Below are 117040 nucleotides of genomic sequence, written 5' to 3'. Positions count from 1 at the left end.
CTCATAGGGTTGGGAAAGGGAAAAGCGGCTAGAAAGAAAAAAACCACCTATTTGAATAGCAGTGCAGAGCAGGTGTGTTCTTGTTTCCCCTCTCCCGAGCACGCCGGGTGCCCAGCCGGGCACGGGCCCGGCGACAGCTCCTGCGGGCCAGGCCTGGCTGTCGGAGCCGCGATTCCAGGCAGGCGGGGGCCGGCCCTGCGGCAGAGGGGAGGCCAGCAACTGCCCCTGCAACTTCGGGAACCCGGGAGGGAAAAAAGACAAACGTTAATCCCCGCGGCCGCAGCTCCATCTCGCATTTAACACCGGCAGCAGGGTCCGTGCAGCGCTCCCGCTCCGCGGTGCTCAGGCTTTGCCGCCGGCCAGCTCCCGCCCGCCCTCCGCGGCCAGGCCGCTCCCTCAGCCCCCGCCCCCCCGGTGGGCGGTGAGGCCGTGACGATCGGCACGGCGGGGCCAATCCGCCCCGGGGGGAGTTCCCGTCCATTCAGGGCTGCTCGCCTGCGCGCTGAGGGTATGTAACAGCTGCTTCCCCCGCTCCCTCACGCCGGACCGGGGCCGGGGCCGGGCCCGCGCTGCGCGGGACGGGGGCGCCGGGGCCCGCGGGGCGGTGGCGGGAGCGGCGCGCGCGCGCCAACGGCCGCCGGCGGGAAGCGCGGCGGGAAGCGCGCGGCGGGCGGGTGGGGGGGGGGGAGCGAGTGTGTGTGGGGAGGAGGGGGCGGGCGAGGCCCCCGCGCCGGCCCCGCCCCCCGCCCCCATTGGCCGCAGGGCGGCGGGCACGCCCCCGCGGCGCGCGGGCCGCTCAGCGCTCCCCCCACCACCCCCCCCGCCCCAGTGCGTGCGTGCGTGTGAGTGAGTGAGTGTGTCTCCCCCCGCACGTGTAACCGACCCGCCCCACGTGGGGCGCTGCCATCCCGGAAGTGAAGGGGTCGGGGGACAAAAGGCAGCGCCGCGCCGCCCCTCCGCCCGGGCCCCATTGGCGGCCGGGTCTGGGGGGGGGGGTTGGCGGCGGGACCCGGGGGGAGGGGGGGCGGCGAGCACGTGCGCGCTCGCCGTGAGGGGGAGGAGGCCGCGCGCGCGCGCGGGCCGCGGCCGATGTAAACATTCCACAAAAGGGCTCCCCAGAGAGGGGGCGGGGTCTCATCGGCCGGGGGCGGGGTCAGTCCCGCCGCGTGGGCGGGCTCCCCGTCGTGACGGTCGCGTTGCCCGCCCGCCGGTTGGCTGGCGCTTTTCGGTCGCCGCCAATGGGACGGCGGAGGAGGCGGGACGGGGGCGGGGCGCGTTGCTTATACGGACATTTTTCTTCGGCGGTCGCTGCCCCCCTCCCCTCTTCCCTCCCTTCCTCTCCACATCCCCTTCCTGGGGGCCGCGGCCAATAGGGGCGGGCGAGGGGGGCGGAGCCACGGCGGCGATTGGCCGTGGCGCGGACGGGCGTTCGGCGCACCCAATGGCCGTTCGGGGCTCCCCCCCTGCGCGGGGAGGGGCGGGATTTCCCGGGGAACAGAGAAGCGGGCAGCGCTCCGCCGCGGCGGCCGAGAGACGGTTACTCCATCTTACCCCCCCGCTCCACCGAGTGTCCCCCCCCGCCCCGCCCGGGGTCCCGGCGCCGTCTTCCCCCTCCGCCTCCGGGAGGAGGGGCACGGGGACTCCCCCACCTCACCGCACCGGGGACAGCCCGCCCCCGCCGCCCGCCCGGGAGGGGCCCGCAGCGGCCCCGCCGCCCCCTGACCCTGAGGGAGACTCGGCCACTGCCAGGGCCAGCTTCGAGGTAAGGGGGGAGGGGGTCCGACGGGAGAGGGGGGCGCCAGGCCCGGTACCGGTCCCCTCCGGCGATCCGTAGGGGGCGGGGCCTGGCGCCGGTGCCGCGCGCGCTGGCGGGGGGCGGGAGGGGGTGCTAGGGGTTTGGGGCCGGCGCCCGGTGCCGCTCCTCGGGGAGCCACGGGCCCGCGCGGGCGGTCGCGCGTCCTCCCGCCCCGCCCCGCCGGGCGTAAGGGGGTGTCCCGGCCCCGGCATGGCGGGAGCGGCGGGCGGAGCGTGCGGCGGCCGCTGGGCGCGCTGCGAGGCGGGCGCTTCCCTCCCCCCGCCCCTCCTCCCGCCCTCCGCCCGGTGCCGCTCCCGGGCTGCGGCGGGCCCGCCCCCCGCACGCTCGCTCCCGCACCGCACGGCCCCGGTACCGGCCGCATTGCGTGCGGAGTCCCCCGCCGGGGCTTCCCCCGGGGAGCGGGGGGCGCGGGCCTCCCGCGGCTCCGGCGTCCCCCCGCCCACCCCAACTTCCCGGAGAAGTTGCCGTTGGGAAGCGCTTTGCCGCCCCGCGGGGTCCCGCTCCGCTGCCCCTCGTACCCCATCCGGCACTTCCACCGTGCACCGGCCCCATCCCGCTCCCGATACCCCCCGACCCGGCACCGGGGTCGCCGAGGAATCCCCCGGCGCTTCTCGGAGCCCCGGTTGCAGTTTTTCAGCTCGATACCGCAGCGATCCGTAAGGACCTGTTGGAGCAACGTAAGATACAAGGATACCAGGGAGCTCCTCTTACACACGTTATTTTTTAAGCGTTTTTAATAGCGAACTGGCCTCTTGTTTTACACGTACCCTGCACGCGGTGTTGTGCCTCGAACTTGTCTGAGACTTGCGTCATTTCAGCCCCGATTTTTCATTCTTCAGGCTGCTACACATCCAGTGAAACAGCGTTTGTTTTTCTCTGGGATTGCTGGAGTCTGGCCGTGGGGTCCAGGTAGATTTAAAAATATGAGTGCACTTTGGTGTCTACTTGGCTAAACATCGTCATTTCTGCATTTTTCTGGCCCAGGTTTTTGCAGCCATTATTTGTGCAAATAAGATGTGTGTTCAGTGCACGGATGAAAAGGGTACGTCCCAGAAGAAAAGCATTTATTTGGACCACTAAAATGCTACAAAACTAAAAAATAATTTAAAATAGTGCTGGAACAAGCGATCGAAGGCATCTTGAGCTGTGCATGGATTTTTAATCTCTCACGTTGCCCAGAGGAATCGTAACCTGGTTTGTCCACTAAAATGTAACTTAAGGATGACCTCACACCTTACATTTTTTTTCTAATTTGTCACTTTTATATTCATCAGTTGTGCTAGAAGGTTTGGAGTCAGTAAACAAGTGGGAAATGCCTGATTTATTTCAGTACAGCTCTATCTGCACTTCGGTCTTGAGGTCCTAACATGCATTTTTTTTAAAAAATACAGTTTCAAAGAGAGCTATGTGTTTCTTTAAAATATTGTGCCATTACTACTATATAATAAAATGTCACCTCATAATAATATAGTCATTTTAAAGCACCTGTAGAATTCCTTCATCTCATCGAAGTGCCTTGGCAGCCTGGTGTCAGCCCATGCTGGATCTCTGGTAACAGAAAAACACTTTTTAGGGTCTTTTTTTCCCTGTCTGTGTGAAATTAGCAGTTTTTCAGGCCATTGTGCTCTTTGCAAAAGGAAGCTGCGCCTTCTCACCCCGAAGTATCTCATCCTCGTCCCTTCCACCCACCCCTTCTGGTTAAGATGCATGGTCTCAGCGTTAACTTGTTTGAAAATCTTCAGTGTGACTGTTCACTCAATAAAATGGCAGTAATTTGCTAAAGTTTTGGGAAATTCTAGGTCATTTAGACAGCTTTTGGGAGCAGGGTGGGAAGGGGGATGCCTTCCCGGAGCGCGGGCTCCTGGCACATCTGCAAGCATTGCGTTGGAATTGGCAGGCAAATCAGTTACGTTTCCAGGATTTATGATTCGTTTTCTGTCCATATTTCTGTTCTGGTCTTCTCCAGCGTTGGAAAGCTTTTATGGCTGTTAAAGCTGGAACAGAAAAGAGAGTTCCCTGATAGCTGTCATTTCAGCCTGTTAGGTTGGGGGGAGGCATTTCTGGGGACGTGCTGCTTTTTTTCTGACTCCTGTGGGGGTCTTGCTTCTATTTAAAAAAAAAATAAATAAAAGTATTCTGATGATTCTCTGTGTGTGTGGGGAAAGTGTACTCAGGAAACTGGGCAAAATGATGCTAAGCTCTGTACTGAGTGTAAAGCTCAGTTTGGATCGTCTCTTTGCAGTGGAGTTTAATGCCCAGGCTGTTTGCTGCTTTGGCAAAGCACATATCAGTGCCAGACCAACTTGTTACCCATCTGTACCAAGACAAGTGGGGTTTATTCATGTCCCTTTTGCCTTGTGGTTGGTTCTGGCGCTCAGTCTGCAGGCTGTCACCATGTCACCTTGCAGAAAACCCTCCTAACTGCTCCAAAAGCTCAGTGTAATGCTCTTCTAGCACCTTTTTCTTTTGGATGCCTCTCATTTCATTTTGGAATGACTCTCTGCTCACGGATGTGCCGCTCTGCAGTGGGACCATGGGCTTATTCCTGTGTTCTAGGTGAGGGATCCAGGCTGTGCGGCACCGTGCAAAAAGCACACCAGTGACTGCTGAACAAGCTGGGTCACGTTCTGGAAGTCTAGTGCACAGACAGCAGCACTGCCAGGGGCTGAGCTGGCTGCTTTCTAGCAGGCGCCGCAATATACAGCGTCAAAATCTGAAAATCCGATGGGAAACTTGTCCTGCTGTACATCTGTGATGACTCTGGGTTCGGAGTGGCCCCTCCAGGGTCCAGAGCTGTAGCTGAGACTTACTCTTGCTGCTCTTGAGTTTTGAGTCCTTGCTCCTTGGAAAGGAAACCTTCTAAAAGCCCCCGCAAGTGTTAAACACATCATCTGCAGCTATGTGATTTCCTTGCCCTTTTTCAGAAGGGTCCTTGGTCTGCGGGGACCAAAGTCCTCTCTAGTGGCACTGTCAGTACTTGGTACAGAAGTGTGGTGGTTCCAACAGGTGCTGAGGCAGCAGACCTTCCCGATTTGTCTTCTTCTTACTCTCTATTTGCCTTTTTGGTTTTGATTCGAACACTTATTTCACAGTGATCTCTAATGCCAGAGATGCTTATCTTATCCCTGCTTATCTGATGGGAAAGCCCGAAATTAAAAAAAAAAAGCAGATTTTTGAGATCTTATTTGATGAAAAGCTGCGGAGCTGCCACAGGAGAGGCAGAAGGGAAGGGATGCGCTCCACTCATGTTTATCGGTCCCGCTGGCCTACGCAAGGCAGATGGATGGGGAAGTCTGCTGATGAGGTTGGTGGGGTAGAATTTCATAATTCTGATGCTGTTAGTGAGACACAATGGACCTTTTTTAGGTTTTGGTTTTTGTTTTTTACTTTACCATCTAAGGATCCCATATGCATTTGTGGTTTCTGCCTGTAACACTGAGCACAGCCGGGAGGTACCATGGGTGGGGGGCTCAGAGGCGTGTTCCTGCACAGTGTACCTTCCCGGCAAAAGGGGAGCACTAATAACCTTGAAAAATAAATCAGTAGTACAGTTTTCATCCTCCCAGAGGCAGAATGTAGTGTACTCTAACTGAAGTTAGAAGGTAGTTTGGCTAGAAGCAATGCTGGGGAAAGGAGATGTAATTCGCCATGGACTGCACAGAGCAGGACTCAGTCTGTTCAGTTATTGCTGCGCTCTCACACGTGCCTTGGGTTAATGCTTTTAACAAAGGAAAGTACCTGAAGTGCGTGACTTGTTTTCGGTCTGTGCAGTCCTTGCTGTATTTCTGGGGCCTTTTCTTTTTTTTTTTTTTTTTCCGTCCCATTTTAAGATTACAGATGATGCAATTTGAATTGGGGCTTTCTAAATCTTCGAGTCAAAGTCCGTATAGGGATGCCAGAGGTGTGTGCTGCGTTTCTGAGAAGACAATATGAGAGTCGTACTGTTTGTAGTGTGATGGAGGGCGGGTAGCTGATGCAAGTCTTTAACCCTGCCGATTGCAATTATGTATTTTTCTTCAAAACACCTTTCCACGTTAGCTGGGCTTTGCTGTCGGCAAGGTTGCTGAGAGAAGTCAGTTGTTGCTGAGGGTCAGAGTGGGTGGAACTGCCTCTTTGAGCAGCAGGCTTTGGCTACATCAGTTTAAAATGACATGGCTAGTCTTGGGTTTCATCACAGCCTTGCTTCTGTATCAGCTGTGCGGCGTGCTGTAGGAGGGCAGGACTCGCTGCACGACAGCTCTCTGCAGCTTCTGCATGGGCAAGATCCTTGGAAGATGCCAGGTCAAGATCAGCAGGACTTCAGTGAGGGAACAAACGCACTTTTGGAGCATTCAGCATCATGTTTTCTGCTGCAAGATGCAGACCAGTTTCTCCTCTGGTGCAGGTTTCCTCACCATTCAGTGCTTCTCCCTCTGTGTAGAGGTTTGGTGGTGGTGGATGCCTAGAGTTAAGGTCACTAGTGTTCATCTAGGTACAGCAGAGTATGGAGATCATCTCTCTGCTAGGGTTAAAAAAGCCTGTGAATTACTAATCTTCGTTTAGTGGTGGTCTGCTGCGAGCCACAGCAAATGCAGACCCTAAATAAGAGTTTAGCAAGGTGCTGCCTAGGAAGATTGAGTAATGCTATTGACTGTAATATTGACTATATATATAGACTAGAATATGAACTTTTAAAGTTGAAGTACAGCGCTTGGGTAGAGGCAGAGTCCAAGCTCAGTGAGGGGAATTCAGAGGGAAGAAAAGCCTCCAGGAGCTTTAATTTTCACTGAACAGAAGCTTTAGTGTTGACCATTCAGCAAACTAGGTTTCTGGAAGATTGCTCACTTCGGCTATGAGAATCAAGAGCTCCAAAACCTGATGTTCAGGCTGCTGGGATGTGCGTGGTCACGTCTCCTCGGTGCTACAATGATTCCCACGGCCTCGCAGGGCTGAGATGTTTGGCGTCTCTTTGGGGAAAAGGCTTCTCCATCAGCCTAAGGTGGCATTTTAATCCTCGTAACTTGTAAGGGCACACGAGTCTTCCAGGCAGCTTCTGTCCTCAAACAGCCTCTGCTTTCAAGGTTGATTAGTCCATGCAAAGAGACAAGTGTGGTGTGGTGCTTTGGGAAGTGAGACACAAGCCTGGGACATTTAACAGCTGCCACGCCACCTTCAATGTGTATATATTCATATATATACATGTACACACACCTCATCGCAGACAGTGTGTTAAGCCTGCTGGAGCCGTTTCACTTCTTTGTAGGAAATCACGTATGAATCTTGTTTTTGAGAGTGTTCCTGCTTTGGGGATACCACATGTATGTGTCTGCGAACCAGCAGCTCTTGGTTGCTCCTGCGGGGAAGAAAAGCTGTTGCGCCACGGGAAGGGTGAGGGGCGAACCAGAAAAGAAAACAGAAGGTCTGGCTGGGGTACCAGCGTTGAGAGTAGAAGGGTATCCAGGTTGGGGAGCAGGTTATAAATAGGTGCCACCAAAGCTTTGCCCAGACTTTACTTGCATAGTCAGCCATTGTCAGGGGAAATCCTGGCTAGCTCTGCTTGCAGGATGGTGGTGTGTGACCAGCTTTGCTCAGTTTAGTCCCAGGCCTATTAGCATAAAACTGAACACTTCTGCAGAGCTGGATGTGGGCTGTGCTGGAGGGGAGTAGCTCCAAGTGAAGGTGTCTAACTCTTTATTTGTGAGCAGAGACCAGCTGAATTAAAAGACACCCCATGCAGGCACCATGAGCAAAATGAGCTCCTGGAGGGGGTTGCTCTTCTTTCAGAGGGTGTGCTGGAGGTCAGACCTGCTTAGGATTTGTAATTTGTAAGTAAAATCCAGCTAGCGAGCTTTCCTCTTCACTTGGGTGAGGTGTCCTCCTCTGCCTCCTCCAGCTGATTTCTACCTGCCAGGTGCATTGGGGACCTGATAAGGGACTGTTCCGAGAGGTTAAACTTGAAGAGCAGCTTCAAAAAGAAATGAAGTCATCTGCCTTCTTGTCCTGCCCCCTCCAAGTGAAAGGAGAGACTGGTACAGAGGGTCACGGAGGGGAAGACATCGCATTGCACGAAGCTTGTGTTTTCAAGCCCACCTTGGTCTGTTCTGAACCTCTGTACTGCTGGTTCCCATTTACTTATTTGATGTGCACTCAGATATTGGTAAATGATCTTTTGGTTAATTTAGTTAATGATGGATTTAGACTGTGAAGAGCTGTCCTGACTTGGTAGATGAGGACTGGCTTAGGTGGCTGTTGTACCGTTATTCTGGGGAACTTTCTTGCCTCTGGTTTATCAGCAGAAGTGTTTAACTTCACTGGAACAGAAAAGGACTTGCTTTGCGTAGGTCCTGATGCATCAAAGGCAGAAGAGGGTGGATTTTGCTCTGTCCTCTGTCCATCGAACTCTTTAATAAGCTGCACAAGCTTTGAGCACCCAGTGGTTTGATGAACAGCAGATAACATCTCAAGGATGGCAATAACTGTCAATGCATCGAAAATGGCACTGGAATTTGCTCACAGAAAAGAATAAGTGAGTAGTTCAATCAGAGCGAAGAATTCATGGCACTTTTTGGAGCAGGACAGTGGCAAAACCACCTGTCAGATTTGAAGTGAAATGAAGTTGCATAAAGACAGCTTGAAGTAGGGCAGGAACACACCTGCGTGTTGGAGAAGGAAAATACGGGAGGGGAGGCGGGAGCTGCTGGCGTCTCGGTGCTGGTGAGTGGGGCCAGGACGCTGAGAGGACGCGGCTGTGTGGCTTACGGTAGCCAAAATACTCCTAGTCTAGTAGGTCTGCATGTTTCGCTGAAGTTACACATTTTATGTGTATTAAACAGATGATGCTTTACTTTGGGCCTTTGTAAGTGATTTCAAAACCTGACTATGCATCTGGCTTTTTGCTGCCTTCTTCCCCCTTCCTCCCACTTTTCGAAAGCATCTCTCACAACTGGCTGTCTTCCCTCTTGCACTGTCCAGGAGGTGGGTTTTTTCTGCTTTCAGTGTAGGCAGGTTTGTCCAGGCTGCGTGTCGGTGCGTTCAAATACTGCATTTGATAAGCTTGCGTCGCTCAGGGTCTGTGTGTGCTGAAGATGCCCGTGCTAGCAATGTTTTATAAGTGAGATTGAAGAAATTCTTAACTTTTAAGCGGAGTATTTTATTTCCAACAATAAGGCTGTATTTTTTGTGATTTGCAGAAAGCTGAATCTGAATTCTACTTTCCTATCTTGAGACACTGGTAAACAAATAGACAGAAACTTGCCCTACCTGCTTGTGGTGGCGCTGAGCGATGAATCAATTACCTTTGTTAATTAATTGTTCTGTTTTTTATCAGGTTTTGTAGTGCTTCCCGAGCATGAGTTCAGAATGAAGCGGCGATTGGATGAGCAGGAGTCACCCGTGTATGCGTCGCAGCAGAGACGTATCACCAGCACCACCGAAGCTTTCCAGCACCAGCACCGCGTCCTCGCGCCGGCCCCGCCGGTCTATGAGGCGGTTTCGGACACCATGCAGTCTGCCACGGGGATTCAGTACTCGGTAACTCCCAGCTACCAGGTGCGTGCGCTCGTCCCCATCGCTGCGGTCCCGCTGCCTGACCAGCCAGCTCCGTGTCGATTCGTGATAGGATTCTGTATTTAAGATGAGGTTTTATTTTAGTAAGCAGGGCTTCCTAAAGGAAAACCAAGTTTGAACAATATGTTTATGGTACATCTCATTTGAAGCATTTGCTTTAAGACTATTGGCTTCATTCATGTTCAGAGCCACCTGAACAAATGTAGTGTTGTTTGGCTTTGTTAAACATGGTTCTTTTAATGATTCTCTTAGATCGTGGTCTCTGAATCCTTGAGGCAAGTGTGTGCAGGGCTTTTTCACCATTTTTCTTCACTGGGAAAATGTTTGTTCTTTTGGTTGCTCTGTAATGGGAGTATGAGAGCTTAGGTGATCTTAAGCTTAACAGACTGGATCGGATCAGCATTTAAATTGGAGACTTTCAGGAAAATTGAAGTGTTTCAGAAAGCATTACCCCAGGGTCATTAGGTGGCACTCTCCCCGCTCTTGCCTCCTTTGCGAAGAGCTGTCAGCTGGAGAGAAGAAAAGAGTGCACTGGAGATACCTCCCAAGGAAAGGCTGTTTCTGTGTTACTTTGCCGTGTTTTTGGCATGTTGCTGGTGAGCTGCTGTCCCTGTTTAGGGCTGAATTATGCACACAGCTTCTTCCTTCCTTCTGCAGAAGGGATGGATGTTCACACTGACAGTAGCAGCCGTGGAGCTGAAGAGCCTGCAGGCAGACACTTGCAGGGACTGGAAGAGGATGTGTTTATGCTGGCAGTCCTTCCTAAAAAGAACTTGGATGGCCCAGCAAGCAAATTGTTTCTTGTTCATGAGAAGGATTAAAAAAAGTGCATCCCATCTAAAAGAGGCTTGAATGGAAAACCACATTTGTGTAAAAAGTAATTTACTTTTTTTTTCAAAGGCTTTTTTAATGGATTTTCCAAACTGAATTTTTTCTGGTTTAATGTATGAGGGAGACCCAAAAAGTGCATGCCTTCCGTTCCCTTCTCTGTTTTTCTAGGGGAGATACCAAGCTGAGTTTTCCCCTGAGTCTGCAGGTGCCAGAGAGCCACAATGTGACTTCCAATACCCAAACTGAATAGCAACAGTGTAGAAGCTTCTAAAGACTCATTCGGTCACTCATATTATTGCTTGTGACATGTATCATAGAAAAAAGAGAGAACCTTGGCTCTATCAGACTAAAAATCCCATTTTATGCCCCTTTTGCAGGTCTTTATATTAGTGTTAGTGACTAGACAGACAGTGAGTCTGCAGGCTGGAGAGAACTGCATTTGTAACATGTTTGCAGAGAGGCCTCTCCTGTATTTGGAGTATGGGATTAGAGTTGTCTTGTTTCATTTTTAGGTCTCTCTGGGTCATCATTGGAGAAACCAAAAAATAAAAGGTGGTTAGCAGACTTTTTACAAGGACATGCATTACAGTGATTGGACGAGGGCTAATGGCTTTAAACTGAAAGAGGGGAGATTTAGATTAGATATAAGGAAGAAATTCTTCCCTGTGAGGGTGGTGCTGCCCTGAACAGCTGCCCAGAGAACCTGTGGGTACCCCGTCCCTGGCAGTGCTCAGGGCCAGGTTGGATGGGACTACGAGTGACCTGGTCCGATGGATGGTGTCCCTACATGGAACTGGGTGATCTTTAAGGTCCCTTCCAAGCCAAACCATTCTATGGTTCTGTGTTTCTGTGGTTACAGTTCAAACTGTATTCCGCTTAAAATTTTACTTGTGTACCTGACTATGGGAAGACTGACCTTGCTCTCTGCCTGTGCGGCGTGCGGGAGCAGCGGCCAAGCCGTAGCTGTCCCTGATGTCCTTTTTGCCTCGCCAGGTATCGGCCGTGCCGCAGAGCTCGGGCAGCCACGGCCCGGCCATCGCGGCCGTCCACGGCGGCCACCACCACGCCGCGCCGGTGCAGCCCCACGGGAGCCAGGTGGTGCAGAGCCACGCGCACCCCACGCCGCCCGCCGTGCCGGTGCAGGGCCAGCAGCAGTTCCAGAGGCTCAAGGTAACGCTGGGCATCGCTGCCTGAAGTCAACCAACCTCTGCTGAAACTGCAGGGCAACGGGGGCCTTCTTCTGTTTGGTGCGAAGGGGAGGCCAGCCTGCAAACCCAGCCGGTGACCTCCGTAAAGCTTTCATTTGCTATGCCTTGTAGATGCTTCTCCTGTTGGGAGGACTATGGAATGCAGAAAGAGATTTGTGTTTCGAATAGCATAATAAAAGATGGACTTGCTAGGGAAAGATCAGGGGCAGGAAGGAATAGGAAAAAGTATTGATCAGAGGATTTGTATGAATGGGTTAAGTTGCCAAAACATTTGGTGCTTTTCTGAACACATGGCTTATGTGGGTGGTTGCGTGGGAGTAATTTGGGAGTAAGGCAAGCTCTATTCTCGGATTATGTGCTGTAAAATCCTTAAAAAAAAGAGAAAAGTTCACCAAAAATAACCCATTTAAGTAGCTACATTTGGTTCGGCTCTAGCAAGAAGGCCACGTATATACTAATTGATGCCTGTTTCTTAGTCTCTTCCAAACACAGTGCGAGTTTCCTCCAGTTGTGGTGGAACTCATTGGTGAGAAGCCCTTTCCATTTTGCTGAATGTAGGGCACTGCATTCCTAGAGACCTCTAAAAATGGTTTCAAAATGTGTGGTGGTTCTTCCCAGTGAAATCGATGGCAAATCCTCTGCCAATGCAAGATCGAGGCTGTACGTGATGGTCTTTTCTTCCTTTGCTGTTACATTTCAGACAAAAGAGGTCCCGTGCGTAGCTCTTGGCGCTGATGGGCGCGTGGCCGGGCTGTCAGAGGCGATAGGAACCCTGAGCTCTCGCTCAAAGCTGTGGCTGTTCTTTTCAGTACATCTGCAAATTGGATTTTGGTACACGAACGGTTCATAAACTTCTTGCTGTTTGAGGTGCAAAACAATTTACCACCCACAGTTGCCATTTTCAAAATCCTTATATATTGAACTGAAATGTCTGGCTTCTAGAAAAAAAAAAAAGTGCAAGCGTGTACCTGGCAGACATCTACTACACTGAATATGTCATTTCCACTTTCTGCTTATTCTTAGACTTCTGTAATAATTTCCACATATGAATGCAGGAAAAATACTCAGTCTAGTTCTGTTTATCCTAGCAGTTGCTTCAGTGATGGTAAATTTGGAGTATGTGGAGGGTTTTTTTCCTAGTAATTCTGCTGATCTATATTGCTTTTTTCTTTTTTTCCCCCTATTTGTTTCTTTTTGGTACAGTTTTATCTTGTGAGCCAGGAGTGGGGAGTGAGTATCTCTACTCAAATGGTGCTGGTAGTATGCTAACCAGGCTCATGATCTTTTGCTCTTTAATTCCCCACCCAGGCTCAAGGCTAACAGCTGTGTTTTCAAATAGTGCGTGTTTTGCAGAACAATGGGAGGTGAAATAAAATCTTCTCAGCTAATATAACCTGTCTGTTCTGTCCTCAGGTGGAAGATGCATTGTCTTACCTTGACCAGGTGAAGCTGCAGTTTGGTAGCCAGCCACAGGTCTACAATGACTTCTTGGATATTATGAAGGAATTTAAATCTCAAAGGTAACCAGCTGCATTTTGCTTCTTCCTTCCAGGTTAGAAAGGGCGTATGTGGGCGTGGGAGTGATGTTCTGTCCTTCCCTGGGCAGACTAACACACCTCTAGCAGCAGTGTAAAAGCAGTTGTGTGCCTGCTTTTTTGAAAGTTAAATGCATCCCTTCATTTCTGCTAAATCTCTGCTTAGAGTGGGAGTTCACAAGTTCAGCCTTGGTAGCTGATTCATCCGGTTGTCTGGTTCTCTGCCCATTAATAATGGTCAGACCTGGGACTAGATCTCAGAGCTATAAAATGCTGTCTGGGCTAATAAAATTGTTTAATATCGTTCTGAAATTCAATAGTAGATGTGTAGGAATTTGTTTTGTGTTGTTTCGTAGGCTAGAGGTGATAAGGTAAAAATTTGAATGGAAAGTTCTTGTGAGGAGAACTTGATGTGCCACTGGCAGGGTCTCTGAGAATCGTGACATTTTGATGTTATTCCTCCTTCAGTATTGACACTCCAGGAGTGATCAGCCGCGTGTCACAGCTCTTCAAGGGCCACCCAGACTTGATCATGGGTTTCAACACCTTCTTGCCGCCTGGTTACAAGATTGAGGTGCAGACGAATGACATGGTGAACGTGACGACACCGGGGCAGGTTCACCAGATCCCCACTCACGGCTTGCAGCCCCAGCCGCAGCCCCAGCCCCAGCATCAGTCGCAGCCTTCGGCGCAATCCACCCCAACACCAGCACAGCCAGCGCCGCAGCCACCGCCTGCCAAAATCAGCAAGGTGAGAGCCTTGGAATGACATAGATTGGTAACACGGGGATCCCGCTGCCTCCAGCCGAAACTGGTATGCGGCTAGAGAATGAAAAAGGAACTTCTACTCTGCTTTTTCAAAGTATTCATGAACCTCTGCCTGGGTTGTGCTTCTACTGCTGGATTAGCTTCTCCTTTTGAAACTTCAGTTTGGTTTGACAGTAATTCAAATAAGCCACCTTACATCTTTGGAGAAGCTTTGTGGCTTTCAGCGGGGAACTGAAAGGTGCTCATAGAATCTGGTTATTCTGGGAGTGATACAGCAGCCCCAGGTTAAGGTTCCTGAAATGCATTTGATGTTGCAAGAAGGGTTTCCTAGTTAAAGCACCGAGCACATGTTGAACTGCCCGCATTTGTGTGTATTGTCATGGAATAACTGAAGTCCCAAGAAATCCCTCATAGAACAGAGGCCATGATAAAGATGTGGCTCTTACTGTGAAAATGTGTGGTTTCAAATGCTTGGGGCAATTAAGCCTTTAGAAGAGCTTGATCAGTGATGTGGTAGATTCTGCATTGCTTGGAGTCTTGTTTTCAGCTCAAACAGCTGTTGTAAGATAGAAGTCTAATTCAGCCATCAGCTAGATGGGCACAGCAGTTGTTGGCAAAACCAAAAGTGCAAGAGTTCAGGCAAGATGACCATGATATGTTCCCTTTAGGTATCAATATGTGTGCCTGAAACTGAGACCTTTCATAAGCAAACGGAATTTGACTGTGCTTTAGATATAATCCAGATGCTACTGTCCAACAAATATATTTTATGTGATTGAAAACAGAATATGATCATATAAAAGGTATTCAGGGAGCTTACTCAAGGTAAAATACTACATATTTCAGCCTCAAAATATGGAAAGATTTGAGAGCTGATATCTCAACATTGGAAGATATTCCAGTTTTCCCTTGGTGTTGCCTTACTTTACACATCTCAAAATTCTTCACCGGGGCAAAGTAACTTGCGGTGTTGGAGTGAGCTGTGCCTGTGCATTTTGGCTCTGTTATATTTTTGAAATAGTAGGTGTTGCTTGTTGGATTTCAGTCAAAAGCAATTACCAAGGCAAAACTGCTGTTAGTCACAACAGTTTGAATGATCTGGGTGTTTTCTCTCTGAATTCTACTCTCTACTGGCCCACTAAATATTTATCTATTTATTTGCTTTGTGTAATAGTTTTCTTCTGCTTAGTTTGCTTGTACTTGTGCTCCTGTTAATCTTTAAAACCCAACTCTGACTGTGAAACAGCACTTGTTAATTTTGACTCTTAAGAGCAGTTTCTGCTTAGACAGCCACTAGGAAGCATCTAGTTTATGAAAGATATTGTTCAAATTCCCTAGAGCTGTGAAGGATTCAGTAGCAATTTAAAAAGACCGGTCTTTTAAGGAGGTGCAGCAAAAGTCACCAGGGCCAGTATGTAGGAAGAGGTTGTTCACCTGGATGTGGTAGCAGGAGATTTTGTCCAGTTGTGATATTCCAGCTCAGAGGTATCTGTGGAATCCATGTTGTTCCACTATTGGCATCAGATACAGTTACGTGCTGGGTTGTTTCCTCCCTATGGTCCATATACAGAATAAAAATGCCTTTATTCCCAACATAAAGGAGTATGCTAATTTCTAACATGACTTCTTGTCTTCTTAGCCATCCCAGTTGCAGGCACATACTCCTGCCAGCCAGCAGACTCCTCCGATTCCACCATACGCATCACCACGTTCGCCACCAGTCCAACCTCATACACCTGTGACAATCTCTCTGGGAACCACCCCATCTCTGCAGAACAATCAGCCTGTTGAGTTTAATCATGCCATCAACTATGTCAACAAGATCAAGAATCGGTTCCAGGGACAGCCAGACATCTACAAAGCCTTCCTGGAGATCCTCCATACATATCAGGTGAGCGTTAACAATGCAGATGTGACTATAAGTATGGTTATTTCTCTTTCTTTACCATGGGAAGCTAACTGTGTCCATCCAAGACTTGCCTTTGGGTCTTCTGCTGAATTAGCATTGGCCAGCAAGCTAACCGGGATTCTTGCAAATGAGAAGGTTATGTAGCAGCATGAAATAATAAGATTTCAGTCCGACATCTTTGTTTGCAAGTGTCTGAAATGCCTATTTTAAAGTCATGTTTAGTGTTTTTTCATGAGCACAGGTCAGGAAGAGACAATATGGCCATAGTACTATGTTGAAGATAAAGAAACTGATGCTTTGATCAGTGTCCTGCTTGTTCAGGGCCAGTTGGGCATTTAGTATATATTTATAGTATATAGAAGAATTATGTATTTAGTGTGCATAAGAATCATACTAGTAATATAGCACAATTCTTAATGTAAGATGCTGAGACCTTTGCTGTTTCATTGTTTGTATCTCTGAGGGCTTTTTTTTTTAATTTGTCACTTAAATAGTTTGTGTGTCCTTCTGACGCGTCTCCTCTTTCCCGTGGCAGAAGGAGCAGCGCAATGCCAAGGAGGCAGGAGGGAACTACACGCCGGCGCTGACGGAGCAGGAGGTGTACGCGCAGGTTGCTCGCCTCTTCAAGAACCAGGAGGATCTGCTCTCGGAGTTCGGGCAGTTCCTGCCTGATGCCAACAGCTCTGTGGTGAGTCATCTCGGAGACAGATTGGAGCTGAAAGACGTAGGGAAAGCTGGGCTGTGTGTAGCCAGAGTTCAGAAAAATGCACTTCTGCAATTTGTTTCTTGGGGGTTTTTTTTGAGTGATCTTTTGCTGAGTGTGAGAATAGGGTCAGGGTGTTAGACTATGTTTTCTGGCCATAACATGTCTTTTAAATACAATCCCTTTGCCTAAAAGGGTTGTTCTAAAACTGCAATAGCTGTGGCTTAATACATCTAGACCTAGGAGATGCAGCATGTTTTTATGCCTGGATGTGTGGAACTCAGCTCTAATGGCCTTATGGGTTTGTCTCTGAATAAGCTGTTAAGTAAGACAACTGCAGAGAAAGTGGAATCGGTCAGAAACGATCACGGTGGCACAGTGAAGAAGCCACAGCTCAACAACAAACAGCAAAGACCCAACCAGAACGGCTGTCAGATCCGGCGGCACTCGGGAACGGGAGCAACCCCTCCGGTGAAGGTGAGAGCTGCTCGTTCGGCAGCCCTGCTTCTCCCAGGAGCGGGGTGTGTTCTACAAATTGGGTGATTTTTGCAGCACAGGCCACAGATTGAGGAAACAGAAACTAAAGTTTATTAATTCCGTGTTTCCAAGTGCAAGGCTTTGTCTCTTTTTCACAAACTGGTGGTGTTATCTGTACGCGAGGGTGGTAATAGTTATGTTACTGGCTGAGGAAAAATAGGGCTTTCCCTGCTTTATTAGGACGCTGCAGAACACGTGGCAGTAGTTTTATGGGTGAATAAAGCAGTGTTGGGTGATGAGGGGGAGATAGGGGTTGTGGAGGCAAGAGTCTCAGGAAAATCACAGAACAAATTGGTCCAAAATTTGTAGCAATGTTTCTAAGGCACATGGGAAGATAAACCAAGGGAAAGATAAAGGTGTGCCTGAAAGCTTTGTTGTAGCAGGTGCAGCGGAACCATGTTTGCTCATCTTTCCTCTGATAAACCTTGTAATACAACGATGAATGATTTTTCTCTTAGCAGAGTTTGCTCTTTTCAAATGATGCACAGTTTGAGAGAGCAAGGCTTTGTAGTGTTATACAAATTGTCCTGTGGCCAGGTGTTTGTGCATGAGGGATAAGTTTGCCTGCTTTGTTTGAAGGTGGTGCATCAAAAATGGTGATGAAAAACATCAGCCGACATAATCGTGTCATTTAAATCCAGTGATTTACTTCATCATCTGAGGATGTAGAGTCCACTGCTGGTATGGGGAAAATAAAGGATCTTGCAGCGGAATGCAAGAGAGAAAAAGGCAATATAGTAATTTTAGGGAGGTGTAAGACTGAAAGAATTGAGTGAGTTATAGGAGAAAAAAAAATGGGTAAATTTGTAAACTGGCTAGAAAAATGACGTGCTGTAGCGTGACTGTTTCCATCAACTACTTACAGAAAAGGATGCAACAGTGTATTAAAAATATTTGGAGTTCTATGCTGATGATTAATCTTTAATACATTAATTTGTGGTGCACATTTTCATACAAGTTTCCTTCGAAAAAGCCATGTTTCTTTTATGTAAAAGCAAATGGTGGGGTCAGGGAGCTGAAAACTTGGTGTGATAGATAATCAAAGTGTGGCAACTTGCCCCACTGAACAGCCCTTTTTTCCCCTTGCCTTTCTTTTTTCTTGTGAACAGAAGAAACCGAAGCTGCTTGGTTTAAAAGACCAGTCTTTGACGGAAGCCAGCAAACACGGTGTGGGGACAGAGTCACTCTTCTTTGAGAAGGTGAGAAGCAAGATTCAGAGAAAGCAGTCTCACATCATTGATTTATGTTCTTAGCATGTATACATCCGGACTTCTATCACAGTGCAGTATGTGATATATATACCACCCTGATAACATTTGTCAGCTTGACCTCAGAGGTATCACACGACCTTTAAGTCAGACCTGTTGCGTTTTTTTGAAAGACTAATGATCCTTTTTTATGTGAATACTTGTGTTTTTCCCCCAAAGGTCATTCTCCAGCTTTTCTCCCACTGCTGATAGTTTATTTGCAGGAATGGGAATTTATTTCTTTAATGCGTGCTCCAATCTTTTTTTCACCTTTCTGAAATCCCCGTACGACTGATGTGTGGTGTGTCTTGCTGTGTTGGCTCAGCTTGCTGTACCCATCCACAACCTGCTGCCTGCAGCAGGGGAGCTCAGTTTACAAAGCAGCTGATTCATGACAACATTGTTTTTGTTTTTCCTGAGAGATAAATCTAATTAATTGCACGGTTGTTACCTGTTGCTGGTTTACCACACAGAACAAATGAAAGATATGTGGGATGTATCCTTGGTGTCTTCCCTAAGACGTCCATACATTTCCTTCTGGCTCAGAGAGGGGCATATAGTGAACATAAACAAGCCTTTTAAATAATAGTCATGTGTCAATGAAAGTCTTGGCTGCTCCCTGATGATGCTGTGCATTTTGCTGCAGACCAGCTGATGCTAACTGGGAACCAATCCATTGCTCAGAGGATGTGTAGGTGTTAACATGAGTAAACCTCGAAATCCCTGCTGTAGAATTACAGCCGTAATGACAAAGATCTTCATGATGATAGATCTGTGTCTGATGTATGGATGTTAACTGTTCTCGTGGGAAGGGTAATGGTGTTGGGCTGAATCGTTTGGTTTCCTTGGGCTGTGAAGATAAGGGTGACAGAAGCTGGTTTATCTGAGATAACCTGAGCAGGCAGAGGCTGGAGCACAAATCTCTTACCCTGCTCCCTACCTGCAATATTCTCCTGTGTTTAAAGTCAGCCTGGGTGGGTTTGTGGGGCTGCAGTTATAATGGATGTTGCCTATGATTCCAGTGTTTGGTAATCCAGCTGTTCAGGGATTTTTGAGGGATTTCATTCCTCACTTGCAGCTCCTTTCTGCAGGGGAGTGCCCCAGGTGCTGATGTTGCAGGGCACACCCAGCACAGAGATGTTTCATGTTGGTGTCTGTTTGTCCAGCCCTGCATATGGGGCAGGTCACCCTCTGTTCAGCTCATTTACAGATTTGCCTTCTCATTCCGTGTGTAATTTCTGTGTATTGGTGGTAAGCACAGTGTTGAATCCAGGTGTCCTGGACAGCACTAGCTCACCCAGCTCGGTCTCACCCTGACAGCAGCTCTTTGCCTCTTCTCTCCGCAAGGTCCGCAAAGCTCTGCGGAGCACAGAAGCGTACGAAAACTTCCTTCGCTGCCTGGTTATTTTCAACCAGGAGGTGATCTCCCGGGCTGAGCTCGTGCAGCTCGTTTCTCCGTTCCTGGGGTAAGTGGAACCCGTTTCCTTGCATGAGGTGAGAAGTTTAATACACTCGGGTCTGTTTCTGTTGCAAAGCCGGGAAAGACAAGCCAACCTCTGTGGTTGTTCAGGGGAATGCATCTCCTGTGGTTGAGTGGCATGGAGGAGGAGGAGGGAAAAAGAAGTGCTGATATAAACTCACTAAAATTTCCAAAAAGCAGCTGAATTCTGTCAAAGCCAAAAATTATAAGCAATACAATAGTTTAAATAGGAATTATGACTTCCATAATTGCCAGTAGCGTACAGAACAACTCTATTAAATCAGCTAAAACCAAGCGATTATCCTCTCATCAACTTTGGACTGCAAGATTAATGTTCCTTCTTCCTGCGAATTGAGTTCCTGGTTCCAAGGGAGAAGGCAATAGCAATGTAAATTGGGTTCGGGACCCCATTGCACTAGTTGCTATGCGAAGACACTGCCCCAAGGAGCTTCCATTCTCTCTGTAGCTCCCTGGACTTGGGCATCAGCAGGATGCTACCTTTAGCCGGGAAAGGTGAAATATTCAGCAAAAAATTGTGGATTTTCCCCATTCACTGTCTGTGCTCCTAGCTACAATGGTGAATAGCTGTGTTGGGAAAGGTCTAATACAGTTTCCTATTCTGGAGTTGGGCATTATCTTCTGTCAGGTAATGAAAAAGCAATAAATGAGCAGTGATTCAATTAGCCCCAGTAACAGGTTCAATTCCTCATATTGCTGGAGCTTTGCATGAGATAAGAAGAGTTGAACAGATGCGCTATTTTAGGCTAATAAATTCTTCAGAAAACTGCTCTCTCCAAGCAGGTGAACTTGGGCCTTGCAGGCAAAGGCTCCTCTGTAATTTGTGCTGGTCTGTGTGGTCTGGGGAGGCAGCACTGGTGGAAAGTGATTGCTCAGCACTGAAACCTTTTGCCATGTAGTTACAGAGTCGCTTTTCGGTTTCTTCTTGCTGCTTTTGGAAAAGTCTGGTTTAAGGTTAAGAATATTGGCAAACGTCTCGACATCTGGCCTGGGTTCACTGCTGCGATAGTTTGGGAAACCAGATGTGACCCTGTCCCTGCGGTGAAAGCTTTGGCTGCTCTCTCTCGCTGGTCACTTGTCTCGTGGGGTCTGTACCTACAAGGGGTGTGGAGGATACATTGGTGCTTGTCTGTGTATCCCTGGCAATACACGGGGATAAACCTAAAGCACCTTAGTTGCACCAAGAGAGAGAAATCCAGCACCTGATCAGCTTCCCGTTTGATCAAGCTCTATGGGTCCTCTCTCACCAGAATGATAATTCAGGGGGTCTTCTTGGACACAGTCCATCAATTGTAGCCTCATCATCGCAGCTCAGCGCTGTTTGATTTCTGCTTAGCTAGCTTTTCACTTTGTTCGTTTTATTTTTAGGAAATTCCCAGAACTGTTCACTTGGTTTAAAAACTTTCTGGGGTATAAAGAGTCTGTTCACATGGAGACGTATCCGAAGGAACGGGCGACCGAGGGGATTGCCATGGAGATAGACTACGCCTCCTGTAAAAGACTGGGCTCCAGCTACCGGGCCTTACCCAAGAGCTACCAGCAACCCAAGTGCACGGGGCGGACTCCGCTGTGTAAAGAGGTAAGTGCTCTCGGCGAGGAATTGCACGGCAGAGGGAGGCTACTCCCGGCCTTCTCAGAAGGAGTGAAGCAAAGGACAAGCAAAACAGCACCTGGGCATGTGTGGGCGTATGTCCTCGCTCGGGATCACCATGATGCGTGTTGGAGCCCAAGGTGAGCACACCCTGAGGTGTTCCGAGCGGTGAGTGAGCACTTGACGCTCCTGCAAACATCTGGATTGTGTCCAGAAGCTGTTGCACAGGGTGAGGTGTCAGTCTAGGAATGGGTCATGCTGGGAGATGCAATGCCCACGTGGGTTTGGTTGGCATCAGCTCTTCTCCAGTGGTGCTTGTGAAAGGGTTGCGTCAAGCGTTGGGCAGCAGCTGGAAAAAACCCAACAAGACAGTGATGTTTACATAAAGTAAATTGTGGAGTCATTAGATATGGATGTTTTATATAGTGTAATGTGTGAAAAGAACATTAAGATCACAGACTTAAACATGAAGTAGGAAATGGCAGAACTAGTTTTCTCTATGGTCTTAGTGTGATCCACGGGGATCTTTTAGAAGGCAGTACATAATCTAAGACTATTGCTAGGTTTTTAACCAAATTCCCACTTAGTCTTCTTTCAGAGTTATCTTTAGTCCAGCTTTAAAAGAAAATCACATTTTCTGTAGTTAGCTTCTCCCACATATCCCTCACGTGCTTCTTTCTTCCTGTCTGCAATGCTAAGAAGACCTCTTGTCTTCAGAAATAGTGCATTGCTTTGGGAAATCAGCTCCCTACATGCAACCAGCCTTTTTGGTCAAGAGTCAAAGCTGGTCTCCCAACGACGTCCCACAGGATCAGATGTACTCATTGAGTCTTTTAATGTGTTGTAATGGTCTTTTGATCAAAGTGGAAACAGTCCTGGCTGGTCCTGTTCCTTCCCTGATGTTGAGGGTAATATTGTGGAGATGAGTGAGCAGGGCTCTTGCTGAAGGCTGGTTTATAAATGTGCTGGTTCAGAGCATTCACAGGAGGAGGGGAGAGCCCTAGAAATCCCTTCCCTACGAGCCTGCAGTCAGCAGCGGCACCCGCACCAAATCGTGAGGAGATTGCCGTCTCACAAGTGTCTCGTGTGGTGCAGCTGCAAACTTTTCTTCTTGTGACTCTGCTGTTCAGGCTTCAGGTTTGCCAGAACTGGGCCTGACGTTCGAGGCTGCCTGCCAAAATCCTCATTTCTTTGTCTTTGGCCTCTTTGAGGTGTTGGGTTTTTTTTAATGTTCTGTTCCTGTTTTGGAGTTGGGGAAAGCTTGTCTCCTCCTGTCTCCCTCAAAGGTTTTGAATGACACCTGGGTCTCCTTCCCATCCTGGTCCGAAGATTCCACGTTTGTGAGCTCCAAAAAGACGCAATACGAAGAGCACATCTACAGGTGTGAGGATGAGCGTTTCGAGGTAAATTGTTTTTCCTTCATTCATGTCTCGGAGAGCTTGGGATTCCATTAACACTGTTGATGTAATTATATCTTTAATACTACTGCTTAGAATCTGTTTTTATTACGTGTCTGTCACCTGTTTTTTGGATGAAAGCTTGTGATCTCTTAATGCAAGAGGCAGTGGCTGCATAACCACGTCTCTCTGCAGACTGCCACCTCTGCCCCTCGCTTTTTGTGCTGAGCTCTTAGTTCACACCGCTCCAGGTGAAATTGTTCAATGGGCAGCATATAATCAACGCATCTTTTCTGTTCTTACTGCCCACGTAGCACGCAAGAACATGCATTCCCCTCTAATAATCTGAAAAGCGATACATTCAGGATGTTAAATAATTGACATCTTGACTTGAAATGGAAGTTAGCTTGGCAATTACCTGAATACGCTCAGATTCAGCATGTCATTTTGTAGAGTAACTGTCAATTGTGTTCTATTCCCAAGTGGAAAATGTAATTTCCGAACAGTATCGTAGCCTTTAAATTCTTACACAGTATTATCTAGGTAGCAGATAAAATATAATTGGATTATTTGAGAGCAGCCGAACATGGAAACCACCGCTTGAGAACATCTTGTTAAACATGCATGGCTTCTTGTTTCATGTCACTTAAATGTTAGCCTCTGTGAAGTATCATGTTTTATCTATTCAACGATGGCTAATGCACCGTTCGCTTCAGCTGGATGTTGTCTTGGAGACCAACCTGGCAACGATCCGCGTCCTCGAGGCAATCCAGAAGAAACTCTCGCGCTTGTCTGCCGAGGAGCAAGCCAAATTCCGGCTGGACAACACGCTGGGGGGCACTTCAGAGGTGATCCACCGCAAGGCTCTCCAAAGGATATATGCTGACAAAGCAGCCGACATCATCGATGGACTTCGGAAGAACCCATCCGTGGCTGTTCCCATCGTACTGAAAAGGTACCGACTGCTCCAGCACCCTGCCCTGGTGGCTCTGCTGACAGATAACGCACTATACGTGATCCAGATTTCTGTAAAAACAGCTAATTTCTGCCCCTAAAGGGTGTGACCTCCGCAAGGCTGTAATTTAAGAGGTGCGTTTTATGTTCTGGTTGGTTGCTGTACTTCGGAAGAGTCAGGTAATTCAGGGGAATTACCCTTCTGACACAAAAGCCTTACCAGCTCAGGGGGAGGGACATCAAGCTTTTGTTGTCTCCTCTTAAACCCAATTTTTTCCCTAGTGTCAGCATCTTGTGTAAGATGGAGAAACTATTGTGTGGATTGATCCAGGGCTAAATTTGATCCCTTTGCAAATCCCACGGTGTATGTGACCATGAGCTCGGACTGCGGTGGCTGTGTTAGTCTCAGATTTCCAGTTCTGTTTCTGTTGTCACCCTCCCTTTCCTCAGTCACAAAAAGGGAGTGGATGCTGCTGCCGCTCCTTGGGGAAGCTCCAGGAGATGTGTCAGCAGGAGATACTGTTCCCTGGCCGCTTCTCATCTCTGTGGGGCTGTCACTGCTGTGTCTCAGGGTTCTGAGAACTGGGGGAACAGCCTTGCCCAGGACACCTGCAGGGTCACAGTTTCCCCACCCTGCTTATATGCTCAGAGCAGACCTCTTAGCTCAGTGTTGTTTTCTTGATCCAAGGTTAAAGATGAAGGAGGAAGAGTGGCGAGAAGCCCAGAGAGGATTTAATAAAGTCTGGCGAGAGCAGAATGAGAAGTATTACCTGAAATCCTTGGATCACCAGGGCATCAACTTCAAGCAGAATGATACCAAGGTCCTGAGGTCAAAGAGTCTCCTCAATGAGATTGAAAGCATCTATGATGAGGTAGGATGGTCATCAACAGTTTCCTTCTCTCAAGCTTATGTAGTTTGCAAATGCAGTTTCAGTTCCCATCATTCCTCACCGCTTGATGACAGGAAGCCTACACCCCTGTCAGAGCTTCCTAAAGGCTCTTGGGTGAGGAGAGGTGGTGTTTGGGACTCAGGTTTGTGCTGTGTTTCTCATTTGTAGAGGCAAGAGCAGGCTTCAGAAGACAATGCTGGAGTCCCCACAGGCCCACACCTATCCCTAGCCTATGAAGACAAGCAGATCCTGGAAGACGCCGCCTCTCTCATCATCCACCATGTGAAACGGCAGACAGGAATCCAGAAGGAGGACAAGTACAAAATCAAGCAGATCATGTATCACTTCATTCCAGACCTGCTGTTTGCTCAGCGAGGGGAACTCTCGGATGTGGAAGAGGAGGAAGAAGAGGAAATGGATGTGGATGAAGCTACTGGGGCTGCAAAAAAGCACAACGGTGTTGGGGGCAGTCCTCCCAAAACCAAGCTGATGTTCAACAACACGACGGCCCAGAAGCTGCGGGGCATGGATGAGGTCTACAACCTCTTCTACGTGAACAGCAACTGGTACATCTTCATGCGGCTGCATCAGATCCTGTGCTTGCGGCTGCTGAGGATCTGCACCCAGGCCGAGCGGCAGATCGAAGAGGAGACGCGGGAAAGGGAGTGGGAGAGGGAAGTGCTAGGGATAAAGCGAGACAAGAGCGACAGTCCTGCCATCCAGCTGCGACTGAAGGAGCCCAGTGAGTGATTTCTGGTGGGAGATGGGGAGGTTTTATTATCACTGGGCAGCCTCAAATTGAGGGAGGGGATGAGGTGGTGTGGGGTACATGGGACTCAAATTGCAGAGTCGTAATATGCAACAACTTTTATTTTATACCTGCATATCTAAAGCATCCTTGAGTTCCCTAACTAAAAGCTTTTTTAAAAGTCTCAAAAACAAAGACCTCAAGGAGGAGGCTAGAGCTAGAAAGCAAGAGATTACAAAAGCACCCATGGCCTTAAAAAGTCTTACTTAAATGTCTATAAAAGACAAACTCCAAGTGTATTCCAGTAACTCTCCAGCTTGACTGGGTAGTCTGAGGACCAGAACTCAAAGGAACCGTTCCTGGGATGGGATGTTCATCGCTCCCGTTCTCTCTTGTTGCAGTGGACATTGATGTTGAGGATTATTACCCGGCCTTCCTGGACATGGTGCGCAACCTCCTGGACGGGAACATGGACTCATCGCAGTACGAGGACTCCTTGCGTGAAATGTTCACCATTCACGCCTACATCGCCTTTACCATGGACAAGCTGATCCAGAGCATCGTTCGACAGGTGACTGCTGGCAAAGGCTGGGGGGTGGGTGTCCTGGGTACAGAAAGTAGCTGGGTTGTTTGCTGCAGTGAGAGCCCAGGCCCACATTGGAGGAGGAGTGCTGTGCACTAGATGGGGAATTTCAGGGGTAGGCAGGTAAAATCTGGATGTTTTTTAACCCAGCTCTAACCCCGATGTAAAGAGATGTGATAAAAGGTCATTTCTGAGGTATTTAAATTATGGGGAATATCCTGTCTATGAGAAGAGTTCTCCTTTTGTTTTCCAGAAGTTTTAGGATATAAATATTCAACTTCAGAGCATCTCCAGAGCTAATATTGCTTTAACTTTGAAAAAGAATTAAATGACATTGTAATGATTTCCTTCCTTTTCAGCAGTGCTACAGCAGCGCATGCCTTTTCTGCCAAGCTTTGTCTCTTTTTATTTGGCTGTTTGAGTAGCTCGTTTTGGCTGTTAAACCCTAGTCCTTTTATTGGGCTGGTAGGGAGCATGTGTGACCAAGGGAAAGGTTCTTCATGTGCCTTTCTCTAGTGTAAAGAACAAAACCAGACACAAGGGGCTAGAGGTGGAATGGCTTGAAAGGCCTCTTCTCTTTCCAAAGGCAAGAGCTGCTTTTCACAAGCCCTTCAGTCCAGAGATTAACGGAATTCAAAAGACGATTGGGCAGCTTTTGATTTTTAAACTTGTACAAAACAAGGATTTGATACTAAGTCTCCCAGCTCTCTTGTCGGATGCAGCAGCCCCTTGCTGAGGAGGGGACGTATGTGTCACGGTGCTCCAGCCGTTCCTCCCCTGCTGCCCATCAGGATGTTCCCTGCCTGGAGTTTTTCTCCTGAGTAGCTGTACTTTGCCCCCTGCTAATCTTTTTAAAGATACTGTGGCTTTTTTTTGTTTTTGTTGGGCATTTTTAAACATAGCAGCAGAGATCTTCTGCAACTAGAAGACATTACTAAAAATGTAGCCTTAAACTTGCTTTTTCAGCCTTTTTTTTTTACCTGTGCTTAAACCCATGGTTACATCTTTGTTCCTTTCTGTTCTGTTCTTCCGTTTTGCAGCTCCAGCACATAGTGAGCGATGAGATCTGTGTGCAGGTAACAGACCTCTACTTGTCGGAGAACAACAACGGAGCAACGGGAGGGCTTCTCGCTTCCCAGTCTTCTCGTGCCCTCCTGGAGGCCGCGTACCAGCGCAAAGCTGAGCAGCTCATGTCGGAGGAGAACTGCTTCAAGGTAAAGCCGGGCTGCGAACTGCAGTGCAAAAGCAGCAAGCAGCGAGGGGGATGCCTTTTGAGAAAGGAGAGGCACCAGTCCTTTAAAAAAGGAGCCTTGTTTGGGCACCCAAGAGCCCTGAGCAGTTTCTGTAGCTCTGAAAGTTGACAGTTTTAGTGGCTTGTCCCCAGCTTTTGGCACAAAGGTTAATGTTTCTGTAAGGGCCCCTCAGAAATAGCGTTTCAAGGAGAAATGTATTTTCTGAAATAGCAATGAGTATCCTTCGTGCTTCACACTGGTTTTGAGTTGTATCATATTGGCTGCTTTTAATTTGTTAGCTCAAACTCTCCCATTTCTCTTGTGCCTCAGCCTTTCTCAACTGTGGGGAGATCTGCTAATACTGACAGGGCGTTAAATCATTGCTGACTGCATACATTGCTGAATAAACCTGGTGCTCTGGGCTAAGCAAATCCATATGTCCTTCGCCTAAGGTGCAGGAAGTGGTCAGGCCCTTTCTGGGCAAGTGAAGTACTTTGGATAAAAGCTTGTGTGTATAATCTCTCTTCCTTTGCTCTCCAGCTTATTTGGGGGGCTCAAGGACCCACACCACTCAAAAACCAAAAGATTTTCAGAAAGCTTTACAATGTTTCTCTTCCTCAAAGACTGCGCAATTTGGCTGGTGTTTTCCCTTTGCTGTCAGGCATTTGAGAAGCAGGTTTTTCACTTAAAGTGGTGCCAACTTGTGTCATTCTCCCTTTTTTCATTTGAAACTTTTTCTGAAGTCTGTCCTGCCTTTTCTTTATAGCTGATGTTCATCCAGAGCAGAGGTCAAGTTCAGTTAACCATTGAACTGCTGGACACAGAAGAGGAGAACTCGGATGACCCAGTGGAAGCAGAGGTAAGAGCAGCTTGTCCGGAGAGCTCACCCTGATGCTCAGGGCTGCGCTGGATGAGGGCGTCTGCTTGACTGTTGTGGTTAGCACAAGATAAAGAAACATCAAGGATGTGCCATAAATCTTTCAGTGACGGGAGCAGGCAAATCCTTCTTGGTTTATTTTGTATTAGAAAACCCTCAAAACCATATAGAGAAATGTCATACCTGCCTTTTGGGGGTTAAGATGCATGGAGCCTTCAAAAGTAACCTTATGTTCGCCTGTATAAGTTCCAGCCTAGCCCCCTTAACCGCCCCTTGTTGTTTGGTGGGAAGGCAGCGGCTGATCTGTGCTCTGTGCTTGTTTGCAGCGCTGGTCGGACTATGTGGAGCGGTACGTCAACTCTGATTCTACCTCTCCTGAGCTCCGGGAGCACCTGGCCCAGAAACCTGTCTTCCTGCCGAGGTGAGGAACCGGGCTGGGCTGGGAACCCTGCCCGACAGGCTGGGTCTGGCTCCGTCACAGCGCTGGGTGGTCAGTCTTGCCTGTGTTTTGATGCTGTGACAGAAGAAATTACGCTGGCAGCGTGGTGTTTGTCCTAAAAGCCTGTGGGTCTGCCCCAGGCTCCTGCTCTCCAGGTGGCAACGTCCACAGGTGGCACAGAGCACAAGGGCTTGTGCTCCAAGCTGTTGGCCAGGCTTTTGAGGGACCAGCACAGATCCATCACTCCATCCAGTGAGCATTAATTCCAAGAGGGGTTCTCTGGTTTGCAGGAATCTGAGGCGGATCCGCAAGTGTCAGCGTGGCCGGGAGCAGCAGGAGAAGGAAGGGAAGGAGGGGAACAGTAAGAAGTCAATGGAGAATGTGGAGAGCTTGGACAAGCTGGAGTGTAAATTCAAACTGAACTCCTATAAGATGGTGTACGTGATCAAATCGGAGGATTACATGTACAGGAGGACTGCTCTGCTGCGAGCTCAGCAGGTAGGAGTGAGCAGGAGGCCTGGGGTGAGCAGCTGGTGGTTCCTGGGACCCTCTGCTCCTGAAGGGCCGGGGGGGAGAGGTGACCAGGGGACTTTATCAGAGCTTTTCCTCTCTCTGTATCTGTGTTAGAAGTTCCCTCTGGCTGTTGATCCCCTCAGTTGTGTTGACCACGTAATGCTGCAGTTTGGAGGCCTTTTTTTAACACCTCTTCCTATTTCCATAGTCCCACGAGAGAGTGAGCAAACGACTGCACCAGCGGTTCCAGGCCTGGGTGGACAAATGGACCAAGGAGCACGTGCCCCGCGAAATGGCAGCCGAGACAAACAAGTGGCTGATGGGCGAAGGCTTGGAGGGCTTGGTGCCCTGCACCACCACCTGTGACACAGAGACCCTGCACTTTGTCAGCATTAACAAGTACCGCGTCAAATACGGCACAATATTCAAGACACCGTAAAATTTTAAGAAAAAAAAAAAAAAGGAAAAAAAAAATCAACAAAACCCGGGGCGAGGGAAGAGCCCGGGAGAGGTGTGTGTGTGTGCGCCCATCAAGGAAAGGAGGAAGATGCCTTTCTCCCCTCACTGTGTATCTGCGTAACGTGGCCACTTGACTAGTGCGTGGCTGGTACAGCTGTCAGCAGCGGGATTCCCTGCAGGGACACACAGGTCCCTGCTGGGACCACCGGCCCTTGGACTTGGGCTCGCGTCCCCGGAGTGCGGGGAGGACCCTTCTCTGAACTGAGCCATCCCAGAGAGACACCACGAGCTCGTACACACCAGCAGCACTGAGGCTTTGACTCTGAGGGAAGAGAACCGGAGGCTCTCCACCGCCGGGTCTGTCCCCACCTCCCCAGGTGCCTGTCGCCACCGGATTCTCCTTCCCCGAGGCTGTTTCCAGCGCCGGGGGCAGCTCGGCGGCACCTCCCGGAGCGGCCCCTGGGCTCCTCTCGCCTCCCTCCCAGGCTGGACTCACCCCGTGCAGATCGGTCTGTCCTTTCTAGTGCCAGTGGAACTGTTCATTTTTTGTTTTCTTTTTTCTTTTTTTGTACCTGCTTGTTTACTAGTCTCTCCTAGTGCCATGCACCAGCTTTTCACACACATGTACGTACACACACACAACAGAGAACAACACGATTTTAACATGTTCCCCTCCTTTTTTGTAAATAAATGTACAAATTGTCAATTTTTTTTTCCTTTTTGTTTTGTTTTTGTTTTTTATTAAAGGAAGTATGCTTGATGTGCTAGCATAACTGTACTAGCTTCTTGTGTACCATAGTACCAGGTGGCTTAAGAAATTAGTACCAACAGACAGACCGACTGGAGACATTTATTACACTTTTTACCAAAGGGAGTTATCATTGTAGTGCTTTTGTGTGGAAACTTTTTTCTCCTTTTTTTGTAAATAAAAATAATGTCTTTGTTCTTAACTGGAGGAAGACGCTCGCTCACCCGCAGCCCTGTTCCTGGTCTGAAAGGCACCGCGCAGCACGCAGCTTTTGGGGTGGGGAAGGGGGACGGGAGGGGGCATCCCACTGTTGTATATGACCGGCTTCACAACCTGAGAGGAAAAAGCAGAGGCAGCGTGTGTGTGCTGCAGTCAACACAACTGAGGTTTAAGCAGCTTGTTAAGGTATATAAATATATTATATATAATTTTTTAATTTTTGCTTTTTCTGGTGGGTAATTTTCACCCACCTTGTCTTCCAGCTCCAAGGACCTTCGCTTTTGGGAAGTGTTGCTGAGCTACTTTGCTGGGGTTGATTGTGCTGATGTTTTGTTGGTTTGCTTTGTTTTGTTTTGTTTTGTTTTTCCCTCTCAGTATTGGAGAAAACACACGTGAAGTACCGAGCCAGTATTGGATGGAGCTGCTCTGCGTGTGTGTTCGTGTGCGGTGCGTGCGTGCAAGAGAAGGGTGAGGGGCTGGGCTGGGTCTCAGTGCATTTCATTAAGGAAATCCACATACGGGGTATATATTTTTTTAAGTATAGAAGTTTAGCGCTGGCAGATATTTAAAACATGGGGGGAAGATACTGATTTTTAAAAAATAAGTCGGCCGTGACTTCGTACGCTCCGACAGACACAACTGCACTGTCTCTCCTCCTCAAAGGAGGCGGCTTTCCTTGCACAACTGCTGCCAGACCTGAGCACCCAAACGGCTTCTGTCCTCCCTGCGGGGAGCTGCAAACAGGGCTTTGCCGCTGCTTAAACCTCTCCCAGGGGATTTATTTTGGTTTTTAGGTTTTTTTTCCAAATCGGTCTCCTCCCGGCCCTGGGAGGCAGGAGCTGGGGAGCGGTGCAGAGGGGGGAACTGCAGCCCCAAGGGGCTGCTGCCCATCGGCCGCCAAGGTGCAGATCCCGACCGGGAGCCTCTGACGGAGAGAAGGAAGAGCCCACCGGGAATGTATTTTGCCAGCAATAAATGACCCGTTTCTCTTCCTTTGCTGCAACCAGGCAGGAAAGGGCTCTTGCGTGCCCTCTTTGTTCCAAACGTTTCACACCTGCTCCCCCACTTGCTATTTCTCCTGGATTTTTCCTGTTGTATGCTTAAGGTGATCTGGAAGTCAAAGTCTTGGATGATTTATATTTTTTGACCAGCTTGGAAGTAACAGCTGCTGTTGCTGCTTGATGGGTGTCTTGTCCCAGGTGTCCATGCCTGCAGGTCCCGGGGGGCTGGGGGGACCCTGGGGCTGCCCTCCCGCCCTCCCCCATCCCAGCTCTGCTCCCAGCCTGTACAATAGCAGAGATTTTTTCTCTCTTATTTTTATTTGAACTTGCCTTTTTTTTTCTTTTTGTAGTCTGTAATGTGATCCTCAGCCCACGATCCATGTGATTTCTATACAAATGTTGTAAACTTGACTGTAGTGCAGTATTTCCATTAAAATATCAGGGCTAATCACTGTGTTACAGATTCTTCTTCCTTCCCCATCACACACTATGACATTCTGGGGCACTTCTGAGGGAAATGGAGTAGGGAGGACGAGAGGGGGCTGCAGAATTGCTTAGGCCAAGGGACTGAGAGAGAGAAGACCCCTCTGCTCGGGTTCTGCCTCTAGATTCCAACTAATTTACTAAAACGTGGTTTGCAGTGTTTTGCGGTGGATGGAGGTAATTAAGTGTTTATTTTTGTCCTGAAGCTGTGAGAGCGACTAACGCAGCCTCGGGACGAGGCCGTTCTTTAAACGCACGGCGAGGGCCTCGCACCCGGGGACACCCCAGGGCACCCCCAAAGGTCGCCCCAAGCCCCAGGACTGTCGCCCCGCTCCGGGCGGGCAGCGGAGCGGCCGGGGACCGAACCTCCGCCCCGGGCATGCGCCGCACACGGCGGTGGGCACGACGGGCGCGCATGCGCAGCGCGTAGCGGGGCTGCAGCATGGCCGCCCCCAAGCACAGGCGCACGGCGCTGGAGCGGGTGGAGAAGTTCATCTCCGAGACGTACTTCACCGACTGCAACCTGCGGGGCAGGTGGGCGGCGGGACTGCCCCTCTCCGCCTCCCCGGGCCCTCCCGGGGCGCTGGCTGCAGGCGGGCTGCGCCGCGCCCGGGCCCGCTTCCGGGGTGTCCCCGTTCCGGGGTGTCCCCGTTGCGGGGACGCGGCTGCCCCGCCGCCGCTGGCAGCCCGGGCTGGGGGCTCAGTGCACGAAGCAGACACAGGCGGAGCTCTGGCTGCCGCGGGCACCGCCACCTCTGCCCCCAGCCCTCCTTGGGGCTGCCGGCGGGGACACCGCTGGGCGCGGCTCAACGCGCCCGTTTCCCGCGGCAGATCACGGCTCTGCGGTTCATGGTGTTAATGTCAGGGTGTAGGGTGGCAGCGGGATGATGCGGCCACGCAGGGAAGGCGGGGCGGTCTCTGTCCCCCCGCCCCGGGATGGGCTCTGACCCCCGCCACGGGCTGGTCCCCGCGGGACCGGTTCACTAACGGTGTCCCCGCTGTCCCAACCGCAGGCTCTTCGGGGATCGCTGTCCTCCAGCGTCGCTCTCCTGCTTCCAGACCTCACGCCGCATCCCCTACGATGAGGCCGTGGGGCAGAAGTTCAGCCCGGCCAAAGTGGGTGACTCCTTCGGGCCCACGTGAGTACCAGGGGTCGGTGGCACTGTGAGCGCGATGGGGCTGGAGCTCGTGCCTTCGGTGTCACCTGTGTGCGTGAATCCTCACAAGCTCCCCATACCAACACGTAGCGCTGCTACCTTCAGATCACATTGAACTTGCGTGCTGTCCCCGCTCTGCTTTTTCCATGGAGGCTCTGAGGGAATGCGGATTCCCTCCGGAGAAGGTTTTGGGGTGGGCTGAGGTGGCTGCCTGCTCTCTTCCAGGTGGGAGACGTGCTGGTTCAAGGTGGAGCTGAGCATCCCCCCGGCGTGGGCAGGGCGGGAAGTGCACTTTGTCTGGGAGAGCGATGGGGAGGGCATGGTGTGGCGAGACGCCCAGCCTGTCCAGGTAAGGAGACGTGGAGCAGGGATGTGCCACCTGTGCCAGGTGCTCTGCTACACAGGGAGTGGTTATCTCCTGTAGCCCCTCTGCAGTGGGGCAATAGAAGAAAGCCCTTCCTGTTTGTCATGTGCTCTTCAGAGGATGCCTGTTGGGGGGTGTAAAATAACATGTGGGCCAACAGTAGAGAACCAAGAACAATTGGAGGTGTAGACAGAGGGATCACGAAGAAAAAACAAAGGAGGTTATGTAGTTGTAGAGTTATTTAGCCCTGAGTGGCAATCTCTGAGGGAATAGGAGGGCTGTCTTTAAATACACTGCTGTGCAGAGGAGGGCAGTGTTTGTGGAGTCTGATGCATGGGGTGGGAGTTGTCAGACTGCAGAGTCCCGCTCAGAAAGGCAAGCCTGCTGGTTGTGGGTTTGAGTTGGTTTTCTAGAGGTTGACCCCACCAGGAGTTAAAATTACGGTCTGCAAACTGTCAACAGCTGAAAATCCCTTGCTTAGGCATTAGCAGATTGATCTTGGAAGAAGGACAGGCAAGAACGGTGGGACAGACTCTCGTCACATGTGTCAACTTCAGTCCTGCTTTGGGGTGGTGGGATGGCACAGGTGACCGTGTGGCGTTGTCACAGGGCTTGGGTTACTGCTGGGGCAGCACCAGCTTCCGTGACGGTTGTCCTGGTGGGAAGGATTGTCCCCTGGCACGTGGTGCCAGTCCCCTCCATAGAGCTGGACGTGTACTGCCCATCAGCCCTCTGTCACAGACCTCTGGAGACACGTGTTGACTGTGCCGTCGTCCCTTGCAGGGTTTGACTAAGGAAGGCGAGAAAACCAGCTACATCCTGACAAGGAGCCTCAAAGAGATGGAGCCTCACAGGTGGGTGATCATCCTGGCCAGAGCCCCTGCCACTGTGGGGGGCGTTTGAAGCCAAGAGGCCGGGGTGAGAGATCCGTGTCTGCATCAAGGTGCTCTGACAAGTATCTGGCATTCAGGAGATCTGTCCGTTGTCCATGGGAGGGGAATGGACTTTCCTGGCCGCTTGCTTGCGATCTGCTCCCTGATGGTTTCCTTTTGCTCTCCAGTCTGACGCTGTACGTGGAGCTGGCCTGCAATGGTCTCTTTGGGGCCGGCAAGGGCAGCATGATCGCCCCTCCAGACCCTGACAGGAGGTTCACCCTGAGCAAGGCTGAGCTGGTCGTCTTCAATAGGGATGTCTATGAACTGCTGGTGGATCTGGAAATACTGCTAGACATGGCCCAGGTTTGTGAGCTCGTACTCTTCCCTTCTCTCACCCTTTCCACCTTCTTCCACAACTTCAATTGTCCCCTTCTCCCACCATCCCATGATTTATCTCCTCCCACCAGCAGGCCCTGAAGTAGCAAGTGTTTGCTCCTGTTGCTTTGGCACAGCTGATGTTGTCTAGAGTAAGAGAAAACTGAATAGAGAGAGGCCACAGGCGGTTTTCTCATCCACTTTCTGCTCCAAGGCAGGATCTGTTAGTCCATAGCCCCCCTGGGATGGGCTTATGTTTAACCTGGCTTTAGAAGGCACATGAGCAAAGACCTAAGGTTGTTTCTGTGAAGCAGGAACGTGGTGTTTACCTGGCACCACTGGCAGAGTCAAGCGTTGGAAGGTGGTAGCAGGTTCTCCCTGGGGCAGGTGGTGTCTGAGCTGGCACAGAGAGTTGCTGGGAGCCAGAGGATGCGCTGAGCTCCAGGTTAAGCTGTTATCACTCCCAACCCCAGCTCCTCGGGGAGGAAAACCAGCGGAGTTTCCAGGCACTGTACACTGCCAACCAGATGGTCAACGTGTGTGACGTTACGGACCCGTCCACCTTTCCTGCTGCCCGTGACCTGGCTGCGGCCATCTTCAGCCAGAGGAACGGCGAGAGCCAGCACACCGTCCACGCCATGGGTCACTGCCACATCGACTCTGGTGAGAGCAGCACGGCGTTCCCTCTCTGCTGAGCTGCAGGCCAGGCCGTGCTGCCCAAGGGCAGAGCTGGCTGCCCCTGGGCTCCAGGCTCTGGCTGCCCCTGGGCTCCAGGCTCTGGCTGCCCCTGGGCTCCAGGCTCTGGCTGCTGTGCCCCAAGGGCAGGGAAAGGGGCCTCTGTGCTGCCGTACGGCTACTCTGTCACCAGGGCAGGGGAACGTGTGGCTGGCTGTGCTGTTTGGAGCACTGGTGGGGCTGATGATGAGGGATGAATTACAGACCATGGTCTTCCACCTGTTGGACTTCACCCCTTGTCTTCCAGTCCCTGGAGGGGTTTTGATCTCAACAGAAAGGCAGCAGGAGAACTGGGAGCTGGACACCCCAGGCTGTCAGGCGCTTAGGCGAAAGGACAGCATTTGGCTCTAGCATCTTCCCCAGTTGATGCATGAAAGGCAGCACAGAGGAGCTTGTGCCGAGTAATAACCATAGTGGGATGTGTCTGTCCCTGCAGCCTGGCTGTGGCCGTATGAGGAGACCATCCGTAAGTGCGCTCGGAGCTGGGTCACGGTGGTCCGTCTGATGGAGAGCAACCCGGAGCTCACCTTCGCCTGCTCCCAGGTGAGCAAGCTCCTGCTGAGAGCTCTCCTGCTGCTTGCGGCTCGTTGCTTCTCCAGCATAACTCAAAATGAGACGTTGGGAGGGTGACTGGGAGCGTCCTGTGCAGTTGCAGGAGGAGGGACGTCTGTGGTGGGAGCTGGGGCTGACCTCTGTGCTCCGGCAGGCGCAGCAGTTCGAGTGGGTGCGGAGCTGGTACCCCGGGCTCTACGCACAGATTCAGGACTTTGTGGCGAAGGGGCAGTTCGTTCCTGTCGGAGGCACCTGGGTGGAAATGGTGAGGAGCGCGGTGAGCCTGGCGCCCTCCCTGCGCCGAGAACTGCCGGGGCAGGGTGCCGGGGCTGGGAATGGGGTGCTCGCAAGACCTCCCTCGCAACACTCCCTGTGCTGTCCCGCAGGACGGGAACCTGCCCAGCGGGGAGTCCATGGTGCGGCAGTTCCTCCAGGGACAGCGGTTCTTCCAGCAGCAGTTTGGACGGATCTGCTCAGAGGTACTTGCTCTTTTCCAGCATGCTTACCTTGCACACCGTCTCCTTTCACCTCTCGCTGTGCATGAGGGTTTCTCTCAGCTTCTCCAGATTATGGTGTGCAGATGCTTCGCATTGGCCTGCTTTTTGCAGCTTAAGCTGTGATGAGTAAATATCTAATCCCCTGTGTGTCATGGCCAGTAGCGCAAGCCTAGGCCATGGTTATATTGCCTGTAGGTCCCTGGCAGGTCTCTAGAATTCCTCCTTGTCTAGCACATCTTCAGTGTGCTCTACAAGAAGGGCTCAGAACCTGACTACCAGGAAACCCTCCACGAGCTCAGGCTGTGATCTGTGGCCAGTGTGACTCAGGTGTGTCTCTCTCCCTGTGCTGCTGCCACCTCTGCTCCCAGTTCTGGCTGCCGGACACGTTTGGATACTCAGCCCAGCTGCCCCAGCTGATGCGCGGCTGTGGGATCAGACGGTTCCTCACGCAGAAGCTCAGCTGGAACCTGGTGAACACCTTCCCGGTGAGCTGTGCTTCCCTTCCTCCCCAGGGATGGACTTGCTGGAGTGTCTGCCGGGCTGGACCTGTCTGTTCCACAGGTCAGCCCAGTCCTTTAGATCAGCTGACACAGGCTCTTCTACAAGAAGGCACCAGTTTATGGTGGTAGCAATGTTGTGTCAGGCTTTAAGAGAAAGGAAGGCATGGTTAGAGATCCCAGCTGGGCCCTTAGGTCTACAAATTCCTGCTGCTGTGACTTGCAGGCAGGTCTAGCAGGCAGCAAAGCCAAGCCAGCCTTCCCTCTGCTGTCCCCTGCCCCTGTGGCATCCTTGCGCAGCTGTGTCCTTGCACTGATCTGCCAAGGCATCCTGCAACCCCATGGAGAGAAAGCGAAGGCCCAGTCTGAATCCTCAGGGGGCTCAGAGGGGCCTGTCACCACTGCACTTCCCTGGGGACAAAAGTGCTGGACTTGGTGTGTTTGACAGGGCTTATGAGGAAGCTTGGGCTTTTAGTGCACGAGTTCTGTGCTGATGTGGCTGAAGTGTGCCTTCCACATACATGTTTGTGTGGGACATGAGTGTGGGAGCCTTGAAACACTGACCTAAAGGTGAGTTTATCTTCCTGGTAGTGGCAGGACCAGAGATTTCATTTTGGGAAATACTGGGAACAACGGGGCTGTGCTTTAGCATTTTATTGCCATGTGGTACAGGGAAGCTGTACAAGACACCATGCTTTCCTTTGGCTCCCCTCCAGAATAACACCTTTTTCTGGGAAGGCATCGATGGATCCCAAGTCCTCACCCATTTTCCCCCTGGTGACTCGTACGGGATGCACGGGCGAGTGGAGGAGGTGAGTGAGGTTGCCAGCCCTGCCGTGAAGTGCAGCACCAGCCCCTCGGGGCCAGATCTGGGGCTCCAAGGAGAGGGCACAGCCTGGGAAGGGAGCGGGACAGCTGGTGGCGTTGCTGGACAAAGGCTCTTTGGGTGCCTGGCAGTCAGTTACCTGCCGCTGAGATGTGTCCCTGCCTTTGGCAGCTTGGGCTGGGGAAGAGGGGCAGGGCTGGGCTTTGTGTCCCAGGGGGTGACCTGGCTTTCTTGTGTGGAGCTGTGGGAGCTGGGGCTGGGCACCATGGAATTGCACCTGTCCAAAATTCCCTCTAGGTGCTGAAAACAGTGAAGAACAACAAGGACAAGGGACTTGTGAACCACAGCGCTTTCCTCTTCGGCTTTGGCGATGGAGGAGGAGGCCCCACGCAGAAGATGCTGGACAGGATGAAGAGAATGAGGGACACAGATGGGCTGCCAAGGTCAGTCCCTGCCTGTGAAATGTCCACATCTCTGTGGCAGGCAGCAGGAGCAGCATGGGATAGGAGAAGAGAAAGGGGAGGTTGAGGGGAAGAGTGTGTGTGGTTGTGTTTGGGTTTCTGAGGCCTCAGTTTGAGGGATGTCACCTTTCTGGCGTGGATGCACCATTATCTGTGTCACAGTCTCACCACTGCTTGTGCCTGTCTCCCGCAGGGTTCAGATCTCCACTCCCGACCGACTCTTTTCCACTCTGGAGAAGGAGTCGTCGCAGGTGTGCACCTGGGTGGGAGAGCTCTTCCTCGAGCTGCACAACGGCACCTACACCACCCAGGCCCAGGTGACTGCGCCCGCGGGACGGGGACAGCGGTCACCCCAGGGAAGGTGGCTGCTCTCAGTTCTCCTCACTGCTCAGGTGGCTTCAGGGTTTGGGCAGTGCCCTTTAGGTCTCAACAGTGGGAGCCACCATGTAGGCAGGACTCCAAAAGGCAGCTCTGTCATCAGACTTTGCTCACGGGGTGAGAAGGAAGCCTGGACACAGTAGTGTCCTTTGGGCAATAGCTGCCATGTCCTCCACTTTAGCAGGTAGTTGCAGAGCTTGGGTGAAGAGTCAGAGGAAGGTGAGGACAGAGACAGGGGAAGCTCTGGGTCCCGTGCTGGGGGTTTCAACTTGATCTGTGACAAAAAATAACTTGCTGATAATGGCAAACTCATGACACCTACAGGTAACCAACCTTCTGACTCTGGATCTGGGCTTCTGCTGCTGGTGTGAGAGATCTTCTCCTAGCCACTGATTTCCTAAGCATCTTCCTTCTCTCCTTGTTTTGGCACCAGATAAAGAAGGGGAATCGGGAGTGTGAGCGCATACTCCACGATGTCGAAGTACTGAGCTCCTTGGCTGTGGCGCGGGGCAGCACGTTCCAGTATCCTGCCAGCCAGCTGCAGCGGCTCTGGAGGTGCGGGCGGCGGGAGCACCGGGGGCACCGGGGACGGTGTGGTGAGGGCTGGGGGCTGCAGTGTGAGAGCTGGGTGCTCCTGGGGGCCCGCTCCCCAGCCCCAATAGCTCCTTGTCCCTGAGCCTGGCTAGAAATCCGTGCTATCACTGCACCCAAATTAGCCCGGACCAGGCGGGCTGCGCTGGTGTGGGCAGTAGGGACATTTGTGGATTCAGTACTGCAGTGCTGCACCTACACAACCCCTTCCATAAGCTGATCAGGGCTGCAAACCCGCATTTCACTGCTTTAGCTGATCCTCCCGGTGGGAGAGAGCTCCAAAGCCTCACTGCTCTGCTGGCTGGAAGCTTAATTTCTGATCTAAGCTTATTCCTCGCCAGTTTTGACTTGTCTGAACTTGTGCAATAATATATCTGGTAGCCTCGAGGAATTAAAAAAATTAGCTCTTATTCTTCGTGGTTGTGGTTTACAAGATGACAGCTGACAAGTCCTAAGGTGCTATGGAAAAAAACCTTTTGTCTTGAGTTTTCCCTTTTCATTTGCTAACAAGAGCATAAGGAACAGTTATTAAGCCTGTCTGTCTTGCAAACAGGGCTTGGTAAGCCAGAACAATTCTGGTGCTCTCCTCTGCTTCCTTGCCTGAATTTCTGTTTCTTTTCTAGGTTACTGCTGCTCAACCAGTTCCATGATGTTTTGCCAGGCAGCTGTATCCAGCTCGTGGTTGAGGATGCTCTGCAATACTACGCAGGTGAACAGGGACTCTGGCTCGGAGGATGTGTTGGAGCATCCTGGTCCTGCCCAGGGGGCTGCAGGGCTTTCAGTCCTGGGCTGCCAGGTGCTGTGGGGCAAAGACCAGATCCAACTCAGGGCTTTTTCTGGCTCAGAGATCCGCAGGGCTGGCGCTGGGCTGCAGGAGGAAGCCGTGCAGTCCTTGTGCGGGGACCTGCTGCAGCTCGACGCTGGCAGTGCCGAGAGCACCCTCGTCTTGAACACTCTGCCCTGGGAACGGACTGAGGTGATCGCCAGGACAGGGCCAGCTGGAACAGAGACATTAGGTATGTCTAACTGGGGGGGTAACTTGCATATCAGAATTTCTTATGGGGGCAGAGACAGCTAGCAAAGAAATACTCTGCCTCTCATTCCCTAGGGAGGGTTTGCTGACTTGTAAAATTGCTCCTTGGGGCTGGTTGCACTTCAAGTCATCCCTGAACTGTGGAGGACAGAAGGCGGAAGGTCTGATGTGGGAGCAGCAGGGCAGCATGGTGTGTCTGGGGAAGCTATCAGAACAGAACCTCTGCTTTCCAGCTCTGGTGACAGTCCCCAGCATGGGCTACACTATAGTGAGGGAGCCGGTGCTGCCCGCCCAGCCTGTGACAGTGAGGAGACAGGTGAGCAAAAGGACAGCTGTCCTCAGATTGTGTACACTGTGTCACAGGCTGGCTGGGGAGAAATCTGGGGAATCCAGCACGCAGCAAGTCTGCATGCTGGATTTGCAACTGGGGCGCTGTGCTCCCGCAGGTGAGGTCTGTGACATCTCTTTCCATCTGTTCCCCGCAGGAGGACGGCTCCATTGCCATGGAGAACGGGGTGATCGCAGTCTGCCTGGATGCGATGGGGCGCCTGACCTCACTTCGGCTGCTGGACTCCCAAAGGTCTGTCCCTCACCTGGTTCCTGGAACCAGGCTCCTCAAACCTGTCTTGGGTCTTCTCGCTGTAAGCCCTTCACCACTGCCAGGTATTCTCACGCTGCTCTTTCTCTGTTCCACCTTGTTCCAGAGAGTCACTCCCAGATGGCTGCTGTGCCAACCAGTTTGCGCTCTTTGATGATGTTCCTCTGTACTGGGATGCCTGGGATGTGATGGATTATCACTTGGAAACCAGGTAGGCTTGAGGAGCAGTGCACTTGGATTTTGTCTTTGCTCTGAGGTTCTTGCCTCCCCATCAGCTGAAGCCATGACAAAACCTGTAACAGCATTCATGCTGGAGAAGCGAGTGCCTGCTGTGTCTGAGGCTGGACTGGGCTTTGAGACCGGGATCTACCAGGCTGAGACCAGCTTTGCCTTTTATCCCTTTCTCTAGGAAACCAGTGACGACGCTGCTGAAGCCTCTGGAGATCACCCTGGCTGGGGGCCTGCGGGGAAGCGCGAGCTTCTCTCTGCAGGTTGGGGAAAGCAGCACCTTAACCCAGGAGATCATCCTGGACGCCACGTCCCCGTACCTGCGCTTCCTAACCCAGGTTTGGCCGGCGTGATACAGACACCTGTGCCGCGCAGGCAGGGCCCTGGGGAGCTGAACGTCACCTCTGAATTACATTTCCCCTTCTGTTTCCTTCCCTGGAGCCCTCCACTGCCTATGGGGAAGGCAGCCTGGGGTGTGGGTCCTGAAGGACAAGGGTGGAGGAGAGTCTCACCAGTTCATCTATGTTGGTGTGTGGTTTTATTGTAGCCAGTATGGCCTGGGAGCGAGCTGGCTGCTGCGCAGTGGGGAAGGACGAGCTCAGCCTCTGCCTGTCAGCCTCCATGGTGATGTCCTGCTGTTACCACGTTTAGGTTGAGTGGAAGGAGGCTCACAAGTTTCTGAAGGTGGAGTTCCCCGTGCAGGTCCGGAGCACAAACGTCACCTATGAGATCCAGTTTGGGCACCTGCAGCGGCCAACGCACTGGAACACGTCCTGGGACTGGGCTCGATTCGAGGTGACGGGAAATGGGGGTCTGGTGGGGCTGTGCTTGCTCCCAGGCAGTCCCTCTCTGTGGTGAATGTGTCCGTCGGTCCCTCCTGCAGGTGTGGTCTCACAAGTGGCTGGATGTCTCTGAGCACGGCTTTGGGGTGGCACTGCTGAACGACTGCAAATACGGGGCATCGGCCCACAGGAATGTCCTCAGCCTCTCACTGTGAGCTGGGTTGGGGTGAGGGTGGAGCTGCAGCAGTCATTGCACCTTCTGAGGTGTCTCTGGGAAGTCAAGGCAACGCCTGGTCCTAAATTGGGATTGATTGTTAATAAGGAAATAGTCTGGTATTAGTTTGAGTGGCATCTGAGAACTTTGGCTGACCTAATTACAATTGACTAAGATAATGTAATTGCTGTGAGTTATGCTCATAGATAACTTGGGAGAGATCTGTTCCACACTTGCAGCAAGTAATTCTTCTGCAGTTTGACTCCATCAGCCACAAATTTCACAGGAAAAGACCTTTGAGAGACCCCCACCACCCTGGAGGGGGTGACAGAGGAGCAGTGTCAGGCTTGGGCTGAGGGAGAGTGCTGCCAAGACACCATCCTCACCTTCCTCTTGTCACCTTTAGGCTGAGAGCACCCAAGTCCCCTGATGCCACGGCAGACATCGGGCACCACCAGTTCACCTACGCCGTGATGCCTCACCGGGGTGAGCGCTGGGCAGAGCTGAGTCCTCACGGGGTGGAGGATGCTCTGGTGAGCCTCCAGGTGAGCACACCTCTGGCTGCTGGCTCAGGGTTCTGGTGTTACAGGTTCCTTCCAGGACGCCGGCGTGATCCAGCGTGCCTACAACTTGAATTTCCCTCTCCACGCGGTGCCGGCCAGCACCACGCAGTGCCCAGCCTGGAGCGCCTTTTCCCTCAGCTCACCTGCTGTCGTGCTGGAGACGCTCAAGCAGGTGGGTCCCCGGGGCAGCAGCGGGTTAAGCTGTTGTTGTTAAGCATGGTTTGCTCTTTCAGCTGCGATTAGGGGGGCGGGCAGGCCATACCCCAAGGTGTAGGGGAGGATGCGCTTGTCTCATGTGTCTGAACTCCCACCTGTGCTGTGCCCCAAAGGCTGAGGACAGACCCGATGCTGTGGTGGTTCGGCTGTATGAGGCGCACGGCAGCACGGTTGTCGCCTGGCTCCAGACCTCCCTCCCCGTGAAGGAGGCGATGCTGTAAGTCTGTGCTGGAGGGCAGGGCGCTCATGGGGATGGAGAGCGCTCGCTTCGGCCTCACCTGCTGCTTTCTTCCCCAGCTGTGACCTCCTGGAGCGGCCGGCTGCAGAGGGCCGCCTGCCACTGGAGCAGCGGGGCATCAGGCTGTCCTTCACCCCCTTCCACGTGCTCTCCGTCCTCTTGGTCTTGAGGCAGTGACACCGTCCTGACACCTTTGCTGATGCTGAGGCAACCTGGTTCTCGCACTGCCCTTGCGGAAGAGCACCACAAATAAAGAAGAGAATTACATAAAAACAAGCTCCAGCTTGTGTTCTTCTTTCCAGATAACTGCACTGATCTGCCTCCTTTCAGGGGCTCTGTTGTAGCTTCTGCTCTCTTAGCGTCCTCCTCAGCACCACCTCACTCCCGGGACTGGGGAGGCAGAGCTTACCTTTATTTTGGGGGGGGTGAGATGGGAGTTCCAGTCCACCAGGGAAGGGTGTCCCTGCCAGGTGGGACTGTTCCAGTCCACCTAGGGAAGAGGCTGAGCATAAGGAGGTTATCCTTAGCACAAAACAAGGCATGCATGCTGATTTCTACACAAAATACTTTATTAGTCAGCTAAAAACAATGATCCAGGCAGCAACCAGAAAGGGGAGAGGGGAATGCACTTTTAGGCAAAGGAATGGGTCAGTCCAGCATGATAGGCAGCATGACCCTTATTCCCCTCAAATGCCTGGGGACAGCAGCAGGACACAGGATCAATCAGCCCCATCGCCAAGCCCAGCTTCTTCGCACATGGGCAGGATGCAGCAGCCGCAGCAGCAAGCAGGTGTGATCATGGGTACAGAGCAGCCCCTTTTCCCCCCAGCAGTAGCCCAGGCCCCTGGCCAGACCCTCCCTGAGCTCCTTCAGCTATTAAAATGTTAAAACGCCCCTCGGGACGGGGGCGGCGTGCAACACTCACACGGCAGGGGCTGCACCTGGAAGATGGAGAGGGAAATGAGAAGGTGAAGGGTGAGGGGGTGCCCGGTTCTCCCACATCCCCACCTGGGCATTTGAAAGCCACAGGGACTCCCAGCCTCACCTCTGCCCCTGCGCGCAGGCGTCTGGCGGCTTCTTTTGGCTTTAACCGGCACCTCAGGCTGGGACGGGGCCGGAGCAGCGGTCGCTTTCTTCCTCCCACGAGCACGTCCCTTCCTTGGCCCATCAGCCACCTCCTCAGCCGACTCGGGGGGGTTTTCTGCAGTCTTGGGACGCCGTTTTGAAGCACGTGTGGTGACCTGGGTGGACATCAGAGCCAGAGCTTAGCAGCAGAAGTGTGCTTGGACTGCCAGACGATGAGAAACTGCAGATAGGAGCCCCACTGTGAATCTGGGAGCACCCTGAGCAAGGCTCGGGGAACCAAGCAGCCTCCAGACCCAGCAGGAGCCATATGAGCCCCAAAGTTTCTTACCTCAGGGGTCAGAGCCTCAGGATCTGCTTTCAGCTGAGCGCGCTTCTTGCGGGACCTCTGCCCTGCGGGAGAAGACGTGTCCAGGTTAGGCAGGGTGAGGAGATCGGTGCCCAGAAAAGCACCTTGTGGGTGCAAAGGCTGTGCCCGGGCAGGGGGGTAGGAAGATTTGGGGACAGCAGGCGCCATCGGTGGCCCGTCAGCACCTCAGGGAGAGCGGCTTTGCTCCTGCCTTTGCCCCTGCGCTGCACAGCAAGCACGGGCTGCCCAGGCTCCAGCCCTCCTGAACAAGCACGGGTCCCATGGGGAGGAGAAAGGCCACTCACCTTTGGGAGCCATGGGGCCAGGCTCTCCCTGCAAGGAAGGTGACAGAGCATTGACTGGGGCACAGCCATTCTGCATGTGGCCGCAGCAGAATCCGTGCCCCTTCTCCACCCCGCAGCCAGGACAGCAGCAGGGAAACAGCCAGGTCTGCTCGGGAGGCCGGGGGACTTGCTCCTTCTGCAAGGCCCCAGCACCGTGCCTCACCCCAACACAGGGCACAGGAGGGTGGAACAGGGCAGCCAGACCACCCGCACGCACCCCATTCCTGCAATCAGCCCCTCTGCCTGCCATACCTGGGCCGGCTGGCTACCACAAAGCGGGTCCTTGTCACCTCCAAGTCCAGCAGTCACAGCAGTATGTCAGACAGGGAGACCCCCAGGGACACAGCGTAATGCTGGGGGCTCTTGGGAAACAGAAAATGGGCTGATGTCCCCATAAAGGAGTGGTTGGGGGACACCCAGGCAGCGACCCCAGACTCCTACCTGGAACCATATGGTCCTGCCATTGTGGTCACGCAGGGAGCTCATGCCAGGCACCAAGTAACACTGCAGCCAGTTCTTGAAGGCGGCATAGTTATCCGAGTGATCAGGGTCAAGGAGGTTTTTCTCTGGGAAGGGAGAGAGGGAAAGGACAGAAGTAGAGAGGAAGTACAGACCATGGTGTTGGGGTCCCTTCCAAGCCTCCTGTTGCCAGGAACACAAATCCCAGGCCTCCCGGCCAGCCCCGGCTGTCTCTGTTCCCCAGCTCCCTGTCCTGTCACCTCACCCGTCGCAATGACCTCCATGGGCACAGTGTGGCACAGCTCCAGGAGATCCGGGTTCTCCCGCATCTGCTTCAGCTTCTTGCTCAGCGTCAGGGAAGAATTCTGCAGGGGTGGAAAAGGGGAGGGAAGTCACATTCCAACCAGCCCAGCCCTCCTCCCCAATACCACCCAAATTTCCCATCTCCTCTTGCCCTCCTGAGGATGAGCTGCCACCCTGTGCCATCCTGGAGCTCACTCCATTGCAGGCTTCAAACTGAATTGCACATTAGCACATTCCCCACAGCGTCAGCACACAGAACCACCAGCAGTTTGTAAGAACAGCCCTTGAGTCATATGCTTTGTTTTCAGCCTCCTTTAAAATAGCCCCTTACTCTCCCCCGAGGCCACAAGATCAGCCATGGGCTCTACTGCAGGCTTCCCCTGAGATTTTAAGCTTGCAAAGTGTTTGTTTCCCTCACCCCTTCCCCTTCACTCACCCCAAATACCCGCAGAGGCTTCCTGAGGCAGAAGCTGAGCACTGTGGGGCACCAGCGCAGCATACAGAGATGTGCCGGGGGAGCTGTCACAGCTCACCAGCCCGGCCACACGTGAACAAACACTGCACACGTGAGGTTACAGAACTGCTGCGCCCTGTTTGCCGCTCCGATGGAGGGGCAGACATGCCCAGACATGGGTGTTCGTGGCAAAGGACAGTAACGTGCTCGAGAAGAAAGATCCTGTGCAGTAAGTTTTATAGTTGTGAAGGGTAAATCCCTGCTGTCAGGCTGGGAAAGACTCAGAGTGGCAAGTATCTCCTGACAACTGTGTGCGAGACTGTGTGAACTCTGCAAGGGCCTCCTGACAATGTTCTGCCCCATCAGAGCGAGGAACCAAACACAAACTGAAAATGACGCCAAACCCTGAGCTGGAACAAGCCCGAAAGAGCAGACCTGAACAAGAGCTTTGTGCCTAGCTAAGCCCAAAGCAGAGCCAGAGCACCAAACTAGGGACTGGAAGCAAACTGAACCACCTCTGCTGCTGAGCCCAAACCTGAATTAGGAACGTTTTTCAGCACAGTTTGGCTCCCTGTATGGAAGCCAAGAGACACCCAGGATCCCAGAAAGCTGCCAAGATGTCCTGCAGGGCCACACTCAAACAAGTCCCTGGCGTGGTGCCTGTCTGGAAACGTGCCCTGCAAAAGCACTAGGTACTCCCCACCTTCTTCCTCCTTGTCTGCTCCTGATCCTTCAGGGCCTCCAGCACAGTCCGAGCCTTTTCAAAGGGAGGGATCTTCAACCTGAGAGAGTCCATCTGTTATACACAGTTCTGGCACTTGCCTGTGCTTACCAGGTGAGGAGGCCCAGGCGGCTTAGCCAAGGAACCATCAGCTCTGACAAACACTTGGAGACGAAACCTCCATGGCAGGTCAGCGAGTACTCAGCCCACCTTACCTATACAGGATCTCAGCGCGCAGGTAATTCCCAATCCCATTGAAAAACTTCTGGTTTAAGAGCGCCTCGCAGATGGGCTTGTCAAATGCCTTGTCATCCAGGTTCTTCATCACATTCTCCCTGCAGCAGAGCATGGAGCACGAGGAAGGTACACCTGGGCATGGCCATCTTACTGCAGTACAGCAAAAGCAGCCCAAACGAAGCAGAGGAGCTGCAGCTAACAGTGCGCTGGGGCGCTCACCTGAAGGCCTGGTACTCGGAGACGACGCAGGGCCCGCGGTCCAGCTGCCAGGCGTCCCCCAGGCGCCAGGAGCCGAAGCGACGGACGTCCACGAAACAGAGGGCGCGGGGGGGGCTCTCGCTGGTGAGGAAGCGCAGGTGGGCATGGCGGGGCAGCTCGGCGGCAGGGCACAGCCGGAACGACCCCGACATGCCGAAGCGGAACACGAGGTCCTGGGCGGCCCCGGGACCCAGCGGGGCCAGCGTGAGCCGCAGCTCCTTGCCCCGGGCGGTGGCCGAGATGCGGTAGGCCTCGCTGCGGAACGGCACCTCCGGGCCCCTGCCCACCGCCGAGCGCTCCACGCCGCCCGAGAACACCAGCCCGCCGCACGCCTCGTTGATGTAGCGCCCGGCCAGGTGCAGCTCCGGGCACTCCGGCATCGCCGCCGCTCCGGACCCGCGGCCGCGCCGCTGCCCGCAGACACGCCCCGCCCCGCCTCCCATGCGCTGCGCGGCCAGCGGGGCGCGCCGGGAGCTGTAGTCCCGCCGCGGGGACACACACGGGACACACACACGGGACACGCGGCTTGGTCACCGTTATCTTTATTGGAGTGTCCCCGGGGACAGGCTCGCCCCGGGCGCCGCAGCGAGGGCTGGGAAAGCTGCCCCCGCCTGCCCCTTCCCCAGCTGTGCCTGGTTGGGCGCAGCAGGTCCTGCCCTGTGATCCAGCGTCGGCACCTCCCACCATCGCCTCTTCTGGCTACTCAAAGCAGGGTGTTCATCAGGGCCTGGGCCTGCTTCAGCTCTGAGGAGAGGAAGGAGGCAGTGGTGGGGGGCGACAGGTGCTGCAGCATCCCCCCCAGCAGCCCCATGGGACCAGGGGTCCCTGTTGTTGCCCCTCCTGTGTCCTCACCTGCCAGCAGCACTCGGAACTTGTCAGCCGAGAGGGCCATGGGGATGGTTGCTGTCCTCCCGTGCTCCCCATCCCGCACGTTGAAGTTTAGATGCACGAGGGGCTCATTGACTTCCCGCAGCTCGCTGGAGCTGAGGGTATAATCCACCCGCCAGGACACCGAGCCCAGCTGGCTCACTGGAGAGGGCAGGCAGCGTCAGCACCCCAGCTGCTCAGGTAGGGTGACTTGAACCCCCAAGCCTCCCAACACCACACTCACGTCTCAGGCTGCAGGCCCTGAGGCTGTCCTGGAGGGAGCTCTGCTTCTCCTCGTAGGAGCGGCACAACCCACTGGCGTGCTCTGCACAGAGGGACAGACAAGACAACAAAACCACCCATTCGTGCTGGTGTCACTGCTACCAAAACCCAGTAACAGACCCAGAGGAGTCCCCAGGGATGGATGGCGTGGAGGGGAGGTGACCGGGGACCACATGGCTGCCACCCTGCGCTGGGCATGAAGAAGGCAGTGCTGGGGGCTGCCAGCTCAGCCCCAGCACATTCCAGCAGGTCCAGCCTATGGTGACACCTGAAGGGACGCCCCACCTTTGGGCAGCCCCAGCTGCTGCAGCTCACTCGACAGGGACTCGCTATCCACATTGTGCTTGGCGGCACTGGAGAGGATGAAGCCGAGGACAGCGATGGTCGCCTTCACGTCTCCTGAGTCTGTGGGTGGGATGGAGGTTTGGCTCTGTTGCTGTGGGAAGGCATCCCCTGCCAGATCACTGTCCAGAGGGTCCCCAGTGGGGGCTGGGGCAGCAGGGCTTCACCTAATTTAGCATCCGAGGTCAGCTTCAGGATCTTCTCATACTGCAGGAGAGCAGAGTGCAGGGCTGTCAGGACAAACACCCGGTACCGCACAGCCACGGAATGCGCTCACCACCAACAGTAACACTAATAATTTTCACCTTAGCATTAATACTATTAACACTTAACAGCCATATTATTATTACTAGCACTGGCTGGTAGCATTCTTAATCCCGAGGCTTGCATTAAGAATATTTAAGCCAGTAATATCGCTAATTATGAAATTATAGCGTTATAACGCCCTGCCTCCAGCCCAGTAACCCCACACGGAGGCCCCCTCACCTCGATGGCCTCCCCGAGCAGGTCCCGCAGCACCTGGGCGCAGATCAGCTTCAGCTTCACCGAGGACTGCGGGGGGACAAGGAGGGTGAGCACCGGGCCCGGGGCGGGCAGGGGGACGGGGAGGGGCGCGGCGCGGGCACTTAACGATTTTGGCCAGGGTGCTGATCTCGGCCAGGACCCAGTCGGGACAGTCCAGGTCCCCGCAGAAGCGGAACCGCTGCGGGGGAAGGCACGGTCAGAGCCCGCCGCGGACCTGCCCGCCTCGCCCCCCACCCGCCGCCGTCCCCCGCCCCACCATGTCGCCGCCGGTCCCCGGTGCCGCCGCAGACCCCGCCTGCGCGACCCGGAACCGCTCCCGGGCGGGAGGTGCTGCGGCCGCTCCGCCCGTCCCCGCCCCGGCGGCGGGGCCCGACCCTCGGAGGCGAGGGGTTTCCCGAGTGGCTCTACGGGTGGGCAGGGGCCTTGGGGCCGGAACCCCAGGACATCAGCGCCAGCGGCCCCGGGAGCGCTGCGCGGCCGGGGACCGGGGCGGGGGCCGGGCGGCCCCGGGGCTGGAGTTGGGGGCGGCCGCTGCCCCGTGGGAGGGGCCGCTTCGCTCCGCCCCGCTCCGCCCGTTTAAACACCGCCCGCCCCGTTCCCGCTGTCGCGGCGGTTCCCGGCGCTGCCCCCGGAGTAAGCGGCTCCGGTTCCCTCCGTCCCGCTTCGTTTTGGCCCTTGCCCCGGTCGGCTCCGGGCCCGCTCCCGTGGCTCAGGTCCCAGCGTACAGCATTTATTTCGGCTCCAGCTCTGCGTAATGTCAGCTCCGAACCTGCAGTGTTTATTTCAGCTCCCGTCTCTTGATGTCAGCCGCAGCTCTGACATGTTTCAGCTCCACTCCGGTCTGTGTTTCAGATGGTACAGATTTCAGCTCCAGCTCTACGGCCAGTATTTCTGCCCCTGCCCCACCATCCTTATTTCAGCTCCAGCCCAGTCCTGCTGTGTTTATTTCCTCTTTACCCTTACAAGCTTTGTTCCAGCTGCAGCTCCAGCTCCGCCCTTACACAATTTATTTCAGCTCCAGCTCTGCATCATTTCAGCCTCAGCCATGCATCTCAGCTCCAGCGCTGCTGCAAGCTGCTCCCGGCTCTCATAGCAGCACTGGGGGCAGTTGGCAAGGTCGCAAGTCAATCACTGTCCCAATATTACCTTGATTAGCATGTCCTGAACAAAGCCTTGGCCCCTCAAGCCCTGTTTTTTGCCCAGGGACTATCTCCTGCGTTGAGCTCAGCCTGGTACATGCTGGCATCCTGTGATTTGTGGGACAAAGGCAACCAGAACCGCCACCCCAACATCAACCTCCTCCTGACTCCCAGAGCTGGTGTTTTGGGGCTGGGAAGGGCTGCTTGGCCCCCAGTTCCTTGTCCCAAAAGGCAGCACTTGGGGTGGGTCTGAGCCCCAGAAACAGCCTTGAGATCCCAACCCCCCAGTTGGTTTTCAGGCCCAGAAGTGCAGCCCTAAGGCTCTGTGCCCCGTCTCTGAAAACACAACAGTCTTCTGGGTTTTTTTGCCTGCTGAACCCCACAACCGTGCTGGCTTTTTCAGCCCCAAAACAGCCCCTGGGCTTGTTCTCAGGCATCAAACACAGCACTCAATCCCCAGTTTGGGGCTGCAAACACCTCCAAGGCCCAGGAGGGGAGTGCTTGGGAACTTGGGGGGGAGCACCTCCTCCCACAGGGACAAACCATCCCCAGGGCACTGGGATGCACCCACCCTACAGGGAAAGCTTTATTGTACCTATTTTTTTTTTAAGTTACTGTTATACGTTCGGCTTATAATACAGGGTGTTTTAAACAGATGGACCCAATTTCAAAGCAGTATATTTCACAATGGCAACGTGTCACAATTACACAAAAATTTACCAACAGTTTAATGATTTACCAAGTTTTAGTAACCTTTGTATAAATGCTTTGTGTTCTTTCCACCTGCTGCATGGACAACATCCAGATGACAGTTGAATTACTCCCAAACACCTCTTGAAGTGCCTTTTTCTCCCAACACCCCAACACCCCCAGCCACACGGGATGCCCAGACACATGGGACCCCCCAGACGCATGGGACCCCTGGCCCCAAAGCCACAGACTCCCTGGGCCCCTCACCTCCCCGAGTGTCTGGGCAGAGCTCCCCTGCCCCAGGGTCACTCAAAGTGTCCTGGATGGTGCCTGTGGCGTGGCCCTGGCCACCAGCACCACTGCGGGAGTGCGCTGGGGACCCACCGGGACTGGGATCAGGGCCGGGACCACCTGCCTGGTCCAGCCCATTTCCTCCGTCCCTGTAGGATCTGCACCCCTCCTCACCACCACCTTCCTGCTGAGGGGACACAGAGCCCAGTGTGTCCCCAGGCCCTGGGGAGGGGGGAGACACACACACAGGCCTCATTATTAAACGTTGCCTTAACACCCGCCAGACCGTTGTGTGAGGGATCGCAAGTTCCTGGCTGGCAAGACGAGTGGATTTGTGTGGGCTGCGCAGAAAACTCTCTTCAATTCTTCTCACGTTCTCCTCTGATGTGCGTGGTCGCCCCGTGCTCTTCCCCTTACATAAACAACCCGTTTCCTCAAATTGTCGGTACCAACGACGAATGCTCTTTGGCATCGGCGGATCGACGCCGAAGTGCCGTTGAAATGCACGCCGTACCGCAATTACGGATTCGGTCTTGCTGTATTGCAGAACGCAAAACGCCTTCTGTTGCGGGGTCACCATCTTGCAAATGACTGAGGCTGTTTGTGCGCTGGGTAATCATGTGAGATTCTGTCCCCCACCCTTCCAAGTGGGAAGAGCTTCACTCGTGGGCAGTTCGCTGTTCCAGAGATAAAGTGCTTTCAAATTGGGTCCATCTTCTTGAAACACTCTGTGACATTATAAAATAATAACTGTTTTATTACTATTCTCAGCTATATTACTATTCCAAACCCCACCACCACCCTCCCGCCACCCCGCTCACCTGGGCCCCGCGAACGGCACCACCGCACGGCCGCTCCGCACCGGCACCACCGCCTGCCCGCGCAGGCGCATTCCAGCCCGGTTCCCAACCGGCCAATCCCGGTCCGAGACAGCGCCCAGCCCCACCAATCCCCGCCCGCCCGTTCTCACTCTGCCCAATCCGGACGCGTCCTTTCAATCCGCCCACGCCCCGCCCGGCCCCGCGTCCCCACTGGCTCCGATCCCGCCGCGGCCCCTTCGGGAGAGCGCGGGACCTGGCCCCGTTGCCATAGTCCCGGCAGGCGGTGTTGGGTCCCGGTTAGGGCGGCCGGAGGATCCCCAGCGAGGCCACTCCCGGTCCCAGTTCACTCCCCCAGAGCAAGGAAGCATCGGAGCTCCCGGCCGGGAGGGGCGCCCAGGCCGGGAGCTCTCCAGAGGGGCGCCGCGGCAGAGCAGGAGGACGGGGCGGGACGGTGCTTCCTCCCCTCCCACCGGGCCTCTCCTCCCCGAGCCGTGGCGGAGGGATCGGGGCCTCCGGGGGCAGCGGAGCCGGGCGGGGGCGGATTGAAGAGGCGGGCCGCGATTGGGTGGAGCGGGAACTGGCGGGGGGCTGGGATTGGCGGAGCAGTCGGGCGGGGCCGAACCGGAGCATATAAAAGGCGTGCCTGAGGGGCTGTCAGTACGAAGGGCGGCTGTGGCGGGCTGGCGGTCGGAGCCGTTGCTGTGGAGCTGAGGCGCGCCGGTGAGCGGGGCAGCGCTGGCTGGCGGCGGGACCTCAGTTCGCGAGGGCGGGCACGCGATTCGTGTCAGAGGCGGTGGCTGGGAGCAGGAGCGGCGCGGCCGCGCTCCCCGGGCAGGAGGCGGGCGGGGGGGGAGCGGGTCCCCGTCCCAGCCGCTGCTCCCCGCTTGTGTCAAGCAGCAGCGGCCCCGGAGGTCGATGCGGTGCCGAGCGGATCCCGGGCCCGCAGGGGCGGTGAGGGGCCCGGTCCTGAGTGGGGACGCAGCGGGAGCGGAGGGGGGACCGGGGAAGGCCCGTGCGGGGCCGAAGGGACCGGGCCCGGCTCCCCGCGGCGGCTGCGGATGGGGTGGCGGCGCTTAAATAATGTAACTAAAGATAATAAACTATTACTATTTTATTATAAGCATAGTGTATAACGGTGACACAATAATAATAAAGTCCAATAAAGTTTCCCGGGAAAGGTGCTGCCCCTGCCCGTTCCTCCCCGGGCAGGTGCCCCCAGTTCACAAGCACTTCGGGTTCGCCCCCCATCACCCCGGGGGTTCCAGCCCCAAAGGGGGATCCCGCTGTTCGCAGAGCCGGGAGCGGAGCCGCAGGGCTGCGCTTCGGGACTGGTTCGGGCTCAGCCCCGGCCCGAGCGCTGCCCGCGGGGATGCGAACCGGAGATCCAGCGGCCGCTCCGGCCCGGGCTGGGCGAGGTGGGCGGGGCATAGAGGGGCTGGGCCAGCCACCAACGCCTGCGATTGGCTGGGAGGCCAAGGCTCTATTCAGGGCCGGCCAATCAAATGGGGACAGTGGTGACATCTCGTATTGATACGTGAGTGGTGACAGTGATTGACAACCTTGTCAACAGCCCGCAGCGCTGCTGGGAGCCCCGTGAGCAGCTGCCGGAGGAAGGAGCTGGATTCTAGAGCTGAAGCTGAGACAGCACAGAGCTGAAATCACACCGAGGTACATAGAGCTGGAGCTGAAATGAAGACACTGGGACAGCGGGCGGAGCTGAAATACCTTAAAGACGGAGCTGACACGAGGCAGAGCTGGAGCTGAACTGATGGAGAGCTGGAGGTGAAATAAAGATCGTATGGCAGGGGCTGAAATAAAATCTATAGGGCTGGAGCTGAAATAAAGCTTGTGGGAAAGGGTCAGGAACTGAAAAATCACTGCAGGACGTGGGCTGAAATAAAGCTTGTGGGAAAAATACTGGAGCTGAACAATCACTGTAGGGCCTGAGCTGCAGCATCCCAGAGCTGAACTGCAGCCGGGAGCTGCGGAGCTGAGAGAAACCTGCGGGGCTGGAGCTGAACTGATGGAGACCTGGAGCTGAAATGAAGAATCTGTGGTGGGAGCTGGAGCTGAAATAAAATCTATAGGGCTGGAGCTGAAATAAAGCTTGTGGGAAAGGGTCAGGAACCGAAAAATCACTGCAGGATGTGGGCTGAAATAAAGCTTGTGGGAAAAATACTGGAGCTGGAAAATCACTGTAGGGCCTGAGCTGAAAAATCACGGTAGGGCTGGAGCTGAAAGAAAGCTTGTGGGAAAATGGGCTGGAGCTGGAAAATCACTGTAGGACCTGAGCTGCAACATCCCAGAGCTGAACTGCAGCCGGGAGCTGCGGAGCTGAGAGAAACCTGCGGGGCTGGAGCTGAACTGATGGAGACCTGGAGCTGAAATGAAGAGTCTGCGGCAGGAGCTGGAGCTGAAATAAAATCTATAGGGATGGAGCTGAAAAAAAAAAAAATCACTTTAGGGCCTGAGCTGAAATCTCACAGAGTTAAACAAAAATAAAGCTTGTGGGGAAAAAAAAGGGGGTTGGGCTGAAACAAATATATAGGGATGGGGCTTAAATAAAGATCTTGGAGCTGGAGCTGAAATAAGGATCTTGGGGAAGGAGCTGGAGCTGAAACACCATAGGGCAGGAGCTGAATTTAAATCTATAGGGTTGGAGCTGAAAAAAATCACTGCAGATCTGGAGCTGAAATAAAGCTTGTGGGAAAAACACTGGAGCTGAAAAATCACTGTAGAGCCTGAGCTGAAAAATCACTATAGGGCTGGAGCTGATGCAATAAAGCTTGTGGGAAAATACCAGAGCTGAAAAATCACTGCGGGGCTGGAGCTGCGACATCCCAGAGCTGAACTGCAGCCGGGAGCTGCGGAGCTGAGAGAAACCTGTGGGGCTGGAGCTGAACTGATGGAGACCTGGAGCTGAACTGAAGAGTCTGCAGGATGGATGGAGCTGAAATAAAATCTATAGGGCTGGAGCTGAAAAATCACTGTAGGGCCTGAGCTGAAATCTCACAGAGTTAAAAAAAAAATAAAAGAAATAAAGCTTGTGGGGAAAAAGGGGCCAGAGCTGAAACAAATATATAGGGATGGGGCTTAAATAAAGATCTTGGGGAAGGGGCTGGAGCTGAAATAAAATCTATAGGGTTGGAGCTGAACAAAATCACTGCAGATCTGGAGCTGATGCAATAAAGCTTGTGGGAAAAACACTGGAGCTGAAAAATCACTGTAGGGCCTGAGCTGCAACATCCCAGAGCTGAACTGCAGCCGGGAGCTGCGGAGCTGAGAGAAACCTGCGGGGCTGGAGCTGAACTGATGGAGACCTGGAGCTGAAATAAGATCTATAGGGTTGGAGCTGAAAAAAAGTCACTGTAGGGCTGGAGCTGAAATAAAGCTTGTGGGAAAAATACTGGAGCTGAAAAAAATCACTGTAGGGCCAGAGATGCAACATCCCTGAGCTGCAGAGTGGAGCCACAGAGCTGAGAGAAACCTGCAGGGCTGGAGCTGAACTGACAGAGACCTGGAGCTGAAATGAAGAGTCTGCAGCAGGAGCTGGAGCTGAAATAAAATCTATAGGGCCTGAGCTGAAATAAAGCTTGTTGGAAAGGGTCAGGAACTGAAAAATCACTGCAGGATGTGGGCTGAAATAAAGCTTGTGGGAAAAATACTGGAGCTGGAAAATCACTGTAGGGCTGGAGCTGAAGTAAAGCTTGTGGGAAAATGGGCTGGAGCTGAAAAATCACTGTAGGGCCTGAGCTGCAACATCCCAGAGCTGAACTGCAGCCGGGAGCTGCGGAGCTGAGAGAAACCTGCGGGGCTGGAGCTGAACTGATGGAGACCTGGAGCTGAACTGAAGAGTCTGCAGCATGGATGGAGCTGAAATAAAATCTATAGGGCTGGAGCTGAAAAATCACTGTAGGGCCTGAGCTGAAATCTCACAGAGTTAAAAAAAAAAAAAAAGAAATAAAGCTTATGGGTAAAAAAGGGGCCAGAGCTGAAACAAATATATAGGGATGGGGCTTAAATAAAGATCTTGGGGCTGGAGCTGAAATAAGGATCTTGGGGAAGGGGCTGGAGCTGAAATAAAATCTATAGGGTTGGAGCTGAAAAAAAAAAAAAAAAATCACTGCAGATCTGGAGCTCAAATAAAGCTTGTGGGAAAAACACTGGAGCTGAAAAATCACTGTAGGGCCTGAGCTGCAACATCCCAGAGCTGAACTGCAGCCGGGAGCTGTGGAGCTGAGAGAAACCTGCGGGGCTGGAGCTGAACTGATGGAGACCTGGAGCTGAACTGAAGAGTCTGCAGCATGGATGGAGCTGAAATAAAATCTATAGGGCTGGAGCTGAAAAATCACTGTAGGGCCTGAGCTGAAATCTCACAGAGTTAAAAAAAAAAAAAAAGAAATAAAGCTTATGGGTAAAAAAGGGGCCAGAGCTGAAACAAATATATAGGGATGGGGCTTAAATAAAGATCTTGGGGCTGGAGCTGAAATAAGGATCTTGGGGAAGGGGCTGGAGCTGAAATAAAATCTATAGGGTTGGAGCTGAAAAAAAAAAAAAAAAATCACTGCAGATCTGGAGCTCAAATAAAGCTTGTGGGAAAAACACTGGAGCTGAAAAATCACTGTAGGGCCTGAGCTGCAACATCCCAGAGCTGAACTGCAGCCGGGAGCTGCGGAGCTGAGAGAAACCTGCGGGGCTGGAGCTGAACTGATGGAGACCTGGAGCTGAACTGAAGAATCTGCAGCATGGATGGAGCTGAAATAAAATCTATAGGGCTGGAGCTGAAAAATCACTGTAGGGCTGGAGCTGAAATCTCACAGAGTTAAAAAAAAAAATAAAGCTTGTGGGAAAAAGGGAGTTGGGGCTGAAACAAATCTATAGGGATGGGGCTTAAATAAAGATCTTGGGGCTGGAGCTGAAACACCATAGGGCAGGAGCTGAAAAAATTCACTGTAGAGCTGGAGCTGAAATAAAGCTTGTGGGAATAATACTGGAGTTGAACACACCTCTGTAGGGTTGGAGCTGAGAAATCACTATAGGTCAATCACTGCGGGGCTGGAGCTGCGGCATCCCAGAGCTGAACTGCAGCTGGGAGCTGCGGAGCCAAGAGAAACCTGCGGGGCTGGAGCTGAACTGACAGAGACCTGGAGCTGAAATGAAGAGTCTGTGGCAGGAGCCGAAGTAAAATCTATAGGGATGGGGCTGATATAAAGCTTGTGGGAAAAGGGCTCGAGCTGAAAAAAAAAAAAAAAAAAAAAAAAAAAAAAAATCACTGTAGGGCCTGAACTGCAACCTCCCAGAGCTGCCCTGCAGATGGGGGCCTCCCTCTGTCCCAAGCAGTACCCAGCCCCCAAGCCCCAAGTTGTTTTCCCTTCCTCAGCCAGCACAGCTTGATTTCTCCTTTCCTCATCCAGAAAAAAATGGATTTCTCTCCCGGAAGCAGGCAGGAGGAGAGGGGTTCAACTCTTACTACACCCTTAGCTGGTTGAGTAAAGAGCTACCAGCATGGAGAAGACCCAAGAAGCTCCACATGAAGGTAAAATGTTTTGAGACTAAAACACAACTCCATAGTTCTAGAGATAAGAAAACACAAATACTTCTCCACTCCCCCCACAAAGCCTCTCACAATCCTTCAGTTTGTTTTTCTTTTTTTATTGGACATACTACAAAAGCTGAAACAAGTGACTTAAAGAGGGTTGCTGGGTTTCTGGCAGGCAGGCAGAGCTCCTACAACAGCAAGGACCACCATGACTAAACCAGCAGCAACTGCAGCCAGCTCCAATAACATCCACAAGTGACCTGCATCTAGGAAGGAAAAGTAAGGAGGTGGTTATGGCCAGAGCCAGGACCTGCCACACAAACCTCCCCCTTCCCTGGGTTTGCTCTACCTTGCGGAGGTGCCCTCTTAACTGGGTGATCCTGCCAGCTGTGGATGAAGAGAGGTCCAACCACAACATCTGCTTCTCTCACCAAGGGATCTGAAAGAGAGGATCTTTGAGCTCTCACTAGCTTGTCTGGACATCTGGCTCTCCCAAGTCTTGTATCAGCACGAAGGAGCCAACAGGTCATGAGGGATCTCCAGCCACCCAGCTCTGAGCAAGTTGTCGCAATGGCCAGAAGCCCCAGAAGCAAGCCAAGACCTACCGAGTTCGGAGGGCTGTTCTCTCCGGACACGTCCTCCTTGCCATCGGGAGGGAGCATGGAGCCTCCTGGAGTGGCTGGCAAAGCCACAGCTCCTCATCTCACAGCAGGAGCAGATATCCTGGGTGCCTTCCACAGGATCCCAGCTAGAAAAGAGCTTGGTCACCAGCCTACCCTGTGGTAGGGATCCCTCACATGCTTTGAGGTGTCCCAAGAGAGACCCAAACCCTCCCAAATGCAGATGGCAAACCCCTCCTTCCTGGAAGGTGACACACACTAGATGAGAAGCCCAAGCTCTTTGCCTCTGTTCAAGCCGCTGTTCCAACTACTCACAGGTTGCTGGCTTTGTTGAAGGAGCAAGCCTTGTTCAGAGGGTCTGGATCTTGGTCAGCTGGGGAGACCTTCAGGTGGCAGGTGATGTAGATCTGGAGAGGCCAGGCAGAACAGAGGGGTCAGGCTTTCACATGCACCATGAAGCTGGTCTCTAACAGGACCACCCTCTCCCTGGAGCAGCTCAACCCCACCCTGCTGCCTTCAAGCCACTCCGGGATTCAGATACCGAAGCTCATCAGAAGGGCTTGTCTTGACCAGTATCAGAACTGGTCTCCAAGGAATATCCTCAGCTCAGAGAACTGTGACCCAGAAGCAGTAATATAGAGTGATCTCATTTTGAGGTTGCTGTGAGGCAATTGCCTTGGGAATGTAATCCTAGACAAAACCACATTGACATTGTTAATGGAATGAGGCTACAACCCCACCTAGACCAGGGAGTTCACTTGCTTTAGGAAGGACTTACCAGGTTGCTGGAGCCTCCTGCAAACTTGAACGCATCTACTGCAAACTGAAGCACATCTGGCCTGGGCCTTGGGGATATAAAAGCTGAGCTGGCATCATCCAGTTGCCCATCCACCAAGCACCTAGACACAAAAGCAAGGGCCAGGATGATCCCACTGTCAGAGATATCCATCACCTGCAGAAAGGTACCTCTAAACAAGGGCACAGCCAGCTCTCACCCACTGAAGTCAATGAAGGCATACTGGGGAGAAGAGCTCCTGGCTGGGGCTGGGGTGGCCACACAGCTATCCACAAAAAGCCTCAGAGGTGCATGGTTCTCTGTGTTGACACCAGCTTGGAAGTGGAGGACCTCTCCCAGTTGAAACACAGTGGAGACTCTCTCAGCACTCCAGTCATCTGGAAGGAGAGAGGTCACACCAGGCAGCAGCTTGTTCTTCACTGCTTCCCCCCAAGGAAACCCCAATGGGCACAAAGCCCTGAGTACTCACCAAAACTCTACCCAACCCCAGGTGTTCCAGGAGCACTGGGGTGATAACAGCACCAGCTGTGTCACCCAGCAGAAGCACGGCCATCCCAGGGTGCTGTGCACAAGAGGAGACCCTCACCCAAAACCTACCATTCATGAGGCGCAGGGAGAAGGGTAGCTTCTCCTCGGAGCCCAGGGTGGAACGAAAAGGCATCCACGTGGGATTGACAGCATTGCTGCTCACGTTGGCCTTCCTGGGGAAGAGATGCCCACGGTTAAATGCTCTGGGGCAGCAGAAGGGCTTGCCTGGTACCCACCTCCGTCAGCTCACCTTGGGTAGTGGCACTCGATAGGGACCACGGCAGGGCTGGTGCGGATGATGACAGGGTTGCTGGCAGGAACTGGCTTGTAGTTTAAGCTCGTGCTGTAGATCAGAGCATCAGGAGTCACCTGGGGAAAGACAAGACCCATTATCCAGTCACTGTTCCCCAGCAACACACACAGAGCAGCACATTTAAGCCCAGAGACTCAGAGCTGAGATGTTTCTTCTGGAACGTTCAGACACATCTATATTCACCAGGAAACAACTAATTTCTCTGCCTGTTGCACACCCTTCACTGCACACACATCCCCAGAGAAGACAGCCCAGCTTCTGCTGCCCTTGGAAGGCAGACTGAGATGTTCAGCTGCTAGGAAAAGCTTTAGAACATTTCCCCAAGCCCAAATACACCACAGCCCCCTGCCAGCCTCAGCACCCCAAGATGCAGCCCCACCCTCGGGCCCCAGCCTTACCCTGAGGGTGCTGCCGCACTCGTGCAGCCCGGCCACGAAGGTCACGGTGGTGTCAGCAGAGCCCTGGGCCGCAGGCAGGCAGGCGGCCGGGCCCAGGGTCAGCTCCGCAGCCCTGACCAGCCGCCCTGTGCCAAAGAGGTCCCTGTGCACCGTGACCACCACCTGCGCCTCGTGGCACCGCACGGCCACGGGGTGCAGAGGGGCGGCAGCCTGGAGCTGAGAGATGTCCACCCACGCCCATGGGGAGGGCTGGGGGAAGGCACGGGGCTGCCCCACGTCCCCTCTGTGCCCCCAGAGCTCTGCCTCCCGTCCAGGGAGGCTCCAGGGGCTGTAAGCAGCCACCTCCCCCAGAACCCAGCAGAAAAGAGCAAACCCCAGGCTGCTTCCAGGCCTCATCCTGCCCACCAGGGTCCAGCACAAAGAGCAGCTCCTCCCCAGGGCCTTTTATAGCCCACACCTCCTACAGCCCAGGGGATGCTCAGGTCCTCAGGGCAACTGGCAACACCTGTGAGCACTCAGTTACCTGCTCTAATTAACTAATTAAGTGCTGGATGGGGTCCCTTGCTCACAGGAGAGATATTGAGTTTGCTGTGCAGCCAATTGCAGTTTTCTCTCTTGTTTTTTTTTGGTAGCAACCAGCTCTGTAAGATCCATAGAGATGTGTCCCAACTCCAAACCATATGTTCCAACTCTAGACCATGTGTCCCACCCCCAGACCATGGGTCCTTCTGCTGTGAGGTCTCTGGGGATGGTGTGGAGGGTGACACTTCCAGATCCTCTCTGTGCCCAGCATGGGGTTTAAGAGCCTCAGGACCAGGGGTCAGCTCTAGGGGGAAGAAACCACCCGGTCATGTTAATATCTTTATAAAATAAATGGCACCCTGGGGATCCTCCAGTGTCTGATACAGAGCTGTGTGTGGGGAGCAGCCTCTACAGCCAGAGGAGAGCAGACCCCATTGCAAGGATTAGGGTTTATCTGACAGGATTTTTAATTGCTGTTTACAATCTGCAAGTGGGTTATTTTTAATCAGGGAAATTCTCCCGTGACATCAGGATTATGAGGCTTTTTAGCTGTATTGTAGAGCGCTAGTGATGCTTTTTTAAATTGTGTATGTCTGTTTCCTCCTTTTAATTAACATTAAGCACATATGTGTCTTTGCCCCTTCCTTTCTTGTATCTGCAAGAGATTTGGCACTTCGAAAGCACGGGGTGTAGTGTGCACACACAGGACAACATGCACACGTTAACCTCGGTGGTTCTGGGGCTTAACGAGCATACACAGGGTGGTCATTTTGTACACACGTAGTATAACGAATCTGTTGCTTCGTGTTCGTGTTGCAGCTGCTGTGCCTGCTGACAGCCAGGTGCTGCTCGCTCCGTGTATGCAGTAAGCTCCCTTATGAAACCCTCACGCTCACTGCGCAGATGCGATACAGCAAATGTAAATGTACACAGTAGATCGGTTGCTTCAGGGACATCGCGGACTTAATATTGTTGGGAAAAATAGCGGGTTTGTGTTTGCATAGTACACACAGAAAGATGTGAGAAGAGGTGCAAAAAAATCCCAGTGAACATGATCTGCTGCTACCAAGACCTTCTGTGGGTTTTTTGCAAAGGAAAACTGCCAGCAGAGGGTGCATGAGTTATGCTGGTGGGATGCGTACGTCCCAAGATTTGTAGGATTAAAGTATTCTGAACCCTCTAATGTAGCTGTATATTTTATATTTGGAGCTTTACCTTCTTCAGATTGTCTAAAGCCGTTTACTGCATTGGAAAACTGTCTTTTAGGCAGTAAATATTTTGCCGTCCAGCACTTATATCCTCAAATTGATAGAAAGCATCAACCCAAATGTATCCACCCAATCAAAAATATTTTATGAATTAAAATTCTGTTATTTTTGTGCATCTCATATGCTAATCTTCAGTCTTGGGGTTCGCATCTGTTTAACCACATTGAAATAAAGGGGAGGAAAAGCGACATGAATTCAGGACTGTTAAGAATAAAAATGGGTCTTGATTGCAACTTGTGTGTGATAACCTGATGCAGCTTCCAAGTAGATACGTTCATTTATGACACCTTTTTTTTCATATGTTCATAAAATGATGGCAAACAAGCCTTCCTCTCCCTGGCTACTCAGAGTCAGGGTCTGCGAGGAGTCAAAAATGTTTCAGCAATGATACGAGAACTTTTAACAGAACTCAAAAGGCTTGGAACTGAAGAAAAGGTTAACGTCTGTCCTTCCCATCTGCGCTTCCAGTTTCATTCCTTACTGTGTAGTGCATAAGGGTCTTAGATTTGAGAAATAATTTCATGAAATACCAGAACATTACAGTCTCATGCCATTAAATATCTTTAAGTTGTGAAGAAACAATCATGAAATTATTTTATTTGTCTTCTGGGTGAGCACTTCTTACAGATACTCAGACCAACCGAGGGTTTCTCTAGAATTTCAGCTGTGTTTGACTAAGTTTCTGTAATGCTGTGATTTATTTCTTAGCTCAGACAAATCAGAGTACCAAAAGATATCTGTGGATCAATTAAGCAGAATGGAAAGGAGGAGTAAGTATATTCACTTCTGTTGAGAGCTGTAAAGTCCTCTTTCCATTTCTGATGTGACACATAAGGAATGTTTTTGGGAGCTCATAGCCAGCTCATCAGTTCTTGCAGAGGAAAGAATAAGCCCTAGGAATATAGTCTATTAAAATAAAGTGTGGGGTTTGAGTTGGGGTGCTTTTAAAAAGGCATGCTATAGCTCAAACAAAAAACCTGAATAATCCAAACCTCGCAATGTTTTTTCTGTGTTGTTATACTGAGACAGACTGAAGAAGTGCAGCTTCTGCAGTGCGGCTGACTGGGTGAGGTGGTGCTCAGAAATGTCCACCTTTCCTCAGGCAGAAATCCACCAGCGTGTGAAAAGCCTTGGAATGTGGTGTTGCCGGTTGCGAGTACTCGATACCACAATCAAATCCCAGTGTGTTCTATCAAGGCAAATTTTATATGGCAGAATTAAACTGTGCCGGCCTTTTGTGTCAAATTTTGCAGACGATGCCACGGCAACCCTTTATTAAAAAACAAAAGAAGTTGTTTCACTTCCGTGTGGCAGAGCAGCATGCAGGAAAGTCACAGCCTTGTGGTTTGGGATGAAAATAGCTATTTGGTTTGTCTTTTGCAGTGAGAAATGGGGTGCTTCTGTAGGTCTGGACTGTAGTGTGTTCCTAATTTAACATTTAAAGCTATAGGTTGTAAGTCACTGTCTTTTCCTGTAGGTTAGTTACGTAAACTAGCATTTGTTCATATTGTGCTTCCTTTAATGCCAACTTCAAAAAATCTTTGCATATCTTGTCAAAGTACATCATGCAGAGGGTAAAACTGTGTTTTGCACACGCTGCCGTGCATCCCTCATTTAATAAATAAGCCTAACAAATTGGCTACAAATGTTAATCGCTGAGCAAGTGTCGGTTGTCAGGTACTCTGCTTTTGCTAGAAACATCTTAGGTGGTGTGCTTATTGGCCTCAGCAGAGGGAATGACCATATGGATAAACCCTTTCACAGATCTTTGTTAATAACTCTCTCTCTGAAATTGATGTAACTCATACAGTGACTCTATCTGCCGTGGCTTTATGCCCTTTCCCGTTACATAAGGAGCGCAGAAAGCGAGGGGGTCTGGTCCCAACCTCACGACTCAACAGGAGGGTTCTCTTTGCATCTCCTGACTCGGTGTGAATTGTTCAAACTCAATTCTAACTCCATTCGCCTTTGTATGTTTCTTCCATGCAGTAATCAATAAGGGGAACCTTGCCATCAGGCTTACTAAACCTTGTCAAAGCACTGTTAAAATTTATTAAATTCTATCAAATTTATTGAACTCTGTCAAATTACCATTTTTACCGCAATACAACATATTGCTGCTTCTCTTCTGAGTGAGGTGCATTCCGCTCAGCTGCGACATGAGGGTTTCAAAGTTGAAGTTTTCAGCCTTAATCAGGTCTGGCATTCGTGGCAGCAACGCAGGGTTTTCCAGTTTCAAAGAACAGAATGCAAACAGGTTTTTCCTCAAGACCCCAGTGGAGACGCTGCAGCCTTTACAACCATTTGTAAATGCAGGAAAGCAGCCACGGTTCATTGAAGCTACAGTGCCTGAGAGGAGAGTGGAACTCAGGTAAAACACCCACATTGACCCAGTTTATGCAATTTGTTGCACTTAAAGCTGAACCAATTTTCGCGATGCCTTTTCAAGCGTCAACTTTTTTTCTGGCTTATTGTCTGGAATCATGTCAGCACTTCTCTCCGCTCTCAGCGTTACCGAAGGACGTTTTTCCCTGACTCTCTCCAGACCGGCCCGTGTTATGTTCCGGCAGAAATCCACGTGGAGCGTTCGCAGCGATCCCCCGTGCAGGGTCACCGCTTCCAGCGTCCGGTCAGTGATCCGCACGCAGTTCTCCAGTTTGAGTGTCCTGAGGTTTGGGCAGTTCTTGAGGAGAAGCAAGATGCAATCGTCTGTAATGTGGCCACATCCTGACAGCGTCAGAGACAGCAGGTTTGGACATCTGAAAACATGATGGTTGCAGGTGAGATGAGGGGAAAAATACATAATGGAGCTTGGAGAGGCTCGTATTGTCAAGAATAAATACAGAAGTTAGAAAAATACCTCCTCTTCCATCAGGAGGGGTAAGAAAGCATGGGTTTAAGTGGGGACATAGTTAAAATAGATCTTAATTCTCAGCTTTACTAATTGCAAAACTTTTCCTGTTGGTAGCAATGTCTATAGCTCAGCTGACCTAGTGGAGAAGGGGACGCAAATGCCTATTTAAGCCGTAGCTGCATTGTTTTTTCCTAAGGAGCTGCATGGTGCTGCGCTTCTCCAAGTGTGGCAAAGGAAGACCCAGCAGGGACGAGATGTAAGTCAGGATGGACTGGAGGACAAGAGCGCAGAGGCTGCTGTGTGCACATGCTGACTGTGGGCAAGACAGACATTCCTGCTTTTGATTTTACAGGGATTAATGGGTGTGTTTCAGCTCTTCGGGTTTCCTGAATTAGGTGCCAGCCACTACCTGAGAGTGTTGATGTTTGAACCCCACACAGCTCTTCAACCTTCCTTCAAACCATTGAAACTGGTAAGAACTCTGCTGCGAAACAGTGACACAGCAAACAAAAAAGCTTTTACTTTGTTGTTACTTGGGTAGATCTGGGAAAGCGCAGAAAGAGCCTGTTCCAAGTCAGTGTGTGATGACTTATACTGACTGTCCTTGTGCGGGAAACTGGAGCAGACCAGTTACTGCCCGCTGTTGTGCTGGATAGAAATGTTTGCGAGGACCCTTGTGCACCCACCTGCCAGGCCTTTAGTACAGAGTGTTTGGTGCTGGCCTGCCCCTCTGCAGGGAGCAGCAGCTCAGCTGAGCCAGCCATTAGCTCAGTGCAGCTTATTGTCTCTCTGATGGCTCAGGACTCCATTAGACTCTGTCGTTGTGAGGAAAACTGATGGCAGCAACGCCGATGACCTTGTGGGACCTTTGTACAGAACTCTCAGCCCGCCTCCCTCCTGTAGGAGCTGATCTGTGCCCAGCCAGTGCTGGGTTTGGGGTGCAGAGCAGCAGCGGGGCAAACAAGGGGCTGGGCCAGCACTGCAGCATGTGTGCTGCTTAAAAACTCCTACGTGGAACATTCCTCTTTCTCCACACCCCCTGCAGCCCCCAGCTGCTGCCTGACTTCACCTTCTGAGCAACATCATGTCAGCTGCACCACCTCCTTTTTCTTTACTCTTTTCCTTCACACTTATGAACAGTTAGAGAAACAAATGTTTTAAAGTAGGCAAGGTCAGGAAAGGCTCTGACCTGCCATCTCCTGTGGCTTCATTCTCCGCACAGAACGCTGTTTTGTTCAGATGGAAATACTTTCAGTGGGTTGCTGCAAAAAATAAAAGGCAGTAACTTGTCTTAGGAAGGCTAAAAAGGATGAGAAGGGAGCAGGGGTGACTGCCAATATTGAACTGTCTTTTGGAGCTCAGTTTAAGTTGTGGAAACAAACCCATGTCAGGCTGAAAGACATTTGTGGATTTTTTTATGGACTTGCTTACTACTCAGGCTTTGCTTTGAATTTTTGTCCAGCAACCAGTTTGGGGTTATGGATTCTGCAGAGGAGAAAGGCACTCGAACTACTTCTGCAAAGCTATGGTCTTGCGTCCTCTTTCTGAATCCTAATTCGTGACGGCAAAAAAATTGTAAATACTTAAGTGTGGCCTCACGGTAGATATTCCAGTACCTAAATGAGGGACTACTTCCTCCAACACGCTTGTTTATAGGCACATGTGCTTCCTAATGATACTTTGCTAATTAATCCAAATTTTTATCAGTTGTTCTAAAATAATTACTTCTCAAGTCTGTACTTGCAACTTAATATTCGAATGCACAAGGACATTTCAGTCCTTGTTTTGAGATCGCACTGTTGCTGCTTCTCACCAAGAAAATGTGTCCTGTCAGCGTCCTGAAATCCGTTTGGTTTTTAAAGCCGTTCCTTCCCAAGAGAGCGTTTTGCCTTCCGTGTTGTGGCACAAAGCCGGGGGCCGGCTGGGCACACAGCTGTGCCAGCTCAGCACCGGCACCCGGTTCCTCGTAAGGAAGCTTAGAAAATTCAGTACAAAAGCAGTACTTATTTCTTACAATGAAACAGATTTGGTCCTTAGTAACATGTTTAATGAACTTAGTTTTGTTATGACATCTATTCACTATCTGAAATGACATCTTTCCTCTAGCCCCCTCCTGTACCCCCGACAGTGCTTTGCACTGCTGCACGGATACATTTCAATTAAGCAACAGGCAGCACTGCACTTTCCCATATTAATTATTCACTCTTAAAAAATAAGGAAAAACAGGCTTAAGGAAAGTCAATAAGAAGTATACACTACTGCCACTATAAAACAAATTTAATACTATATCAAAACTGCCAAGTTAGAGCACTCACATACTCAAGTGGTCCATTTTAGGTAGGATGTACGGAGTAAACAGCTCTCAATTCTCTCATTTCAAATACAGCAGAGGTAGAGTTTCACACCCAAAGAACGTACCTGTTGCAAACTTCTAGTAAAAAGTCACTGACAGTGTTTTCATGCCTGTTACAGAAGTCTTTCTGGAAACGGTTTTTCATCCAGTCCTCAATGTTACACACCTTGACTCTCTCCGAGTACCAGCAGATGGATAAGTACTTTAAAGCAGGTCCCAAGAGAAAATTATTCTTCTTTAGTTCCGCTGGAGAATGAAAGTTCAGCAAACACCACAGTGAAGGATCCTGAAACACTTCTAGCAACTGCTGACATGTTTCTGCTAAACTTTTCCTACTATTTTTGTCCAGAAAAGAAAACAGATGTAAAAGGCATTCCCGATTCAGCTGGGTTATATGCATAGTGAGTTACAAAGAAGATTGTCGCTGGCCTTCTGGAGCAAACGGCACTGCTGGAGGGGGTTCCGGAGCACCAGGAGCCTGTTGTACATATATGGTTGTGGAACGGTGTTTATTTTTGGCAAACAACTGGTGCAGACGCTAGGAACAGGGGAAAGAAACATGCATGCAACCAACTGTTGTTGTTTCTACAAGGGAATGGAATGGGCATGTAGAATAGCAGCACTTGGCTGTCAAGAAACGCTTCCTTAAAAGGGATTTCTTTCCTTTTAGGCGCTCCTGAAGTTCTGTGAGGTTCTTGTGCAGCGTTAACGAACCGGGGGCTGGGGACAGGGTGGGGGGTGTAGCCACAGCTGCAAGGAACAGCTCTGCCAGCCTCTCAGGTTTGGAGCACTTGGCATCCTGAGCAGAAGTTTGTCTTTGCAGTGTAAAACGGTTTTAGTCTTGATTTGTTCACTGATTTTTCTAAGGTTGCACTTCAGTTTCATGCTCAGGGACCATTACATTGGATAATGAACGTTCACAAAGAGGTTGTGAAATGAGCTGCAGGCTCCCTGGCTGTTTTAAAGCGCGCACACACACACAGAGCCTGCAGCTTCAATTTACAAGCCTCAGACTTCTGGGCAGTTTCCTGTACAGTTATTTGAATAAACACCGCTAGCTATTTACCCACCTTTTGCGTGAGGAAAGTAACGGTACACAGGAAGACATGCATGGAACAGCAGGTCTATGTTTGGCTGCTCGGAGGCGTGTGCTTTTAAGAGATGTCTTCTATTAACTTGAGTTTCACAAGTTTTCTTGTGCTGTTTAGTGTGTGGTTTAGTTCGTGACTGCAGCCTTGGAACTTTTGGTGGGGAAAGAATATATGGAACTGCTTTACAAATAGAAGTGTTTGTTTTCGAGTAAAGGAAGAAAGTGTAGCTGTAAATCCCTCCTGGGAGAAAAATAAAGCTACAGCAAAGGGCAGGCTGGAATTAAACCAATCAACAGCCCTGCAACTTCCACATTTGTGAACTGAACATGCTCAAGGTAGTATATGCCCATCTATCTGCTGTTAACACAGGAAAATAATACATTCAACTAATTAGTAGATATTAACAGCAAAACAGCCCTGCAGGAATTTTTGAAGTGCCTGGCACATTTTTAGCAGCTGGGCGATTTTATGAACCTACGTATTTTAATTGGGTTTGTTTCAATACATGACAGGGTTGAGGGAGACCAAAAGTTCACCTTTTGCTTCTTACCCTGAGAACGCAGTTTGAAAACCAACTCTGAAAAACAAGACTCCAAATCCATTTGCAGTCTGCAACAATTATTTTAGCTTCTCATCTGGGCTTGAGTAACGTGTATGCAGTGACTCAAAGAAACAGCCATTGCAGATCTCTTTAATTCTTCAGAGTTAGTAATTTTCAGTTATGTACGGTAAGCTGTGCTTAACAATTGCCAGTCTTTTTGGTTTCATATTCTTTGTCATTTAATATTTCCCTTGAAACAAGGAGGAGGTTCCTGCTCCGCACCGGCGGGCAGTGGCATCAGTACTTCATGAAGCCAAGAAAGGGACAGGGATGGCAGATGATTTCACGTACCAGGTAAGCCAGTCACTGGAAAACAGCAGTTACACGGTGTGCCAGCAGCTGTTCTTCTGTGCTCTCAGATTACTATTTTTCAGCTCTTACTCTGTCCCTTCATCCTTCTGAGAACTTACCTTCATTTTTGAGCAGTTTTAAACAGTCGAGACTGATCAGAGTGGTAAGAAACACGGGAATATTATTTGTAAGAAACCAAAGTTACCATTGCTAGGATGGACTCACACCACACAGAGGACACCCGCCAGAATCTGACGTAAGAATGGGTGACAAGGCCTTTAAAATTGGACGGCAGGTCCTCTTCGGGTGTAGGTACTAAGTTTTGGTAGAGGTGCCAAATACTGGGAACACTTCTCTTTGCTGTATTTTGTTGTCCCGAGAACAAGTTAAAATAGTTTACTACCCGTGTTTGACAGATTTACACTAATGATATTCTGCACAACTGTAGAAGGACAAGAGGAGTTTCATTTTCTAAGGAAAGGAGACACTTTAATGGCACATTTTCCATAAACACACTGTGTGAATGAGATATAATTCACATTCAACCTGGAAATGCTCCAGAAACACGCAAGATGAGCACAGTCAGTAATCCTCACTGAAAATTACACACTAGCTTTTAATGGTAAACAATTACAACTATGGCACTACAGTACTTGAGGATATCCTAAAGCACATTGGAATCAATCTTCAAGGTGCTGATTACCTCATCAGTAAGACACAAGACACATCAGTAATGAAACATTATTGGGGAAACTTTCGACCACCACGTGTTATGCTTTCCACTGATTTAGCAAAATCCTTACAAATGGCCTCCTGCTTTTGATACAAGCCCACTGCCCCTGTCCGAAAGTTTCAAACTCTCCCCACTGACATCTGTCACCACCTGGAAAGCACCTTCTGAGCAGACCCCGAGGAGGAGCTCTGCCTGCACGGGCCCTACAGTTCTGCACACTGCTGCCCTTGGCTCACTGAACAACACGCTAAAGCAAAGGGTTCTCCGAGAGCTGGACATTTTGCCGTTCTGTTTGACGTAAATCCCATCTCCAGTTGTAGACGTGGCTGAACAATCACTAACGAAAGGACAACCTTTGATCAGACGGATTTTGGTGAAAAATACGCAAGTCTCTGAACTGCAGAGAGCAGTTGTTGCTTGCAGAGCAGTCACAAGCAAGAAAAAAATTCTTGCCAGTTAGTGTGTACTATGATCAGCAGTAAGTAGAAAAGAAACATTTGGCTTAAATGACATGAGATATCCCACCCCCCTCCCCCACGCTAGTAGATAAATATAGGATATACAAGTAAGGTTAAAAATGTAATACTAGGCCAGGTGCAGTATATGTTACTGGTTCAGTGCTCAGTTACGTTTTTCTTTTTTTACTTTTTTTTCTTCTTTTTAACTTTTTTTTGACACCACACTGAATAGAATACAGCGGATAAGCAAAGTTCTCCACCAGGAAGAGAAATACTTGTGTTGCCACAACGAAGTGTTCATACTGTCCATCTGGGTTTGCAGTGGGAGAAACTTAAATTAGGAAAGGATTTACAACGTACTTGTTCCAGCAGAGCATATGGCTGAGTCCTTGTCACCACCTGCTGCATGAACAAGACTGACCTGATTGCATTGTGTTCCCATGGCTGTGTCTCAAACGGACCATGCTGGATGCCGTTGCCCAAGACCTTAACGTTACAGAGCAAATGTTGCTGAAAGGAACATACTGAAGTGAGAACATAACTCTGACCCAAAAAAATATTAACTGGAGAAGTAGAAGCTGCTTACAATAAGTGAATGTTGCTGAAGATTACAAATTTAAGTTTCTAAAAATACAGAAAGGCACATTTACATCACTGGTTTGCGAGAACACTGCATACGCCTCACTACTGTCAGTTAAACTGCTGCTGGCCCATAGCTAGTTGTGTATTTTAAGCTTTGTATTCTCAAAACTAATTTTCTAAAGCAATTCAATCCAAGTAGCATGCAGACAAAAGGCAGCTATAGATGGAATCTACTTCACTCACTTCAACTGAGCAGCCAGGCTGCCCTTCAGGGGAATGACGTGCTAAGGTACTTCACTTGTCCACACACCAATGACGTCTGTCAAATCCCTTTTTCTGCCTGTACAAACAATACCAGCTGTCTATTCTGACTAGAAGAAAGGCTCTGGCTGCGAGAAACGGTAGGTGACAAACTACATACTATTTAAATCAATGCATAGTTCTATTTATTGTTGTTATGATGATGTTGTTATATATGTCACTTAACGTATCAAATAACAATCACGATCTGTTTTAACTAGTCTACAGTTTACGTATTCATACACCATCAGCAACGCTGAATGCTTTCCGCAGTTTCATATTAAGCCAATTTCTCTCTTCCCTGGTTTAACATGTTGTGAAAAAGCTATGAGGACAGACATTTAAAGAAAAACCATCTGATTGCAATTTGTCTCTATACTTGTCAGCTAGCAGGTGACCCACAGCAAATATAATGAACTGCTGCCTACTCCACATGCAGGTTGAGCTGTGGGTACAACCTGTAGGGAAAGTCTTATTGTGTACTCTGATGTCTTTCAGAAGCTTTAACTAAAAAGGGAAATCACATTTTCCTTGAGTTCTTACATGTTTTCAAACTACTCTGTTTTACTGTTACCGTAATTAAAAGGCCGAGTTTGACTGTGTGACTACATTAAGTAAATTCTACTCTTATTACCATGCTTTTGAGATTTTAGGGGTGTCCGGTTCCTTGTTGGGCACACAGGAGCGAGTCATAGGCTGGGCTGGGGCAACAGAACTGAAATGCAGCATTTGTCTAATTTCAGATGTTTTGGGGGGACTCCTGGTTTTTGCAATATCAGGTTTTCTGTCCACCTTTTAAAAATCATATCAGCCAGAAGTCTTTCTCCATTACATAGCCAAGTTTTAGAAACTATATCATGCCTCCAGTGTTCAGATGGAGACCGTAAAGGTCCCACACTGGGCCGATGCTTAGGCAGCTACCGTACCAGTGTATTAGTATTAGCTAAAGTACTACCTGCTCTGGCCTCATCACCTCCTGTCAGGCAGGCTGTGTTGTGCATCTGAGCATCTTCCCTTTAGTTTGCATCTGAACTGATGCAATTGTCATGCAAAGCATCCATAACACCGTCTGCTTCCTTTCAGTTCTAAGTGAGCTGCAGGCATTTAGCAGACACGAGCTCTATTTAGACCTAAGACTGTTCTCACACACCCCAAACTTCGGGGCTGTACTCCCAGTGCCCACCAGGAAGGAGGGTTGGGGTCCCACTGCCAGAAGTCTCCAAGTCCTCAAGCAAGTAAGTGTTTGCCATCAAATTTCAGGATGAGTCTAAAACAAGAGATGTCTAAGGCAATTCAGGTTCGGTTAAAAAAACATAAATCTCAACACAATTTAGACATGAATATATTTTAAGATAATTTTTAGAAAATTTGATGGAGGGAGGGCAGAGCATACGTGAGGAATACTTGAATTAAACTGCTGTATAGATACAATTGAACCAATGGTTTATTTACAATGATTCCTGAAAGTCAGCAGCCTGAATACACACCAATATAGCAGCAATTACCTGGTCTACTTAATGATGCCACATCTCTCTTCTGCAGACAAAGAACGATTGTTCAGAGGTCGCTGTTTAATTCTTGCACGAGGGAAAATAGTACGTGCAAACAATTCTGTGATTTAAAGAGATTAACTCATATCTACATAACAGCTGTGAGAACAGCATGAAGTTGTATTGCTCTTCATAATCAGAAGCACATTTATCTTGCTTGTAAGGAGGAAAGCTTCTCCGATGTAAATGTGCCTTTAGAAAGTGAGAACTGAAAACATTAATATAAAAAAGTCAAATAACTAAGTATTTCATGAAACTATATATATAAAAATCGAGTTATCATAACTAAAGCAGCAAACCAAAATCTGCTGAGGTTTTCTGGTATAACTAAAAAAAAAAGTTAGTTTGTGTCCAAGTTCAGTAAGTCAAATGCTACCATCGACACAACAAAACTAAAACCCACAAGAGGAAATTGAAAAGTGCACAATGAAATTAATAGTCTTGGATCAAGTATTTATGGAAAATGGAAATGTTTTGTCCGGTGGACTTGATAAGTGAGAATTAAAAGGAGGTATTAAAGTTTATCTGATCCAGATTTGGCTTGCCGTTCCACGTAGAAGAGGATGTAGGCCTTGGCCTTTACCACAGTCTCCTCGTCGGTCAGAGTTACAGTACTGTCGTTGAAATGGAACCAGCGGCCTTCGTGAGCTGCGTACGCGGTGTAATGTCCGGAGCCGACGCTGTCAGCGGGGCAGGCGCGGAGAGAAAGCACAGTCAGAAGAGACCGAGCACCGCGCTCCCCGACGCGCCTCCGCTAGCGCTAAGAGACCTCCGGAAACCAGAGGAAGAACGGACCCGACAGCCCCCCACAACAGCTGGTAAGGTGCTTCCCTTCTAACTCTGTGGGGCTCAAAGCTCTCCAAATTACAGTGGTAAGTAAAATAATCACTTACTGGGATGAACTGAAGGGCTTTTGTATATGAACTTATTAGCACCCCATAGTTTTTGTGCAAGCAAGGCTTCTTGCAACACTGAACTTCCACATCTGCCTACATACAAATCTAGTCCATCATCTATTAATATTCAAGCATCAGCTATAAATATTTCACTATGCTCTGTTATTATTATTTCTGAAATTTACCCCATTTACTTTTAGAGAGACTTGCATAGTTTAAATATAATCAAAAGCACTCACAGTAAAACTAATCCCAGAATACTAAGAAGAAAAATTTTCAAGTTCATCTTAAACAGATCCACATCTTGGCACTGTATTTCTTGAATCTAACACACCACAACTACAAACCCCTCAATTTTCATCACCCTTACACGTTATAACACACACTCTACGTTTCCAACCATCTCATTCCATTCTAATCACGAGCAGCTCTCTTGCTGTCCTTATAGTTTTACTAGACTTTGAAGCACCAGTCAGCTGCGCTGTGGTGCCACAAGGGCTGTCTTTGGTAGCCAAATCTTTCTTTAAAAAGAGTCCAGACCATTCATCTAGAAAAAGCAAAAAAAATATGGGCTTTCTGGACAGAACTTGTTTCCTATCTTTGGATTAAATTCAGCTATCAGCAAGGTTTTCATTAGCAGGGTTTTGTTTGTTTCGGAAAACTTCTTTCACAGCTCACACCCATAGCAGAGTGATCACCTGAACAAGACGACCAGATTTCTCGGAGGATAAACAGTTGTTTAATCCCTACTACTGTTAGTTTCAACAGATCCTTACACGGCTGGGAAAAGGATAAAAAAAACCCAAAACAATACACACCCAGCTACTTTTACTTCAAAACATGAACACTAGGCAGCCTGGTGGCCTGCCTGCTAGCTAACACTCATTTTGAAGTTCAGTCCTGCAGGAGAGAATGTACATACAGGATAATTCTTTCACTGTGCCAGTCTTAAGTCTACAGCTGTTCCAACATGCACACACACTCTTTTAGTATAAATGCACATGTGCATTTCAAAGTGAATGAAAGAGGAAAAAATATTTCTGCTTTGTACTAAGAATTTCAAAATGAGGCGTTAACTTCTGGAAGGGCTTAGGGCTTTCCATTCCTAGAGCAACTAGGCTGTTTACATTCTGTCTCACACTTCTAGTCATTACTCAAAGAGCCTGCCAGTGGTCATTCACAGGAATAACTGCATAATGTGTCTGAAGTTAATTCAGCTTAGTCCCACGTAAATTTATAAATTACTGCTTATTTCTACCAGTAAAAATAAAGACATTCAACAGCAACAGCAAAAGCAAAACCTCCATCAGCTCTGCATGTGTGGGTGGGGAGAAGGTCTGTGCCGAGCAGCACTCACCCCGAACCGTGGTGCACAACGACGGCCGCGAGGTCATACAGGCAGCTTTCAGGGCCGCTGTTCTCAGGCTGCGGGTAGAAAGACAGAAAACACTTCAGATCTCAATGGCACCTACTATAACTTGTAATAAAGACATATGTCATGTAACAAAGTTCTACAGAAATTATCAGTGAGTCTTCATACCTCTAACAAGTAGCATTTCATGTCTAGGCCTCGTAAGGGAAACTCAACGTAGGTGTCAACCTTGTTTCTCAGATATGCTGTCCAGTGAAATCGTTTCAAGTGTAAGCATAGCACCTATGGGATTAAAAAAAACATAAATGGATGCATTAGAAGAAGAGGTTGAACTTAGTGTTAGACATCAGCAATAGCCCACGGGAGGGTTAGACGTTGGTCATTTCCTTTGACATCACACTGCAACCTTTTCATGCTTACACGAACCTTTGGTAGTTTCTGAATCCAGAATTTTTTGGTGGACTTTTGTTTCTTTTTACATTTGTGACACATATACAGCTCTGTCTCATCAAGTTCTTCCAGGTCTGTAAAACTGCGAAGACAATCTAAAAAAGAACGAGATACAAAAAACAAAATACCCACACAAAGAAAACAGATTCAAGATGACATGAAGTGATCTTTGTAACATGAAATACAACAAACAGAGCAATATAGAGGTGTGCCTATCTGCTGCAGTCAATTTAGTTATTAGATACACTTGTGCAGCAAAAAGCTGTGTTTTCATACAGTAACATGCAGCATTCCCTATTTCTTAAAACATAGCTATAAGCAGTTCGAGAGAAAAAAAGGCATTCAGGAAACTGGCATCTTTCAAATGAGATTCCGTCCAACATTCAGCGTAACTATTTTCAAAGGAAACGAAATGACTTCCTAAGAAAGACTAACCAAAGAAAAACCTCTGCTGGAATCCTTGTTGATACTTGGCTGACCCCCTGAAGCACTTCTTAGCCCCAGCTTATCCCAGTAGTGTGTCAGTACACACTGACTGGGGTAAAACCTGCACAGAAAACTATTTTGGCACCTTCTTCTACCACAGATTCTCACAGAATTAGAGGGCATGTGGCAACCATGTCACACCCCAGGTGAATGCCTGGCTATTCTGAAACAGGTACTCTAAACAGTATATACTCTTAGTCCTGGTAATGATTTCATTATCCAAGCACTCTTACCTCGTAGTGTGCACATTGGTCCATTTTCTTGATTTTTAGTACGTTTATTTCTGAACTGACTTGGAATATCTAGTGAAAGGTCTAGAAAAACAAAGATTAAAAAAATAAGGCTGAATAAAACAATGCTTAATCTTTTCAGGCTACAAGTCTAGTTCTGTCATGTGGCATCTAAATATATCGAGTTTCAGATTTATTTTTCTGCCTTAAGTCACCCACTATCTTGAGAGCAAAAGGCACCACCTTACCTAGGAATGGGTCGAACTTTCTAGATTCAGTCCCACATATTAGGCAGTTGACTTCATTTTGAAGAATGCCTCCAAAAATCGCTGTGACAACAGTAGACGCTCCATTTCTAGACAAACCACATCAGAGACATAAAGTCAGTCAGAATGTCTGAGCTTAATTTTCAACACTTGTTACGTTTACTGTTTACAACTCACCACTACCAGGCAGAGCAGCTTTGCCTGAGCGTAACAAGCAGGGATTGAGTTCATCCACCAGGCATTCTATTCACCCAGAAGTGTACCGCACAAGTATTTAGCTGCTATCATACCTTTGCTTTATCTTGTACCTCAAGAAAGCGTGAACCGCATATGGTCTAACCAGATGCTCAAAATTTCAGTGTTGAAAGTATTTCAGTTGATTGCATTTCTATAGGGTAGAGCTGATGCTCACAGGGTACAGTATTTTAACCCTGTGATCAAAGGCTGTTTCTGAAACAAAAACTCTCCCCTCTGAGGTAGGCCAAGCATATTTTTGTTTTAATTTTGTACCCTTTGTTACAAGTAATTTTGACTTCTTCAAGTGTATTTTCACGCTTCCCTTGCCAAGACAATTTAAGTTGCATTAGAATAGACAACATGCATCATCATCCTTCTCTATACTTTCATCACTCTCTCAATCTTTTTAGCAGATTATGTAATAGGCTTCTCATAGTGCAATTAAAAAACCCCCCAACAAATTTTAAAGTTATATTAAACAACTCCTAAACTTGCTAGTTTGTGCTTACAGATTCGACACTACCAGCCTGCAGAAACCTGTGTTCCTTATCTGCACTCCACATACATCTTTTAAAGGTAATTTGAACATGTCTTGTTGAGCAGAAGAAAACGTCCCCTCAAATAAACCAGAGCTCAAGAAGAGAGCATTCACAGCACATTTATTACTTTACCGTCGGCATTTAAGTGTATGTGACCTTAATTTGCCCTTGAAAGAAAGGAGCTTACTCCACCTCACCAAGCACTTGAACCGGTAATTTCAAGATATATTTACAATAGATACGTGAATGAAGTTAAATTCTCCTTGGGTTTTGACATTAAAAATGTTGACAAAACAAAACTGGGTTACTTTTCAAATACACTTCAATTCTAAGCACATTTTGGGACTCTTTGGTGGGATTTTTAGGCATCAGCAAAGCAACATAAATGCGGTAAAGAGCACAGTCTGAACTCCAGGCTTTCCCTAATGAGGCAACTGTAAAATCCTGCCCTTCTCGGACCTGCTTATTATGCCCTAATCGGTATAGGAAGGGAAAATGCACTCAACTCTTACACAGGGAATCCAAGAAGTTAAGGACCAAATGTGCAGGCTGAACTGACCCAACATTCCTTCCTGAAACAAACTAAAACGGTTTCTCTCAATCGGAGAGACAACACACCTGGGACAGAATTCAGAAAGAACAGTATTTTGAGAAGAACAGAAAGAGGAGCGGAACACGTGGATCACCTCTGCTTCAAGACACACAGTACCATGAAAAATCAAAATTACCAGGAAAAAAGGCAACAGCTCTAAATGTGTCAAGTGATACACCAGTACAGCAAGGTCATCTGCAGGAAAACTGACTTCAAAGCCTAACTGCATTGCTCACGTGTTAATCCAGGAGGTCTGCTGACAATTTAAACCTACAACACTTGGCCATCTTTATTGCTCCTGTATCATTCAAGCTATCTGTCACCCCAAGACAACGAGGTTGTCTGGACAAAGAATTCTATCTGGGTATAGAAAATACAAAGATTTTCTTTTTATTTCTGAAAGACTAAAGAGTTAAAATGTGTTTACAACTTAGCCTGTATGCTCACTTAGGCCTATGAAAAATGCTGATCCTTTGGAGAGGAAGCACATCCTGTAGGATGCTAATCCTTTATAACCTGCAGCTTTGTAATCTGTAACATTACAGAGCCACTATAAAGAGAACTTAAACACAGAATCATGAATTTGAAATTTGAGATCTACTACATGCACACCCCCACAAAGGCATTAGGGTTTTGAAGAAATTAAAAAACCACTTCTTACATGCAGCATTTGTTGCTTGCAGACAGGGTAGCGTTTTCTTGCAAAATGACTGAACGTGAAACACCATTGAAGCCACCCTGGAGTTCCAGATGTAGATGGTCCAAAAGGTAACGCATGAACTCGTGGGCATCCTGTTGCTGGTATCCCCTTGAGAGAAAAGGAAACAACAGCGACAACATCACCAGTTATACAGGTTGGTTTAGTGCCAGCACACAGAGCATCACGGTCACATGAAAGAGCCTTTGCTTGTTTAAATAATACTGAGCAGACTTGACAGAGACATACATATTTTGTACAAAAGAAGTTTTCCAAGTGGCCTTTGGGAAGGTACAGCTGTGTCTAGACAAACTAAGCAGGTTTGGTCCTCTGGTCCTTTGCAGCTCACTCACGCTCTGCGTGTCTCTTTTTGAGGATGGAGAAACATTTAAGAATATACATTTTAGAGAGGAAGAGACCTTCTGGAAAACAACAGGGACCAGAAGAGACATAACATTTGCTCAGCTATTGGCTTAATGCTAATTGGCATCACCAAACTCAGCCTGGGCTAGTAACACCCTACAATTCACATGAAAATGTTAATGAAATGCTAATGTTAATGAAAAATACACATCGGCAGCAGTGACTTCCCCTGGCTCATGCAAAGCATTTCTCCTTTTTCTTCATTGTTGACTGTATTTAATCCATTCCTCTGCAGAACTGCTATGAACCAGGTTCAGGCAGCACACTATTCCCCCCCACACTTTGAAACTACCATCAATTATGGTCAATATATTGACATCTCAGACCAGATAAGACTCAAAGCTACCACAACACGTATTGTTCACGTGCGATTCCATGTCAGTATTTCTGAGCGGTTTTCATTCAGCCGCTGATCCCGCTCACTTCGGCAGTTCCAGGTGTTTGCTTGCCTGTTTCTTTCCCTCCCCAAAGCCAGGAATTTAATCTTTGGGTTTGTTTTCCACAATATGAAGTCTGCAATGATCAGGCTGAAAGATCTATTTCCTCTTCTCGGGTGAGCTGGACAGCCATGCTCAGAACAGCACACTGTGTAACCCGCACACCACGTGCATCTCCTGAGCATTTCATTTGCTAGGACAGGGCTCCGGTCTCAGACGTGTCATGCCACCAGCAGCAATGCTGTTCAAAGAGTCACCATTATTATTTCACCACTTACAAACCAAACTGAAGGGAACAGAGAAGCCATCAGGGTAAAATATGCCTTTAAACTTACTTAAGCTAAAATCATGCAACAAATTTAACAACCAACTGCTGTTCATCTGTTGCAAGATGTACACTGAGATCAAGTCAGAAAGCAGACACAGTGAAACAGTGAAAGTTTTGTGCAACGCTGACATAATTACGTGCAAGTTTTTGTAGGCCTCGTTACAAAAATCCCTAGAGCAGAGTTGGCTTTTTCTCTTCCCCTTGTCCATTCTTTTAAGCTGCCTTATCATGCCGCCCCTGCCCCTTTTCCTCCTCGCTATTCCACATAAGTATGGGCAACAATTGTCACACAGGAATGCCTGGGAAACACCAGCCGAGATGGTTTTTATGCTGCTCAGGCGAGGGGAAATGTCCCTAAGACTCATGGCACAGAGTACCGAGAGTTGGAGAGAAACGAGAACAGACTTGGCGCAACAGAATATGTGATGAGAGGCTGATGTGCTTAGGGAAGAACATACGTATGTCCTACAAATCATTGCTAGATGTAACAAAATGACATAAAGCCCTTTCATCTTGTAGAATGACACTAATGTGTTCATCCAAACTAAGAGCTTTAAAAGGTCACAGAGCTTTTATGCAGATCTTACAGCACCCTGAAAAACATCAGCAGTACCACCTGCCTTTTGTGAAAGTTTTTCTGTTCTAACAGAAAAACGGGCATGCAGAAACACTGCTGTGCTTCAACAGCCCAGGGTCCTGCACAGCCAAAAATAGAACTTAAAAGCTGCAGAATAATTATACACTACTATGAAACAAGGTAGTAAAACAGAACTCAGCTTGAAAGCTGCATGTGAACTGTGCACACTGCAGGATAATTTTGAAGTTGCCAAGATAACACAGGATTTTTTTTATTTTCCTGAATAGAGGTATCTTCAATTTAATGAACATATAGGCAATCATAATAAACAGCTGAAATTTATGGGAAGTCGTTACTTCAGACACCTTTTCAACACTAAATTCCTCACAAAAGAGCTCTGAAGTATATGGCACCCTTGCTCTGCAACAAATTTGATGAAATAACCTTTGGAATCATTCCACAATGTTGGTTGTGTTCCTGGTGCATGGGTTTATACTTGCATACAACTATGTTAATGAAAGATGAAAGAACCTTTGGATTTGTTAAAAAGCATAAGTATAAATGTAGATCTTTAAAGGAACGTGATTATACGGAAGATGCACTCTTTAAAATAAACTCTGATCTAAGCGCTTGTCCACAAAAGGCACAGTTTCTCTGACAGTCAACCATCTCTTCCTTCTGCCCCACCACTTCAGGCTCTGCAAGCACAAGCCAAACTGACTGGTTTTGCTACTAACATGCTGCTGGCTCCACATTTCTTCCGCATGTACGTCCACCCACCTTCTCCTCCCAGTCTCACAAGCAGCACACAAAGCAGAACTAGAATTGTAGCATCATTAGCTTCTAAGAGGTACAATTAAGCACTGAACAAATTCAGATTTCCTCCCTGGATTGTGTAGGATCGGGGATTTACTGAGCAGCTGACTTTATTCTTCATGTGATTTAATGAGTTCTCTTACCAGTTAATTATAGACATGTTCCCAACTAACCGGGAATGAAGATGGGAGTGGGAGAACCCCAACAAACAGCACTTGTTCTTTTAAAAGCTCTCAGTGAACCCACAGTGCTGAAAATTTGCTTGAGAAACTTTAATGAACTGGTTTCTCACTTGGTCAAGAATTACAGTGAGGACTGTAACAGGGAAACTGGTCAAGGACATTATGGATGATGTTCATTTGCCTATAACGTTTTGGTTGCTGTTAGCAACTACTGGTATTAAACTTCCTTGATTCTCATAAGCCAAGTGAAACATCTGGCAGTGTGAAGAACAGAATAAACAGACTTGTGTTATTCAGGTTACTCATTGAGCAGATGTGTTCACAGCATCTTTTCAGCACTGCTGGAGAGGTAACAGATAACAGATCATCTTTACTACCTGAGAACACGGAGCAACTTACCTTCATCACAATATTTCCTAACACGTTTCAGTGCTCCTTTGAAAGAGGTTCAGGGGCCAGGACAGGGAGACCTTGGAGAGGAATGATACTCGGATTTACTCGGGTAACCTTCTTTTTCCCTTTCTTTTTATTGTCTTCTTTGTCAGTATGGGCACAAAATGCATATTATTATGCACTAGATTTTTTCTCCTAGCCCTTATTTCATGTCCTGCTGCAGACTACAGTGTTTTGTGAGAATCAAGGAAGTTTCAGCCAGTGTGTTTGCACGTAGGCCTGCAGGTGCTGTATCTCTTTTAACCTGACTACATCCCTTTCTTACTGCAGCCCAGCTTGGGTTCTGCCAACACCACGCACCTGGCCCTCGGCTACCAGTCACGATTGTGAGCCTTCTGCCCTTTGGAGCACTGGTTCAAAGGTACAACTACTACTACTTTAGTATTTGAGACATCTGTCACTGCTACATGTAGCATGTGGTAAAACGGCACGGAAACACAGAACTGTCAAAGTGAAGATCCTTTTCAAAACGTATTTGTGTGTGTATAGGAAAGCTGCATAGAGTGCATCCCGTGGATTCAGCAAATTTTAGAGTAGGATACCAGCAACATGAGGTTGCAAACGAATATCACTCTTATTCTACAAAACTTACCTGAAGTTTGGCATTATTTTCCAAACAACGTAAAATAAAGACTCTGGACTAAATGCAGTTTGGCTTCCTTGCCATAAAGCACAGAGCGTCTTTCTGAATTCTTCTACCAACGAACTGAAAAGAAAGTAAAAGCTGTTGATTAATGTGGGTTTGTATTACAACCTTAGAGGTTTACTAGCTCGATGGTACACTTATCAGACATTACTTTGGTTCAGATTGTAATGATTGGGCAAACAGCCCTTCCAATACTTCAAACACTTTATGGCCAAAATCCTACCCACAATGCCGCAGAGAGGCACAGGTGAGGAAAAGTACATTTCAGATGTTCAGGACCCACCAGAAAATCTATCCACCTTGTGCCATTTCACCGTGGACTCTGCTAACATCATCCCTTTAATGCTTCCTTAAGCAAGCTACAGATTGTGAATCACTCTGATTTTTGTTACGTTCACTTGCAGACACATCTCCATGACTGTACTTTAATTAAGTAACGTAACATCTGGAGTTCATATAACTAGCACTTCCTAACCTTAAACTCAGTTACACTTCAGTGCTTTCTGATGTACCCGATTGCTTCCCCATGCAGCACCAGGCCTATATAAGTGAACTGCAAGCAATACAAGTTTATTTTTTGTACAGCCAACTATTTTTCTGTGACTCAGTCCCCCCATCAATCATTTTTCTATGATTCTGCAATAGTGAAAGTGTAAAGTGGCTCTACTAGCCAAGTATTTGCTGTTTTCCATAAAGTTCAGTGTGAGCAAGGAACAGGCAGCTTACACGTTGTTGTCCCCCTGGCTCCTGGTGTGGTAAGTTCGCCTGCCTGCCGTCTTCCCGTTCCTCAGCTCCACAGCCGGCAACTCCTTGAAGTAACAGCAAAACTGCTGAATGTTGCTACAGAAAAAGGAAAAACGAATTAAATCCTTAAAGGTTTGAGAACAAAGAGGTTGTTAAGTATTCTGGAGCCTGTTCTTTGAAACGCACAAACAACTTCATGCAGCAATTATGACCGGTTCAGGATACATGAATCATTATCTTCTGCAAATGACTGAGCAGATCTGTAAATATCATCATCCCATCTACCTAGAATAATTACATTTTGGCTGTGCTTTGACTAGGAGATACCATGCCAGACGGAGGTATCAGAAGGGTTCCCTAAGAAGCCCGGCTGTGCTGACAGCGCGGGCTGCCTCTGCGCGCTGCGTCGCAGGCGTCCCTCGCGCTGCCAAACACAGCCCCACGGCAGCTGCACGGCCCCGCTCCTGACAGCCAGGCACGCTTCTGCGCAGCGGTGACTTGCCTAACGCTGCAGCACCCCGGCCCTCTCACAGCAGTACCTGAGCGACTGAAGGATCGCGTTCATGAAACACGTATTCCCCAGGTTCCGGAGGCCTGTGGCACAGAGGGCAGTGGTGCTTCCCTGGAAACGAGAACGGTTCGGTTAAGGAAAGACTTATCGTTGCTCCCCTGCTTTCTCCGCACAAAGCTGTTACTCTTATATCGGCATAAATTTCAACAATAATAAAACACACTGTTCGAAAAGCGCAGTTTCAAAGCCAAAGCAACCACCTCACCAGTTCAAACTGCCCTCAAGTTCCATCTTGACATGAAACCTGTTTCTTACTCATTCCTGTCAACAGAAAACTATGCTACTGCGTGGGACTAATGGAAGATCGGTGAGAAGGATAACTGTAAATATGCTCAAGCGACTGCAGCTCGGGTGTAGAAAAACAAATATATCACACTAACTGTTGTTTAGCCTTGTGGGCTTCACAAGTAGAACCTCTGTGTTTAGATAACATAATCCTGTGAAAGTCTTAAAGGAACCTTATCAAGCATCCTTGAAATTCCTTCAGGCAGAGACCAAAGCAGTGTGGTAAACTGCGCCTGCGTGAATCCCTAATACACAGGTGAAATGAGCAGCCTTGTGATGTTCAACAAGGGCTCAATTCTACCACGTCTGCATCTTTGCTTGTGTGACCCCTCCCTGGGAGCTTAAGTGCTTTTCTGGAGATCCCCGGTTAGCGAGGCAACAAAAATACATTTACTCTTTGCACTGCAACTGTAGTTTGTGGTTGTTCCTGCGACCCGCCTGCATTGCCTCACACAACTGCATCTTTTCATGTGTAAGCACATCTAGAACACGACAACACAGAGTTAATCACAGGTTTGTATTGCAAAATGTATGTGTGTACATCGTTAAATATTCACACTCTAATAGTGTCCAGTGAGACCTGGACAGCAATTTCCCTGAAGTGCCTTTGAAGAATGAAAATACCAACCCTTATCCACCTAGTCGCATGTCTAATATGCTCAGCGTGGCAGGCTGCAGGTTGTTTTTAAGTCAGCAGCCCTAGCCTGCTGTCGTGCTGTGGTTCTGTGGTGGCCAGGAGGGGTTTTGAAAGGGAGACAACAGCATTTATTATGGAAAGAAACAGCCAAGTGGGACTGTGCAAAGAAAAAGCAACATGTTGAATGAAGCGAAAGGAAAATCTACACCATTTATTGAATTTTAGCAAGTTAGAGCACTGTTACCCACAGATGAGCTTGGTTTTTGCTGAATAATCTTCAGAGTGGGCTGGGAGGAGAGGGAAGAGAAACGTGGATAGTGTTGCATTCACGATTTCTAGAATCCACAACACTTGGACATTGTCTAAAAAGTATCATGTTGAAAGTTCATCAAGTTTTTGGGCATTCTTCATTGTTCCAACAGAACTAAAAAGCTACACTATCTTTCAGTAGCAGTATCTCGAACATATTGCTTGACACAAACACCGCATGCAAATCCGCGTTACCAAATACATTATCCAAAGTGTTCCAGTAAAACTTTTTTCTCCCCGAATCTACCAAAAACATCATCTCTAGTGAAGAACTAATGACAGCAGGACATTTAAATATATGCTGTTAAAAAAAAAGTTATTATTTACATAAGCAACTGATCAATTCGGTAAGAAACCTTTAACAAGAGACCTGTTTTCCAATAAAGGAGGAAAACTTTAAAGTACAAATGCCACAGTGTCCTTAGCACATTGTTTTCTCACTCTTGCCCAGGGTGAGACAGCAGGGCACTCATGCAAACAGCAGTGCCCTGTCTTTTCTAGAAAAGAATCGAATATGCCAATAATAAAAAGAACATCTGTTGCCATGGGCAATATTCAGGTATTAACAAAACTTATAAAACAGCACAGACTCAGAAGAATAAAAGCAACATGAAGTTCGTGCTTTCTAATTCTGTCTTCTCCATATCTAAATGCTGCCTAACATTCTTGCTGGCTTTGAGTTTCCCAGATAATGATGCTGTGTGTTCCCATAGGAAAAAAAACCACAACAAACACCACTATTTCTCCCAGGCTTTCTCAACAACCCCATGATTGGGACACTACAGGATGCACACACAACACACTCAGCAGACCCTAAACTGACTGCAGGTAATGCATTTTTGAAGTAAATAAACCCGTATAGGTTTAGTAAAACAGCAACTGCCTGCTTTGCTCCCACCCCACTCTCATACTTGCATTCATCCTCCTCTCACAGCCACCTTTGCAATTGCCCCTGTAGCTGAAGGCAGCGATGGCTCCAGCCCCTTGGACTCCCTGCTGTCCCGCAGGAGGAACAGCTCTGCTCTGCCACCGAAAATGAAGCAGGGTCTCCCCTCTCCCGCCATAAAATCTGGGAGTAATTATGAAGTTCACAAGTCCCTCAACCCAAACTGTGGAAAACAGAGACATTGTTTGGGGCGTTCTTTGTTTGGAAGAAACTATGTAGCCCTTCAGCTATCTAGCAAGGGTTGGATCATCCTCTCCTGGGTGCTGCCCTGCAGATGTGAAGTTAAAATAGCAGGAAGATGAGACAGGAGAGGGAGAAAAGCTTTCAGAAAAGTCCACAGTTCTTTCAAAAGCAAGTTTTACTAAGCTTTTTTAAAAACTTCTTATTTTTTTATTTTCCCTAACAATTAGTCTCTTATCCCCCTAGAAAAAAAAACACAGAGCACCTGCTTCTCTGCCTTGTGCAGTGTAAAGCCAGAAAAAGCCAAAAAACCCTACATGTGTGGTCAGGAAATGAGAAAGACATAGTGCACCAAGCACAACTCGGGTAACTGATCATAAGTATTTCAACTCTGGGCCAACTACGAGCCTCAAGAGGTTTAGAAAAACCCTTTAAACTCACCGTACCGGATACATCTTACTTACATTTACTTTTAATAACTTGCTGTTCAAAGACGAGTTTTCCAATAGTTTTCTTTTCCTATGTCTGTCTGATGTAAAGGCTGAACTGTTGGAAAGTAATTAAGAAAGGTTACTTACCATGAAAAACAAAATGGTGTGCGATGGACAACAGATTACCCTCCTAATGTTGGACACAGTGATTGCGTCTGCCATCAGCTGTCATTAAGACAGCCAAGAGCTTCCCGATAGCAACATCTGCTTTTCATTGTCTTAAACAGACGACACCTCCCTCAGAGTACAGATGCACATCCCATTTTCAATGCCAACGTCCAAGTCAACTGCATTAAGCTATGCGTGCTACAGTACGCACCCTGAAGAGTGGCCTTATTAGCATGCTACCTTTTAGCTAAAATATTGATTATTTCTTTTCCTTTATCAAAGGAACATGTAATACAGAATTTTCCATAAAACACTTCTGAAAGAAGAATCATCTAAGCCTTTAGAAAGACAACTTCAAAAAATGAGGACTAATTACCATGAACCAAAAATATCTCGATGTGCCAGCACTTAGGTATTATAGCCAAGTTCTCTTAAAACATATCAGTTTATAAGGGTTATGTAACACTAACTAACAAGAGCAATCAGTTTTTCACATCACTGGAAATTACTGGCCTCTCAAGTCTACCAGTTCATGACTTCCCTCTAATCTAATTGTAAAATCATAACTTGTTCTAGACTTTAGTTTGGTTTTGTTTTTGGTGGTTTTTTTTTTGGTTGTGTTTTTGTCTGTTTGGTTGGGTTTTGTTTGTTGTTGTTGTGTTGTTGCTGTTTTATTCATTTTCTTAAATTAAAAAACTCCAAACTTTCAAAAACTGTCATTACACACAATGGAATCCTCCACTGTACCATTTAGCTCCTGAAGAGCAAAATCTCCCGCACATTTCCAAAATCCAAATGTGCACTTCTCATTATGTTTAAATATCTTTACATCTCATTATATACCTAACAAGCCCAGCAACGAGAGAATGGAAAAGTCATGAAAACGTTAATATTACTGCCAGAGAAAGTGGCACGCTTAAGTCAGGGAGGATCCAGAGACTTCCCGAAAATCACAGCAATCTCTTAACGGGAGTCTATTTGAACCCTAGGGCGTTCAATTGTATTTGGAAGCAGTGTATACGCACACATACTTCTGCTTAGTATTATATAAGATTTCCAAGCAAACTGTGAAAAGACTATTTGCTATCTAGCACTGGCCACAGCATCTGCATCACATAGACTGCAGTATCTGCTTTTCAGTAGAACAGTGCCCGGCAGAGCAAAAACATGCCTCTGCCTTACAACTCCAAGCTCATAAACCTTCTTCATCTTTCTTTTGGAAACCAAACTACGCAATTAATATGAATACTACTTTGTATTTCTCTTCAATGAAGACTACTTCATTTTCTCTTCAATTTCTCTGCTCCAGAAACTTACTTACTCTGGTTTTAACAAAACTACAATTCTGCTCTGGAAATTCTCTCCCATTTATATGGAAAAAGACAGTACTTATTGGCTATATAGAAAGAAAGCTAACCAGTATCTAAATTCCTGTTATCACCACATGCTGCTTCTGCAACATTCACTGTACGAGAAACAAAACATACAAGGTCAGCCAAATCCATTCGTTCTGCACCTTTGCTTCTCAGTGATGAAAAGGATATTTAAACATACCCAGTATCACCCACACAGAAGGACCACAATACATACATTAAGTACATCTATACATGTAAAACAGAAATACCACTGAAATGATGCAGTACTATACCCAAAGCAGTCTGGATGTAACCAACGTACTTACTTTTCCAAGTTCTGCAGGTGCTCTCTGACCTTCTGTACCAGGCCCAGCTTGGTATCATTGACTACAAAATCATCACAGCGGTAACTGCAAGAAAAACATTTATCAGCACGTGTAAAGGATTTCAGTGAAGTGCTCCAAAGCAGCCCTGCAAGCCCACGTGCAGGAGGGACTGAAGTGATCCAGAGACGGATTACGAGGCGGACAGGGAAGGACGACACCTACATACTGAGCTCAGTTCACTCTCTCCTGAGCGAGAAAAGGTACAGATACTGCCTTACTACATGCTTTTTATTCTAGCTCAGTTCTTCATTAGAAATCAGAGCACGATGTACTGCTTGTCCCAATGCAGTTCCAATTCCAGTTCAACAGAAATTCAAACACACGGTGTAACCAAAAGCAGCATTAGTTGACAGTCCATAGAAGATTTATCAGATATGACCAAGTGATATCAGGCAAACAGAATACAAAGTTTTTAGTAATGCATAGCATAAGTCAATTTATTTTAATACTGTAAAGCTATAATTAAAACCCAAGGTGCTGAAAAGACACACACATAATGTACAAGTTTCTGCTATGGAAAAAAGACCAGGGAAGATGAATTAAGCTATTACATGGTTTGTCCAAAGACACAGCAGAAGTCTGTGGAAACTCGCACCTTGTGCTTTAACCACAAAAGTCACCCAAACTCTCATACAGTTTTTATATATGTAGAAACTCTCATAACCTTAAGGAAGTATTTTGAGCTTTTTCAGGGGAAGTATGCAAAAGTAACTGAGCTGAGAAAGACAGAGAAGTTGACCCGCCCATTGCCTCAAAGTAAAGTGAAGCCAAATCAAACTGGCCTCTCAGCAGAAGCAAGGGTTACAAAAGTCTGTAATTGTACGTTCTACAAAGATCTCACATTTCCCAAGAAGACGTTCATTATAATTTCAAGTTCAAACCGTGGGCTTGTAACGCCTCATATAGTGCAGAAGGCAGAAGTTAGAGCATTTCTAGAGTGGGGGAGAAGCGTCTTCTAGGGAATGCTGAAAATGACCCCACACCTTATTTCACTGTTTTCCTGAGCACATGTAAACCCACAGTGCACATGTCAGTTTGAAGAAATTAAATGAGAGGGCAGTAAAGAAAACTGTCACCAGGAGAACACTCTTGTAAGATGGCATTGCTTCTGCTGCTTTGCTGTATTTTAAATCCCTTGCATTTCTGGCTCTCACAAAAAGGGGGAACAGAGGTCCCAGAGTGATGTGGACCCTCTTATCCATGTTCTTTCTTCCATTTCTGAAGGAAAGATGATGCCTGCATACAGGGATGGTGTCACAGAAGGGGGAGGAAGGAAGGACAAATATCCCTTAAAACCAAGAAACGCTGCAGACAGTAAGGAAGCCTGGCCCCGCAGAATCCACCTGCACATCGTAACCAAGGATTCTGTGCGGCTTCCTTGAGACTCAGATGGCAGATGGCACCTCCCCGTACTCGTGCGAGTTAGCCAAGAGCCAGCTCCAGGGCTGCATAACCCCTGTTCTGGCATGAGAAACGGGAAGGTAAGGCAAGACTGAACAGCACTTGCAGCAGCCCTTCTGCGAGCACCGCGACAACAGGGGCGCACAGCTCCGCTCCCCGCGTCCCCGCGGGGCAGCCCAGCTCCGAGCAGGGTTTCTCAGACCGGTGCTCGCTGCCGAGTATCAAATTGCAGCCTCAAATTCTGGCAGGCAACCGAACACTTCCTGTGAAGAAAACTCACTTGCTCAGGATATGTTTAATATCAGAACCGTAGCTATTTCTCTCCGTTCCCTTTGGCACAGGACTGACTGAAATGCGAAGGAACACCCCCCAGTCTCAGTTGTCCTGCTGAGCAGGTCTGTGCTTGGTAGCTGATGAAGCTGTTGACTTCAGGCACAACCAGAATCTACAGCATTCTTTGTTGCATAAACCTGCTATGTAGTTCAAAGGCAACAGTATTGTTAGTGTTAATTCAAACACTGAATTCTTGAAGAGACTACAGAGTCGAGAAAGTAAGGCCCTTGCGACCGAAAGGCGTCTGCGAGACCAGTCTGTCCAGGGACTGTCATGATTTTTACCTCTGAGAGAGAAATTAGTACGACTCTCAAGATTTCCAGATACTGAACAGAGCGGTTACGGACACTTATGCAAGATCTAGAAATTATAAGATAGCTATTGCCAGTAATATATATATGTTTTTTTAAAGATTGCCACAGACCTAGTTAGTTTGGGTGGGGGAAGAAGCCTGTAAATGTGCTTATTTTCCAGCCATGTTTTAAGTAGTTCTGTTCTGCTTTATCGGCCACCTACAACTACCCAACAAGCGTTCCTGCCTTCGCCGCTCCCGCAGGACACCACATCCCGAGGACAACCAGGACAGTGTTAGCGAGAGGTAAACACAGTGCAGGTGGCTATGGCACAGTCCCACCCTCCTTAATACCGAGCGTGTCCAACCCCAGGCACACTGCCACAGTTATACTGACACCCCACTTGTGTGGCTACTGACATTTATAAATGGGGAGTGAAAGCAGATGCAAGCTCAATGAAAGCCTCTAAGCCAACTTATTGCTGAAAGGTGATTTAATACTTGCTCCCGTGCCCTAAACATCATGTTGACCTTATTTTTAGTCTCATCTCACATACCAGTTACATCTTGACATAAAATCGCAAGTTAGCACTTTCCCTAAGACGGAGGAATAAAACCAAACACGTTAAATGTCAGGGGCCTTGCAAGAGTGAAAAACTAATTTTAAGATTAACTTAAAAACAAGACAAGCTGCTTCTATTTCACTTTTAATGGGCAGGGGTTTTAAACGCTTTCAACACTGAGGATTCAGCACTACTACCAGAAACAAAAGCATTACTACCCATCTGTTTTGGATAAACAAAGTCAACAGCATAGGAACTAGTTTATGCTTTCAGAGCTTAAAATTCGTCAAGCCCACACCCCTTGAAGATAAACTGCTCAGAGATTACTTCCTGTATGCGAAGCCGACACTGGAAACAGACGTCCCATTTCTGAACCTCAGGATTATAAAAAAATAACAACACACCTTTTTGCACACAGCAGTTCTACAGCAATTGTATACAACAAATTCTGTACTCTGGGGAGGGTCCCTTATATGGATTAGCAAATATTTTCCTCTCTGTACACTTCCTATTTTTAGCACCTCTACCTCCAAGGCCTGGTCTTTTCTGGCGTCTTTTGCTGCTAAAATGGCAGGAGGCCAGTGCCTGTGCGCTCTGCTCTGGGGACACGTCACTCCGCGCCACCCGCTTCAGTGGGTGACACAGCTTCACGCTATGAAAGCCCCGACTGCACTTTAGGACTTACAGGACAAGAAAAACAAAGAAAGTCTGAGTTTCCTTAGTTGTGCTAACGTCTTATATAAGTAAACTAAGAACTCAAGCTCTACTGTGTTGATAAAAAAAAGCTTTTTACCTTCTTTAATTTCCACTGACTGCAGAATGCAAAGGAATAGTCCTTAGCATCCAAATATGAGATTGCTTATGCGCAAGCACAGTAAGCCTGTTTTTTAAATATAACCACTATCACAAAAAGAAAGACTAACAATTTTTGGAAGTCTTTGGCACTTAGTTATTTTTACATCAGCCCAGGTGTGTGTGCGGGGAGAAGAGCAGCACGAGCTTGTCCCTTTAAGAGATAACAAGGAGGATAATGGGTCAGAAATCTGACCTGCAAATTGCGTCTGGGATTAAACGAACACAGGAAAAATATGCAAGTATGTGAACAGGGCAGCCTTTCTTCTTCCGCGCCAACCAACTGCCTGTGCGCTGGCACAGAGGAAAACTGATTTACAAGAGTCCTCTTTTGGGAAAGGTATTTCTCAAAGCAGGCTTTTCCGCGTATCATTTCACTTGTCCCACACAGAAAAACAATCGCCAACACAGGAGGAGAAAGCTTCATACAACAGCTTGAAGAGAAAAGATTTGTCCTTCTCGCAAACTCCTTGGACTTGGTGCTTTAGAACTAACTGAAAGGCTGGTTACCTCCAAAAAGTGGAACCCCGGAGTCAGTGCTTAGGGCCTCAAACACAATTCAGTCTGAAGATTTAGTATTGCAGCTTCCGTCTCAAAAGTGACCAAAGAGGCAAAAAGAGAGCTGGACTCTCATAATAAATAAAATATGAACATTCTCTCAACTTTTTCACTGTGAAGACTGAACAGGTGAATAGGAGGGCATAGAAGAAAGATCAAAACCCTCTGGAAAACAAATCCCTAGTTGCTCAGTACTCAAGCATGCCTGTATTTCTCAAAACATTACCAAATTCATAAGCACAATAAAAACCTCATCTCAGATTTAAAATAAAAAATAAAAATCCACCGTCCCACCAGAACTGAAACACTTTCCTTTCAAAATTATGTCGAAAGCTTGTGATCATGTAAAAGAAAACATACACACTTAAGACTTCCATGTTGAAATGCAGTTACAGGAGACTGCTTGTTCTGGTTGTGGTTTACAGCAAGACTGCCTGTGAACTAGAAACAAAACTCAATAAACCAGGGTAGCTTCAACAGTCACACAGTATTTCTTCCCCTTGGACTGACAAGAATAGCTACGGCAAACCCCGCACTGTGCTCTCATGACAACATCAAAGTTTGTGACATGGGCAAAGAAAAGCAAAAGATTAAATGCTTAGAAAAGTGCCCAGACAGGCTTGTTCACTGCTACTATCACGCGAGCTAAGGAACATAGTAAATTGGGATGCGCAGGATAAAAATGGAACAAGAACATTCCCCTCAACTCTGTGCAGTAAACAAAATTGCAAATAAAAGCACTGCATCAAAATATCTGCATTATTTTTACAGTAGAAGTAAAATTCTACTAAATCTTAGGACGGTATATTTTTCAAACTACTGAGGTTGCCCACATTGCTAGCATAAAATATTAATCTTTAAATAAAAGCTCATTTGAAAGAAGCACCATTGCATAAGCATAGCACTGTCTACTGGATTTATGTCTACACTGAAGAAGTTCAAAAATAGCATTTCAGAATTCAGTGTCCACAGCAGCCAGTTACGACTTGACTTCACTCACCGATTTGCTTCAGCTGGCCAGCAGCACCTGACAGCAGCCACTACAGCGCTGGCTGCATTGAAGGGGCAGAAGCTGGTCTGCACGCCTCCTGCTTCGTCTTTACATATCTAAACTCATTCCCACTGGAAAAACTGGGTACAATTAACAAATCCAGGTATCTTTTTCTGATTATCAGGTGGGGAAAAAAACTGTAATATCCTGGATGAAAGCAAAGATACACTGCTTTTGAAACTTGTTCAGCTTCACATTAGCGCAGGAGAGTTATAATTTGCTCGTGAATTATACACAACAGGAACTCCGCAAGGCAAACCTCGGCAATTAGTTCCAGTTCATCCAGAGATGACTCAGCCTTCTGCTCCCATCGCAGCAGAGAAGACATCACACGCTAAGCTGCTTCTCACCTGCCCTGCCACAAATAGGCTGTGGAACACCAAACGTGTGCCTACCTGCCCCTCGCAAGCACGTCATTCTGCAATGCCCATTTGGATTTGGGTAAGGTCAGCAGGGTGCCCCAACTTGTTAGGGTAACTCATCAAGCCTCAGCAAGTTGGGCATACTAATTGCCATGGTAAATGGAGACATAACCAAGACTTCAAATACTGTGATAAACTCCTCCACATGTTTTATTACCTTCAGAGTGATAAGAAGACAGGTCATACTTAAAACAAAAAGCCACAATGTAGAGCTCAGTTGGGAAAGTGGAATCAGCTTCTCACATCTGTTCCAATGCTGGTAACCTGTGCATATGTATCACTTTGAAAAATCTGACATTTTCTGATGTTTTCACGTAGAAGCAGATAAAAATGCTGGTCATTTAAATAAAACGTAAATAGAAGCAAAATCCCTGTACATCTCAAAGCTACTCAAACTTTCCTTCTACACTTAAAAGCAGCACAGCTTTTGTCACTGCTGCATATACCATCCGAATAATTTTTGAGTTTTCTTCAGGCGAGACCATTCAACTGTGTTGCAGGGGATAAAAATATTTGTTACAAAAGTATTCTGTGTAAAACTGCATACTCAAACTTTAGCAGACAGACTTTTCCTTGATGATATACGGAAAAGATACCCAATTACTGAAACAAAATACCCATCGGTGGAGCTATATCCTCAATAATTTTACCAGACCATAACATGGATTTCCCCGAGCTTTGCACTGTTCAAACCCTGCAGTGCCGCACTGCACAAGTAACACACACAGGAAACCATGAAGCTAACAGGAAACTGCTCACATCTCACTCAAACCGATGGAACACACCAGCCCAAGCCGTTCTGCTCTTTAAAACAATCACTCCTGTGATTCCGCTACTTAATCGTGCCAGAAAGTTGATGCTGCTTCCAAACAGCATCCGTCACTTTCCCAAACTCATACAGGTTGCTCCAAACCTCCAAAAGATGGAAGCCTTTCAGAGTGAAGAAAAACAATAATATTGGAAAGAAAAACCCACACATGCACACCTTAGGTTCACATCTCTTGGGCAGGAAATATATTGTATTATTTTAATTTCTGATGTTCTGAGAAATAAAGGGTGTGTGAAAGGCTCACCAGCTTGATGGAAGGAGAAACTACAACCGAACAGCAGCCTTCGCAATTAAAAGGTTAGGTTCTCAACATACCGCAAAGCAAACAGAAGCAACTCCAAAACACATTTTAATAAACAGCATTTATTTCTAAAAGTTTCTGCTAAGCCATTTGAAATGCAGGAGTCTACCCCAGTCATGCAAAGTAGACATGCAAAAGTAGAGGGTTTATTTTGTAACTCTTTTTAAACAGCCAGGTTTGGAAATCAAGAGATAAAGTGCATAAAAATATATGTGATATAATGCTCCACAAGAGTCTAAAGTTTTTTTCTTCTAGTATGCAAAAAGTTGTCAAATTACAGCGTTTAAACCCTTACCAGTATGTACTGTAACTACTGCAATCCATACACACAGTATGCTGAACTTTCTCTTGCTTTTCTGTTTTCTTATGATTGGTCATAGGAACCTGCGCATCTTCATAATGCTTTTTTGCATGGCCATTCACATACCTAAAATAAATGAAAAACAAAAAAGAGTTGTATACTTTTAAACAGCTACTTAACCAACATCCATTGAATGTAAGAAGAACAAAGGCAGCCTAATAAGCACCCAATATTTATATCAGCATTAAAACAGGCAATTCACCTCTGTGAAAACATCGGTTAAATTTTCTAACTTTTTACCCTTTTACTCTTCCATGTTGTCTAAATTAATCTCTCCATCTCCTTCATAGCAACCACCAACTGGCATCCTTGTACCAAACCCGGGGACGTGGGCCCTGAACAGAGTGATGCACCGGCTCCCTTTTTCCATACCTGTAATGTGGTCAGTTCTCTACATTACTTTCCCATATACTGTTCTTACAGCTCTACTCTTTTCTCCACCCAGCACTCATCACATTTGTGATTACTTTAACAGTGTGCTGACCCTCACATGAAGGCACATCCATTTTAAGGTTTCCCATTCTGCAGCACCACTTAGAGCATTCTACGTCTTATAAAGTTCATAATTTGAAAGGCTCTGGTGCCTGGGGTCACATCACAGAAAATCTAAAATCCTGCGGCTCTCTTGGTGACACAACGAGCATTTTCATGCTCAAAATTTGAGATCTAGAAAATGAAGTGTCTTTCATTAATAAAGTATCACTACAAATGCAAGAGCCCTAAGTATCAGCTGAAAATCATTAGCACTATTTCTCTCTTGTTGGACTTGGTAACGCCAACCAACAGGAACGCTGCACATGCTCCACAGGAAGGTTTCTCTGTTGTCCGCTTGTTCTCAGGTGCAGGTGTGAACAATTCTCACACAGCCGTGCTGGGTCAGGCACCACAGCCATAGGGCGACCGACACGGTGACCGATACGGTGACCGACACGGTGACCGACGCTGCTGTGGCGGCAGAACTCCGCAGCGCTTCTGTCACAACCCATCTTCAACACAAGATTTGAAAAGCCTCATTTCTCTTCCTTTAATTTCAAACATTATCCAAATAGAATATGCTGCGTGCTTTCATGATCAAAAGTGCTCTCGTTACAAGGTATATTTCCTACTTCTTATGCAATTATTTTAAATTCTAAGGATGGGAGCACTTTAAAAAGTCAAAAACTGCATAAATAACTGACTCAATGTCTACTACCTGCATACAAGAGAGGTGGACAGTAATATATGGACAGTGGCCTATTTTTTTTAATTGGTAAAAAGTAAAGTATTCCAAAGTATTTATTTTACACCATCACGACAGGAAGTAGCTCCCCATCTCTTGGCTCTCACCAAGTATAAATTTCTAAGATAAAAGAATAAATAAAAAGAGAAAAAAAAGGGTTTGTGGTGAAAACTCTAAGAGGCTTTATTAAAAATGGGGCACTTACTGCTATCCAGATCAAAGAAACAAAACCTGGACTTTATTGAATACACTTTAAAACACAAAGTCACTAAGAAGCAGCAAATTTTCTACAATTATCCTGACATATAAATAGTAGCATTGACTGTATCACCCCTCTACAATTTCTTTGGGTGTACCTTAACTAATAGAGACAAAACCCAGGTGTACTCCAAATGAATTCTGATGGTAACTCGTCCTTATATGTTATGGTAATAACTGTCTTCCAAAACTACACTACAGTACATTCAAGGTATTTTTCTGTCTTAGCTAGACAGTTGCCATTTTTCTCAAAATCAGCTTTGCCAACATTTGTGGGTTTCCAATAACTCTTATTGGTTTAATCTTATTACAACAGAGACATCTTTTCCAGAATGGAACTTTACAATAATCCACTGAATCAGCGGTGCTAAAGGCACTTTCTGAGCGGTGCAATCACAGCCACTGTACACTCTTCTTTTGGAAATAAAATACGATGTTGAGTATAATCTCTGGATTCTCATAAGGTAGCAAAGAAGTGTGTTCAGTATAAACATACAATGTTAAATGAGATAATGAAAGGTTTATTTCAAGGAACTGTAAGTCGTTCAGGAAAAATTTAAATTAACTGCTGCAGAGTCAAGCAACAAAGGAAAAAGATAAAGGTCTGATTAAAAGACTTAGACACCAACACTTCATACCCACCTTCCACAATGAACACTTGAGCACGTCAGACAGACCCATGGACTTTTATTTGACCGGCACACTACAAAAGATTAAAAAAAAAAAGTATTAAATGAATTGTGTCTGGTATTACAGTTGCATAACACATTCTGAAGGCCAGCAATAGCTCTGCTGACTCCAGTTGGCAGCACAGTTACGTAAAGCAGTCAGCCATGTTCATTAATCTTTATTAGGGACTAAACTAAGAGACTGAAGAGCTATTGACACTATAGCACATTAAACTTCTTCTGGCTTGGGTTTTAGTTGCAGGCTACACATTTACCTGCTACTTGCAATGAAAAATCTGATTTTTTTGTTCATATTACATCCACATGAGTTCTACGTGATTTTGAAACACAATAAATAGCAGCAGCACAAGTAGCAAAAACCCCAGTCAAGTTTAAAAACCTTTCTTTTGGCTTTTCATAAGGCTGTCCACCCAACATAGCAAAAAAAGCCACAGCACTTCCCTTCTGTTTCATAACATTATTTAGACAGTGAGCCACTTTGAAGAAGAGACTGCAAGAAAGCCTGGCAATCTGATAAGAAGCACACAGAATAAATCACTGTGCAATGCATAATAATATCAATACACACCGCTTATTCAATATGTATTCCTGTGCTGGTAAAGGCTTTATCCACGAAGATGTTACCCTTTCAAGTCAAACATAAGAAGCCTAAAGGTTAAAGCGTAACACAGTGCTGTGCTTCACAACCCATGCGAGGCACCAGAAGATGTTATCTAAGTTTTCAACTCTAAGTACAGAAAAATTAAATAACCGTGCTTGTTTTCAAGCTAAAGGGCTTAAAGTGAAAAAACAGCAGATACTATAAAATTATGAAACATCATCCCAGGGTAGAGTCCTAGAAATGGGATATTCCGGCTTCTACCCCAACCCAGTAGCAAAGTTTGCAAATTCAGATTAGAAACAAAATCTCAGTAAATAAACCATCCAGGCAGAACACAGTGAAACAGGCAAACAGAGCAAAATTTTACATGTAATCACACGGATTAGTCAAGAAAAAGTATGTGCATCTTTATAAACAAAAGCAATTGTGGAACTACAACTAAATTGATATTGAACTCTCAAATTTTGAGTGGAGTTCCAGTTTGGATCATGTCACTGAAGGAGGGACGCTACGATATACGGTGCTTACATCTGAATGAAGTCAATTTGTTAACAATTATCCATTACCGCAGCATGTACAGGAAGAGCATTACACTTCCAAATACCCAACTAGTATGGTAAGAAAATTTAAATGCTAAGAACAGTAAAAAGACAACTTCAATTACCCCCAAAATACACAAAGGGTACGATGCCACCTCGTTCTTCTACATGCTACAAACAACTGCTCCTTGGAGCAGCCACTCAGAAGTCAGAGGAAAAATAAGACACCAGAAACACAGAGGACTGCAAGGCAAGGAGGAGGGAGAGACAAAGAGAAGGGGATGAAATCCTAGCATGCATGTAAATTATGTATACTGCCATTTGTTGTAGAAAAGCTTGAGAACAGCGTTCCACGTCTGCAGTAACACCTTAGAAAGCTGCTCCAGGGCAGGATCCCCGCAGCAGGCTCACCGAGGACTTCCAAACTCAAACACACCTTCACCAAGCTGCAAACTGTGGGACACAACAAACTGCTACGATCAAAGACTAGCAGAGAAAGTTAAGCTAACAAAAGTGAAATAAGTTCCTTTATCAAATTAAATAAGTTATAAGAAAAAACATTAACCCCCTCCTTGCTTTAACTGGGAGAGAAGTGACTAGTTTAGCTGATTAGAAGAGCTACTTTGTCACCATTAGGTTTTGCCTGTTTAATTTAAATTGGACAAAAAAAAGCCCCCTAGCTAACACTGCTTCTTAAATAATTGCTTTCTGCATCTGAATTCATTATTACAAATAGTTGTTGTATTTCAAGTCACAGGCACAACCCAAGGAATGGTTAAAACTAAGAATTTCTCTGTGTTCACTGGAAAAAAGCACAGTTAAGTAGCTACTTTAAACTGTTTAGTAAAGACTCCAGAGCTGTTTTCTTCAACTGCTGCAATCAGTACTTTACTTGACAAACACATCTTCTCACATGTCTCAGTTTCCATGTTTTGGTTTTCCAAAACCAAATTTTCCTGTTTCTGAAGTTGATGGGTTCTCCCAACTGCGATGGTAAGCTTGCAATAAATAAAGGAGCAAGGTACAGCTGTTTCGGCTTGCATTTCAGGTTAGAAAAGTGGATGAAGTTTGTCTGATTTGACTAAAACATTACTGAGAAAACCAACATTTGGCAGTGGCAAACAGAAGAGGAAGGGCAGACCTTCACCAGCCATCATCCGTTAAACACCGGCTCAACGCACCACCACTGCAACCTGATACAATTCCATTTTCCTGAATTACACAACCCAAAAGGTAAAAAATTAACCAGAAGGAAACAGAAGCCTTAAAACCATTCATGCACTTAAACAGATTAAGTGCTGCATGACCAAACCACTACCGTACACTTTCCTTGCCAGGAACATGAAACAGTTTTCCCAGCATTCAAACCCCAGCAGAAATCCCTACTTAAAACCAACATTTTTGCTTTCAGTGTGGTATCATCTGTGGATAGCACTGGTTCTCGACCAGCAGGTCAAAGCATTACAATGCAAACTGCTGCTCTTATTTTCCACCATGTACCAGACAACTACAATTTGAGGTTCAGATATTTTAAACATCAGCACTCCTTGCTTGCCAAGCGTTAAATTATACTGAAGTGTTAAATTTTACCGAAGTGTTATATTATACCACTCATTCTGTAGAGTTCACATCACGTGTAAGTGTTCTGCACAAACAGCAAACAAGTCCACCAGCTTCACACAACGCCAAAAAAAATCTTCCACTAAAATGTTCCATCTTGCACATCAGGGAATAGGAAAAGACGGCTCATTTGTTTGCTTTAACTTTGAGGAAGAACTTTGCTCCAATTGCATCACATTAAAAACGTGTAGTTTATCTTCTTCACAAACATCTCCTCCCACAAAGAACTCAAATAACATGGAAGTGACTCCCACTAAGATTAAACACAGAAGGCAGTATTAAATTTGTGACCTACAGTCGCTCTGCTCTGAGAGGATTGCACAATTGATTTTTTAAAGGTTGCTGAAGATTGCGTTCCACGTTTCTCTGAGGCCAGCTCTCTAGGTGCTCCTCAGTTCAGGTCCTGAGGCAGTTACCGTCTGTTACTGACTATTAATGAATTAAATCAGGCCCGGAGCTTCAGGCACTAGTCAGGACTCTAACACGAGAGGCACCATGGAACGCGCAGCAAAGCGCAGTCACTGCCCTGAACTGCTCACAATCTAAATTAGACAGTTTGGCTACATCTATAAAGAAAATACACATTATCCCTTTCAGATGTAATATTGACTTGAAGGCACTAGGCTTAGAAGTAGATCAGAAACAAGAGACACAGATCCATAGCAAATCTGTTCTCAATTCAAAGCATGTTACACAGCCCTAGAACTTAGTCCTTAAAACAGACTTGGGTGTTCAGTACTTTCAAGTCAGTTACACAGAATCATGAGGAAAGACTCTCAGACACATTTGTACAGGTATGTACATCTTCCCCCAATTATCAGTATTCTAATTGGGATTTGGGTTTTTATTTTTTTAGTGCTATTTAAAAAAAGAGGAGGGGGGTGCACTACACAGCACTCCCTCCTTTGGAATAAAGTGATGCTCAGCAAACATCTTAACCACATTTAAAAAATATATCTGTGTTTGTTACACCTTATTTAGTGGTATCCAGGCTAAGGAACACTGGCTGCTTTCTCAGCTTGAACTTAAATGGCTACTGCAATGGTTAGCAACCCTCATTTTGCTGTATTTTTAGAACAGCTCCAAGTGGTTAGGCAAAGATGATACTAACATGCCAAAAGGAAAGGGAAAGCAAATCTGCAATGCCACAATGTCTAAAGCCGTAAGCCATTTGCCATTTTACATCAATATCAGCTTATTTAGACACTTAGAAACAAAATTTTTATAATACCATCTTTTACAGACTGGTTTAAGTGAAATCTGAATACCCATTATTAGCCCACAAAGCCCTCTGTAAATGGAGTATCCATCCAGCCCCAAGAGGGCGAACAATCACACCCTAGTGCATACAGACTCGTACATGACCACGGGAGCGTTCAGAGATGTCCCTCCAGCTCCCGCTGTCTGTAAATCATCCTGATACATAATGTTCATCAATTTATGCCAAGCAGAATGAGTAAGATACAGCTAATCAGTTTGGCACTGTCACCACAGAGCCCCCACCCCATCTTGCCCCCATGATCGCTCAAAGATGTACTTGTGAATTGTGACCTTTTTGTTTTCTTTACTGAAAACTCACTCCAAGAGCATCTGCGAGGCATGAAAGCTCCTGCCAAACACTGCGTTCCTTACGGAACAAAGCTGCAGATTTCCACTGTAAGAAAGCTACAGCTATGTGAGAGTATACAAACAAGCCGTGAAATTAATGGGTTTGTTTAAATAGCAGACTGCATAATTTATAAACTGGCAAAAGAAAAAAGCAGCAGGAAGAGGAGGAGACAAACAGGAAGCAGATTCTGTGCGGCAGCCAAGGTCAGAAACCTGCAATACAGAACGTGTGCCGCAGGGCCAGCAGCAGCGAGCCCGGGGACCAGGGCACAGCGGCACCCGAGGCCACGGCTGCTGCACAACTCCGTTTGAAATAGTCCTCCGTTACATCACTAAAAAAGGCCACAAAATATGAGCACAGTGAGAGCAAGACTTTGGTCCTCCTGTCAAGAGCGTGTTGAATAGAAACAAGATTAGGGTCACTGAACTATTCCCAGTGGTCTTCACAGAATGGCCTGGACTCTGTTCTCCAAAGGAGCTGTACCAACACTACTATCTTACTTGTATAATTATATGGTTAAACTACAATAATATAATAACCTGCAGAGAAACATCTTTGGACTAAATGACCTTTTTTCATTTCAGTTTACGTTACCACAGTAGGTCGGCTATGCTGATAGAAGCTGAACTGGAAAAGGTCACTGTTACTCCGCACAGTATTTGCACCAGGAACAATATTTACACAGTTGTGGTCGCACTGCTGTACTGACAGTGTGCTGAGCACCTTGTCCCACAAACATAAGCACTCAGTGACAAACACACATATATCACAGAACCGTACAATCATAGAACAGTTTGGGTTGGAAGGGACCTTCAAAGGTCATCTAGTCCAATCCCCAACATGCCACATACGTACAGCATGCTGCGTGTGTATGATGTATACAAACACTATATATATGCACACACAGGTGTATCTCAAAAAAAAAAAAAAGGGAAGAATACTGTTAAAAGTATTCTAGAGATACAGACTCTTCCTCTCCCATACTTTCAATATCATCTTGCCTAACAATCTCTCAGTGCCTTGGTTAGTTAGGATTTTGTAACAGGACAAAGTTACTCTACATTTGGTTCCTCATAGAACCTGACAAAAAGCAGCAAGACCGAGTTGGGCTGCCTGCATTAGCACAAAAAAGAAGCAAAAATCTGCATAGCAAAAAGTGAAACCCCTGCTCTGTGAAACATGATCCTGCTGCGACACATCAGGCCTAAGGAATCAGAATAAAAGCTGTTTCCTCCAGAGACCTGGAAGTAAATGTGAGAGAAACTTGCGAGCAAAACATCCTGGGAAACAACTGCAAGTGGTGGGAATGCAAAACACTGCACAAACATTCAACCAAAATTATGCAAACCACTTTAGAAATAACATCTCAAATGCAAAGTTTTTCAGTCCTGGGATTCAGAGCATTTCTCAGAGAGCCCACTTTGATTTTACAGACTGAAAAATGGAGAAAGAGAGATCCAAAAATTTACCAAAGAATTTTAAATTAATCGGCATAGATCAGAACTGGGCCTACCAGCCCTAATATCTTAGTCCTTTACGTCACTTCACTTGCAGGCAAGGGTAAGACATTCCAAAACTCAGTACTCTACACAAAACTTTTAAGGTGACTTGCCAAATCAGCTCTGAATTAAAACGCCTAAAACCTCCCATATGCAATACGCAACAAGTACCAGACACACCAGAGAGTCATCTACAAAAGCCAGCATTCTAAGTAGGGAATTGCTGAAGTTCTTAGCCGACAAGAAATACCAAGGAGACAAAGGTGTTAGATGTTGTCCTTCCTCCGGGCTCACGTGCTGGGGTTGCAGAAAAGGCTCTGCCCACCACGGGAATTCACAGCTCTGGATCTCCCTCTGGATGCAGGAACCACGTCTTTTCAAAGCCTGAATGAATCAGCTGAGAAGCTTCCACCACGGGATCCCCATGCATTCAAGATGTGAATGCCTCACGTTTAATGCACACACATCCACCCTCCCCCAGGAAAACCTTCCTTCCAGACTGCTCCTGAGTGCCCAGGGAGAACCAACCTTTCCTTTTGTTAAAGACACTTCCCATGAATAGTTATACGGGGGAACAGCGAGACAAAGCAAAAGAGAAAGTGTGACTTTCACCAAAACTAGCATTTATGGCTTTCACCTCTGCTGCACGCTCTGCAGCAACCAAGAGCCATGTATTCTACATTCCAAATCCTCCAGATGAAATATTCAGTCTTTAGATCCGAGACTGGAACCAAGGATTTTCCACTTAAAACGAACTGTCCAAATCACGACGCTACAGAGTCGTGTGCACTCCTTCCTTCTGGCCCATAAACTCGGTTATAAACCAGCATATACAACAGAACAGCTTCTCAGGGCAAAAACTGTCTTATCACAGAACACCAGGCAAGGCTGCAGGACAGCTGGGTATGGGCAGGATCGGATACACAGGCACTGAAAGAAACCTTTTTAAATAGAATTGAAGAAGCCTCAAAAAACAGGTGTCCTCCAAGGTAAGTCAGTATTTGTAGAGGCAGCGTGTAAAATTCGTAACGGGCAATTACACTTAGTACCAAGTACACATGTAATAACATAACTGATCGGGTTGTCAGTTTTTGGCTTCGCATTCTTTTGTGTATTTAAAAAGGCAGCTGCTACAAGCATACGCACCAGCTTTATTATCCGACCTTATTGTCTGTTTACATTCCAGAGAAATCCAAAATACTGAAATGAGTATCTCAACTAAATGTGTTGGTAAAATCATAAAACAGGACAGGCATTAACATACACAGGAGCCCACTAAGTCTAAGCAGAATGCTAACCCTATTTTATACTCTAGAAGTAGGTTCCCGCAGTTAAATACTGCATTAAATGTCAATGGTTGCTGATTTACTTTTTTTGTTTCTGGGGGGTAGCGGCTGGGGAGGGGGGAGCAGTGGTTTTAAACCATATACACATCTGGTAAAAGTATATGCTCTACACTTTAGGAACTTAAGGGAAGTCAATTCCAGACGAGTAACTGTAATGAAAACCAGGTGACTAGAAGAAGTAAATGTTAGAAGAGTACTTTTTAAACCTCTGAGTAAGCTAAAGCCCTATTCTAGACAGATAATACAAGAAAAAGGCATGGTACAGGCATTGCAAACTAGAGACATCTTCTACACCTTACTTACAGGCCAGCTGGTTTACTGGTCAGGTTTTAAAGAGTATTCCCATTTGTTTTCAAACTTCATTTCACATTCATTTCATCTTCTTTCTATCTTGCTCTCAGTCCCATTACAAGAAATTCATAAATGGACTGAACTTGTGCTAAACTGTTCGGTTTTAGAAAAATAAATATTCTATTTAACAACACCTTACATAAGTTTCATTTGTTAGACATCTTATTGTGTGCTTCAGAAGAACGGCATTCTAGTCAAAATGAAACCAGACAGAAGGGGAAATGGCTTTTAATTACACTATTTAAAATGGTTTGTTTTAAAATCAGCTAATACCCCATACTAGAGGAAAAGGTAAGAAAAGATGCAATTTAAATTACATTTAAATCAAAGCAAGAGAATTTACAAGGAAGTAAGTTTCCTGGTAAGCACTACTAACAATACAAAAATGTTAACCATTGTTTTAGTGTTTCATACCTTCATAACAAAGACTTGCACAATGAATAGGAGTCTCAAAACCAGCAAGTCTTAGCCTGTCTCAAATCACATTGAAATGTAAGAGAATTCAAAGAGGCTCTGAAGAACACAGAAAGCAAGAAAGCACCTCCACCATACAGCTATGGAAAAAAAACCCACCAGTTATTTCTTCTGCTATTTATTTCAGCTGAAATCAGAAATATTAGGTTTTTAGTGAGGAAAAAAAATAAGTTATATTGTGCTAGTGAGTGAACTTAGAAAATCAACCAATATTTGTGTTGATGTACAATGGAACGTGCGGTTTCCTCCTCCAAAAGCACTGCCGAGTCTCACATATGAGAGATTTCACCAGTGGTTACAGTGAACCACTCTATCACAACAGAAAACTGCATACAATTCAGACACAGTAAACAACAACCGGGTAAGAATATAAAACACGGGTAGGTGAACAATCTTTCATAGGATAAATAGGTCACTGAGGTCTCCAACACATTCCTAACAGTGAGGAATGTTTGTCAGAGAACAATGTCATTAGCTCCATCTGCATGTAATTCAGCTCCGGGTTACGCTCAGCCGCGCTGGCTTACAGTTTGCTATGCGGATTATGCAATCGGAATTCCACACCGAACAACTTGGAGCTCAGAAAGGTGTGCTTTTCTGTCTGCCTGTGCTCTTTACCCCGTGGTGGAAAAGCAGACAGGCAGGTAAGGAAAGCTGCTCTGAACCCGCGTGAACAGGCACATCAGCTCCTGGGGAAGTGGCTGGGACAGCTGGGGGTGGAGGGAGGTGCAAAACCAAAGTCACATCACCTACAGCAGCAACACACAGGGAGAACATTCTGTGCTGCTTCTGTTATGGTAGAGAAATAAGGTCACTCAGCACTACCAAACATACATAGACTGTAGCTGCCAGGCTACAGTAGTGCCCTATTTTTTGGCTATTTAGTCTTTCTACATGCAAAGTCAAACTTGAGGTCAAGAAATATCAGCAGCTGTTCTTCCTGCATATACCACATAGACCATTTCCTACCTGAAAACAACAGTGGGAAGACACAAGACAAAGAAAAAGGGAAGGAAAAAGAGAAAGACATTGGAACAGGCTTATTTTACAAAGACCATAGAATCACTGCAGTTGGAGGAGACCCTCAGGATCACCAACAACCAACCCCAGCACTAAACCGTGTCCCTAAGAACTGTAGCCAAAAGCTTTCTTTTTTCATAAATTATTGCCTCCATTTCTCCTTTACATTCTAAAAACAACTTCTAGTGGCTTGGCTACTTTGATAACTAATTAGTACCCAGATTTAAATATAAACATACACACACACATATATATTTTAAAATTAAATGCTTTCTAGCCCTCACAGGAAAACAGATATTGTTCCTTATTATAGTAGTAGCATGCCAAGAAAAAAATAAAGTTATTCAATCTTTATATTAAAGCGAGACACACAAATGTTCATTTTCAGACAGCGGCCAGAAAAAACACAGCAAAGCCAACAGCGTAACATAATTTTTAAACCCTTAAGGAAAGGAATCTTCTTGAGTCAGCTGGCAATTAATCTCAGGTCAAAACACTCAAGCTAGAAATAGGAGGGAAAAGAAGGGAAGGACAGCAAGAAGGTTTCTTGCTTTCTTTATATAACATAGTAACTAATCTACTTATTTGTAGGCCCCACTATTTCATCCCTACTTCCCCAATACTAGCCCAAGGCACGTGGGTAACCATCCCTGTGAACAAAAAAGAAGGAAATCAAATGCTCAGTGGACAAAAACATTACCCAATGAAAAACTTATGAACCTGAGGTTAAACAACAAAAAATATAACAATGAAAAAGGTCATGGCTGCGTGGACCAAATGAACCTGTATTTTGACATGGACAAGTGGACACTCACATTCACACAAAATCTTCAGTAACGCACCTCTGAATTACCTTGAAAAATCAGCACCTGCCTGTTTGGTCCGGTAAGAACTCACATCCCCCAACCCGACAGTATCACGTTGCTCTGGAATTAAAAAGCTCCTGCACTGAGAGGGACGGGCTGACTTCCAGAATAACCACCTTGTTTTGCCAGGGTGCCTGTGGGTATTGTGATTCAATTCAAACGGGTAATAAAAATCTGTCAAAGAAATTTCATAACTATGTTTACGAGATCCAGAATTACGCAAGATTTTCCTAAGGACGGGAAAAACCCCCAACCACTAGAGGACTGCCCTGACATACCAGTTGAGATTGCTGAACGATAAGTGTATATTCATCGTGTCGTGTACCATTTAAAACACCCTCTTATAATCAAGGAAATGAATCACTAAGTACACAAAATCTTACACTGCTCCCGTAACAAAGACACCACAAAGCAATGACTATTTTATCAGATATCATTCTCTCTACAATAAAACTGTTTCCTCCAATAATCTCAAAATAAAAATCAGAAAAGCCTTTACTAGCTTTCAGATCTAAATTTCTGAACAAGTAGCATTTTCTAACCTCCACAGATTATTTTAACGGCCTTTAACCACTTTTTACCTAAGTAATGTTTGTTAAAAGGGAAAGCACAGCATGAACAGGTTATTAAATGGAGTGCCACTGATCAAACGAGAAATGGCTCAAAGCTTAATTTCATTCTAAACTTTCACTCTATGAACTTCAGAGACAGATGCAACAAAAAAAATGACAGGTTTGAGTCAGCCTTAGCACCTCGCGAAAATTGGAAAAACAAAGAGTAACGCACTGATCTTGTTTAACACGTGCACATCTTGAAGGACTCAGGAAAGACAGGTGAAAATTATTATCCTGCTTACATTTAAACCGACTGTAATGAGATTTGCGCTAATCCGTGGGTATATCAAGAGTCTGCCGTGCATATGAGTCTCTCTCCTAGACACTGTGCGTGCACTTTGGGTCGTTTCAAAACACTGAGTTTTAGTTACATCATTAAATACTTCAGAACAGTCAGTAGTAAAATTCGTCCTTCAAAATCCAACTTCAAAATCATCATGAAGATGAGATCTAGTTTCCAAACAAAGGCAATGCACTAAATGTCTGACTACTTCTCTCTTCTGCAAATGTTCAAGTTTTGTGATGGAATGTGATTTTTTGAGAGTATAAACACATTTTTGAAAAGCAAATCTAGAAAATACTAATCGCCATCAATTTAAGTTGGTTGACTTTAAAAAATACGAAGTATTTGAAAACACAGACTCCCCTTTTTGTAATTAAAAGGAAAATTAGGTCTAGCTTATTAGACCAAAATTGAGACCCATGACCCAGGTCAACAGATGTGCACCTTCTAACGGAGTCAGTTCCAAAGCCCTGTGCTCTATCGCACAGGCAGACACCTACCGCCCCATGGTTGGCTTGTACGTCAGTAACCAATTCAAATGGGGAAAAAAAATAAATAACAGTTTTAAGAAAACAAAACTCAGTCTAAAAAAACCCCAAAATCTAACAAGCTTTCATTTAAAAGACAGCCAGGGAATTAATTAGAGGAGATATAACAACTTATAAAGTCTGCAGAGTTACTAACAAGCACTCCTGCATTGCAGTGACCCAGACAAAAGGACAAAAGACTACTCAAGTTTGAAATTAAATTGAAGTGATTGAATTTAAAAAAAAAAAGAAGGTAAATTTCTTTACATCCTTATTTTGTCAATTGCATTTCAGACTAGATCTGGTGATTTTCAGGCCAAATTAATTTTCCAGACACAGGGTGACAAATATACAAATATACAGGCCATTAGGCCCACACGCTGCCCATGAGTTCCCCCTGAGCCCATGTGCAGCTGACTGAACACAATTTTTCATGGACAGAAGGTCCTACCCACCCGTCTGCAGTCCCAGTGAGCTGTCTGTCCTTCTCCTGTATTGAACTGCGAATGCAAGGAAAGAGGAAACAAGGACCTCCAGTAACAAAAAGCAAAAACAGAGACAAAAACTCGTGGAGATGGAAAACAAGCGCTGAGAAGGAGCTGAGATGAAAAGGAAAGCCAAGGCAGCTCAAGTCTGTGTGCCTGAGCATTTGCAGTGTATTTGTTTTGGCACTGACTACGACAGCCCAGCAAATGTGGCAGAACGCTGTTACCTACCCCAGTGAAAAGAGAACAGTGTACCTGATTTATCTGAGGAAACAAAACCAAAAACTGCCTGCGGAGAGTAAACAAAACAACCGTCAAAAGCCGTCTGACCCTGTACAGCTGTGTTCTTGAAAGTTCTCCTGCTCAGACCCAACCATTTGCTCTCACATAAAAATAAAGCACTCAGTGATATTCTGGGTTATTCTGAACTAACTGAGTTTACTAAGTAATTTAGTAAATTAGTTCAAACACAGAAAAAATGTCACTAATTTAGCATGTGGATTTCCACCTTAATCACAGTTCACTAGGCCTCAAACAGCTTCCTTGTGCCAGCTCTCCCCGGTACTTTTTATGGTCCCAGCGTCATGAGCGAACACCACAATGTATGGTTCTGACCAACGGTGAAATTACAGCTCTTACTCAACACAAGCCAGAATGCACGAAACAGATGCCAGGCATATATATTTAGCTCTTGCAGGAAACAGCAGTCTACAGCCAGAATTGCCCTTCAATATCTAACAAAATTATGTCACTTAAGGAAAACATGTATTCAACTGACAGCCATCAGAAAAGCAACAGTTAAAGCGTGCTTCAGAAGCACAATTCCTCTTTAAAAAAATCACCGCATCTCCATTTCAGCATGCACAATCCCATCTGTCTGCAGTTGTTCTTCTAAAGAAAGAACTTAAAACTCTACACAGAACAATCAATGAGTCCAGAGAGAACAAGTAATGAATCCTCAGCCATGCAGAAAGCGTCAGAAAGGCTCTGCAGAGCTGCACAGGTGTGCCAGAAGGCCGCAATCTCACTTATGTGAGGCATGGCTCCCCGTGGCTTCCTGAGGCTCTGCAAAGCCGCCGAGGAATCCCACATCGGAGCCGCTCCGGAGCCCTTTTCAGCATCACGCGGTGCTGCAGCAGCGCTGCAGGTGTGTACAGCACACGAACCCCCCTGACTCAGCCCGACGGCCTCGCCGATGCCCGCGGCTGCTCCGCTTCCAGCTCCAGCAGAGCGCCGGAAACCCCGCGCACCAAGGACTGCGCTCCAATGGGAATCGGCAGACGCTTGCATGCAGTATTGCACATTACAGCACTGATTAAAAGCCATTTTCAGTTTCTGTACAACCTCTGCTTTACATATTCGTCTTCTCTTAAACGCCCAAATACAACAGCAAACTGCCTCCGGATCTGCAAAAAACCATTCTGTGCTCTCTTCCAATTGTCTTCAAGCTCCTCAAAGCAAACACACGCTGCTTTCTGCATTGTTTACTGTACAGAACGCGCCCGACCAGATTAAACACTCAGGAGAAAGCATGCCATTTTCTAAATTGGGTGCTTACACTCTCAGACTTCCAAACTACAAAACAGCAACATCGCAGAAGTCCTAGAGACACTCAGAAATTAACATAGACCACTGCTCTTTAATTTGGAACAAAGACATTCATGCTTGGATCAACACACTGGTTCTCTATGCTTCCTCTTATTGCTTTTTAGGAGTCTTCCTTCATCACAACCCCCCTGTATCAACTCAGGTAGCTTCAAGGGGAACGGGTTCAGGCCAAAAGAGCGATTCAGGCTGGTGCACACGCTCCTCTGATCAATTCCCTAACTTCGGTAAAACCAGCTTCCAAATATCAGTTGCCAAATGCAACACCCCTCCATCATACAGTGACACAGTCGTGTATTCAAATATTGAAAAGTGCCTCCGCGTTACCTTGCGATGTTGTTGTTGCAACGAAGGGAGTTTTTGTGTAGAGGAGAGGAAAAGGTGTTTAACCAATCAGCATCGCTCCGCCAGTGTGACAGCTCCAGCTCCTCAAATCGCAGAAACGCAAGATAATGATAAAAATAGACACCAGCAGCCTGAACTAACTCTCCAACCCATCCTGCAATGTTTTGCTATCGCGGGCGGGTCACGTGGCTGCCAGAAACCGCCCGTATCAGTATCTTCACTCGCTCTCCTTTTCTGGAAAGGTCAGCAGCAACTTGGAGCAGGGCTGGTGACACGTTCTGAGTCACTGTAAGACAACGTGCTTCATGGGAGATGCCTCATAATTACAGACTGCAGAAAAGTACCTTCTGAATATTCGTCTCCAACTGAGGCAACACCAACAACAAAAAGAACTAAGCCAGCAGAACCTTAGAAAACAGCATCAAAAGTAACTGAAAATGCGTTAAATGTTGATGAAATATTAATTTATACATGGCATTTTCACGGTTTAATTTTACATTACCAAGTTGCAGCAAAACCAGCAAATAAGAAATGGTATTTATTGTGAATTGACAGAAACTAGTATTGCATTCCTTTAAAAAAAATTAATCTCACTAAAATGAGCAGAAACAAGAAAGATAGAGGACTCTGTATGCCATTAGGGAGTTAATGTAACAATAATCACATATTACTAGCTGGAACTGAAAAGGGAGGTGCTACATTTTACTATATCAGTAGGAACGTAAAATCCATTTTTAAAAAGAACCATTTTAATTTGCTTTAAATTAACAAGAGCCTGCTGTTTGTTCATTGGAATGGTTTGAAGTCGATGTAGCTTTTTCTCTAGCTCACTTGTTAAAATTTCAAGTTACATGTGCGAGTACTGTATGACTTTTTAATCTTGATTTCTTAAAGCGCACGGCAAACACAGACACTCCCCTGCATGTGGTATCACCATCAATCTCCTCGGTTCCCCCAAGCGTCTGGCACCTTCTTCCTGCCTCCCAGCCGCAATAAATCAGTCGACTGCCCAGCAACTGCCTCTCCCTGTAAGTGCTGGTTTGGGAGAAACACCTCTGAACAACAAAGAAAAATTGTTCTAATTGCTGAACTTCTTTGTTGAGAAGCAGCACGCCCAGCAGGGTCCTGGGAGCTGTAAACTGGCTGATTTTTTTAAGTTGGAAAGTTATACTAATACCTGGGCATATATTTTTAGCTTTTGCAACCTTATGTTTTTAAAATTGTCTGAAGGGTGGTTCCCTACTGCCGTATGCTTTTGGTTGACAACCTGGCTTACCCTTGATACCCTAAAGATAACAGACGGACCTACAGAGTTAGACTTCTTGTCATTAATTTATTTTTTTCAGCAAAGACACATTAGGAACAACAAATTTTCTTCCAGTACTCCTCCTTTCCTTCTAATCATTTCTCCACATTATTCCCGTGTATACTCCCTGTAAAATCAAAAGCATTACAGAGTGAAAGAACTGGTTTTGCCAAAGGCAGCAGCAGCACCACACCTTGGCTCCAGGAAACCCGGGAAGAGCCCGAGCGAGCAGCAGCCTCCGCACACAGCAGCACCGGTACTGCGAGACAAAGGACAACCCTCTCTCCTTTAAACAAGGAACACCTTAAAATACAGCCAGCGTTTCAGTGTGCCCCGATGGGTCGGTGCCCGCAGCACAGGCCGCGCTAAGCCGGACCTGCTTCTGAGTTAAACCTACTTGGGTTCATCTACTTTCACACTGAGCATAACTAAACACGCCACAGCTATAGAAAACAAAAACACGGACCAAAACGGACAGCAATCACCGGGGGTTATCTGTGTAGAGGCGTGCGATGATCTATTAAAAGCTAAATTTAAACAACCTTGGGCCCGACACCTTTAAAGGGAAAGCCCCCGAACAAACAGGATCACGCAGGGACAGCACTGAAGACAGAACACGTTTCGAAGATGGCAATTTGCATTATTCAATCAGCGGGCAACACAGTAAACCAAGATGACCTCGTCACTCCTTCCGACCGCAGAGCAGATGAACGTAACTCCCGAACCCCCCAGACCGCCCCACCGAGCAGCTCCCTGGATTGAAGGGGGGGGCAAGCGTCGCCTTCAGCCTCATCGGCCCAACTCAAACTGCACTCCTCAGTGCCCTTCCAAAACGTACATTAGACAACAAGAAAGTAGTGGCAGAGTGACTGAACGAGCACACTGACCCCGCGGTGGCCCCTGTTTCCCAGCCCCGCTCCCCCGGGCCGGGCTGAGCACGCAGCTCCTCCGCCAGACAAAAGGATCGCGGGTCCCGCATTCCTCCGCGCCCGCCGGGGCCAACTCAGCCGCCCGCCCCGGGCCGGCCGCGCTGCCGGCGGACAAAGCTGCGCAAGCAAGGCCGGGGCGGGAGCGGGGCTGCCCCCTCCCCCGCCGCGCCGGGACATGCGGCGGCCGCTCCGCGGGGCGCGGGACGGGCGGCCGGCCGGGGCAGCGCCGCGGGGTCCCCACGTCCCCGACGCCCCGGAGCGCGGTCCCGCGGGGCGGCCCCCGGCGGGGTGGGGGGCCGGGGCAGCCCCCCTACCTGCTCCCTCCCCCGTGCCCTGCCCCGGCCGCCGGGCGCCCTCCTGCCCGGGGGCTGCGCGGCTCGCGCCGGCCGAGGAGAACAAAGGAGCGGCCGGCGGCGAGAAGCGCCCGCCCAACGCCGGAGCGCCGCGGGGCGGCCGGGCCACCGCGGGCCGGCAGGGCTGGCGCAGCCTAGGCCGCGCCGGGCGCACTCACCGCTGCAGCACCAGGAGGAGGGCGAGCCCTGCGGGAACTTGGCCGAGTCGGGGGCGATGCAGACGCTGGAGCCGAGGTGCGGGCACTCCATGGCGGGCGGCTCCTCGCGGCGCTACAGCGACGGCGCCCCGCGCACAACAGCCATCTTAGGGCCAACCTCGCGATCCGCGCGCCGGGCTTTGCGGGCAGCCGCCCTCCCGTCCGCGCCCAGCGGCTCTCTCACCCCGCCTCCCGCCGGGCTTTCCGAGCAGCCGCCGTCCCGCCCCGCCCGCGGCCTGTTCGCCGCTGCTCCGCTCCGCGGCTGCCCGCGGGCACCGGGCGCGGCCGGCGGGACGGGGCGGCCCGGACGCGGGGCCGTGCGGCGGGGAGCGGCTCCCGGCGGCTCTCGGGCTGCCTCTCGTCGCGGCGGAGGCCGCGCTGCCGCGGAGCTGTGCCCCTGCCATCGCGGCTGCTGCAGGTCCGCACACCCAAGCGCAGTCTCGGGCGCGAAGCGGAGCCCGGCGCAGGCTGGAGCGGCTCTGCCGTGTGCCGCCCGCCGCGGGCAGCGGTTCGGTGCGCTCCGCTTCCAACACCGGTGCCTTGTGCTTGTGAGGGGAGCGCACGGGTGTGCGCGGGGTCAGACAGGTGCTGGACAGATGCGATGTGCAGCGGTTGCTGCCCGAGCTCTGCCTTAAAAGGCGCCGTGGTTCAACTTTTCTCTGACGACAAGAGGGAGACGTGGTCATCTTGTGTCTCTCTGCTGATCATTTGCAAATCTCTGTGTCTCACACTTTTTTTAAAGAGCTCCCTGGCCTCAAATTTAGTTCGTTACTGAATTTCCCACTCTACGACTGTAACCTTTAAGTTAAGCGGTAATACAAGTACAGATGTTGTATTGCAGTTTTTCCAGACAATGCAGAATAACAGTTTTATTTTGCATTGCATTGCTTTTTAAGATTGGCATGCTTACACTGGATCAATACAAATGTTCTACTGAAAATACTCAGTTCCTTTTTAAATGTAGCAAGTAAAATGAGATTCATATGTCTTGGTAGTCACAAATCTCCTTGTTTGAACGGTGTTATTGACCCCCTCTGTTCTTTTTCACCATGTTTACACAAGGGGGAAAAATTCAGAGCATGGAAGATCCAGTTTTCCGCAGCATCAGAAACTACTTTGACTACCCTCAGTGGAGTTAGTTTGTATTTCTAGCTGTGTAGTTAGAAGCAGATTTAATTCATAGATGCCAAACTGTGAATGAAATGCCTGCAAATGCTATCTTGACAAAACCATGGAGCTTCCTCATGTCTCTCAGTCCTTCAAAACTATCACGTGATTGATCAGGTAAGTAACATTCCCAACATATATTCTACAGAAAGCATGTATTTCTATAGTTTCCTAACAAATACTGTATAAATAGAGCAAAAATGAATTGAGAGGACAGAATTTTAAATATCGTTTCATACAAGACAACTTTGATATACATCTAAGAAGAATTACTTGTACAAGTTCAAGGAGCAAAAAGGTGGTCGTGTTAGCATGTTTATATGTTAGCCAAGGCATCCTTTGGTTTCTTCTCCACCCTCTGCCATGATGTATAATGAAGACATACATTAAATCAAAGCAGCAGTTTGCAGTTGCTTTCTGTCTTTTCTAATGAATGCATACATTTAATTCTCTTGTCATGCCCCACGCATCCTTACAGACAAACAGTGACAACAAAACCTTGATTGGATCTGCCCTTCTCATCTTCCCCTCTGCAGCAGCGCCACTTGGTCTTCTCTCAGTATTTTGCAACCAGAGTTTAAGCAGAACAGTTCTCATCACAGAGTGGTTGGGGATGGAAGTGACCTCTGGAGATCATCTGAGAGCATCTGAGCTTAGAATTTGGCCCTGAATTGATATCTTGCATATATACTAACAATTTACAGGGGAGAAGTTTGCCCGGAGGGTTTTTCAGTTCTGCCGTATTTCTCAGAAATAAAATCTGTGGTCTTAAATACTTGAAAACATTAAGTTGCCTCTCTTGTGTATGTATAATGATATGGTCTAATTATGCAGTAGCAGATTTTACCACGTAATCTTGGCTTTCCTCAACAATCACTAGATGAGCATCACTCTGGATGAAGTGAAGCAGATTGTTGCCTCAGACGATTTCCTCATTTGCTGTAGAAATTGGAGAGCATGGAATGAAGAAGGGACGATGTTGGAGGAGTGGAATGAATGCTAACCTAAAGAACTAGAATCTAATTCAGTCTTTACCACACAATTCTTACACGCCACCTGGCAAGTTATTTAAACCAATTTTTCTACTATGTAGACCTGTTTGCTTAAGACTGGATTTTCACCTCCTGTTTCCCAAAGGTGTAAAAATGAAACATTCAGATACAATGGTGACAGCAATGGAGACTACACAGAAACCCACCACAAGGAAATGAATTCTTTACTCAGTGCAGATGCAACTCTGTGACAGACAACTGCCATGGAAAATACCAACAGAAGGCATCAGAATATAGGTAAGTTATAATACAAGGTCTCAGCCTAATAAAACCTTTACTACAGCCTAGCATCTCTGTGAGTTATATGCAATGCCTAGAGCGGACAGAAGCTTAGCTACATGCATCTGTGTATCAAAGTATGCTACGGCACATTAAATACCACAAGCACATTTCCAGCAGCACATTGTCTTACTAACAAATCTATTTTCATTTCCTGCACGTCTCTGAAAATAAAGGTCACACACTGTTTCAGTCTTTGGTCATAATGCCACAAGCAACTCCATTTACAAGGTTCAACATTATTCTCTAAAAGGCAAGATGTCCAAAATGAAGGATAAAAATGTAAAACTCGGCAAATGCCTACAGCAAGCATTTGCGACAGTATTAGGAAG

The 117040-nt window shown here is 47.9% G+C and overlaps 7 protein-coding genes and 1 long non-coding RNA gene across 11 annotated transcripts; 2 read left to right on the top strand and 6 right to left on the bottom strand.

Annotated features, from left to right (window-relative positions):
• The first annotated feature begins 1373 nt into the window (after positions 1–1373).
• On the top strand, positions 1374–30235 carry SIN3A (SIN3 transcription regulator family member A). 4 transcript variants are annotated; one of them, XM_080351533.1, is made up of 22 exons: positions 1374–1762; positions 2656–2725; positions 9123–9343; positions 11186–11362; positions 12814–12920; positions 13404–13686; positions 15343–15594; positions 16148–16300; positions 16634–16792; positions 17962–18051; positions 19447–19565; positions 20966–21176; positions 22475–22591; positions 23302–23540; positions 24228–24411; positions 24598–25171; positions 25579–25748; positions 26801–26974; positions 27759–27851; positions 28196–28290; positions 28599–28806; positions 29030–30235. In XM_080351533.1, exons 1-22 carry the CDS (start codon positions 1442–1444, stop codon positions 29258–29260), a joined length of 4248 nt encoding a protein of 1415 aa, XP_080207659.1. In that variant the 5' UTR covers positions 1374–1441; the 3' UTR covers positions 29261–30235. The 4 variants fall into 4 exon arrangements, with proteins under 4 accessions (XP_080207659.1, XP_080207660.1, XP_080207661.1 ...); XM_080351534.1 differs by lacking the exon at positions 16634–16792; XM_080351535.1 differs by lacking the exon at positions 2656–2725 and having other exon boundaries at positions 1654–1762.
• A 1938-nt stretch (positions 30236–32173) lies between these two features.
• MAN2C1 (mannosidase alpha class 2C member 1) lies at positions 32174–43088 on the top strand (the record flags this gene model as incomplete). Its single annotated transcript, XM_080351362.1, has 26 exons — positions 32174–32265; positions 32745–32870; positions 33114–33237; positions 34036–34106; positions 34313–34490; positions 34976–35165; positions 35674–35780; positions 35944–36054; positions 36176–36268; positions 36655–36771; positions 37500–37595; positions 37907–38052; positions 38264–38387; positions 38882–39003; positions 39663–39748; positions 39885–40055; positions 40306–40388; positions 40558–40652; positions 40777–40881; positions 41080–41236; positions 41550–41693; positions 41782–41891; positions 42301–42380; positions 42484–42629; positions 42787–42890; positions 42971–43088. The coding sequence occupies 26 exons, from the start codon at positions 32174–32176 to the stop codon at positions 43086–43088; spliced, it is 3096 nt and encodes a 1031-aa protein (XP_080207488.1).
• Positions 43089–43577: 489 nt separating this feature from the next.
• Positions 43578–47499, bottom strand: NEIL1 (nei like DNA glycosylase 1; the record flags this gene model as incomplete). Its single annotated transcript, XM_080351331.1, has 9 exons — positions 43578–43852; positions 43957–44152; positions 44326–44387; positions 44649–44676; positions 45129–45253; positions 45412–45511; positions 46622–46685; positions 46840–46959; positions 47081–47499. 9 exons carry the CDS (start codon positions 47497–47499, stop codon positions 43833–43835), a joined length of 1134 nt encoding a protein of 377 aa, XP_080207457.1. The 3' UTR covers positions 43578–43832.
• Positions 47500–47654: 155 nt separating this feature from the next.
• COMMD4 (COMM domain containing 4) lies at positions 47655–49518 on the bottom strand. Its single transcript, XM_080351272.1, has 8 exons — positions 49392–49518; positions 49242–49313; positions 49097–49162; positions 48778–48817; positions 48554–48673; positions 48231–48311; positions 47972–48148; positions 47655–47863 (listed from the first exon to the last, which is right to left on the bottom strand). The coding sequence occupies exons 1-8, from the start codon at positions 49392–49394 to the stop codon at positions 47823–47825; spliced, it is 600 nt and encodes a 199-aa protein (XP_080207398.1). The 5' UTR covers positions 49395–49518; the 3' UTR covers positions 47655–47822.
• A 1414-nt stretch (positions 49519–50932) lies between these two features.
• On the bottom strand, positions 50933–52113 carry LOC308044453. Its single transcript, XR_013922617.1, has 2 exons — positions 52077–52113; positions 50933–51983 (listed from the first exon to the last, which is right to left on the bottom strand). It is a non-coding gene; the product is annotated as an uncharacterized lncRNA (long non-coding RNA).
• A 1538-nt stretch (positions 52114–53651) lies between these two features.
• On the bottom strand, positions 53652–61748 carry LOC308044717 (zona pellucida sperm-binding protein 3-like; the record flags this gene model as incomplete). The annotated part of the gene is made up of 8 exons (XM_080351585.1): positions 53652–58363; positions 58551–58642; positions 59014–59134; positions 59231–59408; positions 59629–59732; positions 59810–59928; positions 60271–60519; positions 61683–61748. 8 exons carry the CDS (start codon positions 61746–61748, stop codon positions 58120–58122), a joined length of 1173 nt encoding a protein of 390 aa, XP_080207711.1. The 3' UTR covers positions 53652–58119.
• Positions 61749–64473: 2725 nt separating this feature from the next.
• On the bottom strand, positions 64474–67667 carry FBXL22 (F-box and leucine rich repeat protein 22; the record flags this gene model as incomplete). The annotated part of the gene is made up of 2 exons (XM_080350895.1): positions 64474–64819; positions 67333–67667. The coding sequence occupies 2 exons, from the start codon at positions 67665–67667 to the stop codon at positions 64474–64476; spliced, it is 681 nt and encodes a 226-aa protein (XP_080207021.1).
• A 2858-nt stretch (positions 67668–70525) lies between these two features.
• USP3 (ubiquitin specific peptidase 3) lies at positions 70526–114377 on the bottom strand. Its single transcript, XM_080351073.1, has 15 exons — positions 114172–114377; positions 97595–97655; positions 95410–95541; positions 88453–88536; positions 86637–86718; positions 83784–83866; positions 83227–83340; positions 82447–82560; positions 78603–78749; positions 76556–76662; positions 76311–76391; positions 75568–75686; positions 75310–75423; positions 75127–75194; positions 70526–73553 (listed from the first exon to the last, which is right to left on the bottom strand). The coding sequence occupies exons 1-15, from the start codon at positions 114260–114262 to the stop codon at positions 73388–73390; spliced, it is 1563 nt and encodes a 520-aa protein (XP_080207199.1). The 5' UTR covers positions 114263–114377; the 3' UTR covers positions 70526–73387.
• Between the last annotated feature and the right edge of the window lie 2663 nt (positions 114378–117040).

Source organism: Nesoenas mayeri, assembly GCF_963082525.1.
Source record: "Nesoenas mayeri genome assembly, chromosome: 11".
Taxonomy (NCBI): domain Eukaryota; kingdom Metazoa; phylum Chordata; class Aves; order Columbiformes; family Columbidae; genus Nesoenas; species Nesoenas mayeri.
Note: the sequence above shows the minus strand (reverse complement) of the source record. Positions and strands in the feature narration are given on the sequence as shown.

Bases quoted from the DNA above. Each gene is read 5' to 3' on its own strand.
- SIN3A (XM_080351533.1), top strand. From the start codon at position 1,442: ATGGCCGTTCGGGGCTCCCCCCCTGCGCGGGGAGGGGCGGGATTTCCC. The intron at 2,726-9,122 runs GTAGATTTAAAA...GTTTTTTATCAG, and splicing joins AGTCTGGCCGTGGGGTCCAG to GTTTTGTAGTGCTTCCCGAG. The intron at 25,749-26,800 runs GTGACTGCTGGC...TCCGTTTTGCAG, and splicing joins TCCAGAGCATCGTTCGACAG to CTCCAGCACATAGTGAGCGA.
- USP3 (XM_080351073.1), bottom strand. From the start codon at position 114,262: ATGGAGTGCCCGCACCTCGGCTCCAGCGTCTGCATCGCCCCCGACTCG. The intron at 83,341-83,783 runs GTACTGCTGTGA...CTTTTTCTGTAG, and splicing joins GCGATCCTTCAGTCGCTCAG to CAACATTCAGCAGTTTTGCT. The intron at 76,663-78,602 runs GTAAGAAGTGGT...TGGTTTGTCTAG, and splicing joins GCAAGCAACAAATGCTGCAT to AAATGGAGCGTCTACTGTTG.
- COMMD4 (XM_080351272.1), bottom strand. The intron at 48,818-49,096 runs GTGAGGGGGCCT...GCTCTCCTGCAG, and splicing joins TGCTCGGGGAGGCCATCGAG to TATGAGAAGATCCTGAAGCT. The intron at 48,149-48,230 runs GTGAGTGTGGTG...TGCCCTCTCCAG, and splicing joins CAGGGCCTGCAGCCTGAGAC to TGAGCCAGCTGGGCTCGGTG.